The 144179-nt window shown below is 36.0% G+C and overlaps 1 long non-coding RNA gene across 1 annotated transcript; it reads right to left on the bottom strand.

The window, feature by feature from the left end:
- Positions 1 to 42475: 42475 nt before the first annotated feature.
- LOC143650114 (uncharacterized) lies at positions 42476 to 104115 on the bottom strand. The gene is made up of 3 exons (XR_013159379.1): positions 104058 to 104115; positions 92135 to 92300; positions 42476 to 43326 (listed from the first exon to the last, which is right to left on the bottom strand). It is a non-coding gene; the product is annotated as an uncharacterized LOC143650114 (long non-coding RNA).
- Between the last annotated feature and the right edge of the window lie 40064 nt (positions 104116 to 144179).

Raw genomic sequence — 144179 nt, 5'->3', positions numbered from 1 at the left:
AATGACCTTGAATTTAGTAATATGGTGATCATTGGTGACCTTAAAGGGAGGTATTTGGGTGGATTGGTTAGAGGAACTGACGGGAGGGATGGTAAAGAGTAGAGATAACAAGGTTTGTCCATAAAGGGCAGCAGAGAAATGGTAGCTGGAGGACGAAGGGGATCCACAAAATTTTTTTTTAAAGATAGATGGAATAACAGCATATTTGTATAATGATGGGGAAATTCCAGTAGAGAGTGCAAACTTGATGATATGGAAGAAAAGAGAGGATTACTAAAGCTAATTGCTTAAACAAGTGGGAAGAAGGGGGGTTTTAAACGCCAAAAAAACCCAATTAATTATTTCTTTAAAAAGGAAAAGTTTATTTCTCTTTTTAGGTACTAGTTGACACGAAAATGCTTAAGACCTGTGATTGTTGGCACCAAAACAGAAGGATCTCTGGCCTCTCTTGGCTTATTTCTTGCCCACCTCTAGGTTTTCACTGGTGAGCATCATCCATAGTGGCTTGTAACCACATCCCAGCAAGGGGGAAATGGAAAAATGAGTCACAGCGCATGCTCCTTCTCTTTAAAGGTATCACCCAAAAGTGGCTTACGTTACCCATCCTACCATCCGACGGCAGAGCCATGTCTAACTGCAAAGACTATCGCAAATGCGATCTTTAATCTGGTATATGTGACCATTTTATGGTTTCTTTTCCCATAGCAGAAGGGGAGTCAGAATTTTGGGAGAGGGAGCAACTACCAGTCTCTAATGCATGTAAGATAAAATTAGTTCATGTACATAGTAGGAAGAGACACTTTTATGCCTCAGGAAAGAAATTCTAACATGAAAGGGTAACAATTCCACATTTACCCAACACCAATGCGTACAGAATTTTAGTCAAAAATATTTCTAGCTCTCATCCATATCATAAGTGAAATTGGTCAAACTATTGTTTGGGATGCAGTATAGTGGGATAACAAAACCATGGACTTTGAATCAAACAGATCCTGGTTTGGATCCTAAACCTTGCCCTTAATATTTGTGTGACCTTAGGGAAGTTACCTTCATTATTTAAGCTTCAGTTTCCTCATGTCTAACACAGGATTAATAATAGTGCTGCCTCATTGGTTGTAAGAAAGACTGAGTGTTCAGTAGTTAGTATACTTGGCTGCAGCAGGTCTTCAGATATAATAGCTGTGCCTCAATCTGACAAAAACCCATATGAAAAATTGGAGTCAGTAGTTTTTATTTTATAAATGGCAGTGGAAACACTCTGTCTATCATGTGCTTTGGATTCTAAATTTATTGCCAAGATAGTATAAATTACGAGGAAGTTCTGAGCGGTCACAGAACAAGAGTTGCCCGATCATCTCTGTGAAATCTTTTTTGATGTTTCCAGTCCACGTAGGAAGTCCTTTCTGAATCTGTCTTTGAGCTGTTCATACTGCAGGTTGTTAACATTAACAATTTTAATCACATGAGGATTTTCTCTGTTTACATATATTCCCATAAAAGGCTAAGCTTCCTGAAGACAGAATTGCACCATTTCAAAGTGTATTCCCACTGTGACAAGCCCTAGCATGGAGCGTATGTTCAACAAGCAATGAGAGCATGAGTGCCCAAAATCCTATCCCCAGGGGATGAAGGAAAGTCTTTATTAAAAAAATGCAAATCATCAAGCTTTTCTCTTTCAAAGCGAGTAGATATTTAGCTTTCTTGTTATTTTGCATGAATGACCACAATTTCCCCCATTCAGTGTTGTGTTGACGATAAACAATGCTTTGAAAATATTTTGTGATTGTTTTACCCTAAACTGAAATTCTTCAACATTGGAACAAGTCATCAGTGTGGAAATTTTTGTTTATTTTTTTATGAACATTTTTAACTATTCACAAAAGCAGGAAAAATGATCACGAATTTCCACATGCTGAAACTAGTCTGCAAAGAGGAATAGTACAGACCTTGCCCATGTGAGAAACTGGTACTAATGATAGGAAACTAGCTGACATTACACGATCACACGGAGATATCCTTGTCATGTGTACCTCACTGTTAAACTCTGAAGGATTTAGGGTAAAACAAACAATAAATAAAACAGTTTTCTTTGATGACACCAGCAAACCTGCTCAGCAATTTCCTAAGCATGCCAGCAACTGATAGCTAATCAGTTTACATAAACAATAAAACAGCAAGTAATTGTTTTCTAGACTCTGTGCAGGAATTTTCCCCCCCCCACCTCTTTTGTTTATAAATCAGTTTTATTCACTGGTAACAGTTTAATGATTATTTTGATCATTTATGAGTATACTTCTGAGTGGATAACTAAATGGCTTCACCCACTTTCGACAATCTTCAAATCTTGTCAATCTTTTCATCTACCCCCTCTCCTTTTGTCTTGCTTCTTATTTTCTAGAATATCTTAATACAAACCCAGACATTATTTTACCAGCTAATGCCTCAGTGTGTATTTCTATCAGATAAAAATTTTTTAATCAAATCATGATACAAATATTATAACAAATCATGCTAACAAATTCCCTATTAGCATAAAATAATCTATGGTGTTCAATTTTTTCCTATTGTTTCAATAGTTCCTTTCTACAGATGGTTTACTGGAAGCAATTTTGAATTTCTTAAGGTGATAATTCAATTTCATCCAACTTTCTAACTTTGTTACCAGTTTACATGTGCTTCTTGGGAAGTTGTCAGTTTATCAGGTTCGTTCCACGTGTTACCAAACTTCTTTGTCGCATAGCATATTGGCCAACTCGTAAAACCAAAGACCAAAATTTTGGCTCTAATTTTAGATGTCAAAAATACTATAGTAAATATGAAAGTTTTTGACAAAAAAAAATGAGATAGATAATTAGATAGAGACAGAGATAAATGATAGATGGATGGATGGATAGAAAGATGATTAATAGATATAGATAGATAGGTAGACAGATAGTCAGATAGATAGATAGATAAATGATGTCTAAAAGTTATATAGAATTGAGTTCAAATTCTGCTCTATTTTACACAGGTTTTTCTGACAAAGTAAATCATTCTCACTAAGAATCATTTTACCACTTGTAAAATGAGGGTACTGTCTTCGTAATGTCAGGATTAAAGGAAATAGGAAGTAACAACTTTTTCATTCAAACTCTGATCTATGGGGTGCATAATGCAAATTTAACTAAACTCACATTCCTTTCAGATCGAAAATGGTATAAGATTGTATTCCCTATGAGGTCAAACCTTTGTATTGCTCACACCTCTATCCTCAAAATCTTGCACAGTGCCTGGAATGTGAGATGCTTAATAAATATCTGTGAATGATTGTGTGAGTCCATGGTGATATTCTAGCAGTTTTCACAAGTAGTGGTAAAACCAAGCACATACTAGGGGGGCCTCGACTGATGAACAGAAAGGTGAACAGCAGTGTAAAAATACAATGGAATATTGAGCAGCAGCAAGAAGGAGTGAAAAACTGTGAGGTATGCAACTAGGTGAATGGACCTTGAGGACAGTATATTGAGTGAAATAAGCCAGAAATGAAAAGGCAAACAGTATAATGCCTCAGTAATATAGACTAACTATAATGTGCAAACTCTGAGAATTGCATTCAAGAGAATAGGTTATCAAGGGAAGATTTACTGTACAGGTGCCTAGATTGTAAGCTCCTATAGCAGTCACATCCATTCTGGAATTGTGAGGGTTGTTTCTAAATTCAGAGATGCTAAGCTTGTTGTGTACAGCTTGGTTGTTCACTGGACGTTTGGGTATCACTGCGACACCTGAGACTCAGAGCTAGAGTTCCATGACCAGGAAGGTCAGCCATTAGTTCATACAGCAACTGTTTAAAAAGCTGAAAAAGAGATCAAACTTCAATTAGAGATATGAATGAAACTGATCTGGTTAGGATTAGGGTAAATCAGGCTGGGGGGTGAAGGATAATATTGAGTGTGCTTTACAACTTCGATTTCTGTGGGAAGACAAAGGTAGAGATGTTTATTTGTTGCAAAATTTGTATTTTCTATAGTACTCTGTCTAATTTACCTGGACAGCCAGTTTATTCAAATGCCATAATTTCATGGAAACTTAGTCGGGAGTAAGATCTTGTATCAAGCCCTGATACACACCAGAGTAATTTGGGTGGACAAGAAAAAGGTATTTGCGAAGTGCCCTTGAGGGACCCAGGAAAAATTTGGAAATATTCAACTTCCCCCCCATGGGGAAGACCTGGTATTCTCCCATGCATTGAGGGCTACCAATTTATAGACCTAGCCCTTGATCTGGGGGGTTGCCCCTATGAAACTTATTCCTACAAAGGATAGGCTAATCTATTTGAAATTATGCCTAAGTGCCACCCCCAGAGAACTTCTTTTGTTGGTCAGATGTGGACATGACTTCCAGCAGTGTAAAGCTCCCTGGCAATGTGGGACAGGACTGCCTGGGATGAGCCTGGGCCAGGCAGGGTGGGATTGAGAAAGCGTTATTGACCAAAGGGGGAAGAGAAATGAAACAAAAGAAAATTTCAGGGGCTGAGAGAATTCAAATAGAGTCAAGAAGTCATTTTGGAGATAATTCTTATGCGTTATATAGATACCCTTTTTAGTTTTTAATGTATTAGAATAGCTAGAAGGAAATACCTGAAACTGTTGAATGTAATCCAGTTGCCTTGATTCTTAAAGACGATTGTATAACTATTTAGCTTTTACAGTGTGACCATGCAATTGTGAAAAACTTGTGGCTGACACTCCCTTTATCCAGAGTATGGACAGAGGAGTAAAAAAAAAAGAAAAGGACAAATAAATAACTTAATTATTGGGGGGGGGAGGGGTATAGAATGTTTTGGGTGTTCTTTTTAGCTTTTATTTTTTATTTATTTTTTTTGGTTTGGGGAGTAATGAAAATGTTCAGAGGTTGACGGTGGTGATGAATGTACAGGTTTGTGATAATACTGTGACCCATTGATCATGCACTTGGGAAGATTATAGCATATGTGAATATAGCTCAATAAAATTGCATTTTAAAACAAAACAAACAAACAAATAAAAAACAAGGCACAGAGTCCAATGTCTTTTTTTCTTTCTATAATTCTTAGTTTTTTCTTAGGTAGATACTGCCACTGTGCTTCATTATTTGGGGCTGAAAATGAATGTTCCCATACTTTTGATTACTGGAAATTAGGATGACCTAATTGATATCATTTGCAGGCACTTTGCACCGATGTCAAAGAGTTTATGTTGTGCAATAGAATATCCTTGTGTTTCTTCTGTCTATTGTGCTTGAGTAATCCAGGTATTCATATTTCACTATATTCAAGCCCGTAGGATGTGTTTGCATCTGAATCCTGATTCATATTGCTTCAATAGGTAACCTTAGTCCTGGAAAACCTTCACAGCTAAGTAGAGAGATGCTGGGATGCTGACACGAATGTCTCAGAGGTTGGTTGTTTATGTCTGTGACGTTGCCAATTAACCAGCAGTACTGAAGGATGGAAGCCACTATTGTTCAGTGAAATATTAGCTTAATTTTTTAAAAGTTTCTGTGAATGAATCAGAAATGGATTATTTTACATTGAGGCTTTATTCCATTTGCCTTTTTCCAAATATTATATTTTATGTGTGAATCGGTAAGATTTGATCAATAGTATTTCTGAAATGATATCATGTATTGATCCAATGGACTGAAAAGGTTCACGTTTTATTGCACACTACCTATAAAACTTGCCCTCCACTGCGAGTTTTCATCGATACTGCTTTTAAAGCTCTATTTGAAAATTAGCACCTACCTCCAAAAGGAAAAAAAGATGTAAATAATTTTCAGAGAGTCTTTTAGAAAAAAATTCCAATAGGCTTTTTTTAAAACTCCCTGAAGTTCTAAATTACCAATTCTGTATTATTGTCTGGCCTACTTTAAAAGAAAGAAGGGAACAATAGAACTTGCTTGTAAACTATGATTTGTGCTCAGGTTAGGAAGGAAACTATATTTTTAAAGTGTATGCATTCCACAGATTTCACTTTTTCTGAACCCTTTCCTCCCTTTATGCTGCAGCAGGATAAATCTCACATTTACCCTGAAGGGAAGCTTTACATTCTGCAAAAAAGAAGAAACCAGCTAAAAACAAGACAACAACAAAGGAGTCTATATGTCTGAGTGTTTTTACTTTTTTCAATGACTTTTTTCCTAAGAAGGAAAAATTTGACTTTCTCTCTGGGTGAGGGTTTTATAGCTATTTTTTTGTCCATATTTATTACACTTTTATTAGCCTCAAAAATAGTTACCATGGTAATAGTTCCATTTATATCTAATCGTAGAGTTGAATTATAGAAAACCTTCCCACTGGGTTGCATACAATGCCATTTGACGGTTTCATCTCGCCTATTTAAAATAGCAATTATTTTAAATGCTATCAAGTTGTTACATTCTATTCATAATTTTTCTTTTGTAACTCTCAAGTTAGTGAAATCTTTTGGTGTGTAATTTTGGAAGCACTGTGTTTAATTTCAATGTGTATTCTTTAACAATTTTTTTCTTAATGCTCTTCTTTATACGAATGATTTAATTTTCGTTTACAACTTAATGCTCAAAAGGACTTATGCAAAAAAAAATTATTTCAGCATAAAATCTGTGTAAACGCATAATATTAGTAATATCTAAGGAGACCTAGATATAAGTATATCACTTTCTCTGAAATATACTTGTAACTGATGAACAAGAGTCATAAATAAATGAAATATGACCACAGATCCACAGGTTTTAAAGGAACCTTGATAGGTCATCCACTTTATCCTCCTAACTCCAATCTGAGCAGAGATTAAATCATCCCATGTTGCAGGTTTCTAGAAGACATGCTGCAAAGAAGACTTCTCCAACCCCCATGATATACTTCAATGTTCTACAACCCGTAGTTTTTCAGAAACCCGTCTCAGTATTTAACCAAAGTGCATCTTGCTGCCATTTTACTATCCCTCCCCTGCCTGTATTTGCTCACTGACACCTGTAAAATGCTAGTTAATTATGGGAAGAACTCACAAAGTTTCTAACATGCTTTAAATTGAAATTTTGGTGATGATAGCAACCGGATTATGAAGAAATGTAAAGATACCTCGCATTGACAGAATGAGATTATAAGAATGAAGGGTGGAGTCATCTTTATTCTCATCTACCCACTGGGGAGCTTTAAAAATGGTGGTTCAAAGAACTATTTAGAAATGTCCCAAAATCTTATGATCTGTTGTAAAATAGTAGGAAAAGGAGACTGTAAAATTGCAGCATACTGTTATAACCAGATTTAAAACCATGTGAATGCAGAACTTTAGACGGAGATACATAAAATAACTGCTGGCTTAAAATTGAACTGTGAGATTTTTATACTCCATTTGCCAACTTTCGGCAATGTTTTCTTGTTTCACAATAAGAGAAGAAAAAATTTAGATGTATAGTAAGAACTATGTAAAACTAACCCAACACCCATTTCTAAATGTTTCTCTCTTTGCCTCCACTTCGGATGCCAAACAAACCAAATCTACCCAAACCCTTCCTCTCTCAGCTTCCTATGAATGGAGTCATGACTGTGGAACACAGCTGTGGATATGAGGCAGAAGCCAAAGTCTATATTCTAGAAAATGTGTGCTTTCTGCCTTGGAGAAGAAGAGGAGGAGGAGGAGGAGGAGGAAGAGAGGAAGAAGGAGACAGATAGCTATTGGTAATTTTCCATTCCCCACCTGCACACCTATTTTTCTAGCTTTGAATGGTGGCTTAAGCCTGAGCTAGAGCCTGTATCTGAGAACAATGAGGAAAAAAAATCTGATGCTGGTCTTGATATCATTTACCTATTCAATCAATACCAGTGATTTCTAGACTTCTTGAATGGTAGAGAGATAAACTTCTATTTGTTTCGACCACTGAAGCCAGATTTTCTGTTTCTATGTCAAAATTATTTTTCTTTGATACAATAGGACACATACAATTGCAATACCATGGTGAGTTTATCTTTGCATTTCTATATAAGAAGTTTTTTTAACAAATTTAATCCCACACCCAAAATTCTTGGAGTTTAGCATAACTTGAACACGTTCGGCTTAAATTTGTAGGAAATATGTTATGTCTATTATTATTTTCAAACAACAGAAGGAAAGGAAATATTTTCCATTGGAAAGATTAGTGTTGTAGTTGGACATATAATTAGTTCTTATAAAGGATTTGATGATGAAAGAGTAAATCAATCTCAAGTGAGTGCTGTTATATACCACTTAGTTGTACATAATAAAAGAAATAAGCTTGGCAAAAGGCAATTATAATTGATCAGCAGAGAGTCACTTACATTTAAGCACTTCCAGTTTTTTGTTAATCTTTAACTAAGTTCCAATTTTGAAATCATCGTTAAGTAAGTTCTTTAAAAGGTATTTGAGTAATTAGTAAATCATCATTACTGGCATTTACATTGAAGAAGTTCCTCCAAAGTATGTGTGTTACTTAGGGATTACTGGGCCATGTTAGCTAGCATTAGCTAAACTGACAACATGCTATAATTTATGTGATAAAGTAATTATGAGATTTCATGCATTCATAGAGGGATCAAAAGCAGAAAGAGAACATAAACCAAGAAAATGTCCTCTTTTTAAACAGTCCCTTTGAACTGTATTAAAATTTGAGATTGCTATTTTTATGTTAACAACTAAAAGAAGATATTGTCAGAATGGAGATAAGACTAAGATCCTATACAACATGAAGTATTTCTAACTCCTAGCTCCTGTTCCAATCTTTCTGCCAAAGAATCAGTGGAAATATTGCCCATATCACTGCCGATGATTTTTCTGAAGGTCATTCAAGCACAGTTTTTCAAGTTGAATTCTAATATCAATCTGTCTACAACCATATTGTTTTCCTTGGAGAAATCTAAGGGTTGTTTTCCGAATCAAGGAGATTAATATTCACTTCTCCAAGTTTGTGTACCACAAAAGCACAGAGTATTCTCCCTCTGCATCTAGCACCCTTGAGCATTTGAAATCCACAGTCCCTGGAAATGTGCAGAATTAGAAAAGAATGCCTCAAAGAAAAAAAATCGGAGTTAAAATGTCTGTTGACACAAGCATGTTTCCAATGATACTTTCTAAAACTGATTTAAATAGCCCTTTGACACCACGTTTTTTCTTCACAAAAGGACATGTTTTTCATTTCACTGTGCAAGTGTTCCTGGAAGACCACTTGTATTCCCAGTCGAAGTCCACCATTGAAAAATAGTTTCTAAGCGGGGATGAAAAACTCTTAGTGTGAAAGAGGAGAAAGTGGGGGCATTGTGTGGCCCTGCAACTGAAGCCCATGGCTACACTATGAACTACTTAAAATATTTTCTCCATTAAAATTTTCAGAGTTTAAAACTATTATTTTGCAATTACACATTCATAATCTTATTGAGAATAAAATAAATTTCCATTTAGCTGCCAAGATACATGAAAATCATCTCGATTCATCTACTGTTGTCAGCATTATTCACAAGAAAATTAAAACTAACAAAAAAGCGGCACCTGATGGAGGGACCCAAGACGAAAATGCCTCACATTTTAATATTACCTATTTATGGATCAAAATTTCCCTTTCGGCTACAACAGATACCACTAATAGCATCTTCAAAAGTGTTTAATTATTCAGTAGCTCATACGTGATTTGAAAATCTCCTTTGCTCTTTCTACTTGCTACAGAAAGTTTCCCCAATAGAATCTAATCTACTGAAATATTGATGCCATTGTAGGTATGAAGAGGCTCACATATTGGTGTTTATGTTCCAATAGGTATTAATAAGTTAAACTGGTTTTCACTCTCAGGAAAAGTAATATTTTTATCTGAGAAACAACTGACAAAGGCAATATAAGATAAAGTAGGCATAAGTGATTCCAAACAAATAAGATAACAGTCTTATATGTTCATCAGATAGTTGGTGATGTTTCTGAGTTTTAACAAGCAATGTAAGTGCTCAAGCATCTCTTTCTAAGTGTTAGATAATCTTTAAATACATCTGTGAAATGGGTAGAAATGCCCTTCTATAACAGAGAAGAATGGGAGAATATGGAATAAAAATTAAGATAGCTTTCAGCAAAGAAAAAAGAACTTTAGGACCTGTGTCGTTTCTAGCCTTTTTTTTTTTTTTTTTTTTTTTTTTAATACTAGCCACTGGGGTAAATTGAGAGAGGCAGAAGGAAGAATAACTTAAATATATTCTAGGTCCTAATGATCCTGGTTGGAAAGATTTCGGAGTTGAAAATAAGTCAAATTTAGAACTTCGAGAAAGGTTGTTTTTTTTTCTATGTCTGAGAAATATAACTGCATCAGGTGAAAAGGACATTGCTATGTTTGTAAACTTTATTAGAAATTAGCTGTTTCTAGGGAGCTGGGACTGTTCATCTGATGCCAAGAGTGCAGAAGGGACGAGTCTTTGCATTTTGAAAGAATAATGGAACCATAGAGTTGCAGCCAAATTTTGAAGAGGAATCTAAATGCTGCTTGGGGAGAAGATGACTGAATGAATTACCGGTGGCTGTTTGTCACCCCCAAAGCTCTGCCCCAGAAAGACAGGACTGAATAGCTTTTATATGCTTCTTTTTCTTATCCTTTTCTTTCAAATCAAGTCAAGCAGAATATAGCTAAAGGCTTAATTTCCACTGAAATCTTCTGTGTGAAATTAGACCTTCCAAATCCAATTTTTTCCAGACTTCTTTTTTTCTCTTTCTAAATAGTAATTAATCAGTGTTTAATTACTTGACTTTTACATGGTACAACCTTTGAGACCTTACCGACTCGCTGAGCCTTCAAGGTGTATTGTTGAGACTGTTCAACGACCCTGGATGTCTTGTGAGTACTAACAAAGCTATGGTTTAGAAAAGGGGAGAGGGAACCGTGATATGCTCTTCACAATTAACATTGTGAACACTATGGCTCCCCAAGATTATTGAAGTTTTTATGTGATCAGACACAAGGCAAATGGGAAATATAGTTGTATTTTATGTTTTTATTTGTTTCTTTACCCATGTTTGATGCTTGAAGGCCTTCAGATGAGACGCACTCTTTTATGACTACCAAGGAGAACATAAAGGAAAGCCTTGGCAGAGATCAATTCATTTATCAGAGCAGACAAATATATAGTTTAGAACCAAAATATGTGTGGAACAATTAGTTCATAATCTATATGTTTATGTTACATGCACATCCTCTAAAATTTGCAGATGTAGGCTAGAAACAGAAGATTTTAAATGGACTCAATTTGAAGACCCTACTACCTTAAAAATTGTTTTAAAGCTGTTTATTTCTTAATTTTAATCAAATATCAAGAAAGCAATTAAACCAGTTTAAGGGAGGAAACCATGGAGTGTTTGCTCATTAATTACCAATAAAGACTTGTATATAAACTAGAGAAAAATGAATCATAAAACTTTGTGTGGTTTCCAATATATGATATCTCTACGTTACCTATTCAAAAAAAGAGTTTGCAATTTATTACATATGCATGCAGACACACAACATAAAGACCAGATAGCAGTTTAAAAATTAAAAAAATTGGAAATGATGAGTTTGCCTTGACAAAGAACTATAAATATGAAATTATTGACTACTTATTTTGATCTTTACTCTTGTGTTTGATTTTTATTTGTGATGAGTTTGACCTGTTTCTAATATTTTCTATCCCCCACCCAATTTTTTGACCCTTAGCAAGACACACCACACCCTGCAATCTTAAACATCTCTTCTAATTCCCTACAGAAAGAAAATCAATACATGATATATTTTACAAATGCTTTTCTCAATATCTTAATGTGTGCTTCACTTTCAATACTTTCAGAATAATTCCAGCAAGAGAACTTAACCTTGACCGTTCTTTTATTCTATAAGATATAACGTAGACTGTAGGTTCTGTGAGTGGGGAAAACATGTTATTTTGTTCACTGTTCTATCCTCAATGCCTAGGACACTGTGCAATAGATGGCAGGTGCTCTGTAAACCTGTGTTATATAAAAAACTGATAGGGATTGATCATCTTCATAGCAAGTAGACAATGTTGTTATTTTCCTGTTGAAGATAAACCTTAGACCTAATCTATACCTACAATGTAAGAAAGAAGTTATGCAATTAAGTTAGTTATACCTGGTTGTTCTCATGATTTGATTTGATTTTGCTTTCCTATAATTTCTGGTTGCTTTTTTAATAGTTCGTTTGATTTGCAATGTTCGTGTATTGTCTGGGGCATCAGAAAAAACAATGAACATAATTTGAAAAATGTCTAGAACAATTTAAAAAAGAAAAATCTGGAGAAAATATGTTTTACCTAGGAGGAAGGTAGTTTAAATAGGTTAAGAAATTAAAAAGAAAATGGTGCAACTCAGGCATCTACTCTTAACTAACCATGAAAATTTGGTCCATTCTATTTCTTTTTTAGTGCAATTTTTCCGGTACAAAAATTGCTATATAATATTTATCCCAGAGAATTGCCATCAGTTTCAAATTAGATAAAATTAATAGAGTAGCACTGTGCTTGAAGGGAGTAAGCACTTGGAGGAGGAGAGGGAGGAGGCGAAGGAGAGAGAGAAGACGACAGAGAAGGGTGAGGATGACAATCATCAATGCTTGTGTTATATATTAAATATTATTGCTTTTTCTTCCCCCTTTCAGCTATAAAGGGTGTATCTGAATTATCTGTGTAATTCTGGGTTTTTTTTTTATGCACTACTACTATTTATAGATGTCTCTGGTATCAGATTAGGTATTCTACATTTTAAAAATTCTCAATCATTACATATGCCTTATGAGATGGATCCTTTCCCCCATTTTATGGATGAAGAAGCCGAGATTCAGATTTAAGTAATTTGCCTAAATTCACACAAAGTTGGAGAAATTTGGAGTTTAAACTCCAATCTCTTCATGTATGCATCACTTTGAAATCTTAAAATAATTTGCTTTCATTTAAAATCTTTTAAATGCTGCTCTTCTAAAGGATAAATCCAAATTTTTTTAAATATAAATTTGAGGAGGCAATATGAACATCAGCAGAAAACATAAGTTCAAACTGTTTGGGTTTTTTTTTAGGTTACAGTAAAGATATTTGCTTAAATTCAAAAGAGACAATGAATCTCTTTCGTAATGATTTCAACTAAAATGAGAAATAATCTTCTTTTAAGTCCTCTCACTTCAAATATGGAAAATCTGCTTGCTTTAAAAAATTCCTTTTAATTCTTGCCAAGATGGATAGTCTAGATTATTACATTGTTGTTGATTTTGAAATATAAACAAAACCAGGAAAATAATAAGCAAAACAATGTACATTTTTTTTTCTTCAGAATTTGTTGCTTTATTAAGTTCACAGTAGGTATAACTTTTTCATTTCATTGGGAAAATAATTATTTTCTAGACACTTCTCTCTCTATGCCTAAAAAAATATTTTTGACTGCCTAGTTTATCTGCAACTGATGGTTAAAAGCAAAAAGAAATTCTAATTTGCTGTTTAAATGTCAAAGTCATGAGTAAAATATTGTTTGGCCAGAGAAATTTTTTCAACTATTGGATAATTTTTCCATGCTTTAAAAATTATTTTCATTTAATTTTAGTTACCTTTAAATTGATGTACAGTGTTCCTCAATAAAAGTGTAACCTTTATATTCTTCCATATTTTCAGTGGTTTTGTAGTTATCTGATAACTGGCTGGTTACCACATTTGTAAAATTGCCCTTTTCTCAAAATTCTTTTCCTTTTTCAAACAAACAAATGCAACTGACTGCTGTATTTCACTGATTTAGCCTAGTCTGAAGCTTGAAATAACTTGGAAGCAAACAACTGACCTAATTATCTACACAGTGGAGGTATTTAGCAAACAACATACGAAGTCTGTCTTGCTTGACTACAAAACAGAAGCGCTCTGCTGTGTTCTCCTGTTCATGTAGAAGTCACTGTAGTGACAGCATATTACATTAACTATCTGCCTCATACCAATAGATCCTTGCATCACAGCCAATTCAATTTGGTGATAGGGGTTATTCAATGTGGAAAGGAAACTAAAACATTCAGAACCTCTCCTTCAATTTGCATTTCTTTTCTTTAAAATAGTTAGCTTTGGGCTTCCTGTTGGTTTTCTTTTCCAGGGTGTCTGAGATTTCTCCTAGGAGTCTGGGGTGGAGGGGTGGGGTGGGGGAGTGGCTGGAGAGAAAGCAGAGGGGGGAATATATTTACATCAAGAATAAAAAAGGAAACAGATAAGCTCTACTTTTAAAATTACAATATAGAAATAGATATCTGTCAATGACTTGAGGTGCCCCACCTGAATGACCAGAAATAAAAGTTACCTGTAGCTTTGGGCTGCCAGGCTATGATAAACTATAAAGGGCTTCTGTTCAAAGATGATTTAATACTTTTAACAGCGAAAGAAGTCAGCAGGGCATATCCTTTGGAGACTAATATTCCTTATATCTCAAATGCAGCTCTGGTTAAGGACTCCAAAAAGAGTCTTTAGAGATTGGGATTCTGCATATTTGGGCAGTGGAATTTGACAAGCATGGCATTTTATTTTGCATAGCAAGCATGCCAGGCAGCATTCATCAGAGAATCCTAGTTGTCGTAGTTGTTGCTAAATTTTAAGTTTTGTTAAAATACACAACTCTTTATAGATTTTAATTTGGAAAATATTTTAAAAATAAGTATGGAGGGTACGGATTACACACAAGACTTTGAAAGCAGAAAGCAATAAAGTTTCTGAATTTTCCCAGGACCGGAGGGAAAAAAAACCGTGTTATTTGGAGTAAGTTTTAAATCCTAATAGTATTCATAAGGTCATATGTCACATGAATGAAAAGTCACTTTCTCCTCAGAATAAATTCCCAAAATTCTTTCTGAGAATTTGCTGTTTTGAGGTTCCTAAATTCTTTCTGCCTATATAGAAAATCTGAACTTAGAACAATCCAGGTTTATATAATCAGTTATCTATTGACTTTTGTTTTAATTTATTAAACCAAATAAATTACTATTAAAATCTTATAGGCAATGTACATGTGTATATACATATATATAATCATGGTAATATGTAATACAAATCCTAATTCTATGAGCAAAGCATGCCTTTTCTCAGTTGTATAAGAAAAGAAAATGATGAATGTTTTTAAAAGAAAGAATCATTTTGGGAGGTGAACAGGTATGTTCAGTGGTAGAATTCTCACCTGCCACATGGGAGACCTGGGTTTTACTCCCAGCCCATGCACTTCCCAGACAAGCAAACAAGCAAATGAAAAAACGAACAAACAAAAATTCAGCAAATGGTGCTGCGATAAGGGGATACTCACATGGAAAAAGAATGAAATTGACCCTGCCATACAGCATACACACAAAAAAGAATCATTTTGAAAACTACGATCTGACATTGTGGCTAGAAAAAAATTGAGAATTTGCTCTATCAAAATATGACTTCATTAGTAAGCTGTTTCGGTAAAATAAAACTCTTACTTAATTTTGCCCAACCAGCTATATGCAAATCTAACTTATCAGGTAGTTAGTTCAAATGAAAATATGTCTATATTCAAAACATTGAAATAAAAAATATATAATTATTTTATACCTACATAATTCAATTCCTAAATTCAACTCCTGAAGGGAGTTTTAAGGATGAATGTGGGTCAAAAAAAAAAAAAAACATTTTCCCTTAAAATTGGCAATCTAGAAGGAAATGCTTTCCAAGCATCTATATGAATAGGCAAATACAGTAGTATTAAGGTCTGCTTTTTGAAAATATTTCTTACCCAGATATCTTTTAAACCTTTGCCTTCCTTTCAGAAGTTGGAAAAAATGTGACTGGCCATGCATGAGATATAAATGCTCTGGTGAAATATTCATTAGCAAACTATATCATTACTTAAATTGTTTACACGGTAGCAAAGAAACATTTCTTTTTTTTTTTAACTCGCCTGGACATAGACAAAAATTCTGATTCAGGAATAATTTAGCACAACGTTCTATCTGAAACTCATCATGTTCTAACATGAAAAAAAAAGAGGCATTAAAATCATAAGTTATTTCTTCTCTAAGAATTTTTGTGTATTTGTAAAGCACATCTTGCTGGCCAAGCCAACTCTGTGTGTCAGGCAGGTTTTGGGGTCTAGATCACTGGAGGCAGGGGCATTTATACCTGGACTTTTCTGCTCTTAAACTGTATTCTTTAACCTAATAAAAAAAGGTCCCCAACTTCCCTGAACTTCAGTGATCAGGCCATCTTCCTTAAGAATTAAATACATTAATGCATGTAAAAAGTTTGTTAGTTTGCCTGGGGCATATTAAACACTATGAATAGTTGCTATCTTTTTCTGGAGACATTTGTCTTTAGAAGTGGCAAATACTAACAGCTAATTAAGTTTGTGTTTTTTAATTCCTATAATTTGTAAGTAATTGAAATATAAACTGTTCATCTTGAGTTATTAGTATATTTATTCTATACAATAAGAGGAAATATTTCTTGACGATTATTGATGATATATGCGCTCAAGAAGTAAAAGTGCAACCTTTAAAGGTTTGACTAATTTGGGTCTTATTCCCATTCATCTTTCTTGACCCTTTTTTTCTCCTTTTTAACTTTGGAGGGAAAAGCTGATGATTTTTACCATCTCTATGTCTGCCCATCTATTATGTAGCAGTTCATTTCTGAGGTGCTTATTATTGCTTTACTGAAGTTCTGTCTAGTGCACATTGCAAACTTCGGGGAATTCAGTTTGAAGAGGAAAATTGCAGAAGGCATTGATTTGGCAGTTCCAAAGGGAAAGAATTTTCAGGCATGAGGGTCTATGTTGTCTAGTGAGATAAGAGGACAAAGAAACTATATAGCACATGAGACAAGAGAGTTATGAAAAATAGGAAGAAAATAAGATATTTAAGTCTCGTTGTCAAGTCCCTGAGAGTAGAAGGCAAATTAATGTCACTTCTGCAAACCAGGTAATTTCCCAAAGAAGATGTCTGTAATCAAATCTTTACTGACTCCAAAGTTGTGTTTGAAGCAATGTTTTCCATTGGTAGAGGCAGGTTATGCTATGTATTTGTAAAACATTTTTTTAAGTTTCACAATTGGAAATTTCATAAAGATCCTTTTTGCTTGAATATTTTCTATTAAAAAACATAGATTAATTGGACTGAAAGTAATTTAAAGCAATGGAATGTCCTTCAAAATACAAGCTTAAATAATTTGTCTACTTATGGATAATATCAATACCATTTCAAAAGCAGACATTCTCATTATCATCATTTATTACCACCATTTTTATTATTCAATGAAGCTTACTAAAATGAGCTTTCCCTGGATAAAAAAAAAATGAAGTAATTATAAGAATAAGCATCAAATATTATGCCTCCCCAAATACATACTGGAAGATGATAAGAGAATATTTTCGTGAAACAGATGTATTACATTACTTTGCATAGACTTTCATATATTTAGTAAACAGTGAAAACCTTTGTATGGCAAAATAATATATATACTTTTTAATTTTGCAAAATATAAAATTCTACACCTATTTTACTGCTTTTAAAAATGATGTTCACTCCATGGGTTTCTTGCAGTGCTTTTAAGAAGTCTCTAAAAAGCCCTGAACTATTTGTATAATGCGACAATGTTTTGTTTTAAAAGTGTATTATTACTGAAAGAAGTAAAACTAATTTCAATCCTTAAGGTATTGACTTACAACATTCAAAATGAAAAAAAAATACCCTTTAAATCTTTGACCAATAAATTTGCAAAAATGAATGTCTGATGATAGTTATGATGATCACTGTTAATATTTGTACTTCCTTTTATAACTGACAAATACTGATATTTTATATATTTACTCATTTAATCAGTAATTTATTCTTTTGTTCAGAATTGATGTTGATATCCATTGCTTTGGAAACGCTGTGTCCAAACTCTTTAATTGATCTCTAGATCATGTGGAATCCTTTCCTTTCTAGTTTCATTTCTTGCTTCAGCTTTCACTGCGCCTTCCATCTCAGCCACCACCATCCCCCTACTCTGAACCACATCTCCACCTCACATGCTCTTGCAGTGCTCTTTGCCTCAACTTACCTTTCCCCTTCATCCTGAAATAGCAATCTCCTCTACATTTCCCGAAATCTTCCCAATTTCTTAAGACCCATCTAAAATGCCAGTTTCCCAAAATCTTCTCTGTGCCAATAAGTTCTTGAAGTTCTTATCCTCCATATGCCTTTTCCGGGTTTCTACTGCATAACTTGACACACTACATCTCATATATTAGTTAGTTCTCTGCATGCAACTCACCCAGATAAATTCTTTGGAATTTTTGCCAAAAATTTATTTGTATATGTCATCACTATATTTTCATCCTTGCAACTGTAATTTCAAAATAAATGCAATTATAATCTTCCACTCCCATTAATGTAAAGACTACTTGAGATGAGTACTTTCATCCTCTGTGTTTAAATCAAATTAGTTTTAAAACAAGTTTCTGACCAAATGTATAGATCCCATGTGCAAGTTTTGTGTGTATAAGAGACAGAATACTGAATTCTCACTAACCATGCTTTCTGTGAGCCAGAAACTGTGCTACCCATTATGTAAACAATACCTAATTTATTTTCAACAAAAAACTGTATGCATTAGTTACTATTATAATGAATAAATGAACCCTAGGTAACTGCACATCATGAAAGTGAAATAATTGGACTGAGGTTACAGCTGAGAGCCAGAGGTAAGATTCAAGCGCAGATCTAGGGAGTTAGGCAAAGTACAGTGAAACTGCAAAGGGTGGGGGTGGGGGTGGGGCAGAAAGGAGAAGGAAAGGGAGATTGGAGAAAAATGGAAACAGCCAGACACATCCAGGGTAAAAAGAAGGTGGTGAACTTTTGAACCCTGCTGGTATACAAAGAATACAGTAACACCCACTCACCCAATTCGAAAGGTAATATAACCACAGTTCTGGGAGTAAATAATATCTAATCCCACCCATGAGTAGTTCAAATAAGAACTTTGTTTCATTGGTATTGGATGGCTATTTTTTCAGTTGTTCCTTAAGTTGTTTAAATATTTGTATCATCAGCATTGCTTTGGGCTTAGTGCTGCTAAAGATAAGGTCCAAAACTTTAATGTTGCAATGAAAAACACCCATCAATGAATCAAGGGCAGAATTGTCTAAGATGTGTTTTTAAAGAATAATGGCATTTTCCACTTTTATTTCCCAAAAGGAAATTAGGTGCTTAATTATTTAATACTGCATAATTTTGGTGTGATATAAAAATTGAATAAAATAAAATTATTTTCAAAAATTTAAAAGTAATTTTTAAAAAAAAATTTTTTAAAAGAATGAAAAAAATAATTTTTCACCCTTTTAGATCATGGTGCACAGCTAAGTGAAGAGAAAAGCAAAGTCACTGCCTTGTCCTTCTAATATATTATGGCTATCTAGTATAAATTGTTTATTAATTGATTTTTTAAATCATTTTTAATCTTTAATGCAATTCAGATTTGGCAATTTGTGCCAAGATGTAAGAATCATTTTCAGAGAAACAGGGTTAAAGAACATCTATTAATCATTCTTTCGTCTTTGTCTAAAATATCACCAAGATGGGGGGGAAATCACATATAAAAAATACGATGATGAAAAATACATACATGTACTCAAACTGGGTAACCTTAGCTAATGACGCCAATGTTTACCAGTTACTTACTACTTAGCAGCATTTGCTGTGGATTAAATTCCACCTCCCTTAAACTTAGAAATTCATTCTATTATTACCTTTCCTCTTTACAAAAAAAAAAAAATGGAAAAAAGAGTTAAGCAGAAGTCATTTATCCAAGATTACACACTCACTATTGCTAGAGCTGCAAACATACAAGGACACAGGACTCAAGGTTGCTTTCCTCTGTGAAATATAATTCTTTGTTATTTAAACAAATAAAAATTATATTTCCTATTCAATGTTCTTGGCTTACTGCTTAAGTTATTTAAAAATCAGAAATAATAAATTTAAATATGAAACTGTTATAAGGTAAATTGAAAGAATTCTCTATAATAGAGGACATTTGTTTTTTGTCACACAATATGGCCACACAATGTCAGATATACATGTATCTATAGAATTTAACTGAAAGCCCAATATATATTACAAAGTTGGAGATAGCTATGTAGAGATGAAATAGGCCAGGAATGATTAAGCTACGGAAGAAGATATTATCTCTGTGTAGGTCAAAATATTAGTGTATATATATATATGTGAGAAATATATAGTATATTTGCTTTATTTTTCCCCTATGTGTGACACACACACACACACACAGATGTATCATAACTCCAACAGGCCTATGTAGTGTCTAGAATTAAATAAATTTTTACCTTTTGCAATTTTTTGGAAATTACAATGAACTATTTGTCCAGTTTGGTATCTTTTCTGGGAATATACATAATCTCCAAGAGTCAGAAGAAATTTTTTTCATATTCTAAAAACCAATTAGGATACATTTGGGGTTATTTTCAGTATGGTGGGAAAGGAGAAAGATTTCATCCTTAACACTGGAAATTTAATCCTTGTAGGATTAGTTTTGCTAACCCTTATGTCACTATTATAGCTTGCAGAATTAACTTCAGTTTGTTCAGCTAATACCCAGTCATCATAAAATGGTACAGCTCCTTTTGACTTGTACTTAACTTCTGATTTTAGTGAGCTTCACTGTAGAATTCCAAAGACTAGATTATGCCATAAGGGAAGCTTTGATTTTCACTTCTACTAAGTACTGTACACATTTTTGTTATATTGAAAAGTAAACACAATAAAAAATCAAAATAAAGAACTATCGAAAAATCATTACAGATGGCATAGACTTAAATTAAAAAAAAAAACTTGGTGGGCCACGGTGGCTCAGTGGCAGAGTTCTCGCCTGCCATGCCAGAGACCTGGGTTCGATTCCCTGTGCCTGCCCATGGAAAAAAAAAAAAAACAGAAAAAAATAAAATATATCTTAAAAAAAAAACTTTATTAAGTATTCCAGTACCTAGCACAGTGCCTCACTTGTAGTAAATACAAATAAATGTTTATTAAATAAGTATATTTTATGAGAATATAAATTTCATTCAAACCTAGATGTAGAAAAATCTGTAGATAGAATGTCGCTTTTGTTTTTAGTGTAACTCTAAATATGTTTTAAAGAAGAAAAGGTAAAATTTTAGAAGTGAAGCAAGCAAATAAAGTTTCTTAATAAGTTTTTGTCATTTAAAAACTAATAAAATAATCAATAAATCAATTAGGAATGGCGCTAAATGTTTTGAGAAGTTTGCAGTTAGGTTTAAACCAAATATTCACTATGAAAGACATCAAAGAATAATTCCTAAGCAAATCATTTTCCATGAAAGGTATATCATAATTCTGAGTAAGATATTTCACTAACACACATGTTTTTCTCTTTTCTTAAATCTATAAAATTTTATTCACTATTATTGTAGTGTATATGATATTCTCTCAGGAAATGCCAAATTTTAATTGAGTAACTCCCTATACTATCTTTTCATTCCATAATAAAAAATAATTATATATTTAAAATCAATATAGTCCTTCAGAGTCAAATTTCTGCAACTGTAGGACATTTATGAACCTAAATGTCTATATTTGTGCATATCCCATTGTTAAATAGAACATTCTTTTCTTTTTGCAAATGACAGGAAAATCAGGAGTAGCTATTTAGGTTTTATGTTGAGTCTTTGACTTAATCCAGACATCACGTACTTTTGACAAAAATAAAAAGGGATCTGGTGTTTGGAGTAGGGGTACATTACTATATTTAAATACAATTCAATTTGCATTGTATTAAAAATTATTCACCTCTTTTGTTTGTTTGAATGTATTCTCTTTATTTATCATACATTGTAATATTTTCCGTATGACAAGAACCCTATATTTAAAATTTGCACAGTTCATATTATGCCATCTATAAATTTGCATCCTACATTTCTAGTCTTAAGTCCACAAATGACTATCACAAAAATATGATACTAGTTAATGAATAAGTTGATAGTTCTTTATACAGACAGTACAGTCACTAGGTTTGCTTCACAGTTCCTTTTCCTATACTATTTCTCAAAGATATATGACTTTATGTTCTTTCTCAGAACATCTTTAAAATGTTGGTACAATAACTCCTAAATAGAACTTTTTGTGTGACTACACAATATAATTCAAAACGAAGCATAATACTGATGTGCTCAATGTTACGATTACAAACTGCATGCTGCTTCCTCCAAAAGAAGCAAAATAATAGGAGTTCGCTGACACTTTAGTAAAAATCACTCAGCACACTTCAGAAGTGACATATTGCCCTTGACATTCGATGGGTGATTTATATTTTCAGATAAAGCAGATATCCAATCAGCATACAGAAAAAGCATCATTTTTCAGAAGACACAGTGAATTGAGTTTATTATTTTAGAGTCACATTTCTGAAATCATCAGGTATTTATAAACCTCAATATTTGTATTTGTGTCTGTCCCATTTCTGAATAGGATGCTATTTTTTTATTGCAAAGACATGAACATTAGGACTTACTGTCAGGTTTTCATGTTGAGTCTTTGACATAATTCAGACATTAGATTTATCTTTTTTATCTTACCTTCTTAATAAATTTAACGATCGATCCTTTTCTTTTTAGAAGTTGTGAAGGCCATTTTATGAAGTGTTTTGTGCTGACAGATGTAAAAATCTTAGAGAAAATAGCACTGCATGCAAATTCACTTCTTCAGGTATCTGAATACTTTTCATAACTTTTGGGAATGAGGCTACAAAGTAACAAATATTTTAAAAGTTAGTATTTTTAACAGATGCCCAGAAGGATTTTCATTGTCATGCTTTAGAGTCACCATTTGTGTGGACTTGAATTTGTGGACCATTAATGCAAATCAGAGGACACGGAAGTATGAATAGAATACAGCAGTGATTGGAATAAACAGCAGGTGAAATTCGAAACAGTTGAAGGACTCCATAAAACAAAGTGTTGCTAGTAACCTTAATAAGTTAACATTTGTTTATCTTGTTCTTTTGTGATTGTTTTTGCTAGAGCTGATCTAAACTCAAGCAAGTAAGACCTACTGTACTGAATAGCTGGTTGTCTCTGTAGCTATAGTTTTCTCTACAGAAATCTACCTGGCCTTAGACATATGTAACAAACTGACAGTTCCAGGCAGTATTCATGCCACCTCCACCCTTCAATAAACCTTTCTGAGATGTGATTTTGTAATGAGCTGTGACTCTTTTAAATTAAACATTAAAATTTTGGCTTTGTCTTGTTATAAATCCTCAACTTTTTGTATCATTTCTTTTGTCTTTTTTTTCCCCACCTAAAAAAAAATCCCCAAACTCTTTAACTCCTTGAAAGCATATGCTATTATTAAAATATATCACTATTAATACCCAGTAGTGCTTTGCTAACTGTGGTCCAGACAGGATCTTTTCAAAATAAAGTCCGAACCTAATGTGATTTGGAAATCCTTCTTGATGCCGGTTTTTCTTTCCCGTTTCGGCTCATCCCTCATGACTTCGTCTGGAATTCCCTCGCGTTCGGTACCCAGAAGGTTTCACGTGCCTCCTCACTTGCAGGGCTTTGAGAATGCTGTCCGCTCGGATCAACACGGACTCGTCTCACCACACTCGTATCCTCACACACACACTTTTGCTTGGCCAACTCCAGCACACTCATCCCAACCTGATAAGGCACTTTCTCCATAAAGAGGTCACTGACCTTAAAAGAAAAAAAATAAGATTTAGTGCCATTCAAATATATCAAAATAGAAAGAAGGATACAATGAACCCAGGTACCTGTCAACAAGCACCAACAGTTCTCAGCATTCTGCCAGTCATCAGATCATGGGTTTTGCCACTCTGCATTTTAATTGATCATTTATTGTCTGTAATAGCCTCATACTCTAACTTCAATGGTGGGTGGAACAAAGTCAATCTAAGTCACTATTTCATGTCTATTGCCTAACCAACGCAGTGTCCGGTACAGGTTCAAGTTCTCTAAATATGTTAAGAATCTATACTCAGACTGCTAATAGGAGCAGACTATGGACTCTATAGCGGATATAACTAGTATCCAGAATAATTTATATCTAACCTTCTTTTCACTAGGGATTGGGTTGCAGCATCTCCTTTAAAATAATTTAAGCATATATGTATATACATACCCATATGTACACAAATTCTTATATATATTTACGTGCATATGTGTGTATGTTACTCAGGTAAGCTATCTGAAAATATGTGACATTTTTTGAGGCAGCTTGCCAAACACAAAGCTAAAGTAATTGAAGTTCATGAATCAAGAAACAAAGCAGTTTGCTAATAATGTGACTAATAAAGATACTTTGAATGAACACCAAAATTAGCTCTGAGATTCTTGATAGTCCTAGCACAAAGGAGTTCCATATGATATTTAATTCTAATTATCAGAAAGAAAGATTCTAGGTTTTTGAAAGGAGGTATACCCTAAACTATAAATGTGATTTGGTTCACATACCTTACATAGGAGGTATTTGAAATTATTATTAACATTACTTTGAAAAAACTTAGGTTATTACTTCTCATTATTACTTCAAAGCCAATCACATCCATGCTGGGACTATTTTCTTTTTTCAGTACAAATAAGAAAGCACAAAAGATGCAGAATTTCATTCTAATTTAATAATAAATTATGGGATAGACATTTATTTCAATACATAGACTATCCCACATGATTTTTTAATAGTATTGCACAGTTCCATAAGTTGTATATCTTGATTTTTCACCTCTCTGATTAACTTGTCTACAAGTCACCTTAATTACCCAAGACTAATAATTGGCATTCCAAAGGTAGCAGAATGCACCTGCCACTCTGATCACTGCTGACCTTCACCTTGAATTAACTAAAAAATCCATGTCAGGCAGCTAATTGAATGAAGCCATAGCCTTGTAAGTGGTAATGGTTATGATTAGTGTGTAACATACCCCATAACAGTAATGATGTAATCTGGCTTTCAATAGACCTCAAACTGATGTCTAAGTTGTCATATTCTAATGAAAGGGAGAATAAACGAGAATAAGAAAACTTGAAATGGGCAGACAAAGCTCCCTTGTTCCTGTCTCCCAAAAAGAGAAATATTCAATTGGATTTGAAGGGTGGTGGGTATTATGCTGCACCCTTGTACTTGATAGCTCATTAAGGTAGGTAGACCTGTCAGCACTCTTTTCATTTCGGTCTGAGGAGTTATTCTTCATTTGCAGCAGGGAGTAAGAAACCGAATTGGAACTGCTGACTGCTGCCTTTCTTAGGAGCCAGTGAATTGTGTTTCAATGAGGGGCACGCTGAGCATGGCATGTGCATGCGGATTGGCTTACCAGTACTTTTTTTGTTGCATGTTTTCAGAGCCATTACAGTAATGAGATTAGTGATGCACAAGCAGATCATGCTTTCTTTAGACCTTACACTTTGCAGACAAGTGACAAATATGAAGTGAGCAGCCAGAAAATGTCGTTTGGTGAGAAAATATGATGTATGGGTGTTCTGGCTAAGCACACACTGTGTGCAGGAAGGAAGAGCTTTTGTGAGCTAGATGAGTCCTGCTGGGCTATCAGCCCTAATGCTTTTAGATGAAAAAGAAAGCTGGCCCTGTGTGAAATTTGCTCCTGACTCCAGAGCCCATCCCATGCTTGTTAGGATATGACATCTTGTAAATAACTGCGGCAAGACATGTCACTGAATCTCTAAATGAGAAAAATGAAGCCTTTCATAGCAAACACATCACCCCGATGACCAGCTTACTAAGGAGCAGAAATTGAACATGTGTCCAGATATGCAAAGGAGGGTCTCAGAATGGGCTGCCAGTCTAGGATGCTCTTTATGTAGGTTGGTATTTCTGGGATTTCACAGTATCTGGTGGCATGTAAATGGGTTGGACTTCTGCTATTTTTTTCTGCAGATTCATATATTTCCTGGGTAAATGATACTTGAAGTTAATGGTGACTGGAAAACCGCTTAATGGAACTCAAGAGCAGATCTGAGAAATGGCATTGGTCTACCAATAGAGCTATTAGAATGGTCACAGATTTGCATCACAGATGCTACATTAACCTTGCAAGTGTACCAACTAATTCCATAAAGCCTGGTGTGTTTATACTGTATCCTGTCAGTAGGTTCGCAAGCTGTCTGCAATAAAGCTGAAGTCATGTATGGGACTATTAGAGGTGCAGCATCTGTCTCCTATGTGTACCAGCATGAAAGGTAGATGGGATGTTCTTTTTTCCTCAATAGATACAAAAGCTAAACTAAGAAAAGTGTTTTCCATTGGAGTAGAGATATTGATGAACAAGGGAATTCAGGTTCCTGAGTTAGAGGATTAGGAATATGCACTTAAAGCAAAAACTGGAAGGGAGCACCGTAAGGAAGGTAAACAGCACAGGGGGACAGTGGTAATCTCATCAACCTGCAATGCCCAACTTTGCCTTTGTCTTTCAGGGTATTGTTTTCAAAATGCAAGTTTAAATTGATATTCAATGCTTTGAATTTAATAGTCAGGAGCCAGTTCAAGCTAGAGCTGTTTCCAGTATCTGGATTTTTTTTTTTTAAGTTCACAGCTTGAAAATTATTTTTAAATATTTCTTGAAAATAACTTCCTGGAAAATATTAGTATTTAACTATTGATTCCAACCCAATGAATTGAACAGATTTTTAAATACAAGATTTTTCAATTTCTTTAAGGCATTAGGATCAGAGTCACATGAAAAATTCTGTGTACACAAATTTCCTTTTCCAGCACAGTGGTTGATTTTTGATTATTGATTATTCACTCATTCGCTCAAAAACACCTGGAAATAAGAATTTTTCCCACTAAAATGAAAGGAATAACATAAATAAAATATTTCCCTTTACAAAATTTTGGAACCAGAATTTAGAGGAGAGTCTTCAAATATTGCTGACACTGATTCCACAACATTATCTTTTTTCTTTGTTGAGTATTCATAAAATACATTTCCATGTTCTAGCATATACATATACATATATCTTTAATTTTGTTGGTCTTAGTGCTAAGTTATGGACAATAAATGCAAATTAAAATGGAATGAATATTGTAATCAAATATTTCCAAAAAAATTTTAGCTTTGTCTTTACAGCCAAACCTTGTTAGAATTTCCAGACAATTCATAAGAGTCAAGTTGACCCCCATTATACATTAGAAGTTATCCAGAGCTTTAGGATGGGTTGCAATATTATAGATGAATATGAAGTACACTAACCGAGATGCTTGGCCAGAAACTCTCATATTAACTGTCTGTGGCTTTAGATTGCTCCTAAGATCTTTCAACCCATGGACCACAAATGCAATTTTAAAATTGCCAAAATATATTTTACTATTGCCTTTGACACCTAAAATTTAACATCTTTTTAAATATCCAATTATTATAACACTTCTAAAGAAAGCCCATGTGCACTTAAACCTGGAATTTAATTCAATTATTAACTCTACTTTTCCTGTGAATTTCATAAACATATATGCATCCCAGGATAATATACACACTAGTTGTGTTACAATGTATCTTGCACAGAATAGGGCATTAAGCATGAAAGAACTAACAGCTACACTTTCTACTTTGTTTACTTGTCAGTATTTTGTCATTTTGTAACAGTTTTGATGGTGGGGAAGGATGCACACATAAAATCTCATAAGTAAACAGCTTTAAGAAGGGCAGGGCATGGAGAGAAAGTATTAAAAATTCAAAAGGCTTTTAAAATAAAGCATAGTTTGTATAACTAAGTTACTCAAGGTTGAAAGAAAATCAATTCTTTAACACTATACCTATAATCAGTATTAAGCCTAATAGGAATAAGGAAACAGTAAACACAACAAAGTTTGAATTCTTCCCTATCCAAATGTACTTGTCATCTTGTCCCAGTTCAATTTCCCTCAGCATATTAATCCAAATTTAAGATACATCAAGAGAATAGTAGGTTTGATCTAAAAGTTTGAGGACAAAGAGCAAAATATTCTCTTGTAAGGATTACTTCAAGGAGAAAAAATACTTCTTGAAAAAAAAAACTCAATAAAATTAACTGGTATATTTTAAATAATATTCCCAAGGATATAATTGGCTACCCTATTAGGAATGGTTATAACAATCAGATCTGGGCTTTAGGAATATACTTCTATAACTTAAATAAAGAATCTTTTTTAAATTCATCCCCATCACTTTTAAATTGGAAAGTTTTTTTAAAAGCCAGATGGGCAAAAATAATACTGTTCTTCATGTGCAAATTTTGTATATTCAGAGTGCTTGGAGTAATAACTTAAATTTGCTAGGTTTCTTGCACTAAAAATGGAAACACCAGACATTCTTCAGAACACATTAATGTAAAATATTAAGAAACATAAAGAAGTCATAGAAAGAATCCACTTAATGTTCCCATCAGGCACCTCATCAAAAGCACAAGGAACTACAATCACTTACAGAGGCTGATTGTTCACAATTAGAGATCTGTCTGCTGGAAAGAACCACACTGATGATGTGCTTTAGAGAGCAAACTGCTTAGATGAGACATATCTGTCCTATGTTAAATTTGGTTCTAGTCCAAATGTTCATGACAAAGGCAGTGACACTAATAAAAGATTGTTCCTTGACAGGCTCAGAGTCTCCCACAACATCACTCCATTACTGTTATAATCAGCTTAAATCAAACTACAAGCAGAAATTTAATCATCTACTATTACTTATAGAAGCGAGTCCTTAGGGCTGAAAAACACAAAAAATGTAAATATCATCTAAGTTTTGAATTGGGTATATATTAACTCTGAAAACTTATGATAGTCACATGTTTTTATTTTAATTAGCTTTAATATGAAGAAATGTGAAATTTCCTGGGAAATATTAATATAATGCACTTTAAAAGTCTTATGGGTCTTTATAATTCTAGCAATCAGTCTGTGTCTACTTGAAAACAAAGCAGCTATTTATTCAGTGAATTTGATCATCTCCCACATGATTAAAAAAGAGAAACAATGCAGCTCCATCTACTTGCTGAAAAATTCTTCAGCCTGAAAAATTACTAAGGCAATAGCCCATATTTGGAAATGGCTGAATTTTTGCAGGAATAATCAGTTTTTACTTCTAAATATTATGGGGTATCCAAAAGATATGCTAAATGTTTTACTTTTTTCATATTTTTTAACAAACTAAATCTACTTAAACCTATACTAAATGCATTTTTTTAACTAGATTATCTATTCTTTTGATCACAACTTGCTTTTTAAGAAGTTTTTATTCTTTGCCTTATTTTAATGGATTGGATGGCATTTCAGAACTCTTAACTAAGACTTTTTCATCAAGGCAATTTTGAACTTTCTTAAATTGAAGCTCATGTGCCTTCTACATTTTTCTTTAATCTCATCTTTACTTTATATTTACACATTTTTCTTCGTTTTCTAAGAATGCACAATTATTCTGTGGATAGCAGCTCCAAAAAAAACTTACCAGTTACTTACAACATATACGACAGTACATGTATTTAAAGTTAAAATCATTCTGATTTTATTTCTATCAAATATAAGTATATAAAGCTATTATATATGAGGAGTCTAAATTACTAAAGTAAAAAACACATCTCTCTTGCTGTGCGGCTCCTTGTTATTTTTTTGTTTTGTTTTCTGTTAACTTAGCCTATAAAGCTACTTTATATATATATATATATATTTTAAAACTTTCCTGTAAATTTTACTCATTACATATCTCAAGGGGGGTCTTTTTGCTAAAATCATCAAAGTTTTTTCTTTTAGTCTTCTTAATGCAGGTATATGTGCTATCCATTAATTAACAGTTTCAGAAAAAAAAAATCTAGTTCACACTATTTCATCCAGGTGCCTAAAATTGAAAAGGCACATTTCATTTCTATTATTCTCAGCTCTTTGGGGTTTGGGCCATAGGCAGCAAATTAGTCATTCATAGCAAAACTCTACAATACATGTGTACCCTTCCTTCCTACCTTCTGATTCCCTGACATATCTTCAGTCTACTGAGTAAACATGATTCTCAATACTTTATTTTTAAACAAGATTATTAAATACTTACGTAGATGTTAACAAAAATGAAGTAGGGCATTGCTCCATGAAGGGGTTGTGGGGTGAGGGGGTGGGAGGGGAGAAAGAAAAAGAAACTTCTCTATAATGCTGCTAGCAAGGCTTTATCTTTATGACACTAACGATAATCCCTTGTGTAATTAACTGTAGAGTGCTTATGCATGCAGCATGCAACCCATGACAAGCCTCATAGAAAATACATCAGTATTAGCCACAGGTGAATTCGTTTAGAAAGATTAATGACTGCACCTGAATTTTAATGTCTGAAAAGGGATGGAACACTGAATTCTTAATTAAAAAGTTGAATGACTGGTATGGTTTGTTTAACATCACAAATTTCAAGGGGAGAGTTTTGTATTCAAATGAAGTATGCAAAAGGAAACTTTCCTTAGAAAGTGATGAAGTAAGGGTGAAAAGCAAAAATGTTTTATATGCTTTACTTTATGTAAATCGATACATGGATCAGTTGCTTTGATATGGATCAAATGTGGCATAATTATGGCTCTTTTCGGTTTACAGTGAATGTGAAGCAAAGACTTCTTACAGAACATGAACTGGCATTACCCTCGAACCAAGAGAAAGTCAGAGAGTGGAGGAGCAGTAAAACCGACGATCTTATTCTTTCCTTAATGGGAAGCAGTTTCTTCTTCATTATTATTTTACAAAGTTTTTAATGAAGAGAAAGTAACCTTGAAAAACAACTTGGCAATGCCGTTCCCAGAAGGGTCTTAACTCTGCTTTGCAAACTCTTTTACTGAGTTTGTTAAAGCTTGTTGCAGACAGAAGATTTTCAATGACAATTTTAATCTCCTGGTTTAAGACTAAGAAGGGGGCAAAGGAAAGCAGGACAAGCGCGTTCTTCTCTCTATTTAGAAGAGAAGGAAATGATTCAAGTTACTTATTTACCCTTAGGGTAAGAACAGTTAAAAGCTGATGTCTTTTACAAGAATGACCAAAAATATTACTTTGGCCACCGTTTCCAACTTTTAAGATATTTTCCTATAATTTTCTAATTAATTCCAGAAGCAGCTCATGTGGTGTGGAGCTTTAACAAACTCTGATTTGGGAGAAAAAAGTATTAAAGGAATAAATAGGCTGACATAATATCATCGATCTATCCCACTTAACAATTGACATATGTATAGATTCTTAATTACTTAAAAGATCCAAATGATCTTTAGCCTCTTAAAAAAGTTACTCAGTTTTTATTGTTGTAATGTGGGATTTTCTTTATGAACCCAATATACCTGGTAGTTTCATACTAACCACAATTTATACAGTTGTCTGCATTTCTATTTGTTCTTTGCTTCAAAATGGAAATACCACAGAAAATTCAGTATGAACTAAATCAAAGCACATGTAAAATTCCTTTGCCTTTTTATTTTCTAGGTCAGAATGCTGATCACATCCATAGCAAAGTAGATTTTGATGCTCCTTAGCTTCACACATTGCCCGATGTACCATTCTTTCCGCCAAGTAAGAGCATGGCTTTTAGTTCTGTGCTTTCCAAGGGAACACATTTTTAATGAAATGCCATTTAGGAATATTTGTTACTTCCTGTAAAGGCTCCTTTCATGGTTTTGTGTGTGCGTAGGAAAAAAAAAATCAGCCTCTTAAAAACGTAGTTTTATTCCCAGTACTCTGAACACTGGAGAGGAAGGAAAAAAAAAAGAAAGAAAGAAAGAAAGAAACGCTCATTTTCACAGATGTATCAGATGTTTTTAATAACGAATTGAAAAAGCATGTGTTCCATGAACATCTAGCATTTCTGAGATACATTATTAAGGAAGTTTATCACTGCCGATTTCCATTAGATACAATTGCTGTGCCAGAGTGTGAGACAAAGTTATTGGCACACGAACTGTAAATATTTTTCAGAGGTTGGATTTAGTTTTAAAGTAAACATTGACATTTTAGTGTAAAGCCAAAACTGAAATGTAAAGAAATGCTAATGCTTTGGCAGCCCTTGTCTGCTGAACTCAGTTAATCCATTAGAAGTATATCTGCAGGAAAAGGTTGGAGGGGCTTTAAGGATTCGTGTTGTTAATAGCAGGTAAAATAATTTACAGAGGTGTCCACTGAAGCTGCCAGCAAAATGCTGACGGACAAAAACAGGTTGAGCCTGGGTCTAGCCAGAGCTATTCAAATTAAATGTCAGTTATAATTTTAGTAAGTAAATGTCGAAAAATTCAGTATTATGCCTTTTTCCTGGTTAAGCTTTTTCCTTAAATCTTTTTCCCAATGCATTTAAATCCTCATCACTAAAAGTTAAGCATAGTTTCGAAAGCATTGCTCTCCTTGTAATTTTCTGAAATTCCGAGGAGCCATGCTTATTCCTACATGGATTAGATCAGAAAAGATAAGGAAGTTTCAAATTAGAAAACTATATTAAGGATTGAAACCAATTTTTTTTGAAGTCCCAAGTTTTTTTTTATTGCAATTGATTTAAAAACCATCATTCAGAGAGAATGCTTGTCAAAGGGGGCATTATTTCAAGAAAAAAAATCACTGAAAAACTGCATCTGGAACATAATTGAAATAATACTAAAAATAATATTCACAAATATATAGATTTATGCATAATTTTTCAAATATATATATATTGGTGATTTCCTCTAAAGAGCTTGTGCTAAGTTCAGTAGGTTCTAATAACTTTTAAAAGGAAACTCTCATGATACATGATAAATTCCCACATCTGTGGCATTTTATCCTGTTCATAAACCAAAAACCTGCCTCATGCAATGGCTTCATGGATAGGATTTTATCCACTCTCCTTGCGGAATGAAGGGATAATATGTTTGCTTGTGGGTCTCCCTCTCTCTTGTTCTCTCCAAAGCACAACACTAATTTTTGACATCCTAATATATTATATATATATCATTTTGAATATAGTTTAGAGCTCTTGTGACATTTATAGTCTTGCTAGAAGATATACCTATATTTTGATGAAACAATTTAAACATACACGTATATATGTGAACAGCTTGTATAGTTAGATATTTTTTAGAAATGCAGAATAAATAAGCAAGTTGTCACTACAACTCTGAAAAAAAGGGGAATAGCACTCGGAAGCCAATACTAATAATTATTGATGGGTATGTGCCAGTCACTATGTCATTATCTCATTTGTCCTTTAAGCATGTGTGTGCTGGTTTTTTTCATTAGTTCCATTTTATAGCTTTAAAAAAACTAGAATTAAATGTCTTTCTAAGTGTTGTTCTATGGTATAAACACAATTAAAACCTTTTTCTTTGGTTCATTCTTTCTTTCTTTCTTTTTTTTTTAATTTGCCGTATATCTGCCTGTGACTTTTAACTATCCATCATTGGCTAAGAGAAGAGCTATGAAGTTTTCACTCTAAAATTCTAACAATATTTGTTCCACAGTTTGTTGAGAGATTTGTTATGCAATTTGTAGACAAACCTACAGCAGCGTAAATAAGCAACTGCATTAAACTGTAATTGCTTTCTCTCTCTCTGATAGTGACATAATCAGATATGAAGTTTCCAGCACTAACAAATCACCCTTTCAATGCTGCTCCTAAAAGGCAACAGCAGATGTTGGCACTATTTATGAAAACAAACCACACATTAAATTAATCAACAAGCTGTTATTTAAGAACACACAAGAATGTGTTTGTTGGTGGTGGTTTTGTTTGTTTGTGAGCAACAGGACACAAATTTCATTTTCTATCAAGCCTTTATCCTGTCCGTCTCTTTTCACTCCAAATTTGGAGACCTCAGAAACCTAAGAAAAATATGTGACAGTTTCTTTCATCTGGAAGGATTCTTTTTCATTACACATTTGCGTGTCTGTAAAATAAGTAAAAGCCATTTAAAGAATGAGAAATGAGAAGCGTGATTTTTTGACATCTACATACCTTAAAATTAATGAAGTTTATTTGCAAACCCATGAGAACTTATTAGTCTTCAAACTATGACTTTTAACTGCCGCCTGGTATTCTGCCATATGGGCATATCTTATTTTCAATTTATTTTGTGGAATCATGCTTGGTCAATATTTAATAAGTATTCTAATGTTGACAAATATCCTTATACGGAATATTTGGTTATGTTTATATAGCCAAATGCATCACTCTTTTGTTGTTAGTTTTTTCTTTGTTTTTGTCTTGGAGGTCTGAATATTGGCGATTTTTATATCATAGCTGAGGTTTAGCAACAGGTGCTCTGGTTGAAGGAAAAGTCATATATGAACATCAATTGATACAAGAGATAAAACTGTGAACAAACTTTTAACTGTATAAGAATGTTGCCCCACAAGCTCTAGAATACAGCATGCTTTAAGTGTACTTCTACTTATAGCATTTTAATGTACTTGCTTTAGTGCATGAATTAGTGCTGATAACATATATATGCAGAATTTTTTTCACTATAAATATATTTTTAAAGATAAAATTAATTGATACACACACCACAAACTTTACTTCTAAGTATTTTTCAACTGATTTTGTTAAGAATAAACTCTGGTGCATTCTACGTCAACATTATGCTAAAAATGATTTTACTAGCATCCCCCAAACAGACTGTTTGTATCCAGCATATCAGAAATCATATGTTAAGGTTTTATTGGAAAATAAACTGTTGTTATAAATGCAGAGATTAAGTACTTCCAGGATGAAAATGCAATATTGTCACTGTGCTCTCTGTGGCAGTGGAAATATCCTGTTTCTTTTAAAGATTTAGTATTTTACCAAAAGTAGCTGAATGAGAAAGCTAAAGTACAGTATTTCCCGTGGGACCATTTGTCATTTGCCTACATTTACCGGGTTTACTGTCCTCTGTATTGCTAAACTTCACTTTTAATAGGGGAAAGTATGCCTTGAAAGGAAAGCAGTATTTTACTGCTGAGCAAAAACTATTTGTATTCCTCTTTCAAAGCCTGCCTAGAAGCGTGTAAAATGCTTCTTCACCAAAGGAGATGGTATGAAAATTCATGCGTTTTATGAATCGCAGAGTTGAGGCCGTATGGTTTTTCCATTTATCAATTACTCGTTTAGGATTATCCAGCCGAAGAGTTGAACTGATTAACAACGCTCTTTTTGTTTGCTTGGTGTTGAGGTGAACCAGCCCAGTGACAACTGTATTATTTCTTGCCTCTTCAGCTGTCCACACTCGTGCAATAAGCTTAACATCCTGTCAGGTTTCATCATGTATCCTCTTTATTATTGCGTTGTGAGAATTTGTATGGTTGTAAATCAGAATGACTTTTTAAAGTTTAATTTCTCATTGCCATGAGGATCCCACGGCTGCTGTATCTAACAGGCATCGCTAACAATGCCCATTACAAATGAGCTCAGGTATGCTTGGTATCTGACGGAAAAGTTCAAAGTTTGAGAAGTTACTGCTACAGGACAGTCTAGGAAAGCAGCTGCAGTAAGAACCTGACTGTGGTCGAAAAGTTTTTGGGATAAACTGGACAAACCTTCCTTGATCAGCCTATCTATTTTGGGTTTGCTTTGCAGTTGTGGTTTTTCTTTTGCCTTTTTTTCTCTAACCTATTGGTTTTGTTCCTGTTTAAAATTTTCACTAGAAGACTTCTTTTAGGACTACAGCTGTTGTCACTACAATTGGAAAAATGACAACAGAGAGTCCTTTTGTGGCTTGAGAAATCTGCTTTTCCCAGAAACTCTAAATTCTAAACAGAAAAAAAATAGTAACCTAAAAGGTTGGTCTCTTTCCATCTCTTCCTCTCTCCCAATTTTTCTAGCCCCACCTCCCCAACTTCCGGTTTCTGCCTCTCCCCTTTTTCATGTTTACTGTCATTAGTATGCAATGGTAGGTTTTAGAGGGATAGTATGAAAACAGGCAAAGCCTAAAGGGGCTTTCTTGAGTATATTTTCACTTTAAATGTTGAAAAAGCGGTTTCTTTTTTTCAAGAGAACAATGAACCTGCTCATCCAGTATCTAGCAGCTTAGATTTAGATTCAAACTTTTCCTTTTTTTGCACTGCTATGTATTGATTCCCGCTTTATCCCTTTTTCTGTTTCTTTGTGGTTTAGTTTGCTGTCTTTGACTAGGCTCATCTATTTCGGTTTGTGTCTGTGTAAACATCCTCATGCTTTGTTCTTTTCTCAAGTGATGTCAGCCAGTTTTCAACGCAGCAGAATACGACACTTGTTTATATTTTGAATTATGTCTTACATTCCTCTTTTATTTCACATGTGAAGGAAATTCGACTGCCCCTAATTCTACTGAATTTCCCAGTGCAGTCTGAATAAGCTGGCATTTAAGGTCTTTTTTTTTTTTTAACTGCTTGCAACTTTTACTATTAACCTATTTGGAAAGAAGCCAGGAAGAAAAGAAAGAGAGAAGAGAGAAACTGCCCTGTACTTTAGCTGTGTATCGCTGACACCTCTGCCGAAATGTGGGAGAATCTATTTTTCTCTGTGAATCTGGGACTACAGAAGAGGCAAGTTACCGCCTTCTAACTCAAGAATTCCTCAAACTGCATTTGCTGACCAAGAGTCTGAGTTGTTGAATAATTTACCCTATGAAGCAAACCTGATACAAACCCACACACAAAATACCCCCTATTTTATAAGTGGGTGTAAAAGAAATCTTACAGTCTGAGAAACCAAATTAAAGTATATATTTTTTAAATCCGTTTGCCACGTAGGACTCCGTCACATCAAGACAGACTGTTGGTGCTGTTGAATTTCTTCTCGCAGCTCCAGGCATATCATTCCACTCAGAATATGAGGCCTTGGCTGTCTTGGATTCTGAAAATTCTGTTTGTGGAGCAATGAACAGTGTCAAATTCTTTGTTCAACATTCTGAACACCAAGTTTCACATTGTGAATTCTGTTTTTCTGGTTTCTAAATCCTGAGCGGTTGCATGAAATATACATGTGGGATAGAGATTAGAAAGATTCTGTCTGCATTAGTTCTTATTCCTTCTAAAAAAATGTGCTTCCTTCAGGGAGTATGATTTAAAGTAATATTCAGATACATCCATGTTCATGTTTTTTTTAAAAATCCTTTTTGATTTACATTTTACCAAATACCCTTTTAACATTAAGTAAGATTATGAATTCATTACCACGAGAGAATGAATAAAACACAAGAACAGATAAATGAACATTGAGAGAGTAAGGTAACGGTCAGGAGTGCCCAATATTGAAGTTGCTTTTCAATGAGGTTGACATGTTGCATTGTCCTCCTTTCTCCTATGCTTTTCTCATGCACTTGTTTCCTTCCCATATTATGGAACATACACAAAATATCAACAGCAAGGATCCTATACTTCCACATTGCCATCTTTGTCATTCAAAATTTTGCCAATTCCTGCCAGCAATTAAGCTGCTTAGACTGAAAAATAATGTATAATTTCCTTACAGTTTTCTACATGGTAACTGCTATTTCAGAGGAAGCTGTATTCAGCAAACAAAAACGGAAAAAGTTGGCTTAAGATTTTTAAACTCATTAAGTCATAGGTGTAAAACTTAGATAAATGGTGGAAAGTGTAAAATCAACCCGAAGCATGAAGCCAAGACTCTGAAAAATGCAAATATGTTATCTCTATTTATACTTACTTTTTATTTGTTAGTGAGCAGAGACAACTTGCAGGCAAATGATTCCTTTGATGCTCTGGAACAAAAATCCCACTTTTTTGATGTTGTTGTTTTGTTCGAAGCCTTGATGGGGCACATTATTCCAAGAGGCAAACAGTACTTTCAATGCTGCTGAATACATGATATGTGCTAACTACAATGCTGCTGGATATATGAGGACATACTGTGTCCAGCACATAGCACAGAAGAGATGCTAAGACAATCTGAAAAAGTGTCAAGTGTTGGTTTATAGCTGTAGATTGGCCAATGATTCGCCAGAGATTTAACACTAGGAATGCAATCTAGCCCTAACGGAGCCTTCTCCTCCTAATATTGGCAGTCACTCTACCTATCGGGGGACCAAATTCCAGATGTAATCATTTAATACTGAAGCCCTGCTTCTTCAACTGGCTTGCTATTGGGATTATTAAAACTGAAGTTCTATAGAGAAATTAAAATAGAACTTGTCATGTCATCTTCAAAATAAACTATATTTTAAGCCAAACAAAACCCAATATGCTACAGCAACAAAATGAACAGCAGAGATATGAGAGCGGACTGAAGCATCTGAAAAGAAGCTATTTAGGAATAATACGTATGTAGACAGCCCAGGCTTTTTCAAACTATCATAAGATTATAAACATGCTTAGTCTGCACATTCAGATGGCGAATCTTTCTAATAGCAATTCCAGGATGAATACTGATTCTGAGTATCAAATATAGTATGCTACAGGCATTTTGCTAAACCCATGCATCAGTAAGCTATCTGTCCTGTTTGGCTATTCAGGCCTTAAATATTAAATAGGAAAGCCTTAAAAACCTGGATTCTATATACTTTCACTTTATTAGAGACAGATGTATTTTTTTTTTTTTTTTTTTTTTTTTTTTGGTGAATCAAGACTTTGGGTATTGATTCTATCAGAGTTCTGGGTACATTAAGAGAAAAGAGACACTCATGACATCATGTCCCTCAACCTAATGTGCCCATATAATCCATGTAGCCCATGTATATTTTATACAATTATTGATGAGAAAAGAGATCCCTTTAAGCCTTTGCTCATTTTATAATGTTCCTTTACCATCCTCATATCTTGTTTGCACTGAGGCTTTTCTAAGTAGTTGCTGGTTCATGTACCTACTCAGCTTTTCCACCAACATCTCTTGATTCGTTAACTGTCCTGAATCGTGGAGCCCACCCTATTGAGATTGCCCCCAGTGCTTTTGTCTCATCCCACTTGGTTCCACAAGCCAAATAATGGTTATGTAAGAGTCAATTAAGCATTCACAGGCTCCTGCTCTGCAGAAAAATTGGCAGTAAAGCAGAAGAACTGATGCTATCATGAAATTATTATAACGCTTCTGAACGAGGTTTTCAATTTCAAAGGCCAAGAATATATATCCAGAAATAAGTTGCTTTTGTTGTTTCTTTTTTTTTTAACTTCATGAAGCTACTTTACCATTGCTCAATATTTTTGAGTGCCAATGATGTTTAAGTCATTTCCTAGAACAATAAACTTCTATCCATTTTAATCTTGATTATTAATAAACAATTTTGGATAATATCTCTGTATAGTCCTGCTACATAAAAACTACCCTGTAAGAATTTGTCAATTAAGCAAATGAAGGAAAGCTTCCCATTTGACATGTGGGGTTTTCTTTTCATGAATAAGCTTCTAATGAAATAAATACAGAAAAATATTACCAAATCCATATACATACATACTGCAAAATAGTTGGATGTTACCATTTATTTAAGTATTAAGTGTGTTTTATTTGCCTCCCATGTTTATAAGACAGTTGCAGATCTTTAATTTTGGTGTAGTATTGTCAAAAAATGGAAGTCTGTGCCTGAAGGAAGGGACCTTTTCTCATAGCAATGCTCTGACAGAGAGAAGGGACTGGTGGTTTCCATCTGCCTGCTCCTCATTTGAAGGCAGAGTTATTAAGGACTCAGTGTGTATGGTTTGAAAGGCTAAGAATAGATAAGTTCAAAACATAGATATCAACATCTTAAAAGCCACTCATAGGATAGAAAACAGCTTCTTCTTTAAGCCATTTAATTTTTTTGTCTCGAAATTAGTATTTCATTATTCCTTGGAGCACTTGACATGGTCTTTATGGTTTAAAGATGTGCAGCAACCACCATACAAACAAATATTAAACTGTGTCTTCAAAATGCATAGAGGAAAGGTGCTGGAACTAAATGCTTTAGCCCATAACTGAAATAATTAACTGTGGTAGACAGGTTTAATGTTCTAATGGTTTATTTTAAGCAAGGAAAAAGGTAGGGAGGGCTAGGGCAGGAGAAGGAATGGACACAATGGAAAAGTAAAAAGTTAAATAAGTGTCAGTGTTGCATATGGCAGAAACAGGGGCTCCCTGCTTCTTTCAGAGGTATCATGTTCAGAGCTGTTAATTTAAGCTCCTGCTGGTAAACATGCTTTTTTATAACCTCAACTCATCCATATTTTACACAAGAGGCTTCGTAAAAGAGACAGATTTATAATTTTCTGTCACTGAATTCAAGATTACCAATTATTTCTTTATTGAAGTTTTTCCATCTTTTACTAGAATAGGTATTCATAGCTTTATAGACCTTTTCTTTTCCCCCAACCACTCAAATTAGATCTATGAAGCCTGCGGGTTTTTCTCCTGCAGCAACTCACAAAAACATTCTACTTCAAACTCATATTGCCTCAATCGAGGTAATTATTTCCAGGAACAAGTCCTAAGTTTTAAAATTTATATGTTTTAATAATACTATATTCTTGGGTTATGTAATGATTTTGCATGCATATAAAATGAAGATTTTCAAAAGCTGAATATAGGGAACATTTAAAGATCCCTTTGTAGATAAATTGGGCATGCATATTTAAATTTTTAACTTTTATTTTCTCTCTGTACAATCCAAGATTTAAAACTTTCCAAACTGTATCAATAGTATACCTTCAGAGCAGTAATTACATTGAAATACATAGAAATAGTACAGAATGGAAAACCAGATATGATATAATGAAACTGAAAAAATGCGGATACGAAAATCTATGAAATGCACGTGATCATTTGACCCACAAAGTTTATGGGTAGCATCTACAAAAGGATAAACGATCTGTCGTATGATCTACAGGCACTACACTCTGTCTTGATATAGGTTTGTCTCTGGAGTAGTTCTAACACTAGAATGTCTAAGGGTGTTAAGAAAATATGATCAGACAAATTTCCTGTATAGTAATCTGGGAAATGGTTAATACTTGAAGAAAAACTATATAAAATAAATATGGAAGAATCTGGCATTTCCTAGAGGGCTAAGAATGCTCCTTTATAATCTGAAGAAATGAGTGATGATCCCAAAGGAGGAGACTCATGGTTATCCAATTTTTTGACTTCTGAATACTGGAAAGAGGAGCATCTAGTTCTGAGCGGGTATAGCCTCTCCTTTACCAGGGCAAACAGTCTGGGGAGCAGAGCAGAGGCTGGATTTTGGCCTCATCTTTCTAGATACCTTGTGCTGGCACCTCTTCCACAGCCAAATGCTGCAACCTTTACAAAATCCCAGGCAATCCCATAGTGAGGGCAGGTACAAAAAGGAGACTCAGATAACTTCTGTTTTTTTGGATGCCCCACCTGCTATCCTAGGCACACTCATCATGCAGTCATCACTCAGAATGAGTATATTCTGCAAAGGTTTGCTGAATAAATAAATAAACAGAAAAACGTATTTATAAAAGCTGAAGTGCAACCAATTACTCTCTAAAAGTAAAGGACTATCAGACCTATGCACCTTTCTAAATGCTGCCTATATAAACTATATATATGCAGTTTTATGGTTTATGTAGTCGTAGCACTGTTCGGTTTCACCATCTTCACGCTGATCCTCCATTAACCCTGTGAGAAGCACGGAGCCTGATAGTTTCATCTGATTTTTAAAACTTGAGGACAGAGGTTCAGAGAGGATAAGTGGTTTGTGTGAAGTTGCACAGCTGGTAAGGTAGGACCACAAACAGAATTCAACTTCTGAGTAGAAAAAGAGACAGAAGGTACTATCAAGATTTACAAGCGAGAAGTAAAACATTTTGCATTTATCTTTATGGAATGATTAAAAGTAAAGCTTTTGCTGACTATTGATGGGCAGTAGAATCTGTGGGAGAAATGAAGTGGTTTTCTGCTTCTAGTACTTCTTTTTCTAGGTTGTCTTTTATTTTTTATCTTTTGAGCAATTTCAAAATGTACAGAAACACATTAATTCTCAAATTGCACTGCTTGTGTGTATGTGAATGTGTGTATAATTTTATATTGGGTGCAGGGATAATTAAAACCCATTGAAGAAATTCTAAATTAGGATAAATGGACAAGAGTTTTAAATTTTTTTTTGGTAAAAAGTTCTAAAACAAGAAGATAATTATAAAAAAATTTATAAATAATGCTACACAATCATTTCTCATCATTTTTATACAAATGAGAGTTTTAATACACTGAAGAAAGGGAAAAAACGATAAAGAGCTTGCATGTAAATACCTTCTCATTAAATCATTTTTTTCTCATCTTTGTCAAAATTTTAAAAAATAGATGAAAATCCTAGGTTACATGGTCATTAAGGCTGCATATTGTATTAAGATGTATGAAATGCAAATGTTAAGTTTTGAAATGCTAAATATAGCACAATTGTAAATATTCTATTTTATGAGTGATAAGTGTCCTGTATACATAATGTCACATTGCAAATGAATTGAAATTGTGAAATTCAGAGTTTTTCTTTATCCTCAATGGTAAACTGCTTTTATATTTTAAACACATGAATGTTAAAAAGTACAATACCAGAGGCTCTTTATAGAGTCAAATTTAGTGGTACAAACTCCGAATTGCTGGTATGTCAAAAGCACAGTATAACTTTTGTTACACAAAACTAAATCAAGGCAAGAAATAGCAACCCAGCTTATGTAAAATATTTTGCCTAACAGCAGCCTGGAGTGGAAGAAAAAATTGCTGGAGTGTAATGCTCACATATTAGTGTTTATGAACATACTGTGGGCAAGATCTAGATTCATAAAGTCCACCTTGGTCCATTCAATTTTCATCAGTACTTGGGTCCTTTACTCTATCCTCTAAATAATAAACTGAAATGAAAAGGGAAGACATATGATCAGTGAGGTGTTCAAGATTCATTTTAGAGATACACAATAAGTAAACTCCCTTATGTTTTCTAATGTGTGAAGTATACCATATAACATCACAGCTTCTATTGATGCATTGATTTTACTCCATGTTAGTATAGGTCTCCTTTAAAAGCCAATTTTGCTACTACTTGTAAAGTACAGAAATATTATACCTCGATTCTCATCTGTTTTCATGGCTTAAGAACATGCAGCAGTTTTTAAGTACTATTGAAATAAGACAATATGTATAAAGAAGAATGAAAGAGAAATCTGGGCGGTAAGAATTTGAAATGTCAATAGATTAAGCTCTCCTTGGTTTCTAACTCTACTTTTTCAGATCTCTTTTATGCTATTTCTTTCCTTTTTTCATAAGATTTAAGAAATCCTCCAAGGATTTTGCAAGCTCCTTTTGGGGGCTTTTCATAATGACGGCTGCAGGCTGATACTTCAGGTGACTGTGAAATCTTCTTCATACAAGTCAGTTGAAATTATGCCGGCAGTAATCATGTTGAATTTACCCTGAGAATAGACAGAGCAAATAAATATGTATAGGATCAATTTTTACATTCAATTAGATATTTGCATTTTATGCAAATAATTAAAATGAGGATGAAAATTACCTTGTGAAGCACATTATACACATTTATATAGCATGCATTACTTTACCAGGGTTAAAATATTAAAATTATGCCTGATATGCACATGTAGAAACAGATCCTGGGAATGAAACATTTATAGTAAACATCCATATGTTTTAGTAAACACAATTGCAAGCTTTCCAAAGTAGGCAAACGCGTGAATTCTTTAAACAGTTACAAAGAATTAAAATAGTCACTCTTTTTATATTCCTTAAAGAAAAAAAAAAATAACACTAAGTAGCATGCATTGCAATTGTAACAAAATAAAAATAATGAAAATAGTAATGATAAGCACTTATTGGGGCTTTATACATTTTTTTAATTCTGACATCACAATAAGCTCACGATTTAGGCCTGATTACACTCATTTTACAAAAGACTGACCTTAGAAGAGAGGCAATTTAGTCATTTTTGGCTGATAAATCTGGTGGAACTTAAGACCAAGCCTTAAAGAAATAATCAATTATAACAGCTAAGACTTACTTAGGACTTACCATGTTCTAGGCACTGTTCATAGTGCTTTCCATATGTTAACTCAGAGAATCTACCTTATGTGATTGATTCCATTATGATTTCCATTTTACTGGCAAGGAAACTGAGGCACGGAATGATTAAATATCTTGCCTAAGGTTACACAGCTAGTGGATGGCAGCAGAGATAGGTACAAATGCAGAGATTCAACTGCAGACATCCAGCTGTGGTATTTGTGTTAGCCATGCTTTGGTTTAGATGCAAGTTATGCTTTGGTTTAGATGCAAAAAAGCTTACGTAGCAAGCTTTTTTCTTTTTGCTATGTTTCCCTCTCTGTAGTAGTAGATTGGGATTCCTTCCCCTCTTTCAATTAGGGACCTCCTTGTCATGAGACCCTTCACATTTTCAGAACTTCATAGTCTCATGAGTTCAGAGAACTAAATATATGTGTCATTCATTAAAGGTTTACTTTTCAGGTAGCTGCCCCTAGGTCGGTATTAATTTTTAGATTATGTCATAAAGCTAAGTTTATCTCTTGAGGAGAGAAACAAAGGGGAACAAGCAATACATGAAAACACTATTATGACAAGTAATGAAAAGAATTTCATTATATATGAAAAAGTTATAGTAATTGGGCTATGGTTAAAGCAAGGAAAAGAGAACTATATTAACTCAACAGCTTTGTAAGCATCCTGCCAGTGTCCTGGAATTGTCACATTCCTAGGCTAGGAATCAGGCAGTATTTGGGGAATGTACCACCAGCGCCCTGAAAATGCCTCTCCCAACATCACTTGAGTGGCAGGTCTAGGAGGCTGGCCGGGCCTAACCCCTAAAGGCAGATAAGACTTAAGCTCCAGAGGAGGCACAAATTCAACCAATTTAGGTATTGCTCTCATTTTACATGTGTGGCAACATTTATTACAGCTGTGAGAGCCAAAAATCCTAAGTCCCCAGCATGTCTCTCTAATGTGCTGAAAAAGGCCAAAAGAAAGAAAATGGCTTTGGGGGCACTAGTAACTATGCCTCTTAAAATTTGCATTGGAACCAAATCTCTTCATTCCTGGGTTGGGTTTCATCTAAAACCCTTCAGGTGATTAGATTAAACATCACTCATTGCAGAAGACACTTCCCTTAGCTGACTGCAGATGTAATCAGCCCTGGATGCAGCCAGTGTGCTCATGATTAAGTCCATCAGTTGTCCTCACAGCAACAGATAGGCCAGTGCTTGCTTGATCAGAAAACCGGGCACCATGACCTAGCCAAGTTGACACATGAACCTATCACATAAATGTGTGTACACCTACATAAGAACAGCAGTTCATGTTATATTGAACTCTATACAAAAATTGACACAAGCCCATTTGCTCATGCACAAAAATGAATTAATATTGTGTGACATTTAAAAACCTTGCCCAAGTTTTCAGGCTCTCTAGTGGGTAAAAACACTGTTTAGATATCACCTTTGGGATTTCTCATCGCCATTTCATTACTATCCATATACTGGCCATCATAATTAAGTCAGTTGGGTAGGAGGGAGCGGTATGTGACAATCCAGGGCAGAGGATAAGAAGAAATGATTTTAGGAGAAAGTCATGGTCCAATTTCCCTTCCAGGAAAATATAGCAGGACTGAGGGAGTTGGAGAAAAAGCAGGACTGGCAATAATAAGATTCAAGGCTATCTGGAATGCCCCTCTTTGCCGACTTGGATCCCTTCTCTCCTCTCTTTCCTCCTGGTTCCACTTTAAAATTCATTGTAATGTTGTAAGTACCTAATAAAATATAAATGTATTGTGCAAATGTTAAGAATTATCTCTACACACTAGGGTTTAGGGGAAAACAATCTCTGTTCCCATTTCTTTGTTTTCTCACCCTTCTTCTATGCACTTTACCAGAGCATCTATATATTGCCTGGGATTTTTTCACCTTGTTCCTGTATTTCTTCACTGACAGTGACATCCATAGTCCTACTCTTGAGGCAAAATTTGGCTCCCAGCTTCTCAGAGTTAGTGTATGGCTTTTTTTCAGGCAAGATTTCTGATAATCAAAATTTCCTGGGGTGATGCAACCATGTGGCTCAGTGGCAGAGTTCTCGCCTGCCATGTCAGAGACAGGGGTTCGATTCTGATGCCTGCCCATGCCAAAAAAAAATCCTGCTATTGGGTAGTTTTCAACAAAGTAAGTTGGCAGTTCTCAGATAATTGCCAGATCTTTCAAATTTTATTTTTGTTCCTTTTGCTAAAATAAGGGGGAAATAACCATTTGAGTCAATGCCTGACTAGGGTATACTGATAGGCTGATATAGCATTAATTATTTAAATCTTTAGAAGTGGATGGATTTTACACCACTTAGATTCTTTATGAAAAATTTCATCTTTAGCTAGCCACTGATACATTCACTCATATCAAAGAAGTCTCTGTAATTAGTCTTATCCCACATAATGGAAAGATGCTCCTCAACATGTTTTCCCACACCAGATCAACTCTTCACTCATTCTTTGCACCCAAGAGTGGTGCTTTACATAACGAAGTCCAATCTGTCAGTCTCATCAAAATTCCTCTATTAGTTTTTGACAAAAATGATTTTTAAAATCTTTTATTGTGCCAGTCATTACACTATAAATAACAGCTAGTGTTGTTATCGTCATTATCTTATTGAAAGAATTAAATGAGATGTTTGCAAAGCACTTTGAATAGTGTCTTTACCTGTAATAAAGTTCAATATATTCTATCATTATTAGTAACATCTCATTAAATCTTCACAATAGCCCAATAAAGTAGAAAATATTATACCAATTTACAGATAAAAACCCTGAGAGGTGACTTGTCATTGATCAAACCACTAGTAATTAGTGCAGTCAGGACATAATTGCACACACCTGACTCAAAAGCCCTTGTTTTAAATGAAGCCTAGAGAAGATTTCCCCAAATTTTGAATGTTTTTCTAGTCACCTTTTCTTTTAAGGCTTGTAAGTTGCAGAATAATAAAACATAAAACGTCACAAATGCACTTCATGACTAAGAGTAATGATTAAATGAATCAAAGAGTTGTGTATACTAATAGCTTTTCAATGAAAACTATCTGATCATAGCAAAAGACTCCACCTACCCTACCTGATTCCTTCTTCCAGGGGAAAATGAATTCAGTGATAGCAATAAAGTGTCATCATCTAAGCAAGTGAGCGATGAAAGAGGGAAATTATGTAGACATCTGTTTTAGCAATAGGGGGCATGGATTATTCATATTCAAATCACAGTGCCATGGGATTGAATGCTTTGGGGATATTGAAATCTAAAAATATTCTTAGATCAAACACACGTGACTACACACTGCAAGCTTAACAAAACATCTGATAAGAAACTAAAATGGTAATGATCAAGCTAAACCAAAAATTAATTTATAATTAAAAAGCAAGGATAACTAACAGCAATTAAAAATCCTGGCCAACTCAAGACAACATTTCTGGTTCACTGGTAACAAATTGTTCGTCCTCCAAACCGAGGAAATATTGTCAAGCATTGTCAACACTTCTGATTATAAAACTGAATTAGACTTCAATAAACTCTAATTTGGTATTTTTGTGTGAATAAATACCAAAGTGTAGCATCACAGGTTACTAGTGAAACAAAAAAAGAAAACCTCTTAGTTATAAATAAGATCAGTGCATAGAACAAAGCCTGCCAGTTTCTTAAGGAAAAAAGGGAACACCTGCAAATTAGATCATTTTGAGGCTCCTTTGGAGGTCTCGTAAAGCCCACCTGTAGGCCCCAGAACATTCTGCAAGCATCTGGGCTATAGGAAATATTAATGCTCATCTCAAAGGGAATAAAGTTAAATGGCTCATCTCCAATTCACCTCAATTTATGTTTCTTTTTTAAACAATAGTAATTTATTGCTTTATATCACAGAACTGAGGTGGGCTTTATGGCCAACCCAGAAGACAAAAATTACTTCTGGACTTTGAAAAATTCCCTTTGCATGATTTAATTTAATTATCTCCCATGATTCCTCATTTTGCAAAACGGAATCACCATTAACATAGTGCACCAGAACTCTCTTCTCTTTTCTCCCACACATCCTACATCCAGTCCATGGGCAACTCTGTTGCCTCTGTCTACAAAATATTTCTCAAATTTAGTTATTACCTGGTTAGTTCAAGTTATGGTCTCTCTTGAGTTTCTGCAATAGCTGACCAATTAGACCCTCTAGTTCCACTTGTGCATCCCTATTCTCCTCGCCTTAGAGAGGGAACTTTCCAAAATGAAAATCAGATCACAGCACTCTGAGGGTCTCAACCACCCATGGTTTCCCATATTGCAGAAACCTGAGGTCCTTTCCAATCCGTTTTATTAGCATACCACAGCCTCTTCTCCCACGCTTCCTCTCCGTCACTCAATCTTTGAGTAATTGTATTGCCTTCTTGCTAGTCCTAGAACAAAGCAGGAATGCTCCCATGTCTGGGCCTTTCTATTTGGAATCCTTTCTGCATGGAATGCTCTCCTAGAAATATATACACGGCTTGCAGTTTTGCTGCATTTAGTTTCATTCATATGTCACTTCCTCAGACATCTCTTCCCTCAATAGCCTCTCCAAAAATGCACTCTTTGTCACTCTTCCTTTCCTTACCCTGCTTCATGTTTTTCATGGTTTTGTTTGTCACTATGTAACATGATATTATATATTCGATTGTTTAAATGTTTACTGATTTCTCCTCTGCTTCGATGTAAGTCAGCCACTTTGTTTTCTTCGTCTCTGTATCCACAGCTTCTGAAAAAGTTCCCAGTATATAGGACTTTTTCTTAAATGAATTAATGTCTATTTATAATCTACATTTAACTCATGGTTGAGACAATTTAGATAATTCCCTCAAGCCACAATCAAGTAGTCAATCATTGGAGAGTTTCTTTAGAAGTCTTCTTACTCATTTCTAGTACTCCAGATGCTTTCATAGGCTCCTTAGACTCAGTGACCATTTTCTAATCCAGGATGAAAGCAGGAGGTAGCAGAATTGATTTCAGTTTCTCCCCCTCATCTAGCTTGACATTTAGCACTCCAGATTTAATTTATTATTAGAAAAGGAGAGTTGTCACCTCACGAACACCCACCTCATTCCCACTCTCAGATATCTGAATTCCCACCAAGTGTCTCCTATTCATAACTCTAAATGGCATCTATTGTAACCACACTCCACTCCCCAATTTTGCTGCCCTCTGGGGAAGAAAATACGCCTTAAGGATCTGAAACTTTAAGATCTGCCTTTGCTTCATATGACACTTGGACTTGCTGGCTAGAAGAATTGCAAATTGGAACTGAATCATGTTTTAAATGAGGAAAACATATCCCAATAGGGGAAAAAATATTTAAAAGACATATCCTGGTGATATCATGCAAATCTAATCACAATAAGAACTTTTTCAACTTTTTAAAATTGAGGAGGTTGGATTTGTTTAAAAGAGCCATAACTACAGCTACAGTGATTTTACTGAAAATAATTGAATAATTAACATCAGAATGGTATGTCATAATTATTGGAAATGATGTAGGAAGCAAAGATATTTTGTCTATTTTCATCTTAGTGATGAAAATAATGAAAATACAAACGGCTATAATATCATGTGGCAGGCAATGTTATAAGCATTTCATATCTAGCAATCACTCCCTTCAACCCTGTAGCAAGCTGCATCATCTCTCAATTGAATTATTGCAATAACCTTCAACCTGGTCTGCCTGTTTCTGCCCTTGACCCCCACAATCCATTTTCAGCTCCCCCAATAATGCTTTAAAGAACAAGTCATATACCACTTTCTCGCTCAAAACCTTTGCATGGCTTTTCATCTCTCTTAAACTACAAAATCCCTATCACATCCTACACAGTACTCATATTATCTCCTTCTTGATATATAAGTGGTTCCCTGTTGCTCTTCAAACATTTCAGGCATGCTCCTTCCCCTGGGCCTTTGCACCTGACATTCCTTCTGCCTGGGAATCCTTCCTTCAGATATTTGCGTGGCTACTTTCTTTCTTTCTCCAGGTCTTTGCTGAACTGACACCTTCTCTGGCTACCCAAGTTTACAATTGTAGGCCCCACTCCAACATTCTTCTTCTTTCCATTTGTTTCTATAACAGCAATTACCATCATCTGAAATATTATGTGTATTTACCTACCAAATTGTTTGTTCCAGCTTCTACCTCATTAAAATATAAGCACCACGAAAGGCATTTTTGTCTGATTTATTCACAACTACATCCCCATGTGCCAATGGCTGTTATTAGTCTGCTAAAGCTGCCGGAATGCAATATACCAGAAATGGAATGACTTTTATAAAGGGAATTTATTAAGTTGCTAGTTTACAGCTCTAAGACGATGAAAATATCCAAATTAAGGCACCAACAAGAGGTTATCTTCACTTAAAAAAGGCTGATGCTGTCCAAAACACCTCTGCCAGCTGGAAAGGCACTTGGCAATGTCTGCTAGCTTTCTCTCCCAGCTTCTTCAAACAGCTTTCCCAGAGGCATTTTCTTTCTGCATTTCCAAAGGTCTCTGACTGCATGGACTCTAATGCTCTTTGTGAAGTGGTTTCCTCTTAAAGGACTCCGGTAGGCAACCACACCTTGAATGGGAGGGGACACTTTTCCATGGAAACCACCCCATCAAAAGGTACCACCCACAATTGGGTGAGTCACATCTCCATGGAAACCACCAAAAAGATCCCACCCAGCAATAATGAATTAGGACTAAAGAACATGACTTTTCTGGGATACACAATAGTTTCAAACTAGCATGGTGCCTGATACCCAAAAGTTAATAAATATTAGTTTATTATAAAATATTATATTAAATATTAGTTTAAAAATAAGTGTACTAACTTTTTAAATATGAAAGCACCCTGATGTAGTTTCAATGATCATCTCCATTTTGAAGACTGGAAAACAGAGCCGTAGAAGATTAGGTGACGGGCCCAAACTCACACAGCTGGTATTCGGGAGCAGCAAATACGGAACACACAATAAATCTTCTCCATAAGCAACAGTCTCAATTATTAAATAGGATATATAGGATTACAGCACTCTTTTAAAACATTAATTGTATAAGAGTAATACAATGACGGATGATCTATTACGAAACGTGCGGGTTTAAGTCTATTTGCTATCGTCTGTGTGTGCAGATGCCTCGTGTGTTTTGATCAGAGAGTAAAAGCATCTGTACGTCCGAAAAGAAAATTACTGTTCAAGAACTACCATTCAAAAGCCTGGTAGTTGGAGGGGTTTGATTGTTACCATTGTTTATTATCTGCATTGCTGTCTTTGAAAACAACTTATTCACTGTTGGCCTATGCAGCCTTTTAGCTATAAATATGATCATTTTCTGCATTGCTGAACAGATCTCAATATGGATAGAGTGAGAGGCATGTCCTTTCTAGTTGCTTTTTAATCCATTTGTGAGGCTGCTATGTTTGCACTGTCGAGGGAAGGATCGGTTGTCTGATTTTTGTAAAGGATTTACAAAAACACCTGAGGTGATATTTAGGTAAAACCAGAGATACGGCAGGACAAGTCCGGAAGCATGAAACAGCATTCTGGTAGACTAATGCACCCCTGAAACACATCATGGAGAGCTTTATGGTTTTCTTCTTGAAAGAAATTTTAGACATTCTGTTATCGTGGCAATCCTTCTCAAAAGCCTGACTCTTCAAAGTGACCTTTCCCCTGCACTGCCCAAAATAGAAGCTTCACTCCATCTCTGCCTGTGGCAGGAATAAAACAACCCTAATATTCAGCTGCTTTCCAGATCATTCAGGCCATGATAGAATATCATCATAACCTCTTTCCTAAGTGGAATATCCATCCAATTAACCTTGAATATTTCCTAAGAAAGCTCACAATAGAACAGATAATTGCACGCTTGTCAAAAAATTATGACTAACCAGGTACAATAGAGCCCCATAAAATAATTACAATCAAAAGACTAACATTTTCCATGTAGCATTAATGAAACATAACTGTAAGAGATTTTTAAATAAATAACTAGAAAAATAGTAAACATCCACTGCATACAAAATATGCAACCGAAATGAACTAAAAAGGGTAGAAAATATATTACGCATAATAAATACATTTTCTGAATTTCACATAGGAATATTTCCCACCATATAGAAATTATTCTCTCCATATACTTGCTAAAGAAACTGAACGGATGAAAGAAAATGTTTCTCTTGCCCTTTGTGGTGTTACAATGTTATTCTGTGCCCAGGTTTCTGTACTATGCCCTCACCAAAGGTTAAAGCCTTTAAGGTGCAGCCTTCAGGAAGAAATAGTAGGGAAAATCTTTCACACACATAGACATGGAGAAAATTGCTAAAGAAAGGGGGCAAAAAGCCCCCTTGACAGATAAGCAATAGCTCTGCTTACACAGTAATTTATGGTAATATCAAAAAGCTTTTGATAAAATTTCACACATATTGCAGAGTAGGACATTTGAGAAGATAAAGGACTCCAAGAAATAGGGGAAAATTAAACCATTTATAAGAGGAGGAAGTATTTTGTAAAAAAAATTTGGCAATTGGTTTTGATAGTCATGACAATTTATGTAATTTCTGGGTGCATTGGACACTTGCTATCTGTAAAAGCGGCAGCCTAGCATTTCCCCTATTGCTACAAAAAGTTATTTTAAGAACAATAAATATGGAAAGTTTTTTTTAAAAAATGTAGATATAGAAAACTATTGTAACCCAACTGGTATTGCTTGTGAGCTAGTTTAGACCTTTTGTATGTGTCTAGTTTAGACCTTTTAAACTCTCATCTGTATTTTATTTGATAGCAAATCCATTTTCCGATAAAATAATTTTACCTTTAGGGTATTATAATGAAACAGCAACTTGAAATTTATTTCTCTAAATACTGAAAGTACTTTCATACCATTATGTATAAATAAATGAAGAAATCTTCACATAGGTTGGTACTTCCTTTTATGTTAGGTGAAAAATAATGAGCCTTCATTGACATATTTCTCCATCAACCTCTGAGGCCTTATTAAGATCAGACTTTGAATATAACATATTATTCTGCCAAACTTTATATTGTAAATTTTAAAAGCACAGTTGGATGCCCTGATTTCACTTTCTGTATTAAACAAATATAAGTGACACCAATGAAGAACTTTGAAAGGAGATTTTATTTATATTCTTCAATGGCCAGCTTTAATAAAGTGGCCCTGTCTTCTTCTGAACTTTAATGTATTTTTGGCTTGCCATTGTCATTCTCACTCAATGACTGCTCAACTCAAGTATATGATAACTGTCACTTATGGAGACCTTCATTTTAGGAAACAGAAAAAAATTCTGTCATTCAAAAAGAGCATATTAGAAGGACTCTGTTACTTGTTTTGAGGAGGATACAAAGAAGAAACATTGGTACAAGAAACCCAAGCCTGCCTCTGGTCTCCCTAACAAATCTCTCCTGAGGCAGAGGTTTAATGAGTAGTTCTGGAAACTTCTTAAACAATATGTGTCCCTGACCGTGATGGCTGACCCTTTCAAGCTGGCCGATGCTACTCAATAAAGATGCTATCAGAACCTGAAGTCACTGGTTTGAGTTTCCAAAGTATTTTGAGGAAATATTTTGTGAGAGGAAGAAGTATATTTTAATGCCATTCACATGTTTTCCCGAGAATGAAAGCCGATCTGCAAGGGCGTTGAAAGCATTACAAGCTAATTTCATTGCAATTTCAGGGCCTGGGAGGGAGGCTGGGAGGGCCAGGAGTTGGGTGGGGGTTCAGGAGCACGGAGGTGAAGACTGGTGACCCATCAGAAAATCACTAAGTGCTGGAACCCGCTCTAGAAGGCTCATGTTTTCACCTTTACAGCAATTGTGCAGCTCTCTTGAAAATTTACACTGTCATTTTATTTATAACAGATGTCTCTTAAAGCAAACATTTTTACTCCATACTATACAAATCTTATGGAAAATTGCAAACATAATGTGGAGTTTTTGGTCATGCTGTAGAAATCTACAGCATTTCGTATAATGGATTACGAACAAGGGGCGGGGGACGGGGGGAGGGCAAGCCTGATACTATCTACGGCTGAAGGAGAAAGTGTAATCAAAACAAGACTTCTGCAGATGCCTTTATCAAGCTTGTTTTAAAAGAAAAGGCGAAAGTTGAAACTGTGGATTAAAACAACTAAATTGAATCATCTTATATTCAAACTACATTCTGCGCCTCAGGATGAAATTCTCAGAAGCCAGCGTGAACCTTAAGAATGACGCACAATTGCTTTACAATTCCACTACCCGGACTGCAGTCTCCTCAGCAAAACTTTTATTCATTTCTCATGTACATCCAATGAAAAAGAAAACCGAAGCGCACATTTCATTTTACTAGCTAGTTCTGAACTGTAGTTCTCGCAAAACTCAGTTTCGACTGCAGTCACTTACATGTATGTCCTGTGTCTGACAAATAATCGCTCAACTGCCTGATAGAGAAATTTTAGCATCGGAAATTTAGCTCTGAATATAAAAATATAAAGTGCAATTAAAGGAGAAAATAAATACTGCTGGAAAGTCACATTGGGAAATACAAGTAGGAAGAAAAGGAGAGATACTACAAGTTTATATAAACAAGTGTCAGCAACTTTAATTTTTCAAGGAATAGTCTATCCAGCTACAAATGTTTACTCCTATATTTGTTTTTCTAATTAGCTGAATTTTAAAATGGAGTATTATATGAATTTTAGAAATTGATATCCAGATCCGTAAAACCTATATTTCTGAGAATTCACTGTTCATTATGCATGGTTTGTAACAATGCACATTTCAAAAAGGAAGTCATTAAAGTAATGCGGCTGTTACATTTTCACAGCCCTTTGTGAGAGTTTAACCAATACAACAGCATAATCTCTCTGGACTCCAAAAATACAAATCCATGACAAGGACATGAGATTGATGGAATTTGTAATCATGTATTTTTACTTAGGTAATAAATTTGTGATTTCAAGGACATTATTCAAAATGACCCCACTGCATTACAATGTGTGGATTTCTATGCTATTTTGCATTAATGTCTGTGGGAAAATTTTACACTCCTAACAATTTGCTGGTGGTGCTTCAGTAGGTTGCTTACCATTATAATTCTGGTCACAGATGAGGGTTAAAATATCTCTAACCTTTACAAATGTATTATGTGGCACCACTGACATAGCTTTTATTGCAGATAAAATCTATGGCAGATTTTCTGGGTGACAGAAAAAGAACATGATTTTATATTAAATTCTCATGGTAGAGACATATTTCTCTGCTTGTATTTCTGAAATATTTTGGATATAGTAACAACAGGCAATACTTCCCCTTCCATTTCATCAATAAAATCTCAAGATCCACTTCATTTTTATTGGTCTAGAGCTTCAGTAAATATTTCTTAAACAGAACTGAAGAACATAACAAAAAATATTCAGAATTCAGCTCACTTCTAACCTTACTGATCAAAACAGACAAAACATTCAACTGGTTAGACATAATGAGAAGCAGAAAGAGGAGACCAAAAGAAACTGGAAACTGAGTGTTGCCATGAAGGTGTAAGAGCTTGTACAAAAGTTTCTCAAATATAAGTGTCAGAATAATGGTAGGTCCTTTTGACAATCATTTAAAAGAAAGAATAAAGCCTATTATAGTAACTTTATGGAGTTATAAAAGCACTTGAGTTTTCAAGAAACTGCAGACTTGTAAAATGTTTCTAACATTCCATCAAAAAATTGGTGTTATGACATTGTCATAGTACATAATCATATCGTCAAGGAATGATTGGAGGGAAATCCATAATAATAGTTTTTTTTAAATAAACTTCACATTACATTCCAGACATCTTCATTTTTTCCTTTAGATTTAATGAACATGAGACAGCTAAGGAAGTATATTGTTTCTCTTGGTCCCACTTTCTGACAAATTCTTGGAAAAGATAAGAATTCTGGTCAGTCCACATTTGCTCAGGTTTTGTGGTTCTGAAGAGTCTCAGGTGAGTCCATGTCTGATGACCCAAACCATCAAATATTTTACCGAACATCTCACCCATTTTACTGTGATGGTTAAGTTCACATGTCAACATAGTTGGGCTACGGTGTCCAGTAGTTTGGTCAAGCAGGTATTGGTCTGACTTTATCACTGTGAGGGTATTTTGTAAACTTAAACCGTAAGTCAGTTGATTTGCATTTGTGGTTGATTACATCTACAGTCAGCAACAGAGTTGCCTTCAGCAATGAGAGAGGTGTCACCCAATCAGTGAAAGGCTTTAAAGGGAGAACTGACAATCAGTAGTAAGAAAAAAGAATTTCTCTTGCTACTTCAGCCAGCCAGTTTCTCCTGGGGAATTTATCAAAGCTGTTATTCAAGTTCCCAACTTGTGGCTCGCCCTATAAAGTCAGAATTGTCCATTTCCACAGTCATGTGAGCCAGTTCCTATAATAAATCTCATAAAACCCTGTTTCTGTTTCTCTGGAGAACCCTGACTAATATATGAGTTGGGTCTTGAGAAACAGAATATAGAGGATGAGATGTCTGGGTTGGTACTGGAGTTGGTTCTCTGATCTGATTAGATTAAAAGTCACTAATGACTCTAATTCCAATGACCAAGAGTTTTGCACTGATAGTCCATGGTGTGAATTAGCAGTTGAGATTAGCAATGTAAATATAAGAAATATCACCATAGGGTATTGCCACTCAAATGCAAGGCTCTGGATGACAATGAATTTGATACCTTAACAGAGTTTTGTGGAGTTAAAATGTATAATAATATTGACAGATTATTCTTAAATATACTAGATTCAGTTGTTAAAGAAAAGGAAGAGCTCAAGGCTTCAAATTTCCGCCTCAAGTGTGTATGGAGTTTCTACGTGCGCCCTGAAAGAAACACTTATTTCTTGCAGCCACAAACTTGACATTCTGAAAACCAGACCCAGGGTACTGTTGTGCAAGTGGCTGAAATAAAAGATAAATTGAGGTCCCAAACTGCAGGGTGTCTAATGTTAAAGTGAGGGTATTGACTGAAATGGGATAGAAACCTGAAAATTAGAATGGGGACATACGGGCTGACAAAGGTGACAGTGGTTATCCTTAACCTAAATGCTGCTAATGATGACCAAGATATTACTGAGTCTTTCTTGCCAGATAAACCTGCAAGGATCTGCCTTGAGGAATCAGCCACCTGACCTCTAGGCTGCCCTGAGGAATCGGCCATTCTGCTTCCCCCTGAAGCGATTAACCCTGCTATGCCTGATAGACCTGCAACTATCTCCACTAAGGAAATAGCCCTCATACCTCCCTTTGAAGAAATTAACCCTGTTTCACCAGATAAAACTGTAATGGAAGACACTGAGGCAGTTGGCTTGGGAAGAGACTGCTAATTTTCTCCCACCACCCTTCTTTTCTTCTAGACATGTAACGAGGCTGAAATTCCAACAGGCTCAAAAGATGAGGCACATAGTGTGTGATCTATGAGGAATTGTGTTATACTTAAAATAACTACATGATTTTTCCAATGTATATACACATAAATCAGAGGAATATCTGAGGGAATAGTAAGGGCGCAAGATGATGGTAGAAAAACATAAAGTTGGATCCAGCTGTGTTTACAAATTAATCTCACTAAGCAGTGATTCTGGATTCAGTGTTGCAGCTTGATCATTTAGGAAGGGTGCTGATAGTTAGTTTGGGTAGTTGGCTGAAGCACAGACCACAAGGTGGCCTAAATTACCTGAAGTCAAAATGCCAGAACTGGTCTGGTCTAAGGTAGATGAGGGGATGCAAGAAATAAGAGAGATTGGAATGTTAGAGTGAATTTATTATGCAAGACCTATTCTCCTAACCTAAGAATGTCTAGAGGACACATCTTTCACCAGAACTATAAAGAACAAATTTGTGAGAATAGCTCCATCATTCCTGAAGAGCTCCGTAGTTTTTCTCCTCTATGGGTCAGATATTACTGTGGGAATTTCTGCCACTGAACTTGTATACTTAAACAGAATGGGGATGACTGGGTCCCAGGTTGGTAGAAGCCAGATGGAGGTCTTAATTGTCAAAGACAAGTTGGGCATGGATACCATAATGGGAGCAGGATCAAAGAAATAATCCAAATAGTCTGATTCACAGAGCTCTATGGAATTGTCTAGTTGATCATGGGGTACCTAGAATTGAAATATATGGGCAGTCTATTAAATTCTTATTTGATCTAGATAAGCAAAAGAGTTCTAGGTCAAATGAACAAAATTATTGCTTAAATAAAAAAAAAAAAAAAAAAAAGTGTCATGGCCCTTAAATTAATTCCCAGACTTCAGGTAGTTTACAGACATATGAACCCTTAAACTAAAGGAAGGCCCAACCTCTTATGGAAAGACACTGCTGCTTTCCCCCAAAGGGACCTATTGTCTTTTACTAGCATGACAGTGAACTGGGGAAAAGTCACTTTGGGGATTATTAAACGCTGGCTCTGAACTAACATTAATTCCAGGAAAGCAAAATATCACTATGGCTCAATAGTCAGAGTGAGACTTTTAGAGGTCAGGTGATCTATAGAATTTTAGCTCAGATCCATCTCACAGTTGATTCAGTGGGTTTTGAACCTATTTTGTAGTTATTTTCCAAGTTTCATAATGTGAAATTGGATTAGACATACTCTAAGCAACTTGCAGAATCCTCATGTTGGTTCCCTGACTTATGGAGTGAGGGCTCAGATGATAGGAAAATCCAAGTGTAAGCTATTAGAACTCCCTAGCAAAATAATAAGTCAAAAGCAATAGTGCATTCCTGGAGGGATTGCAGGGATTAGTGCCATTATCAAGGTCTTTAAGGATGCAGGGGTAGTGAATCCCACCACATCCCCCATTCAACTCTCCTATTTGGCTTGTGTGCCAAAAGATGCATCTGGGAGGATCACAGAGGATTACTGTCAACTTAACCAGGTGATGACTCCAATGGCAGCAGCTGTTCCAGATATCGTATCATTACTCAAGAAAACCAGTACACCCCCTGGTACCTGGTATGCAGCTATTGATTCAGCAAATGCTTTTCTTTCAATACCTGTTTAAAAAGACCACCAGAACAGTTTTCTCTCAGCTAGCAAGGTCGGCAATGCACCTCCACTATTTTGTCTCAGGGGTAAATCAATTCTCCAGCCTATTCCATAATCTATCCCACAGGGACCTTGATTGCCTTTCCCTTCCACAATAAATCACACTAGTCCATTATATTCATGGTATCATGTTGAGTAGACTTAGTGAGCAAGAAGTAGCAACTACTCTAGACTTATTTGTAAGGCATTTGCATGTCAGAGGGGGGAAGATAAATCCAAAAAAATTCAAGGGCCCTTCCATTTCAGTGAAATTTCTAGTCTTTCAGTCATGAAGGGTATGTTGAGCTATCCCTTCCATGATAAAGGATATGCTGTTGCATCTGGTCCCTTCAACAAAAAAAAAAAAAAAAAAAGAAAGAAAGAAAAAGAAAAAAGATACAATGCCTAGTTGGTCTCTTTGGATTTTGGAGGGAATATATTCCTTATTTAGATGGGCTGCTCCAGCCTATTTACTGAGTGACCTGAAAAGCTGCTTGTTTTAAGTGACTGGAACAAGAGGAGGCTCTACAACAGGCCCAGGAGGACATGCTAGCTGCTCTACCATTCAAGCCATATGATCCAGCAGTTCTAATGGTGTTAGAAAAGTTTCAGTGGGAAATACATATCTTCTTTGGGCAGGCCCATATAGGAAAGTCACAGCACAGATCCTAAGGATTTCTCAGCGAAACCTGCCATCCTCTGCAGTAATTACTTTTCTTTTTAGAAACAGCTTTGGGTCTGCTACTGGGCCTTGGTAGAGACCAAATGCTTAACCATGGGTCACCAAGGTACTATGGGACCTCAGTAGCCTATTATAAACTGGGCATTGTCTGACTCACCAAGTCAAAAGTTGGGTGTGCACAGTAGCATTCCACCACAAAATGTTATATATGAGATCAGGCTCAACCAGGCCTGGGAAGCACAAATAAGTTATATGAGGTAGTGGCCCAAATGTCAATGGCTCCCACTCCTGACATATTGCCTTCTCTTTCCCAGTTCACAGCTATGGTCTCTTGGGGAGTTCCCTATGTTCAGTTAACTGAGGAAGAGAAAACTCAGGCCTGGTTTACAGATAGATTTGTATGATATAGAGCTACCAATGGGAAGTGGACAGCTGCGGTACTATAGCTGCTTTCTGGGACATTCCTGATGGACAATGGTAAAGTGAAATCCTCCCAGTGGGCCAAGCATCAAGCAGCATACATGGTTGTTCATATTCCTTGGAAAAAAAAGTGGAAAATGTTTTGACTGGATGGCCAGAGACTTGGAAAGAACATGATTGAAAAATTGGCGACAAAGAGGTCCAGGCTAGAGGTATATGGATAGGCCTTTCTGATTGGATGAAAATTCTGAAGATATTTGTGTCCCTCATGAGAGGTTGGATTCAGCAGAGGAAAATTTCAATAATCAAGTGGATAAGATGACCCATTTTATGGATACCGGTCAGCCTCTTTCCCCATCCACTCCCCATCATTATCCAATGGGCTTATGAACAAAGTGGTCATGGTTGTGGGGTTAGAGGTTAGGCAAAGATTCAGTAACATGGCCTTCCACTCTCCAAGCCTGACCTGGCTACAACCACTGCTGAGTGCCTGATCTGCCAGCAGCAGAGACCTACATTCATCCCTGATGTGATAACTTTCCCTGAGGTAATCAGCCTGCAACCTGATAACAAGTTGATTACATTGAACTACTTCCATCATGAAAGTAACAATATTTTGCCCTTACTGGAATAGACACATATTCTACATATGGATTTTCCTTTCCTGCATGCAATGCTTCTGTCAAAACTACACAGTGAATGCCTTACTCACCATCATTGTGTTCTATATAGCATGGCTTCTGAACAAGGAGCCCACTTCATAGCAAATGAAGTGTGAAAATGGGTTCATGGAATTCACTGGTCTTAACATACTCCCCAACATCCTGAAGGATCTGGATTGATAGAATTGTGAAATGACCTTTTGAATACTCTACTGTGCTGCCAACTGGATGGCCATACCTTGTAGGGTTGGGGCAATGTTCTCCAGGAGGCTATATATGCTCTAAATCAGCATTCACTCTATGGTGCTGTTTCTCCCATAGCCAGGATTTATGGGTCAGAAATCAAAGTGTGGAAATGGCAGTGACACCATTCACTATTACCCCTAACCATCTGCCAGAAAAAATTTTGTTTCCTGTCCCTACCACCTCAGGCTCAGCTGGTTTCAGATCTTAGTTGCAAAAGTGGGAGCGGCTACCACACCAGGAGACACAACAATGATTCTACTGAACTGGAAGTTAAGACTGCCACCTTGGGCTCCTCTTGCTGTGAATCAGCAGGCAGAGTAAGGAATTACTCTTATGACTGGGGTGATTGATCCAGATTATCAAGGAGAAATAGAACTTCTACTACACAATGGAGATAAAGAAGAGTTTGACTAGAATGCAGGAGATCCCTTAGGGTATCTATTAGTACTACTATTCCATGGAATTAAAGCCAATGGAAAACTGCAACAATCCAATCCAGGCAAGACTACTAATGATCCAGACCCTTCAGGAATGAAGGTTTGGATTACTCCACCAGGCAAAGCACCAAGGCCACGTAAGGTGCTAGCTGAAGGAATAAAGGGAATATAGAATGGGTAGCGAAAGAAGGTCATTATAAATTTGACTACAGCCATGTAACCAATTGCAGAAATGAGGATTGCAATGGTTACGAGTATTTCTTCCTTCTTTTGTCATGTTTATATATAACAAATATCTTTGTTTACTTCCCTATCAAATCCCTTTATCGTTTTATACAAGTTATATTAACTTCTTGTCATAGCATTTCAAGTCATAGGATATCAAGCTTAAGAGTGATATTATCCAGTTCTCACATCCTTTACTGGGCAAAGAGTGCATTTCCAGTTGCACAGAACAATTGAATCATGTTAGATGCAAGTATGACTGTTAATGTTTCTATTTAAAGATTATGCATAGTGTAAGGAGATGGCTATAGGTGCCAAGTTGACAAGAGGTACTGTGGTGGTTAAATTCATGTGTCAACTTGGCTAGGTTATGGTGTCCAGCTGTTTGGGAAAGCAAGTACTGGCCTGATTGTTACTGTGAGGGGATTTGGTGGATTTAAAGCACAGTCAATTGCATCTATGGCTGATTACATCTACAATCAACAAAGGAAATTGCCTTCAGGGATGAGAGAAGTCTCATTCAATCAGTTGAAGGCCTTAAAGGGAGAACTTATGATTTCAACTATAAGGAAGAAGAATTTCTATCTCTACTTCACTCAGCCAGCTTCTGCTGGGAAATTCATCGAAACCTTCTTTGGAGTTCCCAACTCATGGCCTGCCTTATGGAATCTGGACTACCCAATCCCCACAGTCATATGAGTCAATTCCTATAACAAATCTCACAATATTTACGTCTGTCTGTATCTATATCTATCGGATCACTAACTATCTCCTGTCATTTCTGTTTATCTAGAGAAACCTGAATAATACGGTTACTTACTCAGAAGAAAGAGCCTCTTTAAATTGCCAGGATGCCTCACAACTATATCAAGGACTGCATAAATTATGTTTAAGATTCTCAGGGATTTGCTGAGTTTGAGTCGCTATGCACTGCTTTCTCTGCATGTTACTAAAAACTTTCCTAGACTATTTTGTGAATAGGTCTTTAATCAGAAGATTACCTGAAACCAGACCCAAGCTTAACATATGGAGTAGCCAACAGTCACATAAAAATGCCAAATAAGAAAGAAAGGATAAAAGGTAACATGTGGTTTTAATTTTATTTATTTATTCTTTCAATTTATTTTAAAAAAAAATCCTTGCCCACTGCCTAAGCCTTTGGGCACATGTGCAAATAAAAAACATTGCTGAGCATAAATAATGCATATTAAGTGTGTCTATTAGGATTCTCCAAAATACTTCATCAAAATGACTTATTTAGAGTCAGAAGTCTCAAATTGAAAATCTATTAGCAAAATAATTCTATTAAATTGTATGATATTTCAACCCTCAATTAATTACATTTATATCCAGGTCTATGGTACAATGACTTCATAATATTAATTGAGATTTTAATTTAAGGGGAGAACTTCTACATTTTCCTCAATTTTTAGTGTTTAATGGTTTTTCCATATTTAGACTTGTTCCATTTTCTAATCAAACAACTGGTCATTTCAAACATTCTATTTTTTTTTAAGAGCCTTCCTCTAATTGGACCAATTTAACTTGCCTCTGTGCAATAAAGAAACCTCGCACTAGAAAAATCTATAATTAAACTAAAAGTTACAACAGAATAATGTTTAACTTTGGCCATGCAATGTTCACATTTGGCCATATAACCAATAGCTTTACTTTACTTTTTTTTTTTTTTTAATTTTTTTATTAATCAAAAAAAAGAAAAGAAATTAACACAACATTTAGAAATCATTCCATTCTACAAATGCACTCAGTAATTCTTAGTATCATCACATAGATGTATGATCATCATTTCTTAGTACATTTGCATCGATTTAGGAAAAGAACTAGCAAAACAGCAGAAAAAGATATAGAATGTTAATATAGAGAAGAGAATTAAAATAATAATACTAATAAAATATATATATATAAAAAGGAAAAAGAAAAAAAACAAAAACAAAAGATACAAACACACAAACAAACAAACAAAAAAACATATTTCAGATGCAGCTTCATTCAGTGTTCCAACCTAGTTACATTACACTTAGGTATTATTGTGCTGTCCATTTTTGAGTTTTTGTATCTAGTCCTGTTGCACAGTCTGTATCCCTTCAGCTCCAATTACCCATTATCTTACCCTGTTTCTAACTCCTGCTGGTCTCTGTTACCAATGATATATTCCAAGCTGATTCTCGAATGTCGGTTCACATCAGTGGGACCTTACAGTATTTGTCCTTTAGTTTTGGGCTAGACTCACTCAGCATAATGTTCTCTAGGTCCATCCATGTTACTACATGCTTCATAAGTTTAGTCTGTCTTAAAGCTGCATAATATTCCATCGTAGGTATACGCCACAGTTTGTTTAGCCACTCGTCTGTTGATGAACATTTTGGCTGTTTCCATCTCTTTGCAATTGTAGATAATGCTGCTATAAACACCGGTGTGTTTTTGCCCTTTTGTCTTTGCCCTTAAGTCCTTTGAGTAGATACCTAGCAGTGGTATTGCTGGGTCATAATCCATTCTGCCATTCTATGTCTTTTGATTGGGAAATTCAGTCCATTAACTTTTAGTATTATTACTGTTTGGATTATATTTTTCTCTACCATTTTGGCTTTTGTATTATATATATCATATCTGATTTTCCTTCTTTCTACACTTTACTCCATACCTCTCTCTTCTGTCTTTTCGTATCTGACTCTAGTGCTCCCTTTAGTATTTCTTGCAGAGCTGGTCTCTTGGTCACAAATTCTCTCAGTGACTTTTTGTCTATAAATGTTTTAATTTCTCCTTCATTTTTGAAGGACAATTTTGCTGGATATAGGAGTCTTGGTTGGCAGTTTTTCTCTTTTAGTAATTTAAATACATCATCCCACTGTCTTCTAGCTTCCATGGTTTCTGCTGAGAAATCTACACATAGTCTTATTGGGTTTCCCTTGTATGTGACAGATTGTTTTTCTCTTGCTGCTTTCAAGATCCTCTCTTTCTCTTTGACCTCTGACATTCTAACTAGTAAGTGTCTTGGAGAACGCCTATTTGGGTCTATTCTCTTTGGGGTGCGCTGCACTTCTTGGATCTGCAAATTTAGGTCTTTCATAAGAGTTGGGAAATTTTCAGTGATAATTTCTTCCATTAGTTTTTCTCCTCCTTTTCCCTTCTCTTCTCCTTCTGGGACACCCACAACACGTATATTTGTGCGCTTCATATTGTCATTCAGTTCCCTGATCCCCTGCTCAAGTTTTTCCATTCTTTTCCCTATAGTTTCTGTTTCTTTTTGGAATTCAGATGTTCCATCCTCCAGTTCACTAATTGTAGCTTCTGTCTCTTTAGATCTACCATTGTAGGTATCCATTGTTTTTTCCATTTTTTCTTCTTTGTCCTTCACTCCCATAAGTTCTGTGATTTGTTTTTTCAGATTTTCTATTTCTTCTTTTTGTTCAGCCCATGTCTTCTTCATGTCCTCCCTCAATTTATTGATTTGGTTTTGAAGAGTTTTTCCATTTCTGTTCGTATATTCAGCATTAGTTGTCTCAGCTCCTGTATCTCATTTGAACTATTGGTTTGTTCCTTTGACTGGGCCATATCTTCAATTTTCCGAGCATCATCCATTATTTTCTGCTGGTGTCTGGGCATTTGATCAGATTTCCCTGGGTGTGGGACCCAGCTGGTTGAAAGCTTTTTCTGTGAAATCTCTGGGCTCTGTTTTTCTTTTCCTGCCCAGTAGGTGGCGCTCGTGGCGCTCGTCTGTCTGCACAGCAGTCCGCCCGGGAAACCACGCATGGAGGCGGGGGTCGCTGGCCGCCGCGGCTTGGGAGAGTGCGGGTCCTAATTGCCCAGCTGGCCCCAAACGCCAAGCATGATGGGAGGGCCCCGCTATCCAACGTTCCCAGTCAGACCGGGGAGCCACGTGCGTGGAGGGGACCCCAGTCGCCAGCCGCCCTGGCCGGGAAAACGTGCGCCCCTCGGGTATCTCACCGCAGCAGATTCTCCCTGCCCGTTCAGCTGTTCCAGAATGGGGTACGCTGTCTTTTTGGTCTCTGTTGTGACTCCGGGAGCTGTTTCGTATTGTTTCTGTTTCTTTAGTTGCTTTTCTGGAGGAGGAACTAAGACCCGCGCGTCTTACTAAGCCGCCATCTTCTCCGGAAGTCTCCCCAATAGCTTTACTTTTTACACATAATGGAACTGGAGTTTTCTATGGCTGAAACCAATAATGGGGTTTTAAAATAAGGAATTGTCATACTTGACATAAGTTATTAAACCAACTAAGATGTGGAAAAGCAAATATTTTATACTGGTTTCACACTAACTTGATTCTTTCCAACAATCAACCAGTTTTACATCTGTTCATTGTAAAGAAGATAAACTGGCTCCAAAATTGCCTCAGTCTGGTCTCATCTCCTCTGTAAGCATGTCACCTATTTCTCTGTTATTCTGCTTTCTTATTTACAAGAAAAAGATTGATGAAATGACAAAGTAGATATTAAGTGCTTAGAACAGAGTTTTGCAGAAGTAATAACTCAATACACGTTTGCTACCATAACTATTATTATTCAAGGTTTACACTTTTAACAGGTTATATATCCCTCACCTGAAATGACCTCCTCCTTCTATATCACCTTTTTAAATTCCAAGCTTTCTTGATGGCTCAGCTGAGCACCAGCCCAAGGTGATCTCACTCTTCTCATATTGACCTTAATCCCAAATCACAGTTTAAGATGTGTTATTCTTTAAACATTTCTTATACCAACAATCAAAGGACAAGTTGCTTTAGCAAGGGGATGGGGTGTTATATTTATTGTGCCCAAATCTGACACATAATACATGCTCTACAAACATGTCACAACTGATTCTGCACAGACCCTACAGAGTTAACAGGTCACTGTTTATGACATCTTTCATTTTTCCTGGTAAAGTTAGAGAACCCCATTGTTTCAACAAAGGCATAGTGTTGGGATTTTTTCTTTTGTTTTGGGTTTTGCTTAAAAAAAATAACTCATGTCTCTTTAATGGTGACTCCTTATAATTCTGTCTTTGGATTGCACAATAGACATTCTTACACACTAAAATTCTCTGGATTGAATCCAACAAGTCCAGCATTCTATACATTTTTTTCTCTATAATGCAATTTCTAAAACAGGTTATACGTCTTCATGTTGCAGTTCAAATATAAATATAAATTCTTGGAGATATCTGTCAGACTTTCTCAATTCTCTGGAGCCATAATCTACATGTCTACTGTTATTGACACAATAAAGGGCTAGAATTATGGGGCATAGTGTTTGCATTCATGCAATTCTCATTGGTAACAGTGGCAGTTTCAAGAATTTAAGATTTATATGTCTATTTTATTTGGGCCATTAAGTGAGTGGATTGGATGAAGGGAAAGTGCTTAGCTGAAGATGATTAGATGCCTGGAAAATGATTATTTAAAATTTTTAATTACCTCACATTAGTAAAAAATCTGCTTGCATATTAAAATGAAATCCTTAAGAATGTGATTTGATTGCTTATTTTGTTATCTTATTTTGCTAAAACCATAGCTCTCATCTACTTATAATTCTTTTCTTCTCATCATAAACCAGAGTCCTCTAGTTCTTCCACTGTGTCATAAAAGATTCAATAAATTCTGATTTGCATTTCAAATTCAGCGCTTTTTTTTCAGAAGGACATCAGATTCAATGACAATTACATCACTAATCTCTTTATACTGACAGTGGGAAACCAAGCTCAAGTGCAAGCTTCTGACTGTCTTTAGTTCTACAGACAAAAGGTCATATAATGCTCTTCCTTATCAATATTAGTTAATGTTTTTTGGTGAATTCTTAATTCCTTTTTAATTCATCAATATGTGCTCATTTAAGCCATTTACTTTGGTTGGTGGTTTCATATTATTTGTCTCCTTACATTAAGAAATATGCATCCTTTTATTTTTGAAGCAAGAAGAAAAACATTTTCAGTGTTGACTGGCCACAGTAATTTTTTTAATCATTATTATTGGTATTGGCATTCCTGTGGAATTGTTACTTGAGGAAATTGTTTCCATCTTATTTTTGGGAGGTATTTCTTCCATTTGGTTGTTGCTGTTGTTACAAAATTAAGATGACCAAAATTTTGCAAGCTGAATACTTTAAGTAATCACTTGATTGTTTGTATATACGTAAAACATATACAAACATTTTGAGAACTAATAACAAGAAGATGAATCTAGCTCTTTAATAAATATTTTATAAATTAACCATTGGTATTCTCGATTGTATATAATTTTCCTATGCTTTCAAAGACTTGTCACAGTTGTAGCCAATTATAATACAGAAATTATGCACAGTTGCAGGCATTCTCTTCCTAATAATCAATATTAAATAAATAATATAGATATACATGGAAGTTATTATAACACCTTAGTACAGATTTTAATAAAGTGACTTTCAGATATCCTCCTATGCACATAACATGGACATAAATAGAATCTAGAGAGAAGGTAAAAAAAAAAGCCATACCAATTTCCAAACTATTTAGTTACTACGTATGCAAGTAAAATATTTTCTTCTATTTGAAGAATGGAGTTTTCTATTTTCTGACTTTTAGTATATCAAATTATTTGTAATCCTAATTTATTTAATCTAAAACAGAATTTGTATAGGCTGTAGCTATGAATCGATAACTATTTTAAAACAATTTTTCAACAAATAGGATATTTTTTCAGGGAAATTTTTTAATATTAGAAAATATAGGGGTAAGTGTATGTTGGGAATCACAACCAGATCATGAAAACCAAGTACAATTGTCATTTCGGTACATAAATCAATTTCTCTGCTTTGACTGCACTGAACCTTTTCAACCAAATCACTGTTACAGACAATACCATTTCAAGAATAAAAGAGGTACTTAATAAAAACTTTTTATTGGGATTAAGCAAAAAGTCAGATAATTTAACTTATTTTGACCAAGAAATCCCATTTTTATAGCAGCATAAACTGGTCAAAACTGCCAAATGAAACTTCTGATGTAACCCATCATTACAATTTCAATGCAATGATGTGTGTGTGTGTGTGTGAATACAAGTTTAGAAAATTATAGAAAACTTGGTATCAAAAGAAATCCAACTACAAAACAAAGTAAAAAATGCAACATGGAAACATGCCTAGGTTAATTTAGCGCAAAATGCCTGGCCAAAGTACGGGTGGGCTAGGTAAGCAAAGAGCAGGAAAGAAGGAAGGAAAAAGAGAGAGGGAGGGAGGAAGGCAGAGGACTGTAAAAATTGATTAAATAAATAAGCATTCATTTGTCAAAATAGTATTGATCTAATAATATTATAGTAACTTTTCATGATAAAAAGATCCTAGATTCACACCCATATAAGATTAAAGTTTTTGTTCTCCCCTCTTTCTTCCTACCTAAAACCTTTAAACATTTTTAAGGGAATAAATCATGAATTTTTCAGTTAGTATTTTGGTATATAACTGCATGATAAAATAAAATACGTTTTTTAAATGTTAAAACTACAGTATACGAATTGCCTGTATCAGTTTATATTAAAAAGTCTTCTGTGAGAGAAAAAATAAAACCAAACTTGTGTGATGCACTGAAAGTATCATTTTTATTTTTTAGAATCTGTCTGATTATAGAAAAAATATCCACAATGAGCTCACAGTACATAAATTACTCTCTCAGTGTTAATAACACAAAGTTGTGTCTACTGATAAGACAATAGCTCAATGAAAAAAAAAAGTTCTCGACATCATTATCTAAACAATACCCATCCCACATATAATGAAACACCCATTTGATATCTTCAGATTAAACAAATATCAAATACCTTAATGTTTAGTATCTTCTTGACCAAACAGCTGAATAATTGGCTGAATTTTTCTGCAGGATGTATTAGCATTATGTAGACATAAGTAGTGAATTACTGTTCTTTTAAAAGGCTTGGATGAATTCCAGGAAAACATTTATAGGCACAAAGATAATGTAGTTCGATGGGACTCTTACACTATATGTGAACTGAATAACTAAAGTGTGGGGTGGGGGAGAAGGGTTAAATTCTTCTAATTTTCTGGGAAAAAAAGTATGTATTCATACATTTTTGTGCAAAACTACCTCCTTTCCTTCAATTCACGTAGTCACTGAAAGAGACCAGAAAATGACTCCTAGTGAAAAAATAGAAAGAGTAAACCAATGGGAGGACATAGCTGGCAAGCAATAGAAGAGATGGTTGACAGGGCATAAAGAGAAAGACCCCAGAGGAGAGAAGTGAGTAGGGATAGCTAGTCATGGATGAAGGCATATGTGGGAAGTATACAAACTTGGAGAAGACAGAAGTGTACTGAAACCAGACCACATCCAGTTTCCAGTTTCAAAATGCACAACTTCACTCTTTCTGGTGCCCAGGATTTTCAATATTCTAGACATTAGCTCTTACCACATTGCTTTGAAAAAGTACAGAAAGGTAAAACAGAGCACTAATTTCATTCGCTGAATTAATCAGAAAGCTTTTGCCCCAATAACTACCATGGAGATTTTAAGAAAACAACATTTCAGATGCATTTTCTTAAAAAGAAAAGGTAAAGGTTAAAATGCCCCAGAATCAGAAACTATTTTTACATGCCTCCAGCTCCTCACTTTGTAATTGTTCTGCACTTGTAGATATAGACAGAAAAATAAGTAACCTGAAGAAACCCATCAGTGTGTCTTCAAGAGAGTTCAAGAAATTCGTTTCCGAAATAGCTTTTTATTTTGGACAGATTTTCATGGGGACTCCTGTTTTTCCAAGGAACAGTGTTGGAATTACACAGGTCACTGTCTACGCCATTGTTTTACTCTGTTGAAAGAGCTCAGTAATGAATCCATCTTTTAAAAAACTAGAGCAGCTGAAAATTCTGCGACTACCAACCAGTCACAAAAGCTTTCCTCCAAAAGTACCACCGATTACACTTACTTACAGAAATCAGTTAGATGGCTCATGGGTAAGACTTTTAATTGTAGGTAAGTAATAAGCACAATGAAAATAGGGAATAAAACAGAATATAACAAAGTTCTGTTAGGCTGCCCATAAGCCTTAGTAGCTTTGTTTTTTTAAAAATAATAATCCTTTCCTTTATTATCTTAAATTCATATTTTTGTGCTTAGACACCCAGGGAACTCAGCAGATTACCCTTAAATAACCTAAAGAAAAGAAAATATGTGGACCCATATTCTAGGAAGGTGTCAGAAAAAAATGTTGAGAAGTGTTTGGTCTATGGTAGTGCTCAACAGTATTAAAACAAATAAGTTACTTATAAAAATAATATTATTAAGCATATTGAACTGATTTTAGTGTAACAGTTTCAAATGTTTTCAGCCAGGGACTTTTCTAACATTCAACTAAGTTTCATAGAGTTTACTTTTAGTTTCATTTGCCTTCATACCCCAAGGTCAATACGTAAAATAACTCCAGTCTCAGGTTCCCTGTATCATCCTCATCTGTGTCCCCCAAGACATTTCTTCTTTCTTAATTCTACCGATATCCTTCATCCGACAAGAGAACTATCCATCTCGTTTTCATCTGCACTCCATTCTCACCATGCTGTCCATGAAATCCATTCTGTGGGACCATGTTCTGTGTGAAAGAGCTATAATTAGATCCTTCTGGTTCATTTGGTAATAAACCCATCTGGAATTAATCCAACATGCACTAGCTTTATACCAAATCCTGACCTATTATGGCTTGAATTAGACTAAGGTTCCATTCTACGTTCTTTCTAATTTAAATTGTTAGCAGTCATCCAAGGATTTTAAGCAACAAACTATGAAAACTAAGTCGACATGTTTAGTTAACAGACAGATGATTAGGTGTGGCTTTCTTAGGGCACAGGCAGGGCCAAAGGCAAATAACCTGGTTTTCAGTCTCCTGCTAATTAGAACGGTAGTTCTCAAACTATTTTAACTGGTGCCCATTTAAACATGCAAATGACTCTGAAATTCACTTAGCACTCCTGTTCTTAATTTCTATTGGATAAATTATTCCATCATAGCAATGAAATGTCACTCACTGTACAATTAAATTTGGAGGCAGAGGTTAGGGTCAGATTATATGGATGATTCCTATATGATTCACAGTATGGATCTTAGAGTCTAGATTAGTGTAAGATTAAAGGACGGAAAAATTGTGATAAAGTTATGCATTGCATCCCACAGCAGAATGAACTAAAGAGACAACATGCAACAAAATGGATAATAACAAGGTCAGGCTCGATAGGAAGAACTTAGAAATAAAATCCAAGAATAGTAACGATTGAAAATTATGACCAGTTCCAGATAGGCTACACAACATTTGCATCAAGCAGCATTCCTGAGGATAGAGGAAATGTCACTCACGTCCAAGAACTTCTCAGGATGGTGAAGCACGATGTGGCAGCCAGAGTACTTAGTAAACAAGAGAAATAAGATCCAGCAAATCCAGGAATACACAAACTTTGTCTTATAAATACTCATTCATGGTGACCTTGAGTAAGTTACGTGCTATTTTACTAGTAACTAGCCTTCAGTTGTGCAGTAAGATAAAGTTCTATGGAATTGCCTATTACTGTGTCAAAAGAACCAAAACAGGAATTTACATCATTGTAACAGGTCATAGCCCTTTAGTGGTCCAAGGAAATTATTTTGAAAAAAAAAAAAAAAAAACTGCTTGAGTCCATAGCTTCTCAAAAAATTAGATTTTTTTTTTTTTTTGCTTTAGTAATTCAAAAGTTTCTCAGTAATCATATTTTGGATCATCTGGATGATAACCCAATAAGCAAATATAATAACTCATTTTTGGCTCCCAAATAGTCATTTTGATTCAAATATCTATGGGTCAAGCAGTACCCTTTTGATCATCTAAGGCTAATGAGAGGTGTATGTTATAGATAAGTGAAGGCTATCTAGTGTATAAGGGCCAACCCATGTCATTTGAAATCCTGAAAAAGGTTTATTGATAGTTTGAATACAGAAAATTGTGAGTTAAGTCATACATAGTAAGTCACAAGATAGCATTGGCACTCCAAACTAAAAGGACCTGGTTGTCATTTATGTTGTAAGCCGCAATATAATTTCCACAAAACAACACCATTTGCTCATTAAATTAATGATCTTAATTTAAATTTTATTAGTATTGCAGTTTTAGGGAATTGAACTTATAAAATGGTTTTCTTGTACTTAGTTATATAAAGGCTACACCTATTATGTTTAAATGTGTTTAAGTAATACTATAATAAGAATAATTAAGTCAAAGCTTAGGGTCGTTAAGAAACTTTACTTTAAAGGGGGGTCTATACAATATTGTCCCAGTTGGTGGCATACAGAAGCAGCTATTCAGCCTGGTCACAGCTAATCCCCAAGAGAACAAATAAATATGTTGAATGGAGCAGACTGAACCTGGGGAGAAAATGGGCACACAGTGATTGGGAGAGAGATTAGGAGAAATTTCTGTGGTCAACTGGGAGGATTAGAGTTGGGAATTGCTGAACAAAAAGCCTCCCCAGCCCCTTTGAAGATTTCTAGAATAATACCTCCATGAAAACCCAAGCATCTAACTGGTGCTTCTAAGGAGTTTTATAAAGGCCTTGAAACATCTTTCTCAAACATTCAGAAATTTCCCGTTTTGTCAATTCTCATTTACCCTCATATCAAATCAAATATCAAGTCCTGTTCACCTTTAAACTCTTGTATCAGAAATCTCCTTACCCTTTCCATTGTCACTATTATTGCAAAAACAAACACAAAAAACAAATGTGACAACCTTCTCTGTCACTTGGTAAATGGGCTAGAGCAAAAATCTTAAATGTGCAGTATGCTGCCTCCAGCACCTGGAAAGGCCTACCAGGAACCATATATACTTCTTAAAAGGAGGAGTATGAGATACAATAATGTGTCCTTTACTTGGGAAGGGATGTTCTGGTATGCATTGGGTCCCTAAATTTCCCATGTCAAATCTAGCATTTCTACTTTTACTTGCTTCATGTTTCTACTTTCACTTGTTTCATGTCTCCAACATTTGTCCCAAGAGCACATTAACACTGTCTCTTGGGGTTGTATATCTTGCCACATGGGAAATTATCCCCATATTGATAATCTCTCCCTTGTCAAATTTTATGTTCTCTCCCTGTGTTACAGCATCCTCAGAATCCATTTGCCTCTATGTTCTCCCAGCTGCTGCCAATACCCGGGGGCTGGGTCCTGAGCCCACTTCAGGGTATACTTCTTTTCCTTTCTTAGCAAACTCAGCACTTAACCCACCTGATTTACTGTTGTGATTAAATCAATTTATTGGTCTAGTGACCAGGAGAAGGTAGGGTTAGATGCAGAGGGCAAGGATGTTCCAAAGCAGAAACCTCTGCATCCTTTTCAGGCAGTAGCTTTTAAATAGAAAGAGTGGGCCATTTCTGCACTTGAAGAGAGTTCAGAAAATTAAGGGTTTCAAGAATTTTAGCACATAAACCCAAATGTCCAGAACCAATATATCACCTTGACATAACAGGTTTGATTAAGTAGAGAATTCAAATTCCTCAGGAAAGTTTTTGTTCTTGAAATTAAGGGCCTCAGCTTCTTCTGCCTTCTAACCACAGATGAGTCTTTTTCGTGCTGCCCTCAGGCTTTCACACTTAGCTTATAATTGTTGGTTACTCTCAGCTTTCCCTTGGCTTTCTCCAATGCATAGACTGCCCCCAATCCATCAACTGCCACAGAGCTGTGCTGTACCTTTTTATGACATTCTCTATCCTCTCTGTATTTATAGATTACTATTTCATTTTATATTTAAAATTTCTTGGATGCAGAATTTGAATCTGAACTATCTTTGAGTTTTTTACTATGTCTGTTTCTGTACTTTCTCACTGTGTAGTCAATATTTGTCTTATAATGCAAACTCATATTTACCTTCAGATCCCAGTTTACAAATCATTTATTTAAGAAACCTTCCCTAATCTCGCAGACTCAGGAAGGTTATGAGTGTTCAAAACAACTTGCATTTGCCTGTCGTTGCATTTATTACAATTATACTTAATTTGATACAAAGTTGTTGTTTAATGTCTCCACTGCTAGGAATAAAAATTCATGAAGGCAAGATCACCACTCTTGTTCACTATTTTATCTCTAGAAATGAGCACAGTGCCTGATGCATAATTGGATGCTTAACAAATAGGCATTGAGTGACTGAAAGGATGAATGAATTAATGAAGGGATCAGAATTCCCTTCAGGATAACAGCTGCTTCAGAATAAATGGAAGCCAATTGACATTCCCCCACTGACTTCAGTTAGTTCATGAGCTTGCTGTTCCCCTAGCCCATTGCCAAGATCAGCAGCATCAAGATCCTGCTTTGATGAGGAACTGAAGGACACAAATATTCAGACATTGTGATTGTAGGGCAGAGCCGAGTGGAAACTGAACCCACCCACCCATCCCCACCATAGGTTGGTCTCATGAAAGACCTTGAACCCCAAGGTTTAGGATAGGATAAGAAGCAAAACTGAATGAATGAGGGCTGTGGCGAGTAAAGTACTAGTGTTGAAGCTAAATTTAGCCATCTGATATTTGACCATATCTTTCTGTCAATCAGAGAGGCCTGTATGTGAGCCATCTCAGGACTCCCACAAGATTGGATCACGATTAAAACATGGCTTTTCTGGGGTACATAATACTTTCATACCAGCACACAGTAGATGTAAAAATATCATCACTAAATACCACTTAAAATGCCTCCTTACTGTACTATGTATTGAGATAGAGGCGTCTTCTCCAAGTCAAACTACATATTCAGACCTACTCTTATTTTTTCAAGGCCAAATAGAATTTTTATTTTTTTATGTCACTTATTTATGAAGTAATCAAGGTTCACTGCTTGGATTAAGTTTCTGCTAAAGGAATCCTCTAAGTGAATTTGCAACCATGAGGAGCATTTTGACTTTCTGACAGGGCTGATGCTCAGCATGGGCTTTATACCGAGAGCCCCAGCTCCTCTAAGCAGTGCTGTGGGTTTGGGTATGCCACTCAACCTTCTGTGCCTCATTCTCCAATGTCAAATTGGGAGTCGGTTTCAACTAGCATTTACTGAGCACCTTTTAAAGTCAAGGGATAAACACTGATGCCAGGATGCCCTTTGGGTAGCACAGAACTTAATATCAATGTTCTATTTTTGAAATCTTGAGAACAGTTGCTTCCATTCTCCACCAGTTCCCAGCACTTTTCTCCTCCTTCCCTTCGCTCACTTGCATATATGGGTACATACATATCTATGTCCCCCACTCAAATAAAAGTCTCCCTTGAGTGTAGGAACTCTGTTGTAAGTTTTATTCATTTTGCCTCCAGTTTTCACCCCAGCATTCCACAAAGCAGTTTATACACCGTAGGTACCAGGTGGCATTTTAAGAATATGAAAATATTAGTAACTACTTTCAAAGGAGGAATCAGGTCAATGGGATAACAGAAGTTTGAGGAATTTACTCTGAAAATCATTGTTTATTCAGTTTCTTTTTTATTATTTCATGTGAACCTAGATATCAATTTCACAAAGCAATTAAACACATCCATTTAACCTATAAATAATTCAGTCTCAGAGTAATCTAATAATTTGTGGATTAAACCTGGATTCTAACACAAGCCTGGACAATTCCAAATCTTATAACACTTCCTTATAAACATATTGCTTAGGGGATCACATATGAGAAAGAACTGTCCGGGTGAGAAGAATTGGAAAAGATGTCCTTAAAGTGGCTACATTCGAGGTAGGTCTTAAGATTGGATAAGATTCTGACAAAGAGAGATGGCGAAAATATGTCTTGGAAAGGAGATTTTAATAAAGCTCAGAGAGTGGGAGCCTTAGAGCATGACTGGAGAACAAGTAATCCATATGGGCTCTCTTTTACAGTCTGAGGATAATAATCAAAAAATATTTTGTAAGCAATATCATAAAAAATTTATATGCTTCTATTATTTTAAAAACATATATACACATATATCAAATTGCATTAACCCCCTATGCAAAATGCACCTTGCCATGCAATCCTCATATCTGCCACTCTGACCTCAGTAGCGACCACTATTTCTATCTCACTCATTTCCATCTGTATTAGCCCTCCTGCTGCTTTTAAAGACAACCAAGGCCCCACATCAGGGCCTCTACACTGCCATTTCTTGGGCTTGGAAATCTCTTTCCCGAGGTAATTGTATGGCTTGATCTCACAAAGCATTCCAATTTCAGTTCAAATGTTGTCTCCTCAAAAGAACTTGCCTAGTCAAGCTACCTAAAATATTAGCGCCCTTTACTCCTTAATTCTTCACTCAGACTTATTTTTCTTTACATTAGTTGTCTCTACCCAAGATTAAAATCATTATCAAGGTCATCAAATACAAGAAAACTCTGAGAAACTGTCATAGCCAAGAGTTGCCTTAGAAGACATGACAACATATAATGTGGAATCCAGGAAGGGCTCCTAAAATAGGAGAAGGACCTTAGATGATAACTAAACTTTATTATATCTTAATAAAGTATGGACTTTAGTAATAGCAATTATCAATATTTGTTTATTATTGTGACAAATAACCATAGTGCTAATGGAATATGCTAACTATAAGGGAAACTGGTTACCTTAGAGCAATGCTTGGCACATGACAGTTTTTTATATATATTTGTCCAATTACCATAAGGACCTGTTTCATTTGTACCTCACAAGGTTCCTAAGATGGGCTACACAATTTTAAGTAACATTTGTTAGAAAGAGCAAATGTCAGATGCAAAATTCAAACTTAGTGCAAACCAATTTCAAAGTCTGTGTGTTTAATCAGAATTTAAGTTTGAAAAAGGAAATTTTGAACAGTGCACTGGCAGTCCCATGGTCCCCATGGATCTGTCTCTTGCTTCATACATGTTTGAATGGAATAGACCTGGAGTCTATCCATTCACCCCCCACTCCCCAACACCAACCCTTTAGCCTTGGACCATCCTCCAACTTCGTCTCTATTAGCAACCTATGGGACCATCTGCTCAGCCATCCCCTGCTTCCAGGAACAGCTATCACTGTTTTGTTGTAGTTCTTGCTAGCACCTCATTGTCCACCACCCAAGAGCTCCCGGATCTGTCAGAATTATTTTACTGTTATGGAGGTCTCCATCAACTGCCTGGTCAGCCTGTAATTGTGGGCTTCCCACACCTAACCCTCTCTGGGCTTCTATTCCCACTGTGATGATGTGGCCCTGAAGAACGACTGATCATTTCTTCCTCAAGTTGGTCAAGGAGAAACAAGAGGGCCCCATATGTCTCTTGAAGATGCAAAATTAGCATGGTGGCCCTTCTCCAGGGAATGCAGAAGTCATCCCAAATGAATAGGGTAAAACCCTGGATGCCATGGAAATGACCATGGTCCTGGAGAGGAAACTGAATCAGGCCCTATTGGGTCCGCATGCCCTGGGTTCCACCAACGCAGATCCTTTCTCTGTGACTTCCTGGACAGCCATTTCCTGGATGAGAAAGTGAAATCATCAGGAAGATGGGCAACCACCAGATGAGCTGCTACGGACTGACCAGCCTGTGGGGTGGACAAGTGGCAGTTGGAAAAGTTCACCCTCAAGCATGACTAGAAATTACTAGAGTCCTGAGACCTTTGATGGATACCTCTGAGTCCCCTGGCATCCAGGCTTCTGTCTGATCCCCATCCTCCAGCCAGGAGGTATGTTTTTAACCAAACACCTTTCAGGCCTCTAAACAAGCCATGTACCAAATGCAAATAATAAAGCTTTTTGCAGGCCTCCAAAAAAGGAAATTGGGGTACTGAATTTGTACTTACTGTAGGTGCAGTAGGAAATGATGGGAGGCTTTGAGCAGGAATAGTAACAAAGTGGCTTTTCAAAGTCAAGGATGGATTAAGAAGGGCAGAGCCAGTGGTGGGAAGTTCAATTTTAAGATTATTACAATGGTACGAATTAAAAGAAATGAGACCTAAATTAGATGGCAGTAGGAATAGAAATAAATGATGGGAGTAAGTGGCATTTTGATCTAGGAATCCATAGGTATGACAACTGATTCAAGGTAGTGAGTAAGGAAACAAAATAGAGATTAAAGAGAAGTTTAGAATTTGGATGTTGAGTAGAACGTTAGTATCATTAATTGGAATGAGGAATAGAAATTCTTCCCTGATCTTCCTATACATCTACATATTTCATTTGGTTGTCATCAGCAGCAAATGAAATATAAATAGAGGAAATCCTTTGAAAAAGTTAAAAGCACCAGACAAAATATAAATTATTTTCAAAATGAATTTTTAATAGGATTTCTTAGTGAAAAGATAGAGCAGGAGGAGTTTATTATACATCTTAGTGTAGGTTTAGCTTTATTTGACAGCGCATTATGAAAGTTTTTTAAATTTTATTTTTTATCTCTGGAACAAAGCTTTGATGATTAAAAAAAAAAAGCACTGTAGAAAGCGTATTGAGACCTCTGCTCTCCACATAAGTCTTGGGTTATTAGATGATAATTATTACTATCACTTAATATCTATCTGAGTACAACAGTGAACCATACAACCTACAGAACAAATGAATGGTGTTACCCTAGAGCAAAGTAATTTGTTTATGATCAATAGTCTATCATTAGCATAATGTTTATTTTATGCATTTGCAGACTTTTTATCACCTGAATTGTGGTTTATAAATATTAACCTATTGATCCTTGCTGCTCTTCCATCCGCTGTAAGAGTTTCTGATAAACAGCATCATTTCTTTTTTTTTTTTTTTTAGGTGAAGGACAAAACAATAAAGCAAATCTCTAGACATCTGATGACTGGACAAGGTTGTAGTAAGATTCAGAATCCAAGGTTGTCTAGTCACATAAATTCCACAAGCTTTCCTAGAAGCTTATATCTCAACTCGTCTATAAAATCCTAACAGATAATACGTTCTCTTTTAAATAAAAATGTAGAATGAGTCCAATAACATAACATAAATATTTCACCCAGAATTGTGACTTGTGACACATATGCTTTAAGAATTATCAGATAATATACTGAAAATGTACTTGATTAGCTCCACAAAAATTTACTACCATTTATTTTCTTTTCTGTTTTCTCTTTCAAGGTTCAGCAACAAGTTATTAAGAAAGGTTTCCTGAATTCTTCCCTGGAAATGTTTTTTTTTCATTCTTTGAGGGGTTCATTACTCTAAGTAGCAATCTGATTTCATTTAAGTAATGAAGATCAGCCCTCTGAATCACCAAAATAATATACCCTCAAAATAATTTTAAAAAGTACATTTAGTGGCGTCTAAGAAATCCATTATTTTTCTTACACTTTGTTTTACTTGGTTAGTATGGATTCCTGACAAAAAGTTTTATTTGGTTCATTATTTCTTTAATTCATTTTGCTAAAGTAAACCTGACACAAGACTGAAGCGTGAGACCAGCATTCAAGCGATATTTAATGAAAATTTGGAGCACAAAAGCTCTTCTATTATTCATGTTTCCTGATTTGTACTGAAAAATGGGTGCACAGATGTGTGTTCCTTTGATAGGGTTCAAATTAGCAGTGAGCTTTTGAAAATCCATCCTTAGTATCTTCGACAAATGTCTTTTTACCTGCTTATCTTGAGCAAAACAGAGACTTTTAAATCAAACCTCTATTTCATCTATTTCTTTCTTTATTACTGAAATGAATAAAGTAATTTTGCATGGAAACTTAAATACTTATCAAAATTGGGAAGTAATAAGTGCAACAATAAAACCATTTGTTAGAAGCTCCGTGTATTATTATAGTCTGTTATTATGACTGAAGTGATACACTTGTCTTTTTAGAGGGAGTTATATGGATTTCTTAAGCCAAGGAACCAGGCATAAAATCATGTGTGTGCAAGGTAAGGATCAAGATTACGGCCAGTTGAATTCCATGAAATTTGTTTATGCAAAGCAACTTCAAAACTAGGAACCAACAGCCCCCATTTTACTACTTGCATCACAATAAGACTCTCAGTAACAGGTCTGATAAATCCACATTCAGTTCCATATGGTCATTTATCGCCCCTATGTCTTTGAAAGTAAAATACTGTGAAGGCGGCATTTGAGATTGTGGTGACAGATTACTCTTCTCAATGAAATCAAAGGCTGTGGCCATCTGCAATGAAATAGATGAGCCACAGCTGGCTTTCATAATAATCAATCCTGATTGCAGCAGAACTGTGGCACTTCTGGATTGATTGTGAGGACCTGCTGTGACAAACAATACTGACCAATTCAGTCACATTGACAACCAGTTATTTCTTATGTTTAGATACAGACTCTACCACATGTCATCAGAGGAAGGGAAAAATTGGAAATCAAACAAGAGATTTGATCAATAGTGGAAACCTGAAAATTAAGAAAATCCTTAAACCACATTCGGAGACTAAACTATCCACAGGATGTCACAATACTGAGACTACATCTATACTGTGTCAGTGAAAAAGTCTTACTCCTTAGTAAGATTCCTATCGTTGCCTCCACTAACGCAACCCCACGGAGTCAAGGGGTCCATTATAGGGGCAATAGGCCTCTCGACTTCATAATTTTTCCTAGGTTCCCCAAGCATGGGTGATTGGACAAGGGATATACCTCTGATGAAAAGACAGATAACTGGCATGGAAGTTTCATAGGAAATCGTGGCCTAAGCCAATCAAATTCTCATTTTGGGTATAAGGAATTGAGCATCCAAGACAGCAAGTTAATGAGCTGTGGAAAACTAAGCCTAAACTTATATAATCTTCAGGACTGGGTAAGCCATTAATGACCAAATATAAGTGGTCCAAAAGGGAAAACATGGCTAATATATATTGACTACTTACTCTATACCAGGCACTATATTGAATGTTTATCATCCACTATCTCTTTTAAACCTCACATCACTATTAAAACTATTGGTAAGATTCTTTGTATAACTGAAGAGAAATCTGAGATTTGGAGAGTTTAATTCAATTTCCTCCATTGTATCAGTGGGAAATAAAGACAGCAATGAAGCTCAGTTCTGTTGGACTTCTCTGGATTACTCAGCCACCCTACTGGGCATCCATGAGAGAGGTGAAGGGGATAGAAGAAGTGACCTTATCACATATCCCTGAGGGTGTGAACTAATTTCCTTTTAGCTTCTGAGCTGCAGTTCCCATAAGGTCTAAATGTTCCATGGATCTCTATCCTAATGTTCTCATGGATTCCACTGTGTCTCTAGACTGATACAGTGAATTGTTTTTATCTTGAGACAAACAATTCTGAATAGAACAGAAATCATGGTATTTTAGATCTGTGCGACATATTACCTTAGTCAAGCTATCCAGATAATTAAAGCCAAGGTAATATTTGTCTTCATTTCTTCAGACATTTGTTTCAACTTTTATTTCACTCTGATTTCAGAGATTTGACCTTAGTATTGCTGTGTTTTTCTGAATACAGGATATGTAATTATCTAGTGACTGTAAGTAATGTGAAATTTGGGTTTTGTCAGCAATTTCCTACTTTTCAATTTAAAAGGAACACCCAAGACCAAATCAGAAAAGATTGGCTTATTTATTATTAATAATGGCATGATATTTGAATACGCATATGCTTCTTCCATATTGTGAAATGAAATTTTAAACCTGTTCCAAATGACTGGGTCACTAATGGCTTCAGACCATTATTATGTTGCAGTCATGTAAATGAACGCCCTATTTGAAGATAGCAGAACCAGTCCCTTTCCTCACTCTTTAGCTGCTTACATTGTTATTCTAAGAAGAAGGGCTTGGGGATTTAATGCCCAAACTTCCCTTCGCTGGAAATGATAAAGAAGGTCTGAATGATTCAGATAACCCCCAAATTTCTGAAGAATGCTGCTTTGATGTATTATGGGAGTGACATTCAAAGAATAAAAATATTTGCATTATTTTACAGTGAACATTATTTGTGCATTTCAGTCTCTGGATTTTACTGTCCAGGGTTTTGTTTGAAGGTTCTGTTTGTTCATTTTGTTGAAGGAGTTTAAGTTCTGCCAAATTTGGCAAATTTAAGTTTCAGATATTCAAAGGCCAGATCCTCCAATGGATACGTCGTTACTTGCCTGTGGCTTAGTCTGGGCAGGGCTTCCATATTATCTGGGAACCCACCAGCATTATTTTTTGTTGTTGTTTCATGTTCCACAAGCAGGCAGTACAATAAGCAATTCTTTTCCAGCGAGTCAACTACTGCTATGTTTAGCAGTAGTTAACTGTTTAAGCAAATCTAGTACACTGAAACAACAATTTGAGATGTATAATGAGGCCCAGAAATAGTTGCTTAATGTTTCCATTACTTCAATAGTGCCTCGCCATCATTCTCCCTAAAATTGTTTTTCTTTGTTTTTAAAGAGGGGTGGACAGCAAAGGTTACTTATTGCAAAAAATATTAAGGCTCCTTTATTTTCTTTGATTCTATTCACAAATTCTGTGTCATTACAGATAAATTGCTGAAAAAATTTGCAGATAATCTTGTTCTGATTGCCTTAAACTCGTTCACTGTATTTTCCTTAGAATAATGCCCTCACTATAATGGAATTTCAAATATATTAACAGATACAGCCATTGATCTTTCTTCCTGTTCTAAAAAAGAACTATTAAATATGTAGGCTGTTTTCATATAAATAAAATACATGATCACCATTTAAATATATGTACATTTATATTTTATATAATTCTACTTATTTCTATACCATGTTTTTAAGGAATAATGACACATTTTATATTTCTTTGAGTTACAGGGCTTTTGCCATGACAAAACAAACAAAGCCTACCTTTTAAAGAGGCACAGATATAATGTATGAACTAGTCATTGAACATGGATGGAATGGAATGTCAAGTATGAGATTCTTTTTTTTCTTAGAGTTTGGACCCAAGTTCCAAGGGTCAAGGGTCAAGATCAACTTTCTAGAACATCTATGCAAGATACGTTGAAAGGTTGTGAAACTGGTTTAGTAACTATACCTTACAGGTATAGATAAATCAGGAGATTGATAGAAAGAGGATATCTTTGAAGGTAGTTGTGAATGGGCCCAAGTGAAGGGGGCCTCAAGACAGCTCTGCTAAACATGTGTCTCCTGGAACGTGGGAGGAGTTGCGGGGAGAAGTCTAAAAGAAAGCAGCCATGTTAGCAGAGAAGGAAGAAGAGTTCTGCCCTTAGAGGGAGGTGCTCTTCCATGGGTAATGGTGGTAGAGTAGAAGGTGAAGGGCAAGAATAAAGGAATTTTCCTGTCCACCAAGTATATTAACAAGGGGCAGCTGGTCTTGAGTCAATTTGAAAGAACCTAAAAGGAAATTCAAGGAAAAAGTGGAGTTGTACCGTTGTACGCGGAAGCTGATGAGGAATTGTAGGCATTCAGTCCAAACTAGAGACTTGTCCAGCAGAAGGCACACCCCCACCCCCCATGGGAGGATCGCTGAGCATTCCACAGGACTCTATAAAAGAAATATCAGTATTTGGGCATTTCCCACACATATACGGCATCTCTGCCTGATACCATGACACCTTCAAATATGACCTTAAATGCGCCTTATCTCACCTGAGGAGCCAGAAGCGGAAGGCAGAGTTGGAGGAGAGTAGGAGAGATATGGAATAAGATAAGGAAAGAGTGAAGAAGCCATGACAATTTTTCCACTGCAGTATACCGAGTTGAGTCAGGTCCAAACTGGTCGTTTGGAAGAAGCCTTAAATTAGATCAGAGAATGAAACTTTGATAATAAATAAACTAGATTTTAGAATCCAAAGAAATGAGTTTATGTCATGTAAGAATGACCAGAAACATAAGGAGATATGCCCAAGGGTGCATATTAGGGCAGGGAAAAACAATTTAGCTGCATATGTTCAAAGGGAAACTGAGGAAAAGAATAAAATTGTTTTCTACTACTACCTTACCAAGTCCAGCTCCTTCATTATATGCATACATAGAGATGTTTCATCAGGATTAAACCAAGTGTATGTTGGTAAATACACACATATGAACATTTAATGAAGTGAGTCTACTGAGGTAATTCTGCATATTCAGTTCAATTGTTTTCAGAAATATTCATTTAATTTTTGTTGGATTAATATTCTAAAGGAAGGCAAAGCAGAATAAGGGAGATAGAGATTGACAGAGTGGAGTGCTGTCAGACCCAGTGTCTGTTACCAAGGTGCTGTCTGAGTAGAGATCTGCCTAAACTGATGGACTATACCTTGAATTTGGGGAAAGACCATTTCACACCAGAGGATACAGCAAGGACAGAGGCCTGAGCCTGGACACACTTACCATGTTCAAAGCCCAGTGAGAAGGCCGTGGGGTGGAATGGTTGGAAGCGGAGAGAAGGTGTGGTCAGAAATGTTCCAGGTCAAGCAGAACCTCACAAACAATGGAAAGGACTTTGGATTCTGCTCTGAGTGTGAGATTGCTAAGCTTTGGAGATTTTTAATGATGTGATGCACATTTTAAAAGGCTCCTCTCACATGTTTTGATTTTTTCTAATTATTGTGTCTGTCTGGGGGGTGGGCAGGGCATGCATTGTCCAATTGGCCACATTGCACTCTGCCTATTGTCTAACACTAGGACTGTTTCATGCATTCACTTTACCTTCTTCATCCTGAAGACACTCGAATCTATAAACCTTATCCCAGGCTCCAACATTTTCTGCCTTTTATCACACAATAGGAAAACACTCATGAAACATAAGCTCAAGCTGCTACCCTTCATGTTTCCTTTCTTTCTTTGGTGCATCATGTTTACCAGACATTTCTCAGTTCATTTTCTGAATTCTGAAGCAGTTCTAAATCTTTTGAGCTTTCTGGGGTCTCTTGTGGCATGGAGAATCATTTAGGGTTAAGAAATTAGCTACTCCATTTGCACACCAATGTTTATAGCAGCGTTATTTACAATTGCAAAGAGATGGAAACAGCCAAAATGTCCATCAACAGAAGAATGGCTAAAGAAACTGTGGTATATACATACGATGGAATATTATGCAGCTTTAAGACAAGATAAACTTATGAAGCATGTAATAACATGGATGGACCTAGAGAACATTATGCTGAGTGAGTCCAGCCAAAAACTAAAGGACAAATACTGTATGGTCCCACTGATGTGAACGGACATTCGAGAATAAACTTGGAATATGTCATTGGTAACAGAGTCCAGCAGGAGTTAGAAACAGGGTAAGATAATGGGTAATTGGAGCTGAAGGGATACAGACTGTGCAACAGGACTAGATACAAAAACTCAAAAATGGACAGCACAATAATACCTAATTGTAAAGTAATCATGTTAAAACACTGAATGAAGCTGCATCTGAGCTATAGGTTTTTTTTTTGTTGTTTGTTTGTTTGTTTTTTACTATTATTACTACTTTTATTTCTTTTCTGTATATTAACATTCTATATCTCTTTCTGTTGTTTTGCTAGTTCTTTTCCTAAATCGATGCAAATGTACTAAGAAACGATGATCATGCATCTATGTGATGATGTTAAGAATTACTGATTGCATATGTAGAATGGTATGATTTCTAAATGTTGGGTTAATTTCTTTTTTTCCGTTAATTAATAAAAAAAAAAAAAAAGAAATTAGCTACTCCAGAAGGTTTTAAGCCTGTTGCCAATTAGAGAGCAGTAGGTTCCAGAGATGTTTTTGATATCTCTTGAAGAACAACCAGGCAAAACCGAAACAGGACTTATGCCCAGGCAAGGTCATCCCTAGGGAATGGAGTCCAATCAGAATACATCATGAAATGAGACCCTGACTCCAAAACTTACTGTCATAGAAACAAAATCAGTTGAAAATTCACTTTCAAGACAGACTTGTAGAAGAAAAGAAATCTCCAAGAAGCAGACTATGTATGTTTAGAAGTGGAAGGAAAATGGTGCCAATTTGTTCCAAAAATGGCATGTGTGAGGGGTCAGTTGGACTTAAAAAAAGCAACTTCCGGCTTTCTTTTTCTTGCAGCAGACCCTTCCTTCTACTGTCTCCTTGAGTCCCGAGGATGGCAGGAGAATTCAGAACCACTCTACCAAGCCAGTACCTGGTGGATCTTCCAATTTCATTCTTTACAATAGCTCAAATAAGTCATTTTTTGGCATTTATTTTACTCTCTTAAGAGATTTCCAGACCTGGCTCTATCTACTCCTGAACTGAGTTCATGTAGTCTATAAATTCCCATAGCAAATTTAATTATTATTTGCTCTGTTTAATATGTATTGCCAGTTAGAGTCATTAAGTATGTACTAGGTGTTAAGCACTCTAGGACCTGGGTATTAAGCCTTAGATAAAACAAGATTAATAAGAATCATTCTGCCCTTGATGAGTACGTGTTCTAGTAGAGTAAACAGAACTATAAATAGATAAATGGTGATGTAGTCTATTAACTGTTATTACAGAGGTAAAAATAAAGTGTGGACGCACAGAAGATATGCTCTTGCTGATGGGAGAGGATCACATGAACAATCTAGCACCACATTTCTCACTTGTCACTTTATATTTTAACTCATACTAGGATCCAGTAAAAAACGATTTCATGTGTTACAAATCCTAAAGGTTGTAAAGGTAAGATGGCAGAAGGTCTTTGAATGAGATCTTAAAGAACTAGAATTGTATACTATACTAATGGGGAATCCACTAAGGGTGTTTAAGATAATTTACTTGATTGTAACTACATTTCCTCATTCATGTCACCAAGCCAGGCTTCTCCTCTGAGCTGATTTATGTAAACAAAAGGCTACATTCTTCACATCTGCATGTGGATGTCTCAAGGCTCTTGTAAACATAACACGCTCAAAATCTTCCATTCCCTTCCAGTCTAGTTCTTCCCCATCTCTGAAAATGACCCAACCAAGAACTGAAAGCCAAAAACTTGAAGGAATTCTTGTTTTCTTTTTCCCTCATTCCCCCATCGCCAAGTCCTTCCCCCCCTTCCTCTGGATTGTCTTTTGAGTCTGTACATTCCTATTAATATCCATTATTCTTATCCCTAGTCAATCCCTCCTCATGCTGCACCTCTACTATGGAAATGACTTCGGCTTTTCCACTTCCACTCACGCCTTGCCAGAGTCCATCCCCTGCAGCAGACAAGAGTGATCCTAAATGAAAACCAGATGAAGTCACTCAACCCTACCCCCACCCTTTCTTGAAGCAATACGCACTCTCCTCCAAGTTCTTCATATTGTACTTAGAACAAAATTCAGAATCCTTACCATGGCTTCCAATTTCAGAACAGACTGGCTTTCTTACCTCTCCAATTACACTAAACCACTCTCTTTCTTACCTTCTAAGTTCTAACCCCAACCTTCTTTTAGTTTCTAAATATGTCAAACAATTCCCCCATCACACATGATGCTTTCCCTTCCTACAATGTGCTTTTCCACACCCCCACATGGTGACTTCTTAGTCCTCAGTTTTTAACTTAAATCTAATCTTAAAACTTCCTTGGCTGCTCTCTGGCTCCCACTCATTTATGTCATAGAACATAATTTGTATCCTTCATAGCACGTTTCATAGCCTATAATTAACTAGTTTAGACTAGATAGATAGAAAGATAGACAGACAAACAGACAGGTATTATTTTCTTGTTAATAATGCCTGCCCCATTGCACTGCAGCCAACACAAGATCGCTTTTGTTCACCACTGTATCATCATTAAAAGCTCAATACATTTTTGTTGAATGAATAAACTGCAATTTTCTCTTCACCACTTTTCTTTGAAATTATGGAACTAATCTGTATGTATTTCAAAATTATTGTATTTAGGTATCTGAAATAAACCCTGTCTTTCCACTAAGGACCAAGAAGCATAAAATAGATACCCTACTCCATCCACCCTCTTTTCACAGCAAAGTACCAAGAGAACAATATCACAGGACATTTAAAATACTGTAATATGTGGTGCTTGTTTTTTTCACTCGAATTGTCCTCTGAATTGTTTTTTGGTTTTAGTTTTCTTTTCTGCGTGTAACCCGGCAGGCACCGGGAATTGAACTGGGGTCTCCAGCATGGCAGGCAAGAATTCTGCCACTGAGCTATGGTCGCACTGCCCTGAATTGTTTCATATTCCTACATATGGCCAATTATCAGATATATTGAATGTTTAAATGAGATACATATTTATTCACTATATTCTGCATCAAAATAAACAGTTAAGTTTGCTTCTCTATTGTTTGTGTCTTAGCAAAAGAAAAAACTTAAATCCACCAAAGTCTTGTTTTAAAATTTAAAGTACTGTAGGTAACTTTTAATTTCAAGTGCACATAAACATTTTTTCCATGATATTTCACCCCCAGCTTCTGGCCAAAATATAGGGAAAAAGCTGTTCTTTCTATCCTTGCAGAATTTCAAGTTTTAATGGGGAAAAAAGGCACCAATAATCTTTTAAGAAATCCTGTTTGCATACTATTTCCAGTCTCATTTTGCAGACCAAGACGTTTGGGTAGGCTTGGTATGCCAGGGATAAGCAGTTGAAGGCTTTTATCTGAAGCAAAACCAACCTCCAATCCTAATTAAAATACTGATATTAGACATCAGTTTAGTTTAAATGATTGCACTTCTGGAATATAGTCTCTCATCCACGTTCCTGCTGATGGCTTAAATTTTCATTTCAGCTCTTATTCACCTAACAAAGAATTGAAGTATTGTCCCGCTTTTTGTTGTCATGCAAACATCACTGGAGTTATGTAAAGAAAACAAAATTACTAAAACCTCATAGCACTGTATTGGTGATAACAGCTTCGGAAGTATTTATTATTCATTTTCCCCCCTGGAGGATTTAGTATAATACAAAAAATGTCTTGTGACTCTTTATTTATGTTGTCTTACACATTTTAGAAAAGGAACACAGAAACACATACACATGCATATAACACTTCAATAGGCAAATGAATTTGATATTGGCATTTTAAGCTCATGGTTTCCTAAACGGCAAAAACTCGAGAAAGCATGAACTGGCAAAACTAGCACAAACTCTGTTTATAATGCCAAGCATCTATGTAGTAGATACTTAGCACTTATCCATCAGTAAGAATATGCCCTAAATTTTTTGAAAATACCTCCTAATAAAATCAGCAAAGGACACATATTTTCTGTCCTTCATCCCGAGACCACTTTGTTTCTATCTTTTGATCCAGTTGCCTTCAAACCTTCTAAGAAGCCCCTAAATTTCTACTTGCATTGCATGTTGCTAGCACTGCTGCTAGTCCCTCATTATTATTTCACTCAGTACTCTGGAACCTAGCATGAAGTCAAATGTAAAGTGACAAGTGAAAACCAAGGGGCTTCAAAGTACAAACTGTATATGATCTTCTTGCCATAACAGAATAGTGTCATTGTCCTGCAAAATTAGAGCATCCATGATCTTCTACTCCAGAGAATTAGCAGCACGTATTCTCTTCTGTAGCTAAAAGGAACTCCTGAGCACTTTGGAATTGTTCCCCAGAAGAAGGAGGGAGTCCCAAATTCTCCATATAAACACTTTCCTCAAATGGTAAACATTTCATTTGTTAAATTGATAATTATTTACTGGGCATTGATCCTAAATGCTGGGCATAAAGCAATGAGTCAAGTCAAAAATCTATTTCTCATGGAGCTTTCATTATAATTGGGAAGAGACAGATGAACACAAGTGAATAAATACAATAAATATATTGGGCCAGAGCATGATAAGTACTGTGGAGGGAAGGAAGGCAAGGAGAGGTTAGGTTGGGTGGGAGATGAGTGATGGAGAGTGGAAACAATTTTAATAGAATGATTAGGGAAGATTTCACTCTATGAAAGACATTTTGGAAAGTTCCTGAAAGAATTTTGCAGATAGAATATATGGGAGAAAGGCATGCTAGACAGAGTAAATAATAAGTGCAAAGGCCCTGAAGACGCCACATACTTTGTTTGTGATGAAGGAAGAGCAAGATGGTCAAAATGGCTCAAGCGGAGAGAGTAACAGGGAGAGCATAAGATGAGTCAGAAGGGTCAGGGGTAGGAGGCAGGGATTCCAGGTAAGGACTTGCAGGCCAGTGTAAGAACTGTGGCAGTTACGCTTTTTGTGAATTACAGAAGCCATTGGAGGGTTTTGAGTAGAGGAGTAGATGAATGCAGACTGCAGGGAGACAGGGAGACAATAGGGCAAAATCCAAGAAGCTATATGAAACCACGAAAATAATGCAGGTGAATATGTGGCCTGCATCAGAATAGCAGTGATGGACGTGGTGAGAAACGGTTGGATTCTGGCTATTTCTGATGACAGAGGTGACAGAATTTACAGAGGATTTTATGTGAGATGTAAAACCAAGAGTAGATCCAAGGACAGATACCTCTGAGTTACATTGAAAGGATGTAATATAAATGCCTCCTTTCCTCGAAACCTTTTATATCACCTGGATCAAGGATATTAGAGACCTGCTACTCGTCTTTTAAGGCTCATGTTGGATTTCATGTCACTCTGGCAGTCTTCCCTGACATCAGTACATTGGATTAACACATTTCTAGTCTCTGTGTGCCCAATTCATCCCTATGAGAGTTCTTTTCCTCATTTGCATTGATTTGCTTTTGCTGTACTGCCCACCAAAATTCGGTGGCTGAAAACAAACAACAACAATGTGTATTTAGCTCATGAGTTTGCAGCGTGGTAATTGGCGTAGCCGCATGGTTCTTCTGGTCTGTAATTAGCTTGTGAGTCAGCAGTGGTCAGCTGATTTATGGTGCCCTCATGTAAGATGGCCGAGATGACTGGGCTCTCTTTCCCTGTGGTCGCTCATCCTCCTGCAGGCTGCTTGGGCTTGTTTACACAGCACTCAAAGTGTTTCTGAGCACCAGAGCAGAAGCTGCAACCCCTCCTGAAGCCTAACTTCACAACTACCACGATTTCACTCTGCCACATTCCGTTGGTCAAAGCAAGTCATAAAATCCTGCCCAGATTCAAGAAATGAGGAAACAGACTTCATCTGTTTACAGAGGTTGTCAAGTATTGTTGCAATTTCTGTAATCTACTGCATCGTTTAATGTGATTGCCTGTTTTGATGTCTCTTTTCCAGGCTATAAAGTCCACCAAGCAAGGAACAGGTCTCTTTGTTCACCATTGCATCCCGAGATAATAGGTATTAAATAAATATTGGCTAAAGTAATGACTGAGTGAAAAAAATGAATGAGTGAGAGAATCAATTGGAGAACAAACTAAAATGTCAGTCTGCAAATGTTATGATCACTTCATCTGCCCCTGTCTCTTGAGTTCTGCATCAGAATCTGTATACATTCAATATCTATAGCCTGTGCTATTGCTTCAAAGCAAAGATCTGAATTCAGGTGGTCATGTACCAGAGGTGGTCAAATTAAGCAACATTTCTTAAGTTTTTTAAACATTACAAATACTTAGGATCACTTTTTAAGGGGGTTAGTTATTCATTTGCTTTACATAAGCCTAGAACAATGAATGCTTTTAGATTTTTTTTTTGAAAAGTTTATTTCTACAAGCAGTTTAGCAATATACTTACTTCTTGAATTATAGCAGGTGTTATGTAGATTCATTTTTCTTTAAGGTTAAGAGTTCAGGTAAATGTCTTCCTTGCTTAAGTCACTTGTATCTCCTTAAGTATGACTTGCAGAAATGAAATGCTTCAAAAACATTCTTTTCTTCCCTACTGGCGTTAATCTCAGAATCTAAAATGCAAAAGGTTCATTAATGGCAATATGCCTTTATCGTTAAACAATGCCATTGTCTGGGGAACTGAATGTTTTACAAATGGAATACAGTGGCAAGTTATTATCCTTCTTTTTGCAGTGGAAACATATAAATGCCTTGGTGGGAGAGATAAGAATTGAATTTAAAATCCCAGTATCCAATCATTTTCTTTAATGACTTCATTCGTAAAGCTCCATCCGTTTCTCTCTGTAACTCTGTATACCACAAAGAATTCACACACCTACCAGTAAGCTCCTTTTAGGCTCTCTAACATCTTTCAAACCCTCCTTAATGTGAACTTCTTTCAGCACTGAACCTGAACATCTTCCAGAGTCCTATTGATCTCGTGTTGTTTGTGCTGCTTGTCTGTTGCTGTTAGTCTAATAAGTCCATTGGACAATTCAATGTTGTGTTTGGTAGACTGTCTATATCTATGTTTTGCACTGAGTACACAGGAGGTGTGGAAACAGAGGAGCACTCTGCAAAGCAATTCAGCAAAAGCAGCTCTTGGAGAAACTTTAACTCTCCAAAGAATCTTTTCTTGTTCTAAGTCCAAAAACATGTGGGAAGTAGAAACATGATGAGCTGCTGTCTGGGAATCTTATGGATATACTGAAGAGCAAGAGCTCCGTTCTTTGGAAGTGGAAGAGAAGGAAAAAGAAAGAAAAATTAGTTCTGCTTCAAGTAAAAATTGTTGATTAGTAAGACTTGTGTCAGTTGGAAGCAGACACAGAGGAGTTAAGTGTACAAGAATTGTGCTGGGGCACACATCTATGAAAGTTAAGAGATGAAGTCACCAAGTTTGGACAGGAAAAAGTCCACACCAGGACGCATCTGTGACAAGTCTTGGCACAGGGAGTTCCTGAGTCAAGATTCCCCATTAGAGGCGTCCTGAATTGGGCAGAAATGGCAGGTCTTAGCAGCCCTGTTATGTTTAGTCATTGTCTGAAGGACTTCATTTGAGGGGAATCCTGAAGGTACTAATAGCTGGAGGCTGTCAACTAATTACACCCCTTGCAAAAGAAAAAAAGAATTTGTTCTTGAAGGGACATCCAAGCAACACACTTCCTTGGTAGCCACAGAACTTTAAGTGGTTTTTAAGTATTTGGGAAGGAGCTGAATGTTGGATTAAGTCACTCTTCCCACAACCAACTGAGGAAGGAGAGGTAAGACTATAATCCAAAGATTATTTAAAAGAATCCTATTGTTTTCAGTCATTCTGTTAATCAGCATAATTTTTTAATCATTTGTGGTTTGAATGCCCTTTTTGGAGGTTTTCCTTGTCATTGTGTTTAGGGGATATTGACAGTTATTAATTGCTCTTAAGCTTAAAGCAGCCCTTATTAGAATTCAAATATATTTCCCACTACTGGGTCCAATATCTATGTAATCATTTATCTTACAGTGATTTTACTGTAAGTGTAATATTTACGAGAAGCAATTTGTCATTCCTGGGTTAAGTATAGAAATTTCAATATTTTCTGAATAAATATGTCAAAATTAGTAAGATTCAAGAAATAGAAGAAAACAGGAAGTTTATAATACAGCATTTTATATTAGAGATGGGAGGTTCACTATCTGATTTGGCTCTGTTTTAAATCATTATTGTTTTTATAAATATGATTTTCCAATTATTAACCCTCATTAGTATTAATGGCGTTAATGCTGGTAATCCATCTCACTAAGGATTTCAGAGTGCTGTATTTCTCCTATGCTAAATGAGTTCGAGGGCTCCAGCAGTGTATTCCCACCATGACTTGCTATACCCCAAAGTCTCCAAACACAATTAATTTTAATTCATATATGAATATGCTCTACAGCGCTTTGGGTTAGGGAATGGGGTGACAGCACTCACAAACAATTTTGGAATATTTCAACTCCCTGAAGACTAAAAGCTCTAATGTAATTGGCACTCTTCCCTCTTTTTTGGTCCAGGAATAGCACTCCTTGTCATGTGTTTCCAGCCTTGCGAGCCCAGATGAACGCATGCGGTAGGCATCCAGAGGTAGAGGAGGGACAAAGCTCCAAGGCTGAATCCCAGGAGATACAAACGATCTGCCATGCTCTTGCCCTGTGTCTCCTTTCTGTGACTGGCTTCCCACTCCTTCCTACCATTCCAGTCACATCTTCCCCATTCCCCACTCCTCCGTACGCCCTGCTGCTCTGGGCTCTGAGCCTACAGGACTGCGTGCTAGTACCCTAAGCCGGCTGTGCTCTCAGGCTGCCCTGCTTCTGTAAGCATCTTCACCCAACCTGGAATACTTCTGCAGCCTTTTCCTCCTTCATCCCTTACTTGCTGGACAGCTCCTACTCTAACGTCAAGTATCACGTCAAGCTGGTATACTCTGTAAGGGCCTCTTTAATTACCCTAAGTGTGTTTTGCCTTCCTTCCTCTGTGCTCTTCTTTGTACAGATGTCCAATATTAGAATCAATCTGTTTACATGTCTGTTCCCATCTTCCCTACTAGAAAGTGAGGGTCAGGGCCATATATTTTTATGTACGCAGCCTAGATTCCTATTAACAAAGCACTCAATGTGTTTTTGTTGAATGGATGAATGAATGAATGAATGAATACTTGTTCCTCATTCCGTTGCATAAGGGAGCCAGCACCTCCACGCTTTCCTCAGAGCCATTCTGCAGGTTCTCTCACATACTTGTGAGCCCCGGTGCGTGCAGCACAGGTGTGGCACCATTCTCTTTAGGGCTTCATTTATACCCACTGTTATGCACCTCAAATGAGCATTCTTTCTACCCTCTTTGAAATCTGGCTTTTCCTTAGCAGGCTGCTCTTCAGCTAACTATTAGGAAGAAAGTATCTCTGATAGAATAAGTAAAACTACATTGAATTCATGTGTTACTCTAAGTTCAAATTTGTTATTGTGTTACTTCTCCCAGTAGTCTGTGCATTGAAAAAGAGACAGGATCAAAATGAGCCCCTAATGCTGGCATTTCAGGAAATAGGAGAGGACAGGTGGGAAGATATTTCTGGACCAGGGAGCTTCTGGGTACACTTCATGTTGTACTACAGAAGCCATTTCCTATTCCTGTACAGAAGGTTGGATCTGCTGTGACAACACTCTCTCGCTCTCCTGAGAACGGTGTTTCTATTTCTGTCTTTCACGAAATGGTAGACGCACCATTCCTTCTGGCTTTCGGAGACTGGAAAGCCTTTCTCATACAATAGCCAGAAAAATCCAAAAGCAGACAGAAACACTGTCTTTTTCCTTTTCTTTTTTTTCCCCCCTACATCCAATGGACACAACGAAAGTACTTTCCGATTCAGTGAGAGTCAATCAAGTTCAGTGGGAACCTGGTTATACTAATAACAACAGCTTACCCTGATTGTTAACCCTGGTGCTATGCTAAACCCTTTCATTTATTCCTTACAACAGCCGTATAATAAAAGTCCTTTTATTATCCCGATTTTGCAAACAAGTAACTTGCCCAAGGTCTCAAAGTTGATAAATGTTTTTGTCAGCCCTGGAGCCCAGAAAGTTAGGACCCAAATCCTAAACATACTTTCCAGAAGGCACCCCCAGCATGAAAAAGTAACACCTGAATTGTTTTTAGATGTCAATACACAATCCAGCACTGTTAGTACTGTAATCACTATCCTACATATGGCAAGACATATCGAATTTGTTTTATTTCCTTTTATTTCATGAGAATACCAAAAAGATTCTGATTTCTAAATTCAGTTTTATAGTAACAACTGGTATGAATTCAGTTTTATATTAACAACTGGTATAAGGAATAAAATTGTTTTGCCATTTTTTTCGATATATTTTCCACAATCATTTATGAAACATCTAAATTACACAAAAGGACAATTTCCAAATATATGGAGAGATATTTAAAAGGATATTATATGGTCCCTGGCTCCAAGGAGTTTATAATCAGAAAAGTAATATTAAGACCTCAGTAGCATTATAACTCTGAGCTGTATCTTTTGTACAAGCTGTATCCAAATTGTTACTTTAAAAAAAAACCTGACAACACACCCATCCACTGAGAGAGCAATCAGACTATCAGATGTCAGAGACATAAAATAATTATTGTCTTCACCCTTTCACTTTCAAGCAATTGTTTTCTAAACATGTTATAATCACTAAGTGTACACACTTCAGAAATACCAGAGCTGCACTAAATGTCATGGAAATGTGTGTTGGCATTTTCTTTGAGATTTCTTTTAAAGAAGTGCATCAAGTCAGAGTTTTTGCAGGTATAGTGTGTTTAAATTCTTTGTCCTTCCTGACAGAATGTAGAGTCCCAATAAGAGTGAAATTCTAACTGAACTCCTTACTACCTTCTGCAAGTATTGCTCATATTTTTAAACGCCATTTGTTAAAATATACTCAACCTCCATCATTTGGTTCACACCAAATTATTGCTGGCTGTTTCCATAAGGCTATGATCAATTCCGATTTTTCCTTTGAATTGACCTAATTGCTTAGCTGTCTGGGCATCTGTAGACACCATATCACAAAAAGAAGGCAGGCTTCATGTCAACTTACTAAACAAACAAGGGTGGTTGTTTTCTTCTGAGATCTCCCATGGACTTAATGAGTGGCTGCTGGCAAGAGTTACATTCACAGTCCCCCTTTTCTCCTTCTTATTGAAAAAAATAAGAATTCGAATGTATTACAACCCCCAAAAGCTCTGAAGACCTAATAGAAAAGTAGGTAATAAGTGTATATTCAAGGATACATCTGCATTGTATAGAAAGAAGGATTTATTTTATCCTGAAATGCTGGTGCGGTAAAAAAAAATTTGAAAAAAAAAAAACTAGCAACTTAAAGTGATAAAAACCTTTCTCCCTCTTAGAAGTACATTTGGAATCTTTCAGATAATTAATTGTTAATAAATATCCAAATACTACTTTCTTTACATTGCAGTTAAATACAGCTAGCACTTTAAAAGTTAACATGGATTCATTTCCTTTCAAATAAATATTCCACCAAACAAATTGTCTCTTTTCCTTCCATGACATCCCTGCCACTCAAGTCAAAGCAGTGGTCTCATTCAAAACTCAGTTTTATCCAAAATTGCTTACCTGGTTACTTAGGAAAGATTTTATATATACCACCTAAAAATCCCGATGGTAAACCAGAAAGAATCACAACATGTTCATAAAAATCTTATCAGATCGAGCATCGGCTAATCTGGGTCTGTTTTTCCCTATGATTAACCAGTTCTTAATGACAACATTTCTTATCTTCCAACTGACATGAAGAGGGAGCTGTAGCCCTTCTGAGACACAGCTCTGCAAGAACCAGCTTATCCACGCTCTCCCATCTCGTGTCTGTTTCTCTTTCTCTCTCCCTCTCTTGCGCTCTCCCTCATTCATTCACCCTTCCATCTTTTTTTTGCCATTGTGCCAGCTCAATTTAAATGTATCTGCTCTGTATCTGTTCAAGTGGAGATAATCCATGCAAATCAGGAGCAGTGGCTTCAGTGCTTGGTTCACAGAGAGGACTCAGCTTGGGGAGGTCACTCGTTCACAGCCGCTCCTCCCAGTGTATTTTCCCCCTATTGCAGAGCTGCTGTATGTATACAGTGACTGAAAGGACTCAATTCACTGCAACTGCTGCCTGGCTTTACTTACAACTTTTTATATATATATAAAGGAACTTACCTCCATCTGTCTTTTCAAGGTAGGAAGTCTGATTCTTCTAAAGACGTGTGTAATGCCTCCACTGTCTGCTCATTATCAAATGTCACTTGAATGCTTTATATTGTTGCTGGCATTAGGCACAAATGCTGTGATTCCAGGTGCCTCACGCTTTTGTTACTTCCTCGTATAGGTGCAATTGTTTAAGTGCCGGGTATTGTAATGTTTATTTTCCCTGCAGCCAGCTTCAGTTTTACAATGCCTGAAAGATTACAGAGTGTCCACTCTCTAATCTAGAAATGCAATCCTTTATCAAGTTTTCCCTCTTGAAAAAAAAAATCTCTCAATATGTTTTAATTTATCACGTACCTGGCCAAAAATAACCAAGTGTAATAGCCAAGCGTGTTGAGATTTTTTTTTTTTTAAACTGGAACCTTCCTGCAGTGTTTTCTCTGTGTGTGTGTGTGTTTGGCGGGGGGACCTAACTGTTGAAATGTTTTTAACAGCAGCAAGACAAGGATGCATTTTACTTTATTCTGCTGCAAAACAAGAAGATGCAGGCCTTATTGCTAACAGTCCTGTCAAATAGATTTATTCTTCACAATACATAAATTGTTACTAGGCTATGCAGAAGTATTGCAATTAATTAGGATTTAATTAATATCAATATATGCTATTATGTATTGCTCTGAGATTGAAATTGTATTAGAAAAAAAGTTTAATGAAGCAAGGCTAAAAAAACACCTTATGTTTACATAACATTGTTTGCTGTCTTTTCAAAGAATGATTTCAATGGTCAAATGGTTCAGTTTTGATTAAAAATGTGTGCATGAGGCAAACGGCTTTGACAACATACATACATGCTGATTTATGAAGGCAATTCCTGGGCTAACATTACTTCGTATGTGTTTCCTTGAAGTTATGTATAATAACATTTTAATCACCCCTTAGTCATTTCCATTTTAAAACACACTGAAATGCTATAAAATTACAGGCTTACAATTTTCTTTTTTGGTTAGTACAAATATAATTAAAACATTCTTGTTATAATGTAGCATTTCAAGAAACATAATATGTCTTTGAAAGTACTCCTTATTAATATAATTTTACATTTATTACCTTATTTTTCTAAGAAGGTTTTGACATGCTACTATGACAAGACTATTTAGTCTCTTGTATAGGATAGAAATGAACATAAACTGTAAACAAAGTTGACAGTCCTGAAAAGAAGAAAAGATTATCCTCCTGTATCCTGAATAGTTCTGATGACATAAATCTTAGATTTCATCTTCTAGGTAGATACTTGTAGTTAGCGGAGTACGAGGGGAAAAATTTATTATCCACATAAAATATCCCAGTGCCAAAAATGTGCAGTTCTTTCTCTTTTTGATACAGAGTCTTCTACTGAAAAGATGCACTCTGATTTTTGAGTACAGTACAAGACATGAAGCCTTGTCATTGTTAGCATAAAGAAGACATCTACACAAGTATTACTGTGCAGAGGGCAATCTTCCTGTCTCTGGCATTTGTTAGGTTACTGTACATAGAATTTAACAGATAAATATGTTCTGCTTCATGGCATTTTAGTGATCCTATTGGTATGCAGGCTACTCTACCAGGCTAGCAACCGAAAAAAAAAACCCAGATATATGTTTTATAGCAGTAGATAATAAAAGCCCTTCACAGTGAGAGAAGAAGAATTAGACTTATTTCTTATGCAGTAATTAGAATTCCTTGAAAACTCTTTGAAATACTGAGTTGTAAAGTAAACCGAGTCTTCCCAGGAAGGGTTGATTTAATTTATTTATTTGAACCATGCAGTTGTCCATGAATATCTTCTTCACAGACCCTGTCACTGGAAGAATCCATTCACATTTTCAGCATTACAGGGAAAGAAAAGGATTCCTCATTGATGGTAGAGAGTGATTCATTCCTATTTAAAACCAGTTTGAGAAGAGCACCCATCTCAGGAAAACATTACCAAGTGGGAAGGTGTGTGGGATTGTCTGGTTGTGTGAACTTGAGACTAGTGTGAAACTAAAGAATGCCCTTTCAGAACAAAGGATTGTCATGCAATAGTACGTCAGCAATCAAGCTGAGGATGGATCTAAAAAGTAGCCTTGGAGGTGTTTTGGGGACAAAGACAATGCAAACAACTAGGCGTTCTGTTTTCAACCAAGTTACCAGTATTTGTGAGGTGTGAGGGCACTTTCCAAGGAATCAAACCATCATTGCAGAGTTATTTTCAAAGTACATATTTTATAGATGTTCACATTTGTTTTCAGACCTCCTAGAAAACTCTCCAAAGACCTACCTTGTATGCATTAAGTTAGGTTTTACTGTGCATTCTAAATGAAATGGTCAGACCTTCAACTCCTGTTGGTTTCTTGTGCTTCATCTGTAAACTTGCCATTCCTCCAGTAACTCATTCAAGCAAGTGTTCAAGATAAGTTACAATTTACTCCACTTTAGTGTGCCTTGCAGCAAAATCTATAGAACGGGTAAAACTTGTAGCTGTATATAATACCATGTTCTTATTCCCGCCTGCCTCTTTTCTGCTGCTTTTACTGAGAACAGTTAAAAAGATAAATTATCATCTTAAAATGATGCTATGGAGGATGTTAATAGTTTTCTGTAACTTCAGGAGTGCTCAGTAGTGCCAGAGAAACTTGCAGCCATGCCTGGGGAGGAAATGATGTGCTTTATCACAGACATTCAATGCCCATAACTTCCCTAGACATTCGAAATTTCTCAAAGAATTCTATCATACCATCTATATTTTCTAAAGCCTTGGAAGCTACTGCTATGCATACATCGATTACAATGACCAGTGAAAATTCAGCAGCCACTCATTACTTTGGCTGTACTGATCATTTTAATCTGCATAACAAACTAGGATACGTGTGGGATCATCATCCTTATTATATAAATAGAGACTGAGGTACAGAGAAGTTAAGTAACTTAGCCAAGGTCACAGAGTTGTGCTAGAACCGGGATTTGAACCCATTTATTCTCCACTGTCTTTGATGAATAAATATGCAAAATCAGACTTCTTCTCTACTTGCAATCTTGATTCAAACATCTGAATTGATTTTTCGACTCTTTTCATAGCTTCTCACTTTTCTATGTATTGCCGTGATAGCAGTTTTTCAAAGTTCTTTCATTAATGCATGCCAGGAATGGTTACTCTTGTTAAATGTTTATCTTTCACCTCAAGGAGTTAAGAACAAAATCGGATCTGTAGTTGACTGACTTGTCTACTGTCAGCCTTTGAAAAGCCACCTCCCCTCCTTTTTTTTCTGTCTAAAGAACAAGATTGACATCTCATTATATGTTTGGAATTTTTCAGTGATGTAAAGTGTTTGGTAATGATGGAAATTATCCCGAGGCTTTATCTAACTATTTTTCCTTGCAATTCCACTGAAGTCCTGGTAACAGTTAAAATTTTGAGGCAAACAGCTGTTCATATCAGAAAAAATACATTCTTCTGTCTTGTCACACCTTTCTTCAAAATCTCCTGGAAGTAGTAAAAGGTGGCCCCTTTCCTTTCGTTTCTTTGCAGTGGATGTATTTGAATGAAAATTTCCCCAGGTGAAATATGCCAGTGCATTAGAAAAGTAGATAAAAAAAAACAAAAAACAAATGAAATCAAAATGCATCTTTAACTGGTCAGACTGTGGAACACTGCACATAGTTATCTGTTCCCTGTGTCAGAGAATGTTCTTCTCTTTAGGAGAAATGAGGTCTAGACAGGGAAATGTTTATGGTTTTACTTCTGTCTGCTTATTTGGGCTCTGTCTTACCTGTTTCTTCTTCCCAGTGTGAGAAGATAAACTATTATACATGCAACTCATAGAAATCTCATTCTAAGACTGGGTTCATTTGACCGATGTATACCAAATATCTAACGTAAACAAAAATCTGAATAATGAACACATAACCAGACAGCAGAAATGTGGAGAACATAGGTCAGTAGCAATTGAGCACACCACACATTTCTCAATTACAAATAAAAAGCAATTTTGATGCCTTCTATGAGACCAGCATTCTTTGTACATCTTATTTGAAGTTACGAGGCAGATGGAGTGCCCTATATTTCCAGAACGTCTATCTCCTTTTTGTAAGCGACAGCCTGAGAACCTATCTTTGAAGTTCTTTCAGCAAAACAGTTTTACCCGGATTAGCTAAATAGCACCTGACCATTGGTGTAGGAAATAATTTAAATTTGCGCTTACCCCGCCATCATCCCTTGCTAAGTGAGTTTCTTAGCTTGTGAGGCATTCTTTTCAGATTTGATTTCAGCATTGCTTGGCTGATATTGAAAGAAAACACAGGCGGGAACGAGGGGCTACAGGGAATGGTGGTTATGAGCTATGTGTTGATTTAAACATTCAGAGGACCTAAACCATTTGAAAAATGTGTCCCTCATTGCTAAATTCTTTAGCTGCATAACTGAAATCCCTATCTAAAAAAATGCCATTTCCCTAGAATAAAAAATCAAACCAAAATATTTTTCTTGCAGAGGGAGATTTCTGATGGAAGGAAAAATATTCAGACAACCCAATTCTGAAATGTATTAGCAATTGGTTCAGACTGGCCAATTATCAACACATCAGAACTCAAAAGTAAAACTTCACTAGCTAATAAGATCCACAGTCTGGAAAACAAAGTCAAAATCTGTACAAACCTTAAAGCAAGATTGTAAAGTCAGGTGGTGTGTTTTTTTTTAATTGCTATTGTTTTATTATATATATAATTCCCCATCTATAGGCATATATATATATATATATTTTCCTATCTATGGGTATATATATATATGTTCTTCCTATCTACCTATCTATATATACAGATTCTTTCTTATATCTTTCCTCCAAAAAATTGTCCCCTCCATAATCATTGAAACTTCTTCCTTATATATTCACAGTACCTAAGTTTACATCATACATCAGCCTCTAATTATGTTCTTTTTTTTTATGTTTCTCAAGTTGTCTTATGGGTCATATTTTCATATCCCTAAGTAGCTTTATAAGCTTTATAAGCTATTTGGATGGTAAAAATTATACTTATTTAGTGCCCTTCATAGATCTTGTCTCAGTGCTGAGAACCAGAACTAATTCTTGCTTAATATTTTAATGGTTGATAGAATTAGCATATACATATATAATATATATTATATATATATATTAATTCTAGGTTGAATGTATTTCTAGATTTGTTTCAATGGAAAAGAGAGGAATATACAACCATTCAAAATGTTTCTTAAGGGCGGGCCGCGGTGGCTCAGCGGGCAAAGTGCTTGCCTGCTATGCCGGAGGACCTCGGTTCGATTCCCGGCCCCAGCCCATGTAACAAAAACGGAGAAACAAAATACAATAAAAACAAGAAAGTGTTTAAAGATGTTTCCCTTTCTTCCTCCCTTCCTTCCTTCTATCCTTCCTTCCTTCTCTCTGTCTTTCCTTTAAAAAAAAAAAAAAAAAAAAAAAAAAAAATGTTTCTTAAGATCTAACAATCTTCCAGACACTGGAGCTATGCTCTGACATCATATGAAAGTTTACACATGCTCAATTTTTAAAATAGAAAAAGGAAAAACAATCATTAAAATGGATAAAATAATAAACACTAAGATTTCCTTAACATTTGGGGAGTTAAAAACTATGGGGAGAGACAACTGGTGAAAGAACTGAGGAGAAAGGGTGAGAATTAGAGGAGAAAGAAAAATATAAAGGAAAAATAAGGCAATTTAAAAGGCAATGGAGGAATGGGGAAGAGAGATATTCTGAGAGAAAATGAGAGAATAGCTTAGAAGGTTTTAAAGTATATTGAGCTTGCATTTCTTATTAGTCACAGTGTACAGCTCTTTAACTTGATTCATTAAATCTTCATATACTTTAAATGGAATAGAAATAATAATTCATGTCAAAGAGAAATCAATCTTTGGCCTAAAGCTTTGGCTCTCTGGGAATGAAAAGACTAAGAGGGTTTGGGGGCCCTATGTAAGAAAGAGAGCAAAGAGGAAATAAGGTGACTTTTAAGGCAAACTGGAAAATAATCAGTCCTATAAGAAATCTCATGGAGGAAGCTTACCATAATAAATCAAAAGGAATTTGGCAAATTCATTCTTACCTATGCAGAGATCAACAGCTAGGCAGGGCAGAGATGGAGCAGAAGCTGATTTCAAGGCATCTTCAAAGGTACAATGAGTGTCAACCAAGGACATTCCAGGAAAAAGGCTGTGATGTGTGGATAGCACGTGAGCCCTGGCAAGCAGCACTGGCAGGACAAAGCAAGAAAATGCAGTTTTGGGTCAAGCAACTTGGATAGATAGCAGGGCTCCCCATATATGTCTCTCTTCTGAGTGCCAGAGACTAGGAGAAACAAAAAGCTCTCCATTTCTGGGAAGATTCAGGGTGAGGGACAAAGCTTATGACTTACACTACTCACTGGGGTACTCTGGCCTCGTGCTAGTGGCATTCTGTCGCCTGAGCTCTCAGTCATTTTATTTCCCATCCCTCAGTCATGGGTATGTAAAGACAATTTCTGCAATTCTGATTAACAAGTAAAATGCCATTGCGTACTGACCACCAGGGTTTCGCTGGATTCAGAGAGAGACATCATCTTGCAGATGATTATTGATGCTTACTTCTCCTTGATGAAAGGAATCTAGGACTGTGCTTTAAAGATCCTCGCCCATGATTGGAAAACAAAAATCAAAGGCATTTAAAATCATGTGAATTAAATTTATGGAGGAAACATTTTTGAAACAGAAAGAGCACTTACTTTAGACAGACAGGCTACCTCGTTTGGAATTCAAGTTATTGAGAATATTATTTAATCTGAGCTTCATCTGTAAACTGGAAATAAAAATACCCACTTCTCAGCTATATCAACTATAAATGAGATTATGTCTATGTTGAGAGCAATGCTGAACTCATAAAAGGCATGTGAAAGTCCTTCCCCATCCTCTGTTAGTTTATTATCCAAAATCAAATTTGCATTACCCTGGTTGTCACTCATAGACATACATGTTTAGATGTACCATGGCTTAATTTTATTTTGTAGTTAAGCAAAGAAAAGAGATCCATGGGACAGCAAAACATACCTTTTACTGAGCATGTCATAGTATCCGAGCATAGTCATACTTAAAATTCTTAGGACTTATATGGTGGTGAGGCTGATCCTGGCTGTGAGTAGTGTATCTTAAAAAACAAAACAAAAAACCAAAACGATGGTTCTTATGCTGGGGGTTATATTTATAATTTTGATTAAAATTAATACTTTTCACCTAATTCTGCTTTTCAGGTCCCAATTTAATAATTAAGTCCTGAAGCCTATTGATGACTTGTATAGTTCTTAAAATGTCTTGCCTGTCAGTGCTTCTAGGTATTTCGGCGACTGGCACTAGTTACACAGCTTGCTCAATTTCCTTCCGAGTCATGTCTGTGCAAACTCCAGTGGGTTCCCCATACCCAAGTTCAAAAGCCAGACTGGGGACTTTGGGCAGAGTTGACTATGAATTAGCGAGCCCTAAAATTCATCCTAACAGTGTAAGGGGAACGCAGAGCACCTACGGGAGGAGAAGTAGCATCAGGCTCTGAGACAATCAGGAGGATAACTCCCAGCTTGGTAAGATTTTCCTAGTTTCTTTGGAAGCTATGTAAATGAATTCCTTAAATGCAGGCTGCCATTGATTTTTTCCTGATGTTCATCGATTCTCTCGTCATTGCTTCATGTATGTGATCTCCCAAAACATCAAATATCGATAATCCTCTCCCTCAACTCTGTCCCCAATCCATTATAAGTATATCATTAAAACCTGTTTAATTTCCTATGAAAGATTATATTAAGTGCACTTTTAGTGTAATTATGTCAATAGTGGAAGATAAACATGTATTAGGCAGTGCAAAATGCTGATTATCTGTCAGGGTAAATCTGTTTATTTCAGAAATAGCAATCTGACAACCCCCTGGGGTTAATCGTGAAAGTACATGCTCGTGCCAGGTACTGTTTGGTGGGGCTCTAACAGCGAAATGCTCTCAAAGGCTTCCTGCTGTGACAGAAGCTTCATCATATAGAAGGCTATGTACATGGGTTTCTATATAATAAAACACAGACATGTGGACCACGTGTTTATAACCCGTGCACTATTCTTAGATCTTAGTGGTTTTGTACATACAGAAAACAAGTATAATTTGAGAAGCACCAGTTTGTATTAACAATGATGCATAGGGTGGAAGGGTTTGAGAAAGGACAGAGTGGATCATAGGATTAGGCCGTATTTTAGCTTGTGCCCAGGGCAGGGTTTGCCCTCAGTAATGTCAGCTCAAAGCCATTTGTATTAATCCACAGAAAAAGGGAAAAGCCAGTGGAAAGGAAGAAGTCAGGAGTGGTAAAATTGACAGAATGCTTCTTCTAGTCTTTCAGAATTTTTCCTTGAGATAGTAATTTCTAAATCTATCCTAGAAACACTACTGACTGCCAGCAGCTATTAGACATGACGTTCCTCTTTAATAAGATAAAATAACATCAGGAAGTCAACATGCCACCCGTGCCATGGCTGAATTTCACCAGGTTTTTGTGTAGCAGATAATGAACTGAAATGAAAATGAATGGAATGTTCAGGCACAGTTTGCCAAACCCTCTGAAAAATAATTTTGTCTGACTTTATTACATTGTGATCATTTCCTGAATGCCATAACATGCTGAGTAGAATAATAAAAATTGATATGTATATTGACATTTCAGTTTTCTAAATAGAAGCAGAGAAATATAAACAGCATTTGGTCTTCGCAACTCCTCCGACCAACCATTTGTACGCTGACTAATTCACTTATTCTCAAATACCTCGCTCGGTCTTAATATAAATGTATCCTGATATAATTTCTCACCAGTAGATTATGCACATCTTCGATTCGATTCAGAATTTACATGTGTAGTTTGCATATTTTTGCATCAGAGGGTCTGCTTTAAATTAGATAAAGGTCACTGTCATTCATAATCAAGAAGAAGGTGGATTAAAGGTCATGATTCAATTTAAAAAAAAGCAAAACTGATTAGTTGTAGAGATTTGTTCATGTGATTTGATACCATTGGATAAGTGGAAATCATGAGTCAACAAATTAACCCAGTATAATGGGTGACTGGTTCACTGCAATCAAAAATCATATTCACAAATTTTTTTGTTCCCACATGTATAACTTGCTTGTCTCTATGGAGCAGTGATATCTTTTAGAATGTCATTTGGTTTTCAGAATGATATAAATGACAATTTTATCTGCAAAATAAAGTAGCATGCTATAATGAATTAATAATAGACAGATGTGGATTTGAAAGTCCCTAAGGGCCTGTGGTTGCTTCTACCACTTTTCCCTGAGGCCCTTCTGAGTTTTTCCACTCTTTTGAAAGGATGGAGCTGTCACAGCACATTTCTGGTCTTATATAACTATTTTATACCTCTCACGGACACTGAGATCCCCCTCTAAACCTTCCAGTCTTGACACTCACTCAGTATTCCTACCCGTGATTAGAGTGGATAAGTATAAAATAAATGGAGCTCGTGCCAGGTGATTAGGTTTGTTGAACTATTTAAGGTATGCTACAATGCCTTGAATAAATGGAAAGCAGTTGAAAACAAATACATGCTAAATTTCATTGTGTACTTCTTGTGCCCGTAAGTCTTAATCTGAATACTTGAAGGAAAATCATTGTTACAATTTTTTTTTTTAAATGTTTGGAGGTTTGGTGTGAGCAGTCAGGTGTTAACCATGCAATGCTTATTATAACAGAACTCACCGCAAATACCAAAAAGTCAGGAGTCTGATTTCCTCATCATATAACATTTCTTTGTCCTTCTCACAGGAGCTTTTGACTTTAGGGGGAAATTTACCTTCTCCTCAAAATTTTTTGCTACCCAATTTGCTATGTTGACATTTATGTACCACCGGCAAAAGAAAAAAAAGAAAGATAGACAAAGTGGCACCACTTTTTTTTCAAAAGAAAATCAAACATTTTTAAAGGAACTATAAAGGTTAAATGGTTTAAGCAGATTATAATTAGTTAATTTTGCTAAACATATATTGGATCGATTTTACATTATTTTAATTACCTTTTGGAATAAATGGTTTGGTGAACAAATTCACTTGATGTTCAGGATCAAACAAAATTACCTTTCCTCTGGGTAGGCTTAAGTTTCACAAAATGATTTGGAAATGACCTCCTTTGCTTTCATCTAAAAATATCTTTGGATTTAGAAAATGATTAAAGTTGGATATATTGTGTTTAAAGCCAATCATATTTTATCATTTTCAAAGCTATTCTCTTTTAAAGTGGAAAATAATGAAATTTCACTAAACAGATGTTCCTCCTTTAAGGAGATCTTGTAATTCCTGCCGCATTGTGCTTTTTATAAGGTTGCTTCAGCTCTTATTTCTGCAAGAAGACATATATGAAAGTCTGGTAAGTTTGTGATGAACTGTTTTCTGACAAGGCATAGGAATGAAAGCGATCTACTCTAGATAATCATTAAATATCATAGCCAAATCAGAGATGTTCAGATTTATGCCTCTGCAGTATGGTGTGTGTGTGTGTGTGTGTGTGTGTGTGTATACATTCGTGTGCCTATACTCATACCTATAAATAAACAATTCCTGAATTGCAAACAATGGTGATCTAAGGTAGTCAGGGAGTGCCTAAGAAAACCATACACCTATTTCTCATCCCTCCAAATTTAGAGCATCTAGAGAACAACTTGTTGAGAGAATGCAAACATAATTTGCCCTTTCTTTGACAAGGTAGAGTTAGTAAGTAATTATTCTATTGCTTATAGGTAACTCACTTTTTGCTAATACCATTGGTTTTCAACCACGTGAGATTTTGCCCCTAGGGTACATTTGGAGACATTTTTGGTATGGACTGGGGAAATTGATATCACAGGTATCCAGTGGGTAAAGCCCAGGGAAGCTGCATTCTATATCATATAGGACAGTCCCCAAACAAAGAATTATCTGGCCCAAAGTGTCAAGAGCACTGAACTCCTCATAAAGGAAACAGGGAGATGTTTCTCCATTTTCTTTCTCTCAACACTACAGCACCTCTCTCCCTATTCCCACTTCCATATCATCCCCACTTGCCCTGGGGTAACTCCTCTAATCCATTCCATCCCCCAGAACTCTAAAGACACATATCCCTTGTTGAGGAGGGTGTCACTGACCAGTCAGCTGATGTGGAAGGCACTCTTTTGTGTCGCCATGCCATTGAGCATATCATACTAGTTGTCCCTCTGAATGCTAATGTCGGGTTTGATTTTCCGTATTTCATACTAGACTATAAATCTCATAAAAGTGGTAGTTTGTATTGCTAATATAGTTTATGGTACATAATAGCTGTTTTTGATTTTTGTTGAAGGAAGTTGTTTAGCTCTAGAAATAATATTCATCATGGTGTTCGAATTAAGTTTAAACGGTACTAAACATGCTATTTTAGGCATTATGGGTTAAATGGATAAATATAGTTCTGGGCCTGGAAATGTAACTATTTGAAAACAAAAAAACCTTTTGAAACACAACCGTTTGTCAGTATGGAGTTAACCTTCTGATTTATTTATGTCTCTATTGCTGAATGTATCATGAACACACACACACATATATATATATCCTCAAATGAAGCGTATTTTTACATTTACATCAGTAAACACTTCCAAATTCTGTTTATATTTAAGATACCAAATATTATATTTGCAATAAGATACAAGTACCTTCCTGCTCTAAAGGATAGAACTTTTTTAATGAAATCACCAATATTTCTGTTTTATGTTTTCTTTATTTCTGTGTTTTAGATTATAAATACTATTACTATCAGGGTAAAAATATGAAAATATGTCTGTACAACTGACTAATCAGTTAATTTGTTGATTGGTAGTAATCAATGCGAGTCAAGGACCACCATACGCATCACTGTTAACACCTTTCAATAGTAATATCGATGGTCCTGCATTTTGACATTTTTCCCTGAAGAGGAAGTCAAGTCAAAATCTAGCATGGCTCTGATTAATGAAAGTCAAAGTAAACTGCTAATTTAGGTAAATACCAAAGATTTACTTCAATAGAGCTTAGAGATGATAAGGACGTGGCTTTGGAACCAGAAAGATCTGGGCTGTAATCTTGGCTCTGACATTTAGAAGCTGTGAGACTTTAAACAAGTTACTTAACCCTCTAATCCTCGTGCTCACCTCTAAGATGGGAACAATGCTAATATCTACTAATACCTGCCTCACATGGTTGTTGTAGAGATAAATGAAATGGTTATTTAAAAAAAAAAAAAAAGCATTTAGCTCACAGACACACTGATTAATTCATAAGTGGTGACTGTTACTATTGTAGTAGAATTGCTGTAGCGCTCATGGTAAAACAGTCCTGGGAGGATGGTCTGAACCAGGGATTTCTTTTAAATAATCTAAGAACTTTACCTAATAGTATTTCTGTAACTTACAATTGGATTTATATTGCAAAAGCTATTTTAATTTTTTTAAAACCCTCTCATATGTTTTCTTCCTGCTGCATATCAGTAAAAAAAAAAAAAAAATGTTCAGCATAACCACTGTCCTATGAGCCCACTCGCCTCTCTTCAATGGACTCTTTTTTCAACCATTCTAAACTCCTCTCTCTTGTTTTTCCTCCATCCTTCTTTATATGTACCATTTACTTTGTCTCCATCAGTTTGTGGCAGTATTTGCTTGTTCGTTTGAAAAAATTTTGATGGAATGTTCTGAACTTGCATTTCTGCAGTGAACTCAACATTTTGTCTAAGTCTTCACATTGAGCCATGGCTCACCAGAACATAATCAAAACCAGATTTTTTTATAACAGAGTTCATCATAAGATAAGAGAGGCAATGAGATATGCAAATCTCTCATGAAACTAGGAGAATTCCCTCTCAGTCTTTCCCATGATTCCAACAAGCCAATGTGCCAACTTATATTTAAGAATAACATTTCTACTGGGCTAATAATAGAACTGTGCTCATCAAATGCTTTCTGAATGGAAATGGAATTATGAACATTTCTAGAGTGGTCTATAAAGGCTAAAATGATCACAAATCAAATTATCCTGGTGTTTTTCAAAAATTGCATCCATTACTACTATATCTTAGTGAAAAGCAATAATTTTAAAGGAAATTAAAACCTACATACTATTTAGCCTTCTTAGCCTTCCAGAGTCATATATTTAAATTGTTTTTTTAAATGCTGTATGAACATATATAGTGAATACATGACTTTAACAATGTTAACTTTTTACCTTTAAGTTATTATTATTATTTTTTTCGCATGGGCAGGCACCAGGAATCGAACCCAGGTCTCCAGCAAAGCAGGCGAGAATTCTGCCTACTGAGCCAATGCGGCCTGCCCTTTTTTTTTTTTTTAAATAATTATTAAATGATGAGGCACAATACTTTTTTAAAAACTTAAGGAAATAGAATGTTTTTGACTGTCTTTTCAGTGGACTACCACCCTTTTACCGGCATATCTAAAAAGTAGGTGCTGAAAAAAATTTTTATAACTCTTGCTTACAAATATATATGTATATATGTATGTTTATGCTTGATGTGTTATAGCTAGATATTAATAAACAGCCAGTATTATGTTTCAACACTATAGTTATTCTTCAACAAAGAGATAAATATGCTTTTTACAAATATCACTCTGGCTTTGTGTGGATGGTGTGTTGAAGGGGGCTGAAGGTGGTGAGCCGTTCCATTGCGGTGCTATTGATGTAGAAGAGTCCAGAGAGAAGGATCTTTTGGACTCAATGGAAGATATAGAGATTGAATGGAAAGAGAGATTCAAAATCTATTTTGGAGATACTTGCAATCAAATACGATGATGGATTGAATGTGATTGGGGGGGAGGAAATGTTGTAAGCAAGACCCCTTTTTTTCTGTCAGGAGTGACAAGATGAGTTACTTAGAGGGTGTTGAAAAAACTTTCAGACAGAAGTTCCACAGCCTTGTTTTGGACACAACGAATTTGAGAAGCTGCCTCGGTTGTTAAAAAACAAAAACAAACAAACAAAACTGTAAAGACCATTTTCACATTACTCAGGTAAATATTTGGCAACTGTCACATAGAAGAGAGAGCACAACTTTGCGTTCAAAGTATTAGAGTCACAGCCACAATGTCAAATCCACAAGGAGGATGATTTCAATTCAGTCCAAGGAAGAACTATTCTTAAGACTTCGACTATTAAAAAATACACACTGCCTTCAAAGGGGATAAGTTTCCTCTTACTGCTACCATACTGCAGGGACTAGAGTTGATCAGAGAAGTTTTATTTAAAAAAAAAAAAAATTCCTCCACTGTGTGGATGGCTGATCTTGAGTCTTTTGAAACAACTCTCTTTGATTCCAAATATCAAGTTTTAAAACTTTGAGAACACTGTTTCTCTCTAAGGTTAGAAACAGGTGTTTGGTAAGCCATTTAATTGCTCAGTTGCTACTGGGCATGTATCTAGCATATTTCTACCAGAAGGGTTATTGATTGCATCAAGCAACCCTTGGTTTTTTGCTGAAACGTGTTCGCTTCTGCTCCCAGGTGATTGAAAGGCAGCTCCATGCCAGGAGCAGACTGCAAAGGTTAGAAGCCAAAAGTTCCCTTTCCATATGACCCAAAACTCTCCCCATGCAAATGTTACTTCTTTACTAGGGCTTACTTTCTTGCTGGGCCTGAATATAACCTCAAGCATCCTTCTAAACCCAGCACTCCCAGACAATCAATACCCACTGATAGGCATTGTGATTTGAGATGATATTCAACCCAGTTATCATCCGGCCTCAACCTTTTGAATCACAGCTCTCAAGGGTCTCTACCCTCACCGGCTCTAAGGGGATGTGAAGCTGTGATGATTTCCCCTAGGCCCATAGAATCTCACTAGGAATTCCTACCACTTGCCAGTCAGAGCAATCTTTGTTTTGTCAAAAGAATTGCTACTGCAAATAGAAAGAAGAGACCTTTGCTAACAGTATAACAATTCGCGAATTGGGTAACACCAAATAAAAGCAGGTGTTCCAACATGTTCAGGGGGCATTGGGAATTCATAATCCAAAAAAAAAAGAGGCGGTGGGTGGATTGTGGCTGTCCTGCAAGTTCTGTTCTAGCAGCGTTTTGGAAGATAGGGGCAATAGGACACTCATTCAAAGGCAATTTTCTGTAAATTTAAAATTTTGCTCTCCAAGCTGCACATGCCTGAAGTTTGACCACGTCAGTTCAGGGTCTTTCTTGCACACCTCCTTTGCCCTGAACCGTCTTGTAACCTAGGACCTGAAAGTCAATTTAGAGTTCCGTTCACAGTTTCCATTGCAAGTGCTTCATTTGATTGATGGACTGACTGACTGATTGATTGATTGATTGATTGATTGATAAAGGTTTGTGAACTCAAGGAGATTTTACAATGTGGTCTTTATAAACAGATGCAGGTGGAAAGGTCATCTTGTCCTTAAGTTTGTCACAGTATCTCAATATGTAAGGCTGCCTTCAAAGGAGAGTGGAGAGAGAGAATTGGCAGCATTGTCAGGCATCTATGATCGAAGCTGAGCTGCAGCACAGCAGAAATCTAGAGGGAAGCATCCCAGCCCTTGAAAAAAAAAAAGGCATGTTTTTCTTGTCCATATAATTTAGTCTTCAGTAATAATTGGGTGTTTGTGATTGTGGTTCAGGGATAGTACCTATCACATCAGAGATCAATTTACTGTATCTAGAGTTCTTTAATAAGACAGTCTGCTAAGTCTAGGGCACTGACTGATTGATAAGTTGGTTCAAGTAGACTTTCATTCGGGTCTCAGGAATAAGTGCTCCATCTAGTTGATAAATTTCCACACTAAATACAAACGTTGTTATTTGTCATATACTAACTGTTTTAATGGGTCATTCTTCATGATCTTTAACAACTATCAGCCGGTCTCTAGGACTCAGATGTCTCACTGCAATCCAGCTACATTCAAAAATCTAAGTTTAAGTGAACTACAATGTAAAGGAAGAAAAAAAACACTAATTTGCTCTAAGGACAGAAATATATTAAGTATATTAATGAAGATGGGAGCAACAGGCAGTGACTCGGGGCTGTTATTTTTCTCCACAGCAGAAATGTAGTAATCAATCCAGACAGTTATATCTTCAGATCCGCAGGTTTTAATAAAGGTAAGCTCTAAGAATTCTATTTAGACTTTCAGACTATTACATCTTGAACCATCAGAAATAATCAGATATGTTTCAAATCAGCTGGGAGATAAACTGATCGATTTCATACTTGTAAAACATAAACTCTAGAGGTAGCTTAATTTTCACATTCATCATTTGTGATCATTTTTCCAGTTTCTTCTTGCTTTAAAAACTACATCAAACAGGATTCCTGCCTGCCATGCCAGAGACCCTGGTTTGATTCCTGGTGCCTTCACATGCAAAAAAACAAAAGATTACATCAAGCTCTGATTTCCCTTCAACCGACTGGCAGGCCCAGGCCACTTAATGCAAATAAAATCCCCAATTTTTAGAAATGAAGTGAGTTGTTTCTTAAAGAGGCTCAGGGCAAGCACTTATGTCCTATGAGTACAAAGGGATATGCCTACCTCTTTATCTGATGGTCTCCAGTGGCAACATCAGCACATCTATGTTTTATGCATTTCCTACATAATGTTCCATGTGATTATAAAATCCAGACTGTAGAGTTGAATTAAGTTTGCTGAGAATGGAATAGGGCGAGGGGAAAGGACATACGCTATTGAGAAAAATCGTCCCGTTCCTTTATCTTCCAGGAGATCTGTGGAAGCCTTTCTTCTGGAAAATCCTCAAAGACAGATCAAATGTAATAAGGGTTCACTATCTGAACAGGTCTGCCCTAGAAATAGTGCTTTGGAAATGCAAGGTGGGAAAGAAAGGCAGGCTGTGCCAGAAAATGATTAAATTTCAGTCATCTATCCAAAGCAGTCCCTTGTTGCTTGTAAAATGCTCCATATAATTACAGTAACTATGGGTTTTAGAGGAATTTACACATTAGCCCCTATCATGAGACTTTCTTTGTGGGTGCGTTTCTACTTTAAAATCAATATCCCTAAAATAAACTTTAATAAGATTTATTAATTTTATCTACATGGACCTTTTAAAAGTCAATATCAAATAACTTTCTCCAGATTCTTCTTGGCATTTGAGGAAGCTTAGCTATAATCAAATGTCATGCCCTCTGTATGTTAAATGATCATTGTTCTATGACTTTGCTCTTGTACACAACTTAGCCCTATTTTAAACTCTGAAACAGTTGAGAATCAATACCAAGGACTGTTTAAAACGTGTGGGTCATCCTGAGACACGATCTCAGTACCGCGGACAAGGCCCATTAGTTGCTTCTTGAGCTATATTATCTTGCTCAGTGTTAGTTAGATTTGAATAACCCAGGGAAGTAGTTTAACAGCCCCTGGCTGACTCTGTACCTTGGCAGCTAAAGTCACTTCTTTGAAAGAATCTAGACTCTGAGAACAAAAAACAAAAAGGCTTTTATAAAGTAGTGTACTAGAGAAGAATGCGACTCCTACCTTTCATTTAAAGTAGCATGAAAAGAGTTTATAGGATAGCACAAATTTTAAACATTTTCCTTGACAGAAGAAACTGAGCACCAACATTTCCTTACAGTGAGGTTCGAAAATGAAGACTCCCTACCAGCTACACACTCAATGTTAGGCAGCTATAATTTCAATCTGGAAAAAGGTACATTTATGTTTTTCATTGGGAGGATAGTTTTTGAGGACGCCAATTGTTCAGAGCTTCCTTTTCACTAGGAGAATTCTATCCGCATAGGTGGAGGAAACAGAATTGTGCTACTGCTTGAAAACAAAACCTGATTTAATCTTAAATCTCAGATATTTGGAAAGGTCAAGTTGCTTCCCTCCCTCTAAAAAAAAAGGCAAAGAATAAGCCTTAGTACTAGACTGGAAGCTTATTGAAAGCAGTAAAGCAGGTTTACTTTTTTTCTATTTCTATTCCCTCATCTCCTATAATGTCTAATTTCCTGCCATATGGCTTCTATGTAATCATTATTTTTTTTGCCTTTCTTGGAAAACATATTATAAAATGCATTTATAGTATTGAAACTGAACTGTACTGCTTAAGTCCACCCTAAAAAAAATAATTTGGTGGTAAGCCATTCCCTATCCAGAGTATGTATCTATTCCAGGCAAAAGACCACGGCCAGCTGAAGTGCTTGCTGAGGGTACTGGGAACATGGACACCGGGTAGTGGGAGAAGGTAGTGATCAATATAAGCTACAACCACGTGATCAGTTACAGAAGCAAGGACTGTAATGCTGTTTTGTCCATGTTATAGTATTTAAGATGTAAGATATCAAGTTTAAGAATGAATATTATCTAAGGACTTGCACCCTATTCTGGGGAGGTTTAATGCATTTCCAGTTGTACACAGGACATTTGAGTATTGTTAGGCAAGGAAAAAATGTGACTTTTACTGTTTTTTATTTAGAGATTAAGTAGTTAAAGGTGATGTGTATAGCTGCAAGTTGACAAGGGATGGACTGTCTTGGAAGGTTCATGTGTCTACTCGGCCAGGTTTTTCTGGTTGGGCAAGTGCTGGCCTGTCTCTTGTTATGGGACATTTCATGGAATTAAATCATGATCATGTTGGCTACATCCAGAGCTGATTGCATTTGTAATCAGCCAAAGGGAGTGTTTTCCGCAATGAGTGACATTTAATCTAATCACTGGGAGGCTTTTAAGGAGGATTCAGATGGGACAGTCTCTCTTCCTGCTTCAGCCAGCGAGCCTCACGTGTGGAGTTCGTCCGGACCGTTCACCAGAATCACTGGCATCAGAGCCTGCCCTATGGATTTTGGACTCTACGTTCCCACAGCTCTGTGAGATACTTTTGTAAATGTTCTATCTACAGATATTTTCTGCTGATTCTGTTGCTCTAGAGAACCTTAGCCAATACAGATGGAGAGGACAACATTCAATTCTTTATCATTGTCAGCTATCCACTTATAAGGATCTCCTCAATCCCAGCATCTTTATCCACCCAATAAAACAATAAATTATCTCCAGCCACCATTCTGCTCTTCCTCCCACTCACAGAAAAATACTACTTGACACTGCATTGACTGAAATCATCAAAGGGTACATTGAAATAACGACGCTTTTATGGTCTGTCCTTTATCTGGACTATTTAAGGGAGGTTTTGACTTCCTTTGTTATTTGCTAGTAAAGGATATTTCACCTGATCCACAGAGGACCTCTCAGTCTATTAGAATTGGATTTTTTTTATTAATTTTTAATTTTTTTAAATGCCAAAAAACACCAAACACAAACATTCGTAACTTTTGATCATTCTGTTCTACATATATAATCAGTAATTCACAATCATCACATAGTTGCATATTCATCATCATGATCATTTCTTGGAACATTTGCATCTATTCAGAAAAAGAAAAAAAATTCATACATACCATATCCCTCCCCCCTCCCCCTCACTGATCACCAGCATTTCACTCTAAATTTATTTTAACATTTGTTCCCCCTATTATTCATCTTTATTTCATATGTTTTACTCATCTGTTGATAAGGTAGATAAAAGGAGCATCAGACACAAGGTTTTCACAATCACATAATCACATTGTGAAAGCTATATCATTATACAATCATCTTTAAGAAACATGGCTACTGGAACACAGCTCCACATTTTCAGGCAGTTCCCTCCAGCCTCTCCACTACATCTTGGCTAACAAGGTTATATCTCTTTAATGTGTAAGAATAACCTCCAGGATAACCTCTCAACTCTGTTTGGAATCTCTCAGCCATTGACACTTTGTCTCATTTCCCTCTTCCCCCTTTTGGTCGAGAAGGTTTTCTCAATCCCTTGACGCTGAGTCTCCACTCATTCCAAGATCTCTGTCCCACTTTGTCAGGAAGGTCCACACCCCTGGGAGTCATGTCCCACGTAGACAGGGGGAGAGTGGTGAGACTGCTCGTTGTGTTGGCTGGAGAGAGAGGCCACATCTGAGCAACAAAAGAGGCTCTCTTGGGGGTGACTCTTAGGCCTAAATTTTAAGTAGAATTGACCTATCCTTTTTGGGGTTAAATTTCATATGAACAAACCCCAAGACTGGGGGCTCAGCCTATAGCTTTGGTTGTCTACACTGCTTCTGAGAATATCAAGAATTCAACTTGGGGAAGTTGAATTTTTCCCCTTTATCACCATTCCCCAAAGGGGACTTTGCAAATACTTTTTTATTCACTATTCAAATCACTCTGGGATTTATTGGGGCATCACTCTGGACAAACGAACAAAATATCTATCATGTCCTACTCAAGGTTCCATGTACTTATGGTGTTCGATTAAGCTGTCTACGTAAGTTATATTAGGAAATGCACTAGTCAAAATATAAATTTGGTACCAAATAAACATTTTTTTGCTTTAGTCTCACACATAAGGTAAAATTTTAAAATATTAATTACCATCTATTATCAGCACCTTGCTGTAATGACATACCTTTGTTCTTCCTCACGCAAAAACATTTTTTAAATTTGTACATTTAGTCACTATCATTATACACTCTAGGCATTCCTAGATTATACCATCTCAGTCTTTATCAGCTATCTTTCTTTCTGATTTCATAGAATTGGATTTAACTGAACATAAGGTAAAACCCAATTAACAGGGGCCTAACGCCAATAGTTTATTTTTTTTTTTTTCATGTAAAAGAAGTCTGGGAGTAATCTGTCCAGAACTAGTATGTGGGCTCCATAGGTGAGACCCATCCGTACTTCTGCTGTCTTTCTGCTCTGCCACCCTAAGTGAATGGCTATGATTCGTTTAGATCCCCTATGGTTGCAAGATAGCACTGAATCCGTTATGCTCCTTTTCCAAGAAGCAGAAAAGGCAAAAGAAAGAGGGCAGCAGAGTTAACCTATTGCACTCTTCTCAGAAGCCAACCCACCAACACCCACATGCAAAAATTCATATTTATATCTCATTATCCACCCCGATTTTCAAAGGAGGCCAAGAGTTGTATAGGAAGATGTGTCACTGTTACCAACAATGCTGGGATTCTGTGAGTTAGGAAAAAGAGGGGATTATGTATTAGTGGGCAATTAATAGAATCTGCCACATAATCTTTAAATTTGCTCCTTTAAAAAAAATTTTTTTTTAAATAATGAATTTGCTCCTTAGATGTGTTCCCAAGGTGACAAAATTTGGGGACGTCAAATCTAATGCAAATATTCTCCAAACAGCTGCACAGAGATTCTGTTAGCTAGATTTCTTAGCTTCTTGTGTCTGCCTAAGGAGTAGCATATTTTAGAAGTTAAAAGCTGTAAATTTAAAGTTAAATTTTTAAATGATTTGAATCAATTAAAACTTCTCTAGCTCTGAACTATTTCTTCGGTTTCGGTTCGTTTAACTTTTTACTTCTGAAACTTTGACATGAATGTGCCTATGGTTTAAACAACTGTTATCATTCAAGCATGAAAAATTCAGAGGGAAAAAGTTGTTGGTTTCACACTCTAAAATGCTCCTATTCTGTTTTACTAGAAACATAGTAGTTACCAGCACATTAATATATTTCTCTAGAAATTGCAATCTTACAAAGTGATATCTGTCAGCTCTGCTAGTGCAGATTTCCTTCTTTTGTTTTGCACATTTCTGATGATTTAAATATTTTTTAAATATTTGAGTCAATGTGAATAGAAAGGAAATTATTATTCTGACTATTTGCTCTTAAATAAATGGCAATATTTTCAGTCTTCTAAGAAGCTTTTTTGTTCCTAGCATAAACTAATAGATTAGAACATCATGAGATTAATGACTATTAAAATATTGTTTTCCTGACCATGTTTAGCATCTCATCATCATGATGAGAATGACCAAAACAATCTGAAATATGCTGCTGTTTTCTAAAAAAGAGGGTCAAAAGATAATCCCTATACTAACCCAATGGAATTAATTCAAACAGATTTCTAAAATGGTCTCACGCCACTGGATAAAACATATGTGACATTCCTGACAGGTCTGTGACATCTGCAGGTTGTATACAATTAACGAAAAGGGAGGTCACACATTTTTATATTAACACATATGTACACATTTCTTTGGGAATATTTTAGTCCTGGGAAACATACAGAGAATGGAACTTTATCTAACATCAATCCAAAATAATCTAACACACTGTACTTGATCAGAGTCCAAGTGTGCTGTAGAGGTTAGCTAAGTTTTCTGGAAAATGTGGATGTCCTTGGGTTAGAAATTATTATTTTAAACTGGACTAACCTTAAAATTCAGTCAAATATATGGATCTCTCTTGTTATACTATGCCATTATTATCTAAGTATACAAAAGCTGTTAACACCGGGCACTTGATCACCATCGCTACCAGCTCCCAATCGATACGTCAGTCAACAGTAAATGTTTTCTGTGTCCTAGAAAGAGCTGTTTCACACCTCTGGAGCTGACATCTGCATCAAGCAGAAGTGCAAAAAAGTTGTTTAAAACGTGTGCTTATTGCCACCTCCTATGTGCACTTGAGAAGATATTTAAGGGCTGCTCTGAAGATCTTTTTTGAGGCACTCAAAACACATATTAATAACTTATTGCTAACCTTTTAAATTTTAACAACGCAGATTAATTTGGTTAAGTATGCACCTGATTAAATTATAGATTTCACAAGTACTAGAATTGCATCTTAAATTTATATGCAGGCCCCATTGTGCGTAGTCCAGCGCCAGGTAAATTGTCTGCTCTCAATAAATATTTGATGGTAATAAGTACTTTACTTTACATCTACATCACACTAAAGCATCAAGTTGATGAAAAGAGGAGGATTTTTGATGTTTAGATCCCATTATCTCCCTGTACTCATACCCTGCTTAATTGAATTAAAAAATAATAAGGTAGTATGAACTGCCCTTAATGATAAAAACCATGCAAAAATGCTAAAGACATGAAGTAACTTAAAGAGATTTCACATCTGCTAGCAAAATGATGGTTTGGGAAACAATTCATGTTACTAGTTAGGCACTGAAATAATGATCAGGTAAATTTTGGCCCCAGGGACATGATATTTTTTCCTTATATTTTTGGACTATGGTGTCCAGGCAGTAGAAATTATAGACATTATATCAAGTCACTAGCATGATAGAGCCATGCGTCTCATCTCTTTCATGATTACTACCTCTATGTTAAATTTACTTCCCCCCGAATAATTATCAACTTTATGTAAATAATAAACTCTATTCCCTTGCTAGTGGAAAATGATGTTTGACATTATGGAAAGGTCAGGTATCATGAATGGGAAATCACAATAAGCATTCCCTTTAAGGATTATTAAATTAAAGGTACATATATTTGACAAAGTATAGAAATCAAATAGCTGTCATATTAACTGTGCCCTTTCACATTCCATAGATTTATTGACATTTACTAAATATATTAAAGAATTGAAATCGTGAATGCTTAGTATGCAGTATCATGTAAAACCTAATACCACTTCCCTGAAGATTATATGATAGCAGCCTAACCAGGATAAATTCACCAATCAGATTAGAATACACATTAAACAAGTACATTTAATTTTAGAAAGCACAAAAAAAAATTGGTGTTACTTATGTCAGCTAAATCATATAGCCTTTATGATACATGCATATGCTTATCACACAAACTCTATGGGGAGGGCTTAAGCCATACTTGATGTTTTGATCTTACAAATGGATTCTGCATCTCTCAAGGTTGCTTACTACTGCAGATATCACGGCAGTAGCTTTCCAGCTAAAATGAAGAGGAAACAACTGCCGTGCAACTCTGTACCTTTCGTTGAAGAGCAAAATCGTAATGTGGATTATATTCAGAACAATCAAAGGATTAGTCAAAATAGATGCATGCATTCAAGATTCTACAACATGAATTCTCAAAACTTCATCTTTTATTATTATTATTATTATTTTACTTATAGACATTATAGTTCCTGCCCTTGGTCCTGGGCTTTCCCATTCTATTATCTGTCTATTTGAGCAGTAAAAGGAATTTTGTTTGCAGAAATTGAATAAAAAATCTTTATAGAATTTTCAGTGTTTCATATGCCAATCAAGTTGAGTAGGTATCTAATGGGGACAATCGAATCTATGTGCATCAGATTTAGTGCTGTCCATGGTCCAAGAATTTTAGAAACATTACTTTCAAAACTCCTCATGGAAATAAAATTTAGTACAGGTGAATGTTCTTGTTTGCCATTACCTGAATGATTACAGGAACTTGGAACATTATACAAGCTTGAAATACCCCTAAAGTGTTACTCTCCTCTGAGGAAACCTACATTTAAGTGTATAGTGATAATACTTTTATATGAAATTGAACAAATTACCTATCACATAAGCACTGTTTGCCTTACTTTCTTTAGTATTATATCAAAGCAAGAAAAGCTGGTTTTAAAAGGAGGAAAGGGGAGAGATGTCATATAAAATTTGAACACACTCAGTTAGTGCAAGGTTTGTGGTGGGTTTTTAAATTTCTTTCAGTTTTTAAAAATCATATGATTGTTTTTCCTTTTCTCCGAAAAAAATGAATCATCATGGGATCATAATATTTTGAATTCAAATGAGCTTATAGAGTTAATATGTTTGAAAGAACAGGGCCTGAGAATTAAGAAATTAGTTTCTGAAATGAGCTCTACCACCATTGGGACCATTTGTCTAACTTAGGGCAAGTCACAAAACCTCTCTAGACCTTGGTGACATTCACAGTGCTATGAAGTGAGGATATTGGAATAAGCCATTTAAAGAGTCTATGCTGGGGCTACGCTAACTTCTCAACATGTCCAACCACCACATGTAGGACCCACAAAGAGATAACCCAATGCATAGATTTTTGTTGTTGTTTTTCTTAGCTGGGGTTCTGTCCTGAATTTTGAATTTACAATCCTACCCAGAAAAAAATAGGATGAAACATTGTGGAGACAATCGGAACCCAATGTTTTTGTTTTCTTCTTAGAACCTAAGCCATAGCTAAAACATAGCACCCAGGCCTTAAATGTCTTTACACTGGACACCTCCCTCACCCTCCAGAGCCAGAAAATAAAAAAGAAGAAGATGTCACTTTCAGTTCTAATAGAAAGTGATAAGTAGAATAGTGTTCTGTGGTGATCCATCCTTTTGGGATATTTTGACTCTGAAACCTATAGGGAATTTTTTTCTTTCTGCCTCTTGTCTGGGGGTTCATTTGAGTGACTCACATTTGGTTAGGAATTTCTCCATCTTTACAATTCCAGTGACATCTTTAAGGCTTTCAATTTTTAAGCAGAATGATTGGATATACAACTGTGGAGTCCGTCTTGTCCTTGTCTCAGCTTTGCCATTTGTTAGCTGGGTAAGTGAGCAAGGTATTTAATTTCTCTAAGTCACACTTGCCCCATTTATGAAAAGTAGATCACATGAGAACAGAAAGCAAGATTCTTTAAGTCTGTGTGGTCTTTAAAGTGTCTTCTCTAGCACAGCCTGGCTTTGACCCCATGTAGTATACTTCCATAATCCCTATACTTTTTGACTACATTGCCTCCTGCCCATCCCATTGTGCCAGGGATTATCTCTCTCTCTTTTTTTTTTTTAATATTTTTATTATAATCCTTAACAGAAAAGCATACAAGTATTCTTGGCATGCAAGTATTTTATACATGTTGTATAATCAGTGGCTCACATCATCACATAGTTGTGTATTCATCACTATGATCATTTTTTTGAGCATTTGTGTCTCACCAGCAAAAGAAAGAAAAAAGAAAAAAATCATACATACCATACCCTTTACTCCTTCCTCTTATTGACCACTAGTTTTTCCATCTACCCAATTTATTTTAACCTTTCTTCCCCCTACAATTTGTTTATTTTTTTTCCATATTTTTAACTCATCTGTCCATACCCTAGATAAAAGGAGCATCAGACTCAAGGTTTTCACAATCACACAGTCACATTATAAAAGCTGTATTATTATACAACCATCTTCAAGAATCAAGGCTACTGGGACACAGCTCTACGGTTTCAGGTACTTCCCTCTAGCCACTCTAAAATACCATAAACTAAAACGGGTGTATCTATGTAATGCATAAGAATAACCTCTAAGGTAACCTCCCAACTCTGTTTGAAATCTCTCAGCCCCTGACACTTTATTTTGTCTCATTTTTCTCTTTCCCATTTTGGTCACAAAGCCTTTCTCAAAGGATTACCCCTTTGACTTATGTGATACTCCCAGAGCAGAGCATGGGGACCGTCTGGGATAGGCCTTTTATTCTTCTAGTACAGGAAAACACAATTTGAATTTGGCATACATTTGGGACCCAATAAATACTAGTTCCCTTTGTTTTCCTTTACAGCATCCAGCATAGCACAGTGCCTTATCCAATACAGACATTTAACATATGAGTGTCCAATAAACAAAGTCTGCACTTTTATCCCCTCATAAGTCACAATGGGGAAGGTGGCTGGTTGCTGGCCTTAACTTCCTTCCCCACAATGGCTTGCCAAAGTCATTGTGGAGTGAGTTAGACTGGTCAGGAGAGCAGGCTGGGATTCTGGTGGAATAGGTAGTGCTCCCTGCATTAATTCATCCATCCATCTTTTCATTCAGGCAATGAATAGTTGCTGTATTATTATTATTGACCAGTGAATACTGTTTAACCCTCACAGACAATCTAGTTAGGTGATATATCAATAAATAAGCAAACCAATAAGAAAATAATATCTGATGGTATGTGTTTAGAAGACAAGTTTCTAAAGGATGATGTGCTAGAGTGATTGGTAAGTAGAGGGTTACTTCAGGTGATCAGGAAGACTTCTGAGGAGGTGACTTTGAGGTAAGAGCGAAATGACAAGGAGGAACAGGCACCAGAAAGGTCTCAGGAAATAGCATACCATTCAGAGGAGTAACAAGTAAAAGGAAGACTCTGAGGAAGGCTTGAGCTTGGGTTATTTGGAGAATAGAAAGAAGGTCATGCTGATTGATCCAAGCTGGGTGGGTGTAACCAGAAGAGGTCAGAGAGGCCTCTATTGAATAGGGCCAATCTATTCAGCAAAGGAGTGAAAGGCAGAGAAAAGAAGAGGAATCAGTTTAACATAAAGCATGGCCTTTAGCACATTTGGTTTCAAACCCCTATTCTAGTCCTTGCTAAGTATGAAAACTTGGTCAAGTTATTGACCCTCTCTCTGAACTTCAGTTTTTGTCAGGTAGAACGGAAGTGAAAATAACTACTCCTCACAAGTCTTCCCAATATTAAATGAGATAGTGAATATCAGGAGCCTAACTCAGCTTCTCACATATAATAAGCATTCAACAATTATAGTCATTTATCATCATCATTACTATTGTGATGAAACAGGCAGTGGTAGTGATAAAATTGATCCTCTGTCCAATTTTCTTTCTTCTTTTTTTCTAAGGCATCATGTACTGAAATAAGGCAGTATTTGTGTGGCAATTTAAACAGCCTACAAAATCATTTCAGTATCTCCACTTATACATTAAAATATAAAAAAGAAACCCATTACACAATGACAAGATTCTGGACACAAGATGAATATCCAGTACATTTTAATAACCCCCATCCAATTTCGTCTGGACATGGCTCTGCTTACACACTCAGCCCCCTGATCCGGTGCTCATAACACGACTGAAGGAGCAGTAGACGGAGGAACTTTGCCACATCCCTAATAGAGTGCAATGACTGGAGTATAATTAATTGTTACAGCACCAACTCCGGAGCCCGTATGCCTGGGTTTCTCTTCTAGCTCCATTGCTTCCCAGCTTATTTAATGTATAGTTTTTAGCATAAAATAAGTTCTCAAAAATATTAGCTATTATTAACTACTTTTACGACTCATGACCTGTCTTTCTACCACAGTAGTTTCAGTTTTTTTAAAGCACTTTTCTAATTTCAGTATAGAACGTTAGAAAATGGTTTCTGTGTTGCAACTTCCCCATGTATATCCAGATATTACCATTTTAGTGGCTTAAAAGAAATGCCAAGTTTACCCATATGATTTTTCTAGCCAATAAAAGTGACACATTGTGTGAACATACATTTTTTAAGGGCTTAAAACAACAACAACAACAAAAACCAAAAGAAAATGGTTTGTTAATATTCAAATAGGGCCATCAAAGGGTGGCGGATTTCAGATGACTTTTACTGTCATTCTTTTTTTTTATAAGACCTATTAACACTTTTATTTTCCCAGAATTGGCACTTGTAAAAAATGATTGCTCACCTCTGCCTGAAGTCATTATCACACATTGATTATCAGTCAGCACCTTAGAGGGATTAGTTGCCAGTCCGGGAGAGTAAGAATCCACAGAGGATGGGTGTGTGGAGAATAAGGGAAGCTGAGGGCCAGGGCAAAGTGTCCAGGAAAAAGGAAAAGAGAGATATCTATGGTGAGGATTAAATAAGGCAGGGTATATCAGAAGCTTAACATGTTCTTTGGCTCACAGTACATTTTCTTGTACCACTGGTGAGCCTTCCTCACTTGTGATTGACTGTCCCCAATTCCTTTTAATAAGTGAGTCCCGGACAATTTAACTATCTTGCATGATGTTGCATATATGCAAGACTTAAAATATGAAATTGAATCCAGAACGTTATAAATAAGATAGAGACATGTTTTAAATATTTTTTTGCATATGACTACATTATTAAAAAAACTCATGAATTATTTTGATCATCATGAAGTATCTTATTAAATATCATTGTCTCAGTTTGTAGATGAAACTGCAAAAGTCAGAGTATGTAAGTAATTTAAATTCACATAGCCAGGACTGGGTCTTAAACCACAATTTCTGGCTCTTAGTCCAACATCTTTCCAGTAAACCACACTGCTTTCATTCATCACTTGATTGCCCACGCAAAAATACCAAAGTTAGGTCTACATAGGCCACACTTTCACACTCAAACCAAAGACTGTTGTTCTTGTTCACATAAGCACACAATTAGTGTGTGAGAAATAAAGTTTGTATGCATAAAAGAACTTAGGATCCCTTTCATTGTATAGATGAGCAAATTTAGGTTTAAACATAATTTGCATGTATGATTGCATCTGTCCCTCACACATCTCTCCCATCTCCTTTTCCCCTAACTTTGGTCATTTTAAATCAGTTTTGGAAGGAGGAATATAGTTTGTATTTCTTCCACCATTGGTCTCAGTTTTCACTGATTTTGAGATTTGATCGTTATTTATTTGTTCATTTGCTTTCTATCTCTTAAATCCTACCAATAGGATTTAACAAAGAAACTTCTCCCATACCAAGCATTGGGGATACAGAGTTTTAAAAGACACCATCCTTCCGTCATGGATCTTACCAATTCTTACAATGTTTACTGGAAAACCTTTGGTTCAAGCAATAGCAAAATTAGCAGGAATCTTCCATTTCCAATTTTCTAACATTTCCTTCTTCACAGCAAGTCCTTGTTTTAAGTGTAAGGCTGCTTTAAGTGTGGCTGTTTGTAAGACAACGAGAGATTATTATCATTATAGTCTGTTGTGATGACCTTCACTTTATCATTCTTTTCTTTCCTGATTAATGGTCAGTGACCTTGTCAGAGTTTCTGTCTACTCTGCTAATCCATTGCTTTCAGACCTCTTCACTTCTTTTTCTTGCCTGTATCATTCAGAACAGGATTTCTGAAAATCTTTTGTGCAGTCTATAAAAATGCTGCTTCTTATAAATGTACTAATAAAAATATTGAGATTCTAATCAAAGATGAGAAAAGTGAATAGTTCCGCAGTAGCTCATTGTACTTCCGTAAGCCCACATCCCACTCTACTTCAGGTTTGTGTTACGGGTAGAACTGTGTCTCCACAAAAGTATGTTGAACTCCTGAGCTCTGAGACCTCAGAATGAGCCCTTATTTGGAAATAGGGCTGTTAGGTTAGTTAAAATAAGGTCACACCGGAGTAGCGTGGGCTCTTCCAAATATGATTTGTGTCCTTCTAAGAAGAGGAGAAGAGACACTACAGATACAGAGAGACAAGATGGCCACATGACGATGCAGGCAGAGGTTGAATTATACCACAAGCCGAGGAACACCAAAGATTTCCAGCCAGAAGCCAGGAGAGGCATGGAGTAGATTCTCTCCTAAAACCCCAGAGGGAACACGAGCCTTCCGACGACTTGATTTTGGACTTCTAGCCAAAATATTGTCTATTCTAGAAAAATTTCTGTGGCTTTAAACCATCTGGTTTGTGGTCTGTTATGGCAGCCCTAGGAAACTAAGACAAGGTTATATTAAAAATATTTAGCAACCAGAATACCCAGAATCCTGGCAAATCAGGACAAACATTGACTGTAACCTGCTACCTATCCAGTGCATACAGGCTGTGCCTAAAATGGAAATAACTCTGAGCCTGCCACCAGCCGGTCATATGTTCATATTATGGATGTTCTCTAAATCCTTGTCCTATCAACCCTCTGGCTTTTCAATTTTTGTTTTGCCAATTACCAATCGCACCAAGACATTTATTACAAAACTGCATACTTTCTTCTGTGGTTGGATTATAAATTGTTAGCAAATGTCTGCAGATAAGACCATGAACATACTCCACTTCATGTAGATTAGGAATAATTTTCTAGCTTTAACTATTAGCCAGACACAGAAGCAGGTGAAACTAAAGTCTTGAGGCAACCAGTTCCTTGTATCTATTTCCTTGATCTTCCATCTGAGCTCAGGATACGACCTCACTGCCTGGGAAATTGTCTTGTGATCTTTGTCCAAGTCCCTGAGGGTGTTAATGTGAAGTGCTGCTGGTTCTATATATCACTGTCAATGCACCCCAGATCATTCTGTTAATACTGGGGGCCAGATGAGTGGGGAGATGATTTGCCTCTTCTTGTGAGTCTTGACCATTTGATCCTCTTCTAAACAGAGTTCACAAGCTTGGGCATCCTAGCACTGTGTCATCTTGGCTATCCCGTGCCATCCTGTATCATCCCAGCGCTGTGTCATCCTAGTGTCAACCTAGTACTAGGAGATCACCTAGAGAAATAACCATTTGCTTTATACTAGAGGAGACCAACTTCATCATGTGTTTCCATGGTTGCCAGTAAATGGTCTTCTTTCGAGTTCATCTCCAAGTTATTCCACTGTCCAGGTCTACTTTTTTTTTTTTTTTTTTTAAGATTTTATTAGTCTAAAGTATTTGGCAGATGACAAGAAAATTTCTGAAGAGAGTTACCATCCATTTTATGCACCGGTCTGTTCTTTTCCTAAAGTGATTCCTAGAGCATTGGACCGTAAAATGGTCAGTCAGTCATCTGAGGTTCCATTAAGTTATGACTTCTGCAAGCAGCTGAAGTCTTCTAACAGATAATTTGCAAAAATTCTTAGGTATGTCAAGTATTACTCTCAAATTTCAATTCTTTTTTAATCATCTCCCCTAAGTAGGAAAAATAATGTACCTAGTTAGTTATATGATTATATTAGAAATTATCTAGCCTGAAGGTGGTGCTAACATCACAATTAAGATTCCTCTTTAACATATAAAAATGAACAAACTTTTCTGGTATCTAGTCTAGACCAGGAACTAGGATATGAACAGAGGGTGCAAGCATCAATGAATGCATGGCCTACCACTGAGCTCACAGAAAAAGAAATTAAGTGGTTTAACCAACAAAAGGCAAGGAATATACAGGGTTCCAAGAAGTTCATTTACAACTGCAAAAGATACTTTGGACTAACTGTACCCTAAACCTGGAAATGTAATGAGAATTGTTTGTAATCACAGAACAGTCAACATGTGCCAGATAATGTTCCAGGTAAATCTTCACTCCATACCTAGCAAGTATTGTTATCCTTTCATAGATGAGGAAATTCAGGCAAAGACACATTCCATCATCTTGACTGAATTCGGACAACCTACAAATGGCAGAGCTGGAAATTGAACCCCAAGTCTTAAAATGCCCTCTTCTTCCCCTTCTTTTGAAAATTTTACTATTATCTCCCATTTCATTGCACTCTTATGTCTGGAATGTGCTTCTCCATCTTCCTGGTAGCAATAATTCATCCTACAAAACTCAGCTCATAGTTTACTCTCTTCCTTGAAATTTTAGTCTAATTGATAAATACCCTCCTCTGTGTCCGTAGTTCTTTGTGTATACGTGGGTGTATAATAATTATCAAGCATTAATATGTCAAACATTAAGACCTTTCTATGAATTATTTTGTTCCATCCTTGCAACAACCTTATAATTCACTGAAAGAATATTAAGACAGAAATAATTAAAGAACTTAAAATTAAATGAATCAATCAATTAATTAACGGTAATTGACAAAGTTAAGATTCCAGTACAGACAATCTGTCTCCAAAGCTCTTATGCACCACATAAATATGTATGCTGCACATGTGCAAACACACTCACAATTTTTAAAATACTTGTTACAGTATGTTTCCCACCTTTACTTCATGTGCCATGAGTGTCAGAGCCATAAAATATTGGATTTTTTTAGCCTCGGTTACTATCACACTGCTTGGCAAATAAAGTTTGAATTTTTAGGTACCATACATCTTGCTGATTGTTGCCCATTGGTACCCTCCTCTTTTGCCTTTACTCCTTTATCTAATACTTATTTCATGCTATTCCCAGGACTTCAATCCTCATTCTTTTCACACTAGAGGAGATTCTCTGCTATGGCTTTAGCTCTCATCTGTACCAATGCTGCCCTCCCCTAGAATTGCTCCTTCTCCCTAATAGGTGCAGACAGATCCTTCTGCTGAGCATGTCTTTCTTTCCTTTCTCTAACCTGCAAACTCTAAATTATTCTTCTGAATTCAGCTCAACCACGAGCTCTGTTGGGTTCATGTGTTCCTTGCTCTGTCCTTTTATCTCCACACGTGTATGGTAACAGGACTTGAGAATTGCATCACGTTTACAAATCTCAGGAGACTATCAGAAAGAACTGTCCTAGATTCTTTTCAGTATCTCAGTGCCTGAAAGAGTATATCCCAGTGTGCTCAAAAAATCATTAGTAAATCAGTGAAATGAAACCTGAGGAGCGTATTTTGAATAATATCAGGAAGATGCATTTCATTGGGAAGTCATGTGTTAATACTGCATCAAAGTTTTATAATGAAAGTAATTTGAAGACATCACAAACAAATAGTATGTTATAACTAGTTTATAATATAGATTTGATGTAAGGAGATTGTTATTGTAGTCTATCTTTTATTATGCCTTTTCAATGTACAAGTCACAATAAGAAGACACATTAATCTTAACCGTAATACCCAAGACTCTGCTTTTTGAAGAGTCAAAACCATTTGCCCAACTTGTGCTTGCCCTGGGGTCGTGAGTCCCTGTCGTCGCTTCCAGTGCAGAAGAAATTTTTTTTTCTCTATTAGGGTAACGGGTCATCTGATTGGACTTTTCATGGTCCTAGCTGAATAGGAAGGGAATTAAATTGCAGTGTCAAAGGAAATTACTCATTCTAAGAAGCAGTCACACATTATCTATGACCAAAACCATCTCTGACACTCATTTATGATTAAAATTAAAAGTAAGAAAGAGGGACCAGTTTCGCAGCACTTAAATGACAATAAAATGTGAGGATTGAATTAAATCAATGGAACCAGTCTGTGGCACACCAGATAAGGAAGGGGTTTTTTCAATGGTGTTTTAAAATTTAGAGGTGTACCCAGTGAGACGAGGAGAGGAAATGCGTGTCCCAGTAGAGAGGGTCCATACAGAACTCGCTTCTAGAAAATTCCTCACTAGGGTTAATGCTGATAAGTTCAGATCCAAAAGTCTCTCGTGGGAAGTTATTAAGGAACAAAGCTCTGAAACCTAGAGGTCTTAAAGGCGAAACTTCTCCAAAACAAGCCTATTCTTCAGACTGCCAATAAGTGTGTACGTATACATTGCTGCTTAATTTTATTTTTAGGATAGTCCCAGTCAAATATTTGAAATTGGTTTATGTGCTTTAAGTAATGGGGGGTTATAATAAGTGGTAGAAAAGAAAATAGTTTCTAAATACTGTATTCCTGAAATAACTTGGAGGTGAGGTGAAATACATGTATTAAGTAATTTGAAGATTATTCAGCCTGATTTAAAAATTGTGCTGATTCCTATGCCTGTGGAAGAAATAAAATTAAAACATTAGATTTAAAAGCTCCATATTGATCTTTTTTTTTTTCTTTAAAATGTTTTTTAAAAGGCCATGGAACTATTTTAGTTCCTGGAATAAATATATCAGCAAGAACAGTTTAAATGAAAAAGGCTTCTAGATTTACTTAAAAGACATGTCATCTCTTTGGCCTCTTCACACCGGGCAGCCAGAAAAAAAAAAAAAAAGATTTAGCAGCTGGGCTATTTGCCTTTTAGAAAACTGTGATTTGTTTCTTATATAGGCCTATTTTTATACTTTTATTTTATTGCCTGATGCTTAAACACTTAAGAGTTTTTTCTTCAAACATCAATCTTCTCAACCTATCGAGACTTTATATTCTCCTTGTAAAAGCAGGCTCTTTTCAAATTTGAGATCACATTTTACTATTTATTTTATTCTGATTCTTAAGCATTTTAATGGGACTGATGCTTGTGTTTACTCTCATGTGCTCACATTAATAGATGGTTGTATATTTCCATAAAAATATGGTTGGAGATCTCACTGGGAGTTATTTGCATTTATGGATCTGTTATGTACCTGTCTGCTAAAACCCAGCAGCACTAATGGAGAATTAGTAACAATTACCTTTAAGTAAATGCTGATAACTATATCTATTTTAGATCAAAATTTGAATGAAACAAATATAAATTCAACTTGTGGGTGTTTATATTTTCCTTTAGGCAATACAAATTATAACAAAAAATTAGCTGTTTCCTGAGAAACAAATAAAAGTGGGCAGTGGCTAAGTAATTCAGGGAACCATGTTCAATTCAAACTGTGGAGCTGACCATCTCTGTGAGGGGAACAAGGATTTCTGGATTAGTAGCAGTCATATTTCTTGGACTCTAAACCTGCAAAAGAAAGATTGCTCAAGACCTAGCCGAGAGGTAGAATTATAAGAAAACAAATATGGGTATTTAAGAATTGATAACCATTTTAATAACAGCCTAAAATTTCTGCACAAATTCTTACCCTTGGTAAAACTCCTTATAAATATCCAAGTGACTGTATTGAAAAATATCATTTTAATGTCCACATATTTTAGATCCTGTGTTAAAAGTCCATGGAAATTACAAAAACTGAGGAATTAGAACGGCACTGAAATTGACAAACCCAGTTAGATATCCATTCCAATTTTATCACATGGCCTTTGACAATTTTCTAGTCAGTTTATAATGATTTTGAAAAAAAATCAAATGATCTCATTTGAATTTGCTGTTACTAAATTATATTAAGCTACTCTTTTTATTGGCCATGGGTCAGTTCATTTTAAAACAAATCATAGCTGGAAAATAATTCTACCTGGCAATTTGGATATAATTTTAAATAGGTTCCAGTAGAATTCAAATTTACTTAGTTCAACCACATCAGCAGGGTAAAAAAAAAAAAAAATCAAAGTAGTCTAATCAATCTTAATTTTCCATTAAGTAACTTTATTTTTCTTAATGGAGGTCTTAATACATGTGCTAAGTACTTTGCATTTACTATCTTATATTATCCTTATAAGAATCTATTGAGGTCAGTACTGTTATTCCCCTCATAATATATAGATGAAAAAAATACCAAGTTATCAGAAATGTTAGCCAAGTTTTCCCCTGACTTACAGTTAGTGAACTGTGGACTTTAAATTTGAGTTCAGCAATTTCTGCTTGCAAAGTCTGGTTCTTTATCACAACGTCAGTGTTTTCCAAATTGTACTGCGTTGTACCAGGATGTTAACAGCTACTCAGTGAAAAAAAAAAATGTAGGTAACATTTTTTTTTGCTAAAATAAATGTTTGAAAGTATATATGTAAGGAAATTAAATATTTAAATTTTTAAATGTCTTTTTAATTGTGAAATATACATACAAAAAAGCAATAAATTTCCAGGTACATTTTAACAAATAGTCATAGAACAGATTTTCAAGTTTGATATGGGTTACAGTTCCATGATTTATTGTTTTTCTTCCAGCTGATCCAAGACACTAGAGACCAATAGATAAAACAATATAATGATTCAGCCGTCATACTCATTTGTTAATCCTATCATCTCTGTTGTACTCCTCCTTCTCTTTATATAACATATATACATAAAAACAATAAATTTGAAAGTACATCACAACAATTAGTTGTAGAACAAATTTTAGAATTTGATATGGGGTACAATTCCACAATTTTAGGTTTTTAATTCTATATGCTCTAAGATACTGGAGGCTAAAAGATTTATCAGTATAGTGATTCAGCACTCATACTCATTTGTGAAACCTGAACTTCTCTATGTAACTCCACCATCATCTTTGATCTTTCTCTTATGCTTTAGGAGTATCTGGGTTATGCCCATTCTAATTTTTTTCATGTTGGAAGGGGCTGTTGATAATATGGGATGGGGGATGGAACTAGTTCATGTTTTGGAAGGGCTGGCCCCTCTGCAAGAAATCAAATAAACTTTTATAGTTGTATTTATCAATAATTTTCCTTTTATAATAAAGTATTTGTTTATACATGTATGTGAGTGGTAAAAAATATTTTTTAAAGTCCAATCAAAGATTAACACAAAATTCAGAACTATTTCCTCAGGTGGAAAATAGACACATGACAGTTTATGGGCACAAAACACAAGAAAATGTAAGTTGTTGTCGCTAATCGAGTTCTTGGGTCCAGTGGTAAGTTCACAGGTTGCCATCATATTGCAAAACTAAAAAGTAAGTGAAGTGTATGCCAATGAGAACAGTGTATCAATAAACTAAGGATTATGATTAATTTAATTTTGTATGCTTGAGGTGTGGGAGATGGGTGGAAGGGGGAGAAAGAACAATGAGTCTCAAATGAGACATCTTGTTCACAGAAAGATGGCGTTCAATGTTCACAGTTAAGCTTGGGCAGCTTTTGCCAACTAACCTCCATATTAATTCTGGAACTACGTTACACATTTTGTCTTTTAACATCAACATATATTTATGGTCATTAATTTTTATCTTACATTAGTAATACAAAATAAATTTTCCTTTGATTTTGCAGCTGAAAGGACACTTTAAACAAAAAGGTTTTTGTGTTTGAATCAAATACGCAAAATGAGAACGATTAAACGTAAAGGTCAGGCTGGGCCACGGTAACTCGTCAGGCAGAGTTCTCACCTGCCATGCCGGAGACCCGGGTTCGATTCCCAGTGCCTGCCCATGCAAAAAACAAATAAATAAAATAAAGGTCAACAGACTTAGTCTTTAATTTCTCAAAAATCATACAGTAATTGTTCTACATGACAGAATCATTTTTGAAGAGCCCTAATTCACTGTGTAGACCATGCAATTAATGATTTTCTTCCTTTTAACCATCTGTTCTTGTATCAAAAAACTAAATGATTGTAATCATTTTCTCATTAAAAAGATCATTTTTCCTTGCATGTAAAACTTTTCCCATAAATGTAAAATCACTTATGTTTTATTTTACCTTGATTAAATTGGACTGTTTTGTTCTTAAGAGAAAAATTATTCACCCTTTCATGTTTTTACTGAGTGTGGGGCTAGTATACTGTTTGTATGTGCATTAGCTATCTATCGCTGCATAACAAATTACCTTAAAACATCAGTAAGCATTTATATTTCTCATGGTATTTATGGGTCGGGAGTTTGGGAGTGGCTTAGCAGGCACTCTGCTCGGGGGGTGCCTTATGAGATTATAGACGTGTGCTAGAAATGGCTCAAATAGCTCACAAGAGCTGATTGCTAAATATTCCGGAATTATGTAAACCCACTGGTAAATACAGTCATCATTAAACTATAAATTATGTAAATTCAAAATTAAATAAATGACACTAAGAGTAAAGGTTATAAGTACTCAAACTTCTCTCTCTCTCTCTCTCTTTCTCTTTTGCTACTCTTATCCAAGGTAATATATTTCAACTCAAGAGCAGTCGCCAGTATTCCATCAATGCATAATACACAGTTTTTAAACAACCTCACGGTCAAGTAAGTTTTGGAAGCAATACACTCTGCTACATTATCCTCTCTATTCACAATCCCAAAAAAAGTCTTCCTAGAAGTAATTGGAAGACTAATAATGCTTTTGATAAAATACCAGAGAGAGAAGTAATAAGTAGATTATCCATTAATGCCAGAATGAAAAATATAGATACAGATATAGAATCATTTTCCCTTTATAAATATTAATGCCACAAAATCTGTATAGCACCTAAAAAACTCAGGTGAACTGCTTTGGTCTACACACCATAACTGCCCTAGATTTAGGAATATTTCATGAAAGAATGAAAGAAAGAGGAAGGCAGGAAAGAAGGAAGGAAGAAAAAAAATCCTCTATATAAAGGGTAAAATTTAATGCTGAGGAAATTTTTTCACTTATATTCTAAAGTTCGTTATTAAAAATCCAGACATTCAACTGAGTTTATGATGTTTGAAATATTCATTATGTATTCTATTCAATTACCTGAGTACCATTTCAAAAGATCTAAGCTTTTGTCAGATCTGCTCTTGAATTCTGAATTTTATGAATAAATAATTTTTTATATATTTCTAGCCTCTATTGTTTCACATTTGATTTTCTGTGACAAGATATAATACAGCAAGAGCAATGCTTTGGTTTTCCATAACACATTCCACAGCAAGTTTATAAAAGTATTGTCTTTTAACCCAAAGCTAAATCACATGCTGAACATATGACAGGTGTTTCACTGGGGGTGGGTTAACGGGAATTCGAGGAACACATCCTCACCTGGGAATACTGTGTTTCCTGTACAAGCTTTGTGAGATCTTTGCAAAATGAAAGTTATCCATCATGCTTATGTAGAAATAGGTCACAGTCACATTTTTTGCAATTGTTATAATCCTTTTTTGCTCATGTAAACACCCACTCCACATTTGTGGCACTATAATCTCATAATCAGAAGGAACAACTTGGCAAACCATTTTTACCTCAAGGATGTGATTTTTATTCAAACTTGACATAATACATCCACATTCCAAATTCGATCACTGCAGCATCAAAGTCAGGCAGAGACCTGTACCTACAGCCACCATCTCTATGTGTCACGAGGTCTTTCTTTCCTACAGTTTTCCATGAAGTCTCTTCTTCCTTTTCTGAGCAACCGTCATGACAACATATTATCACTGCAGAAACTTCATAAAGAATTACCACTTAGGGAAACGTGTGGGCATAGGGGACACAGCCATTCCCACTTCCCCTTTAGCTAAGAATCACAACCCCTCCACATATACAAGCATCAGTAATTTGATTCAGCAGCTCCTAGAGTTTTAAAAGAGGATAATGACATAAACATCTTTTGCAATTGCAATTTTCCTTAGTATGATGCAGAACTTGGGGTCTGAAAAGTAGCCCTTCTCCTTTACATCTTCTCCATTTCTCTGACCTTAAGAAGTATACTTAGTCAGGGGGAGGGGTGGGGTGGGAGGTAGAAGACAACTTCATTTAAAGTTAGGAGGTGAGCCTGAAAGAAACATGAATTGAGAGCCAGATTCCAGAAACTCAAAAAAAAAAAGGAAACGAAAAGCAAAGATAACAGACAACAACAAAAATGCTCTCACAATGAATAGCTTGAAAAGACTATGCTTCCTTGCTGTCCTTAAAAAATAAAGAAAAAAAATTTGAAAATTAAGACAATATGAAATATGAAGCGGCCCATCCAAGCCTTTCCAATGTAACACTGGGAAACAGTAAACAATTACATTATATAAACCAACCATCTGAGCAGAAATGATAATTAAAGTAATGCATCTGTATGCTTCATGGATTTATGAATTTGTTTAATGATTCTTGTTTAGAGTAGCAAAAGCTATTATGCATTCACTGATTTTAAGAGACAATATATAACTGCATGACCTTTTGCTGCACCAATAGAAGTAATCTGCAGTAAGACTCCGAGAGCTTCCAATGGTCACACTCACTTTTGATTACACTCTAAACCATATATATTTTTTCTTCATTGGAAGAGTTTAATGGTTGTGTATTCATAACTATTGATTGTTTTGGAAAGAATCATGGCACCCAAGCAAAACTGCCTCCCAGGAGCGAGGGTTAGGCTTAAATCAGTGCAAGCAAAGGCATTAACTGTTGTAGGGATCTTGGCACCAGAACCGAGCACATGTCTCATCCCTCAGCCATTACAGGAGTGTCTGCTTATAACTATGGGCTGCTGGGCAAATGCTAGTAAGTGGGGTGGTCGTTCTCGTAAGGGAATTTCTTTGTGGATATGGTGTTCAGTTACAAGCTGATCTTTCTATTCATGTGGTTTTGTGGTGTAAATATCCATGTTTGTATTCATTTCATTTTAACCTGGAAGCCATTAAACCTTAGTACACAGGCTAACCTGAGAAGGAAAAATAGGAACTTACGGCTGAGTGATGACAAGAATGGCAGGAATGCAGGAATGGCATCAGTGCTTTGAATGTTGAACTCTTTGAAAGCTTCCTTCCCTTTCTTTCTCCCCCTCTTCTTTTCACCTTGCCTCGTCTCTCCAAAACTCCAAAGAAAGAGATGCTAAAGAAACACCAGTTTTGCAAGTTGTATATATACACATGTCAGCATTCATTCATTCAGTAAATCCATGTATCCTCTCATCAGCATGTCCATGCTTGACTGGAAGCAGTCCTGCATTTTAGAAAATGCGGGAACAACTAACTTGCCATATTAGATCAGACCACACATATATCTATTTCTAAACCTTAGCTCTGGGAATGCCCAGCTTCTGCTGCTTCATAAGAGGAGGAGTGGGCAGATGAAACAAGCATTTTCTTCAACCACGTTTTAAACCTTCATTCCCTAGTCGGGACAGAACTTCCACAATCTTTTATTCTCATGCTTTTCAAAAAACTTTTTTAATTCTGCACCTTCTTGTCCCATGTCAAACTTAAAATAATTACTGCAAATCCTATCTTAGTAATTGCTGAAATATTTTGGCAAACTTCCAATTTATTGGGCAGCTTTCTTTCATTCTTCTTGCTTTCAGATTTATCTCTGTTGAAAAGCTGATTGTGTTATTAGGAATGAATTTTTAGGGGAAAAACAACAAAGATCACTATATGACAAATAACTCTCTTTGCCTTTACAAGCAAATAGCTATAACTATGCCACATGCCACTTTATCATATGAAGCAGTGTAGTAAATGATGCAGTGACCCACCTTATATGAGAACGTTCTGATAATAATGTAGGGTTATTGTTACGGAAAATTTGCACAGAAAAGTGTATACAAGAGTTTGAGATTGATTTAAGTGAATATTTGCAAAGCTTTTTTTGTCCTGTAAACTAAGATTAAACTGGATCTTCAAAGATGTTAGTAAAAAGTACCCCAAATCATTTTGGAGGAAATTTGCAAAACAATTGCTAAGATTTAAATCCACGGAAAACTGGCAAAGAAGCCAATGCAATGACATCAAATATTGAAGAGAAATCAGATGAAAACAGAATTCCTTTCATAAATATAGAAAAGATTGGATTCCAATAACTAAATTTTGGAGCCAGATTGTTTGGATGTATAAAGAAAGCACTGAAGCAAGGTCTAGCAAGATAAGAATTGGGGGTAGCAAAGTTTAATGACAATAGGGCAGTGTGATGGTGGCTCAGTGGCAAAATTCTTGTCTGCCATGAGAGAGACCTGGGTTCGATTCCTGCCTATGTAAAAAATAAATAAATAAAAGGGAAAAAATTTAATGACAATAAAGCAGCGTTATGATATTTGGCAAGTTTCATTCTTCACATTGCAAAAACAATTTTTAGCTTTTTATATTTTAGAATTTGCTTACACATGTAGATGTATGGACTTGACTGAGATGGAACATTAGACAATATGTTTTACATGTTGGTTTTGTAGCAATAGGATGGGCTTTTATATCAGCTTATCTCTGATCAGCTGAAACATTTTGTCCCATTTTTATTGACATGTCTCCAAGCGATGGTTCTAAAACCAGCAATGTCCATTGTGTTTGCATTGATTTTAGTGAATAAATGCAAAGCTACAAAAATAAAAATATTTAAAATCTGGAACATATTTCCCACCCGATTACAACAATTTAAAACTTGGTCACAACTTGACCCTAAATTATTTGACAACGTCCCCTTAAGCCTTTTAAGGGTCACTTAGCATTTCCATTACAAATCTCAGCTTTCAGAGGTTTAACGCTTGGCAGTTTAAAGTTGCAGGAGTCTGGGACCTATACAAGTTGCCAGACCAGATGTTTTTTATTTACTTGTGTGGAATTCCCACCCTCTCCCCACTCCAGACCCTCTTTTCTTTTCTGTTTCACTAGAAGTGTTTCTAAAATTTCCAAAACACACGAAACCAAAATCTTTTGGTATTTTTTTCTGTACCAGAGCTATAAATACTGTCATTTGAAAATATTTTATGTAAAGAGATGCCTCCCAACCCGTAATGGAAATAAGCTTTCATACGTATTATGACAAAGATAATAGACAAAGATAAATTTGAAGGAAGACCAATGAGAAATAGCAATCAGGAGATGTTAAACCAAATTGAAGCAATTTTATTGAATGGACCAGTTACTCAGCACATGTACAAAGACAAGTACACTTACCACATACTGGGTACGTGATGTAAGACCTGTAAGTTTGTGGAAGGAGGTTTGAATCTTAGAAGGAAGGTGCTGAAGACTCATTATCAAGTTCAAATTAAATAATATTTTTAGTGTTACATTTTCTGCTGAAAAAATATTCCTGTTAAAGACGCTACTTGCTTTTTAAGAATCTGAATGGCTACATAGGTGACAGTGTTATAAACCCTTTCAAATAACTGACAAGTGTCTAAGTCTGTTTAAAAAGATTAAGAGTGGCTCCCTTGTTCTAAAATTATACAAAAGTGCCATTTCACTTTTCATGCAATTTGAAAGCCATTCATTTCAGTGGCAGGTAGCCAAAACACAAAAGCCAAAGAATGGCAGCAAAGATGTCATACAGGCTTATACACAAGTTTTCCAAAGGCTTATACTACTTGTAACCTCAAAGGTACAGTCTCAACTGGTCTAGACAAGAGACTCGCAGCAAAGATCTGTGCTAGGTGCATGTATGTGGACAGATGAGAGCTCATAATGAATCAGCTGCTGATTGCCATCCCTTGACTGAACCCCCGAGTCTGTAATGGCAATGTGAAAGGGTTGCTTGTGACAGCACAGAATTTGCATCATCTCAAGGATCTGTACTCAAGTCTCAGAGGGTATTCTGATTTACCATATGTGAGTTCTAGTTTATGAAATCTTCCTGCAGTTTATTTACTTCCAATGCATCCATTAGAATGACACAAAACCTTATCAAGATGCATGCAAGTGTTGAGGACTTCCAGGGAAGGTGGCAGAGTAGGAAGCTCCAAGACTCAATAATTTATAGCTAATAAACAGGCAGAAACTGTCTAGAACAAATGTTCTGGGGCTCTGGAAGTCAGAACACTGTAGTGTATCCAGGGAAGAGTGGGAGGAAGAGGCTGACACACGACTGAAAAGAACTGTGAGTAGCTCTATCAGCTTGGTGGGACACCTAGGGATTCAGTCCCAGGCTAACTACTGCTATTAGAAAGGGACATAAAAATCATTTTCCCAAGAACAGGGTTGGGGCATGGTTGAGCAGCAATCGTGGCTTTTGATCAGTGAACACAAGTCACTGGGTGCCAGCTCTGAGCTCCTCTTTCAACTGCCCCAGAAAAAGGTGTAGTGGCCATTGTTTCAACCCTGCCCCCAACAGGCAGGAAGCAGTGAAGGTTTGAAACCACAGTGTCTCCTCATGGCTGCAGAGAATAGTTTACTGAAGGGTGTCATATGCTGGGTAAGCCAGGAGAGTGCAACTTGGTTGTCCCAGTTTGAAAAGGTTTACATACCCTAGAGAAGCCATGTTTTAATCTTAATCCCATTTTGTAAGGGCAGCCATTTCTTCTAATCCTTATTCAGTATTGTATGTTTGAAACTTTAATTAGATAATCTCCCTGGTGATGTGACTCAATCAAAAGTGGTTATTAAGATGGATTAGGCAGAGACATGTCTCCACCCATTCCAGGTGGGTCTTGATTAGTTTATTGAAATCCTGTAAAAGAGGAAACATTAGGGAGAAAGCAAGAGATTCTGACAGAGCAGAACAACATAGTCACGAGAAGCAGAAAATATACCAGCCAGAAACCTCTGGAGATGAAGAAGGAAAATGTCTCACAAGGAGCTTCATGAAACAGGAAGCCAGGAGAGAAACCTAGCAGATGATGCCATGTTCATTCACGTGCCATTCCAGATGAGAGAGAAACCTTGACTGTGTTTGCCATGTGCCTTTTCACTTGAGAGAGAAACCCTGAACATCATCGGCCTTCTTGAACCAAGGTATCTTTTCTAGGATGCCTTAGATTCAGCATTTTTATAGATTTGTTTTAACTGGGACATTTTCTCGGCCTTAGAACTGTAAATGAGCAACTTATTAAATTCCCCTTTTTAAAAGCCATTCCATTTCTGGTATATTGCATTCTGGCAGCTAGCGAACTAGAACAATGGGGAATATGCAAAAAGGCTTTTGACATCTTTCTTGACCCTCCCCCCATGGCACTTTGATCTATCCCCCCTTCAGGGGTCCTTGGATGTGTTCTGTCTACAATATACTGACTTAGGAATGTCCTCTATGAGATGACTCTACACCAAGAATTTGCCCTTCAGGCAAAAGCAGCTAGAGACAAAAAAAGGAGTGTTTAAAAAAAAAAAAAAAACTACAGGAAAATCAAAACAAACAGAACAGATCAAGATTCCCAGAGAAGGAACCGAGGAAAGGAAGCTTTCTCCTGGGAGTGAAACAATTGCACAAATAGTATAATCTTAAAAAATTGTACTGCATATCTTGAGCAAGAATCTGATGAAGAAGAGCTGAAAACATCTCATCAGTTAAACATAAGCTAATTTAAAGGAATAAAATAAATTGAACCAAGTATTAAAGGACAACTTTAACACAAAGCCTATCAAAAATTAAATCTTAGGCAAGAGAGAAACTGGCCTTTAGAAAATTCATTAAAATAGTCAGATGCCTAGATATCAGCAAAAAATTACAAGTCATATTAAGAAGCAAGATATGGCCTCAGTCAAAGGCAGAAATTAAAACTTCAGAGGAGACACAGAATTTGATGTGTCAAAGATGTTCAAACAAAATCAAGTCAAGGAAATAAAGGTAAATATGGCTAAAGAGAAAAGGCTATTAGAAGACTGTGTGAGCTAAAGAAGAATTTGAAAGTATTACAAAAAACAAATTATTGGAATGAAAGGCAAAATAGAAGATATTAAAAATACACTGGGGGCATACAACAACAGATTCGAACAGGCAGAAGAAAAAAATCAGCAAACTAGAAGACGGAACAATTGAAATCCTACAGACAAAAGAACATGGAAAGAAAAGAATGGAAAAAAATGAGCAGGGTCTCAGGGAATTGAATGACAGCACCGAGCGTGCAAACATAGGCATCATGGGTGCCCCAGAAGAAGAAGAGAAGGGAAAGGGGACAGAAAGAATATTTGAGGAAATAATGGTTAAAAATTTCCAAACTCTTATGAAAGACATAAATATACATATCCAAGAAGCACAGCATACGCCAAACAGAATCAATCCTAATAAACCTATTCTGAGACACATGGTAATCAGAGGATGTCAAGTACCAAAGGTAAAGACAAAATCCTGAAAGCGGCAAAAGGATTTGTCACAAACAAGGAAACTGCATTAAGAGTACATGTTGATTTCTCATCAGAAACCACGGAGATGAGAAGGCAGCGGTATGGTATAATTAAGTTACTGAAAGAGAAAAACTGCCAGCCAAGAATTCTTTATCTGGCAAAACTGTCCATCAAAAAAATGAAGAAGAGTTTAAAATATTCATAGAAAAATAGAAATAGAGAAAGTTCATCCATAAGAAATCTGCCCTACAAGAAATATCAAAGGGAGTTCTGCTGGCTGAAAGGAAAAGACAGGAGAGAGAGGCTTGGAGTAGAGTGTAAAAATGAAGATTACTAATAATGGTAACTAAAAGGGTAAAAATAGAGAGATAAAAAATAAATGTCTGACATAAAAAACAAAGGAGAAAAAAAAAAGGAAAAATGGCTGAAGTAAGTA

Source organism: Tamandua tetradactyla, chromosome 11 (assembly GCF_023851605.1).
Source record: "Tamandua tetradactyla isolate mTamTet1 chromosome 11, mTamTet1.pri, whole genome shotgun sequence".
Classification (NCBI taxonomy): domain Eukaryota; kingdom Metazoa; phylum Chordata; class Mammalia; order Pilosa; family Myrmecophagidae; genus Tamandua; species Tamandua tetradactyla.
Note: the sequence above shows the minus strand (reverse complement) of the source record. Positions and strands in the feature narration are given on the sequence as shown.